The sequence below is a fragment of the Aricia agestis genome, chromosome 15, assembly GCF_905147365.1.
Source record: "Aricia agestis chromosome 15, ilAriAges1.1, whole genome shotgun sequence".
NCBI classification, from domain to species: Eukaryota; Metazoa; Arthropoda; class Insecta; order Lepidoptera; family Lycaenidae; genus Aricia; species Aricia agestis.
The window spans coordinates 8595389-8739567 of NC_056420.1; the positions used below are offsets into that span (position 1 = coordinate 8595389).

At 36.0% G+C, this 144179-nt stretch overlaps 1 protein-coding gene across 1 annotated transcript; it reads right to left on the reverse strand.

The window, feature by feature from the left end:
- Positions 1-1067: 1067 nt before the first annotated feature.
- On the reverse strand, positions 1068-110510 carry LOC121734172 (A disintegrin and metalloproteinase with thrombospondin motifs 7). Its single transcript, XM_042124624.1, has 20 exons — positions 110221-110510; positions 77604-77865; positions 64544-64763; positions 48026-48188; positions 37154-37762; positions 36726-36887; positions 36104-36354; positions 23072-23185; positions 11003-11149; positions 10494-10570; positions 10079-10245; positions 9481-9668; positions 7795-7925; positions 5792-5914; positions 5142-5290; positions 3234-3352; positions 2899-3013; positions 2163-2331; positions 1614-1750; positions 1068-1208 (listed from the first exon to the last, which is right to left on the reverse strand). Exons 2-20 carry the CDS (start codon positions 77773-77775, stop codon positions 1074-1076), a joined length of 3348 nt encoding a protein of 1115 aa, XP_041980558.1. The 5' UTR covers positions 77776-77865; positions 110221-110510; the 3' UTR covers positions 1068-1073.
- Positions 110511-144179: the final 33669 nt, after the last annotated feature.

Here is a 144179-nt window from a genome sequence, read left to right on the forward strand (position 1 = left end):
TCGGATCCAATATATATGATAATCTAATATCCCCCTAAGAACTGCTCAGTGTTGTCAACATAGAAAATAAATAATGACCATAATATTATAATAAGTTGGCTACGCCTCGAGGACTTCCTAAGTTTAAACATCAGCATCAACCACTATAGTATTTGTTTTATGTGAACATTGTGATAAAACTAATACGATACACTTAAAACTAACTTTATTAACAGTTAATCCTAGAAACAGATAACAATACATAAAACATACAAGTCTTAAAGCAAATAATCCATTGCTTTCACTGGCTATTTTGATCAAGGTCTGACTAGCTATTTTACACTATGTTATGAAAATACATACTCGCTACAACTATTATGAATCGGATACGCCTAATGCGGCCCACCCACGTTGGCCCATGATGGAAACAAGCGATCGCGAATGTGTAGGTAATATTTGTTTATGATTGTGGCTCGCGATCATGGTTACCCATCATAGCACAACGTAAAGAGTGCCCTTTAGATGTGGGGAACTTAAAATTACAGTGTCATATTGGCAGTAAATACAATTATGGCAACGCGAATTGGTTCTCTAATATATTTTTGGTCCGAAATTTTATAGTACCTAATCACTCCGCGGTAATGACATCATAATACTGTTACACGTAGATGTTACAACTAAGCGAAGACTATTTATATCTAGTTATCTATAATATGGCAGTAGTACAGAGCGACTCAGCCCGCGAGATTCGATGCTCTGATTCGAGTACAAAACGAATAGTCTATTCGATGGGTTAACGTACTACCCTATCGCACTGTTCACTCACAACACTGTCTCGGTTCGAAATTCCGTCGAGTTCTATCGTTGAACACTGTGGGGTAGTTCACAATTCCCGTCTCGGAAACTTACAGCGTTGCTATTGGTCAACGCTAGCCGCGGCGAGCGCTCATTGGCCGTTGCGCAAGTTGTCCAATTGCAACAACGCATTGTGAATCAGGCCTCTAATCCATTATTCGACGTTCAAATGTTTCGAATGTAGCCATGTCTTTATCGACTTACTGGCGTAATCTTTTCCATTAATTGTGCTATTTGTTCTAGCACGCTGGCACGTCTGAGCATATGATGCTGCTCTTGGGTCGGACGCTCAAGTCGCAGTGTTTGTCGTCGACCACTTTGTTGGACACCTTGTTGACGCAATGCACGTTCCTCTCTCTGGTCGCCTTCTCGCCCTGCGGAAATGACAGTTTTGGTTAGTTTTAATCATATTCAACTGGTTTTATTGAAACCAGCTTTCCTTATTGTCTGTATTAGTTCAAAAAACTGGATTGGTTAGGGTCTAGTTCGAGAATACTTCTGATGGCACTATTGATCTTTTGACACTAGTGGACCAGTTTAGTCACAAAAGACATAGAAATGTGAAAAATGCTCGTGCAAAGACTATATTACGCTGATATCATATTGTCTATATTCTATAGTGATAAATCCTTGCAGCCCAATCAATCCTAAGGTGGGTCCACTCCCCAGTTCTCCAATTAGGTATGGCTTTACGCCTATGGCAGTGGTCATACCTAAGTGTATAGTTGTACCCTTCCCTGCAAATAGGCCTATGGTAACAGACATAACTGTGTACATACCGGCATATGGCATGGTCGGCACGGCTTCCACGGCCCGACCCACCAGTGCGCGGCGCAGTCCGCTACACGACACTTCTGCCGTAGCGCTTCATGACGCGGCGCCTCCATGTGGTAGCACGCTGATTGTTCCACTTGACCTGAGAACAGATTGCCAAAATTTAATATGCGGTATGCCCATAACACTGGGTATTTTCCGATCTTTATTGATGGAGAAACGCTAATGTGCTCGATAGTTTGCCCATTTACGATGAAACTAGATTCTTATCTAGCTATAACGACTGTTTACACATTTAATAGTAAGGGTGTATGAATAGAGTAGCAGTTTGCTCATCTCTGCTGACAAATGAAATCATGCAACCAGTCCCTATAGTGCCTACAGTATGGGGTATGGACTATGGTTGATATTATGGTCTTGTACATTACATTTTCTTGAGTCCTGTTTTTATGCGTAGATTTTGCAAGAACTTCTTGTTTGTGGTCTTCACTCCGACAAACCTGCAGACCTAATTATCTTCAAAGCAGCTTTAACTACCCATTTGGTCAACTAACGGTTATGCTCATCGAAGCACTGGTAGTGTCGCTGCATGTAGCCGTCGCCGCACGACGCGGAGCAGGCGCTCCAGTCCGACAGTCGGTAGGAGAACCTCGCTCGTGGCCTGTCTACAGTATACTGGTACGTCACGCCCGGGTTGCGTCGCGAACCGCTGAAGATGCGTTGCTGTGGAGGAAGGAAACCTTTAAAACTTGCTAAAAACTTCTTTCGTGTCATCTGAGAGACATACAAGCCTTAAGTTAAAACGTCAAAGATATAATATCCAAGAATATGTGCCCAGTGGACGGAGAGTTCTTTTGGTATGAAAGACTTCGTTAAAACAAAGAATTCGCTAAACTCCTAACCTCTCGAATACCGAGATGTTAAAATTCTCAAATACCGCGTTCTATGGCGCCATTCAAATTTTTCAAAATTTGCGCTAATCAGCAACTAATTTAGTGCATTCTTTTTGTAGCCAACTTCATACTCTTAAAAATAATGTATAGAACAAACGAAATTAAATCTTAAACACACTAAAATAAGTTACAAAATAGCGTGAGGTCGAGTGCATCAGGTGGCTCATTAACGTGCCGGTGGTACACAGAGGTATTTTTACGGGTGGCACGTTAAGGTGTCGGTGGGGTTCAAGAGGTAAATGGACTTATAGGTATGTTTTACCCAATGCTTTTGCCTTAGGAAGGCGCGATTAATCTTATCCGATTATTATATGGTGTACTCTGAGGATAGGCTTACAAAAACTTTGATGTCCTCGGCGATGGGTCCGTTGATGTGGACTTTCTCCCAGTCGCGGTCTCGCTCGTAGACCGCCGGGGCTCCGGCCACAAAGTACTCCGTCAATGTTGTATTCCTGTACCAACGACAAAATAAACTCAAGTTTTCTGACATTTGTCGAAATACGTAATAGCTGTGTCGAATCAAAAGTTTCATCTAGCTTCGTAGATCCTTTCTTATAAGATGCTTGCATGGGATCTTGGCCTATCCGTTTACTTGATTTAATTGAACGTTATAATAATATACTTTGATTTCTAATCTGACGTAAATATTAGATTAGAAACGTATCGTCTTACCTTGCTCCACTTAGATAAATCCTTCTCGAGTTCTTGGCGCTTCTGATTGAAATGAAGTTTCCGGGGCTGACTTTCTCCTGAACTTTTACGTTCCTCGAGCCAGCCGGAATCACAGCAACCTGAAACAACACATACTAGTTATTACCACAATAAAGTCAGTCAGTGGCATTGACCATGATACGAGGGCTGCTATTTATGTATCCGGAACTGGCCACTTACAAGAACAATATTTAAAAAGTAATTACAACATTTGAAAATAGAACTCTTTGGTTGAAGAATACATTTTGTTTCATGTGACTGTCAATTATTTTTCCATTGTGGCGTCATTTTGAAAATTGCGTGTCTTCATTTGCCATGGATTTAACGCGTGAACATTTTCGTGCAATGATTTACTACGATTTTCGGCCTGGGCTAAATCAACAACAGTGCTTTATTCAACTCACCGCAACTTTTGGAGATGAAGCACCATCAAAAACCACTGTTTATCACTGGTACAGTGAGTTTAATCGTGGGCGGTCTATGCTCACGGATGAAAATAAAGAAGGTCGCCCAAAAACAGCTGTTGTCCCACAAAATATAGATGCTGTGCGGGAACTAATAATGCGTGATCGTCATGTTACATATCGCGAGATAGAGGCGTCCTTAGACATAAGTATGACGAGCATACATAAGATATTACACGAACATTTGGCTGTAAAAAAAATATGTTCGCGTTGGATTCCGCACAACTTGACAATCGATCAAAAACGGGCTCGTGTCGATTGGTGCAAAAAAATGATAAAAAAATACAACCGTGGTACGTCAAAAGCCGTTTATAATATCTACACAGGTGATGAATCTTGGATCTATGCATATGACCCCGAAACTTAACAACAGTCAACGGTGTGGGTGTTCCAAGATGAGCCGAAACCAACAAAAGTTACTCGTGCAAAAAGTACTTTGAAGCAAATGGTCGCCTGTTTTTTGGAATTAATGGACATGTGGCTACAGTGCCATTAGAGAATCGTAAAACGGTTAATTCTGAATGGTATACGACCATTTGTTTACCAGAAGTCTTTGAAGAAATAGGAAAGGACAACCGACAACGCAGAATCATATTACATCACGACAATGCTAGCTGTCACACCTCAGCTGAAACAACTCAGTTTTTGGAGGGTCAAAAGATCGAATTGACTGGTCATCCGCCGTACAGCCCTGATTTGGCACCTAACGATTTCTTTTTATTTCCATACGCGAAGAACAAATTACGTGGTCAACGTTTTTCGAGCCGCGAAGAGGCTGTTGATGCGTTCAAAATGCACGTTTTGGAGATACCTCAATCAGAATGGAAAAAGTGCTATGAAAATTGGTTCCAGCGTATGCAAAAGTGTGTCGATCATCGCGGCGAATATTTTGAAAAGCAATAAAACCATATTAAATGATATATGTTTGTTTCTTTTTTTAATTCCGGATACATAAATAGCAGCCCTCGTAAAGCGTGATCAATTGGACAATAAGACGTGCATTTTGGTTGTTGCTACGATGTGAACACATTTCAGAATGAACTTACGTTAAAAGAAGTTGCAAGTTTTTCGTTGGCACATAGAACGTCCACTTTGTAATTCCTTACAAATGGTTTATGGTGAATACCTGACATCGGTATATGATACTGACATCGGTTCAAACTTTACAAATAGGAACTCTTAGGCGCAGCGCAGACGACAGACTATCCGTGACGCACTTTTTAGTCCGTGGAAATAGAACGTATGCAACTATATGCAGTAACGCACACGTCCGCGCTGCGCGTCGTGTGCTTTCTATTTCCACGGACTAAAAAGTGCGTCACGGATAGTCTGTTGTCTGCGATGCGCCTTAATGTCCTCTACATTCAGCATTAGTAGGTGGTTGGTGAAACTTCTCACCACTTACCAAGGTATCACCGGAGACTCTCGTAGTGTCCTTATTGTAGATGCCCTGCACGGTCTTGCAGGCGGAGCCGGTGCCGCCGCAGACTCCGCACGCGTCCTCCGCCATGTCAGAACCCACTATCCAGTCGCAGCCCACCTTGTAGCATACACCTGGGAAGGGTTGAATGGCTTCAGTAGATGGGCAAAGACATTATACTGGGTGTTAGGGTTAACACCGTTGTCCTTAAAACCATCAAACGAGCCCGTCAAAATGAACAATTTTTTCTATGACAACAATCCTGCTGGGAACTCAAAAAAATCCGTCGTCATACCCATACAAATTGCCGATCCGGGCAATTTGTATGGACTATGGGTATGAAGACGGCATATTTTTAGACTAAGAACAACAAAATCAAGTACTGTGGCGCAAAAACTTGTCCGAGAGGGCTCCTCGTGGTAGTGTGTCCCTTTCTAATAATACAATCACAAATCGAAACACGACAGTCGACAATCAATCAATAGCAAGGTGTCAGACACACTGCCAAATTGGATAAAACTTTTTGGGTTGGTTGTCAACACATTACTGAAAAAAAAAATCCACAGCAAATAACAAACAAGCACCAAAATCAATATTCTTTGAGTTTCCTCGTAGTCGGGTAAAAAGTATGTTACCTGAAATACACATGTCCCTGGCGCCCAGGGTCTGCCGGCACGGAGTACCGTCGGCCACGAACCCGCCGTTGATCTCGAAGTCAGCGCCGTTCCGCGGCACGCACTGTAGCTCGCATGGCCGGTCTGAAATGAAAAAAAAATTATTCATATTTTCCACACATTTCCTGATGGAAGCAATAAGAACTGTGCATAATTCCGTAGTTCAGAGGTTCCAAAAACTTATAATAGACTGAAACTCCAAATAAATGCCTTTTTCGGGTTCCGTACCTAAAGGGTAAAAACGGGACCCTATTACTAAGACTTCGATGTCTATCCGTCTGTCTGTCAGCTGTCTGTCTCCATTCTCCAGGCTGTATCTCAAGAACCGCTGTAGCATAGACTTCTGAAATTTTCACAGATTGTGTATTTCTAGTGCCTCTATAACAACAAATACTAAAAACAAAATAAAGTTATCTAATATTTAAGGATCCCATACAACAAACGTGATTTTTTGGCCTGTTTTGTTTGTGACTTCGTGATCCATAATGACAACATTTAGACACTTGAAATTTTCTCAAAATACTTAATTATATGTGTGCTTTAATATTTAATGATAAAATTTAAACAAAATAATTAAGGGGGCTCCCATACAAAACACCATTTTTTCCCTACTTTCGCTCTATATCGCGACTCGGAATTGCGCATGAAGGGTTCCTTACCCCTTCATGCGCAATTCCGAGTCGCACTTGGCCGATTTATACATATTTGTGACTCGTACGATTTGGGAAATAGACAAGTTAACAACTAACTCTACCAACCAAAATTTAAGAGGGACTATACTTTAGGTTGGCGGCTATCCCAACTGACATGACTTTGACGAGGGATTAGACTTAGTTGAGCGGCAAATTTAATCTTGACAAGCGTCTTCAGTTACATTTTTTGCTTAAATTTTAAATAGATCAAAATAAAACAGAGTATAAATCAGATTTTTTGACCTTACTCATATTAGATACAATAACAAATTTAAAAGGCACCAAGACATTTTTTGCGTAGTCCGTATGTTTTTGCTTCGGGAAGGTGATTCACTTCCCCGCTGGGCGCTGGCGTCATCGGTCAGGAAATAAGTTGATGCAGACGTTTAAGTTTTATTGATCACTTGCGTGTGCAGTGAACTTTGACGACTAGTTTACAACAGGAAATGCGAAATGTAAGTTAAAAGATAATAAAGTTTTACGATTTCAAGCAAATTAGTTAATTTGCTTAAGTAAGAAGCTTGTTTAAATTAAGGAATGTAAATTGCATCATATGTTGGGCCGATCAATCGAAATAATATGGACAAAATGCTATAGCTCTACGCGTTCGAAATCGCCAACTTGAGGACTATGTACCGTTCCAACGCGGCAAACAATCGCGACCAAATCAAATAAAATGCCACTTTATGCCACAGGCTGTAGAGCGTAGGCGTCCATAGGCAGTGCCGTAAATAGCCTTTTTTGCGCCCTGTGCGAGCTTATGCACTATAATATAAAAATATAACTGCACCCTTGTTTTTTAACTGGCTTCCAAAAAGCAGAAGTTTATATGTTCGACTGTAGTTTTTTTTAATACATTGGAAAACATCTCTGGGGCGCAGCGGGAAGTACTTATCGGGAGCAATTCGAAATAATAAGAATCTGCCTGGTCTGGCCATTCTTGCGCCCCCTAGAGTCTACGCCTTGTGCCTGGGCACCGGTGGCATCGCCCTATTTACGGCACTGCCTATAGGTTTTATTTTACTCTACGGCACTACAAAGCATCTTAGAACGTTCTGTACAACATCTGGAAGAAACCGCTGAAAGCGGTAAGGCCGCCTATTTGCTATGTTCCTTGCCTAATGTTGTTTTTGTTATTTTATATTGTTTATAATGCAAATAAAGAATTTATAAATAAATAAATAAAGCATACGGCTATACTCGCGGCTAAGATCGGAAAGTCACTCCACACTCATAGAAACTCCATAGTAATAACTTTTGTGTCTCTGTTACCTTGGTCGATGTACGGTATCCACTCCTCGATGGTCTCGTTCCTGTACGTATTGTTGTTGTACCGCGAGCACTGCACCTCGCGGAACGTCGGCTCGTTGATGGGACATGGCTCCGTGTTGCACGTCTTGTATCTATAAAAAATATTTATACAACCAAACGTATAACCCCTTACCCCCTCCTTTTTGGGAGTCGGTTAAAAAGTAAATGTCACATTTCGAATCCTTTAGGCCAATTCATAGTTTACTAGGTGAGTGACGCCCGCGAATCCGTTGCGCCAAAACTCGAAACATCGCGCGGGAACCGTACATTTTTCCGGGACGAAAAGTATTCTATGTCCTTTCCCGGGACTCAAAGTATCTCCATGCCAAATTTCAGCAAAATCGGTTCAGCGGTTTGGGCGTGAAGAGGTAATAGACAGACAGATAGACAGACAGACAGACGGACAGACAGACAGATACAATTTCGCATTTATAATATTAGTGTGGATTGGCCTGCGGACTGCCGTCTTTGCCGTCTGCGAATTGGATGATATGTAAATCATTTTATCTGTCGCCAGGTTTACCGGTTGTTTGTGTTGATTAAATAGTATTTTAAAAAGATAAAACCGACTTCAAAATTGTACGTAATTGACAATTAAAATTGCCTTATCTCAAAAAGTACTGAACCGATTTTGATGAAACTTGTAGTGTTCCCTAAGTTTAACAATACCTAGTAAAACAAAAAAAGAATAACTTAAATCGGATCTGTAGTTCCGGAGATATGCGAACACGAACATTAAAACATACATACATACATACACTTTTGAAATTTGGCACATTTGTATATTATGTTGATTAAATAGACGTACCTACGTATGTTACGTACATACACTGAAATAGACTAACATATACAAAAACTGGGCAGTTCTTGAAATATTGACGCGTCGAATTGATAACCTCCTTTTTTGAAGTCGGTGAAAAAATATATACAAAACGCATATACAAAACATCAAGTGTAGCTACAGCTTGACAAAAAAAGAGTGCGTTTTAATATAATTTACTAGATGACGCCCGCAACTCCGTTGCGACTAAAATCGTTTATTGCGTGGGAACCATTTTTAAAATTATTCGGGGATTTTTCGGGGATAAAAATTATTTCCTTTCTCGGGACTCAAAGTATCTCCATACCAAATTTCAGCAAAATCAGGTTCAGCGGTTTGGGCGTCAAGAGGTAACAGACAGACAGACAGACAGATAGACAGACAGACACACTTTCGCATTTATAATATTAGTATGGATAGGCAACCCTGCCATCTACGCAACTTTTGGACGCACTTTTGACACAATAATAATATAATATTAGTACCTACACCGTACTAGAGTTGACAAGTAAAAATAGTATAGCCATAAATGAAAACTTTTAGTTTCAGCTGTCACCGCATCAGACTCTTTTTTGCCAAGCTGTACAAGTGTTATTTCCGGACAATCTGCGTCCGGTGACATACACAAAACGACGACTCCCGAAAGATACCAATTACCCGATGTATGTTTTTCTCTATGATACCAATGTGACAGTATCTACATAAGTGCACTTAAGTGCAAGTTGTTTCTTTCCGATAAGTATAATAGCTTACATACTTGCACCTTTGCGTTTTGTTGGCAACTTGGTACCTCCACTTTTTACAGTTTCTAAGTAGTCATAGCCTACCTGCTCCTATCCCCGATGCAGTAGGCTCCGTTATTCTCCGGCGCGGGGTTGTTGCACTCTCTGGACTGTGTGGACACACCAGCTCCGCAGGTCCGCGAGCACTCGCTCCACTCAGACCACGGGCCCCAACCGCCGTCACGTGGAGCCGGGGACTCGGTGCGAGCGACGCACGTTTGGTTCTGACACCACTGGATGGGAAAAGAATTAATGAGCTGCGTCCAAAGATACACTAAACAGCAAAGGCATCCTTGATTGGTAAGAAGGCTTTTATTTTCCCATAGAGTATAGACGATCAGGCGATGAGATCTATCTAGAGAAAACCTGATCTATCTAGGGAAAAATGAGAAAGAGATTACTAAGTTGCTGACAGATTTGCCAGATTTCTTGGTACCGTCGCGTTGCACTCACAAACATCAGCTGCATGCTTGGTATCAAAGCTCTTTTATTTCTAATTTCAGTTGATGATTGCAAGGTTTTGCTTATAAAGAATCATAACTAAGTTGACCGAAAAAACTTACGTTCCCATTCAAAGAATGAAATAAGTCGTCCACTACAGAAACGAATCACTCATGTAAAATTGAAGCTACTTGGTACCAACCATGTGCTCCCCACAAGGGGTGCCAGGTGCTGCCGGACGAAGTATAGTCTTGCAGGTGTTGTTGACGAGGCACCACAGATGTTGGCACAGCTCATCAGGCCTCGCGCACACTATCGCCTCAGCCCCAAACTGTAGGTGGCACTGCTCAGCCGCGTCATATGTCACACCTGGGTGAGAATCACACAAAAACATCAGTTTCACTTCATTCACTCGGTAATCGAAAGTGGTCTATTGTTGGTTTTTATCCGTTTAATAGGCCGTCGAGTGTTGACCCACTGGCGACAATGGAAAAGCAAATATTGGAATTCGCGCAAAAAATATTATTACTTTCTAGTGTTCTGACTTCCGGTATCTCGGCCTCTTACATTATCAAGGCAATAAAGTTAAAACGTAAAGAATATAAACTTGGACTCACCAGCGGGTTCCTCAGGATAAACATAGTGTGTTTCCTCTTGTGATGGTATGTCACTCAAACATTCTCCCAGACCCGCGCTGTAAGGAAATAAGGCAATGTTTGTAAATCAATCAGAATTATAGATCTATCTGCTCTAAATTTTGCGACAAATTTTATGAATAGGTATTACGTAGGTAATTTAATTGGAATAGATAAGTACTATAAAACATTCATCCTTGCTTTCATCTCAAACATTTTATTACCTAGAACTTTTATAAATAGCTTTTATAAACACTAGTAATTAGCATACATACTTTTCAAAGCATCTAATTACTTCAAGTTGTTTAAAAAATTGTAGCTACAGAGCAATTCAGTTCAAAAAGTTGAAAACCCTCTTGATCTTTAAATTCAAGTGACTAATTCAAGAAGTTGGTAGCCTTAATACTCCTAGAAGTTGACGACCTATCCTCGCTAATCCTTAAATTCAAGTCACTAATTTTAGGAACTTCGTAGACCACAAAACAACTTACTCCAAGAAGTTGGTGACGTCCCGTTTGCTGCAGCGCGACCAGGCCACCTGGACGGTGTCGGACTCGAAGATGGGCGTCATGATGTGCAGCGTGGCGCCCTCCCGCCGGTGACAGCCGATCTTCTCCGTGTCGTGGTATAGACCGAAACTAGAAGCAAATGGTAATAAGAGTATTGGCGAAATTATAATATAGGGGTGTTACAAAATATAGTGACTTTAGAGTTTAGGGCGTGTACGTGTTCCTTATCAGGTCGAGCGAAGCCAGCGAAATATATCCCACAACCTGAGCACTTTTGTAGTACACTTCTACACACTCACGCCTATTGATGTGTGCTTTAACATAGTAATTTTTATTTATATGTAGATGTGTTATCATCGGCCAGTCAAAGTTACTATTAAAATATAAAAAAAAAACTGCCTAAAAGATTATTTTTATTACCACGCAGAAAAACGACGTGAGCCCTCTTAAAGCTCGGCTTTTAGCTAGTTTATAATACAGTTCACTGTCAATGTAGCAGTACTGTAAGGTTTATACGTGGAAGAGCCATGCTTCGGCACGAATGGGCCGGCTCGACCGGAGAAATACCACGTTCTCACAGAAAACCGGCGTGAAACAGCGCTTGCGCTGTGTTTCGCCGAGTGAGTGAGTTTACCGGAGGCCCAATTCCCTTCCCTATCCTCCCCTATTCCCTTCCCTTCCCATCCCTACCCTCCCCTATTACCCTATTCCCTCTTAAAAGGCCGGCAACGCACCTGCAGATCTTCTGATGCTGCGAGTGTCCATGGGCGACGGAAGTTGCTTTCCATCAGGTGACCCGTTTGCTCGTTTGCCCCCTTCTTTCATTAAAAAAAAAAAGTTAATTCACTTTGTTTCGTTGTTTGTGGGTTTGAGTTTAAGGAACACTACTATAACTGACTGACTATGGTGTAAAATGGAAACACAAAATAATATAAACGGTACGGTACATAGATATTTGAAGAGACTATTAAAGTACCTTTGAAGTCGCCCTATCAAACGCTATTTTAAATAATTTTTCATTTTTTTATTAAAAGGACAAAAACCTGATATTTTTTGTAATTCCGATTTCAAATTTAAATTAATAAGACTTAACATAGCAAAATAGGATTAATTTATTTTTATTATCTGAGCTTAATTCATGCAGATTCCAATGACATAGTTATAATATGCATCCCCCATAAGGAATTTTAGAGTTATCGTCATTTTAACGCATCACGCGTGAACATCCAGAAGTAGCCCCACAGATGCGCTTTTTTTTTCAAAATGGCCGCCACAGCTGAAGGGATAACCGCATAATACAATCGCATCATAATTCACAAGTCACAACGAAAGTGAAAGTAAATAAGCATGATAGCGTTATCTATGCATAAATAGTTTGTTATCTATCATGTTGTAGCTTGTAGGTCAGTTAAACTGCATTTATCGAGTAGATAAGATTGATGTTGCCATGTGTTACATAAGTTATGTCACCTATACGCGCATATACGGAGGTTTAGAACAAGAACAAGTAGCTAAGAAATGTTTTTAACATTTTTAAGGTTCCTTAGCCAAATGGCAAAAAACGGAACCTTATAGAATCGTCATATCCGTCCGTCTGTCCGTTCCTGTGTCCCAGCCACTTTTTTAACCCCCCCTGTTTCGAAGATATAGTTATTGTCTTGACTCCATTTCCTCAAATACCTCGCGTAATTTGTGGACATCCCCAAAGATAATTAATACTTCATATAGCTAACCAAAATACCATAATTATTATTTAAGAATGCAAAATGTCCTACTGAAGTCGCACATAAAGTATGAAGCCCCGTTATATTGGCCGGCCCATACTCATCGTGTCAAAAGTCAGACGATAAATCAAACTGGCCATAAAAAATTGACTTTATTACCATTGGTCGGACGTTACCACCCAGCTGAAAACACAGTTATTTATAGGCATTCGAATTGCTTCAATTCTTTAGGTAAGCTTATTGCTTCTCTGCATTATATATCGGACTTATCGGTACCTAGGTGTTTAATATACAATGTCGCAAAGTTAGTTGCCAAATTCTACCGAAATGACAGCAGATTGTATACTTATTCTTTGAGTCTGAGAAACGGCATCAAATCATTAAAGATCAATTTTTCATCTCCGTTATAATGTTATCTAAGCAAATGGCGCGCAGTCCAATAGCTTTGTCCACATTGTGCCTTTTTCTGTTCGTCAAGGGCATGCGTTATAGGGCAGTCAACAGCGAACGTGAGGCATGCCCGCGACGCATGCCCTCTGTGTTCTTACCGAATGCGCCAAAACGAAAGTTGATTAAAGGAAGATGACGAAAATTGACGACGAAAGCGCATAGTGTGGACATAGCTAATCGCGCTTTAGAAGTTCTTTTAGATCGGCTTGACATAAACAACAACTCTATATATAGCAATAATTGAAAACGTCTGAAATTAAAGTGGGCTCGAGCATATTCCCGCAAGACATTTGCTAGTATTATTAATTAATAATAATTATTATAATAGCAACTAAAAGTTTTCGTTGTACTCTGCATTGCACCTATAGACTATTGTTTCGCTTTTCCATTCATAAAACGATGAATGAAGTGTATAATGTTCATTGATAACTCGTAGTTGATTATACAATGTGAATAGAACCGCAGTGTAGTAGATTATATTTTGTAGTAGTACACTAATGCATGCACGAGCAGCGTAGGAGGTAAAACATTAGCACTAACTCCCGCACTCAGAGACGATTAATATTAATTACATAACTGTAATTAAAGATTTTGACTTAAGCCCCATACATTACCCCCGCGTTCCATTTGATGTTAAAAACGATCAAGACGCTCAAATTTTTAGCGTTTTGATCGTTTTTAACATCAAATGGAACGCGGGGTACATGTTACACTCTTAATAAATGTATCATCATTAAATATGTCTGAGTGCGGTCGGGTTCGTACTACAAAAGGTCCTATTAGTATTGCTAGTATTTTTAATCAAAAATCTAAAGAGCCAATAATAGCACAGCCAACGTTCGTGTAGTTTGCTCTACTTTATTTTGCTCTAAAAATATTAGTCTATGTACAAAGTTTCCAAACATTGTGGTTCATTACGCCAGATATCAGTATAACTCCGCCTTAATTTTTCATAAATTACCGTAGCGTTCACCACTGAAATCGTAAAAAAATCCTATTCCTATTTCCTGAGCTACAGCCTACAGTATAAACAATGTACAGTAGGCTAACAATGCACAGTAAAAGGTACACACAAATAAGCGTGACTTCGGAAAACTTAAGAGGAGTCCACACCGCCGTTTTTCCATACAAACGTTGTCCCCTGTTTCCTCCCTGGATAATGATGGTAGAGTTATGATTTTTTTCCTGAATATCTATGGCCACTATTAGCATGTCCCTATGTTTTCTTTTTTTTCATAATTTTATTATTAAAAAAGATAAGAACGTCCAAAAACCCAAAAAAATGGCCAGATTTTCCTCTGTGTTCAAACACCCAGAAAACAAAACTGTCTAGAATATACATAGGAACACAGTTCAAGCCTTGCTTTAATTCTTAGTGAAAAAAGTACTTAAATCTTTTAAGTTTTGGAGTAGGAATCAGCGGACAACGAATCGAAGATTTTCTGTTTTTTTATTAGAACTTTTGTCGTATTGTCTCTATCGCGCTCTGCGGTGGGAGACTTGAGATTGGTGAGACAGCAATGCATTTTCAAATACCTATTTTCAATTTCTCTCGCCCTTGGTGTATCCTCTTAAAGAGCATACGCACGCGCGTAAACTTGTCTCGGAGTCGGTCGAATTTTATTGGCGCCAGCGATTTTTTCGTTCTAGTAACTAGTTACGCTACTGTTTTTATTTATATTATAAGTGTCGTAAAGCAATATTTTACAATTGTGTGGTCAGACGACCTTATTGTTTAAGATAATGAACTGAAAGAGAAAAAACTTGTGTGGGCCGATAGCTGCACCGGGAGCAATACCCGCCTGACGCATTGTCTACAGACTACAGAAGGTCATTGGCTGTTTGCACTTACATAACTCGCGTTTGTTTTGCATTGTTCCCTTCCGCTGCTAATTTCTTTACGTCGTCTTAAGTGCTTTGAAAATGGCTCTACGGTTATTGTAAACATGAAAAATAATAGCGACAAAATGTATTTTCTTCTTAAATCTTTTTTTTTTAGTAAACACAAAACTTTAAGGTATTTATTATGCTCCGAAATGCCGCGATCGATATTGATGACATGATGATTTACATAATATCTATCACTTCCCACATAAATTAGCAAGTCAGTTAACAATGTTTGTGGTTCGCTAAAATTATTGAAAATATTCAAAGAATTCATAGGCCTAACACCAAGTATATAATTATAAACAAAATGAAACACAACAAAAAATGTTTTATTTCGAGATTGGTTAAGAGTTATCACTTTTGGAATTGCCCGAAATTTTGCCGACAGGTTCGGGAACCGACCCGGCGAGAGAAACCGGCGTAATAAACTCGCACGGGGCAAAACGCTGAGAACAGTAATAATGAATGAAAATATCTTAGGCGACATTGTATTTCAGCACGTGTAGATAATGTGGTGCATTTCCTGACAACTCGCTCCTTATGTATGTCGTATCTGTGGACCCACACTTACATCACCTGCAATATGACCCTTATGTTAACATTATAAGGACTATTATATAAAGTCCGAGGTAATATAATTCCGAATGGAGCTTCTCTGAAAGCCGCGTGGGAAGCATAGAGACAATACTCGGTAGTTTCGCTATTCTGGGTATAAATAAGGGGGTAAGTGGTGCCATACTAATACCTGTATGATACGGTATCAGGTTGCAGGGAATAATTCATAGGACACTCTAGTACTAGATACTATATTCTATAGTCTAGGCTCTACCATAAATACTGAGTGTAATAAAGGTGTAATAATTATACTGTATCAACTTCCTGCTAATGTATTTATTATAAACTGAAAGTCAGTGTTCCTTTATTTTTACTAAAGAAAAATATACTTTACTAGATTAAGGTATTTTATAAACATCTAGCCTAAGTAATACTTAAAAAGAATTACGTTGAAATGATAAATAGTCAATAAACAATAATTGTTGTATAACTTTGCCAGTCTATTCTCATATTTCTGTTGACTTTGCATTTGAAAAGTAGGCAATTTTCTAGCAATAAAAGAGGACCACCAAGTTTGTTAGAAGTAAGGTATCACAGTTTAAATAATATATAGTACACCATCCTCATACTAAACCTACCTACCTACTACAACGGATTGATATTAGATTAATGTAGAGCAGAGCAATGCATCATAACGCCACAAGCGCGTCTTTCTTGTACCATCGAAGAAATTAATTCATAGGCAGTTGATGGACCTACATCATTTGGTCGAGCTATATGAGCTATATCAATTTAATATATGTCGTGATCTGTTCGCTGGGTTTGAGTTTTGACATAACGCAATCAAACTACGTCGGTCTACCATCTGCCTATAAATCAACTTCTCAGATTGTAGTTTTTTGTAAGAATTGATTTTAATTAATGGCTGAGTTATACTACTGTTATATTTAAGTATATTGTGGTCATAGGTAGATGCTTAATACACTGATGACCGATCACAATAGAAACTTAAATCTATTCACAATGATGAAATTTAATTATTATAAATTAAGTTATAAAAATAATTCACCATGACACCTGAGGCTAAAGCCTCGTTTCCACTAAGCAACAATTCACGCGCAACATGCTGGACAACAAGTTGCCCAACATGTTGAAAGTCAGCGCGGGACTTTTGATGAATAACGTTGTCTGTCTACGCATCTACTTTACGTCAGTCGTCGCCAACATGTCGCCAGAGGAACTTGTGTTGATTTTAGTGGCAGTGGTTATAATTTTTTTTATAGTATCTGTGAGCAGTATCCCATAGACGTTCATAGTTTTGGTACAGTTCGCTTAATTTGAGCACTTGTTCGTTAGACCACACTACGGACATTGTTGCGCGCGTCTCCACTTGACGACAATTGATGCAATTCTCTTTAAACAAACAACAAGCCGCGCGTCATGTTGCGCGTCAGCTGGCAACATCGCGCGCTGTTGTGCAGCGTTGCCGTACATGTTGAGCGTCACGTGTCGCGCGCTAAATATTGCCTAGTGGAGACGCGGCTTAAACACTCTCGGCAACAATCAACATATTTTTTTTCATAAATTTTATGAATGGAAACAATAAATCGTTCCTTATACGATAAGTAACAACATATTGATTTATTAATATATTGATTACACTAAGATATATTGGGAGTTATAAATTTGAGCAATTTATTATATCCAGTTTTACTCGAATACACTTTTAGTAAGCAAGATAATGTTTAGGAACATGAAAACCACGTGGGAGTAGGAGTAAGATTATTATAGATAATATCTTTGCACAATGTACAGTTTATCTATTCAGTAAATATTTTATACTGGCCTTCTTATTGTTCTGTGCTGGCCTTTTACTGAACTTTTTACTTACTATTTATTTACATACATACTTAGAGTTGCACCTAGCTTAATGTTCAAAACGTTACATAGATTAAAATAACCTACTTAATTTGGTCGGCTTATGTCAGGACTCAGGCCAGTCGTCACAAGATTAAATATCGAACATTTTTGTCTTTTGATAATGATCTCCAATACCTATTATAATTATTGTTTACGAGGCAGGGAAACTTGTATAATGTATAACGTAGGGCAGCTTTAGAATTCAAATTCTTAAAAAGTCAAACACGATGAACAAACAGTAATTAAACATATCAATAACATCGATGATGAGTTCTAGGGTTCCGTACTTAAGGGATTAAAATTTAAAAGGGGACTCTATTACTATAAGATATCACTGTCTGTTCGTCTCTTTGTCACTCGGCTTTATCTCGAGAACCGCAAAACGCGATAGCTAGTAGAAATAATTTAACAAATTTTATGTATATCTGTTGCTACTACTCTACTCTACTCAGTAAATACTAAGAATATAGTGGTCGAACATACAAAAATAAAAAAATTATCCACAGTCGAATATATAACCTTCTTTTTTTTTTGAAGTCGGTTAAAAATAAAATAAATATTTAAGCGGAGTTTCCCTACAAAACATGGCTTCTTTGATCGATATTAATTGTTTATCTAGTCAATAATACGGACTACGGAACTCTTTCGGCGCGATTCCACCTCACTCTTGGCCGATTTTTGAAAGTTTACATAGTAAACATGATTTCCATGTTCTCGGAAACCATCGTCCTTGCAGTTCTCTCAACCTAGAAACGTGACTCACTGGCAACGGATTATTTTCAAACTAACACAAATGAAATATTGCAACGGTTTTAAAATATTTGTTAAAAGCTCGAGAATACTCCAAGTCTATAAACAAACAATTGCGCCTATGAGTTATCAGTCGTAAGTTTAACATTTTATTCTGTTACTTTTGCAGCTTTGCACGGCTTTCGGTAGGAGATAAACTTCCTTTATATTTTAGACTAGCGACCCGCCCCGGCTTCGCACGGGTAAAAAATATATAGCCAATGTCACTCACTGAATAAATAAGTTTTTAATCTGTACTAATATTATTATAAAGAGGTAAACTTTTGTTTGTTTACTCATAGATCTCCTACTACTACTCGACTAAGAGCTGACGACCAAATCAGTCATGTAGCTTCAGCTGTGTTAAAACTCCGTTAGCTACTTTCCTGAACAACCCTTTCTGTTAATCTGCCTGCTGGCAGGCCGTGGGCGGTGGGTGTGGGAGTAATGGGGTGGGGAAAAAAAGAAAAAAAATGTAGGTTCAGCTGTATTAAAACTCCGTTACCTACTCCCACACCCACCGCCCACGGCCTGTCAGCACGCAGAATATCAGAAAGGGTTGTTCAGGGAAGTAGCTAACGGAGTTTTAATACAGCTGAACCTACATTTTTTCTTCTTTTCCCCACCCCACTACTCCCACACCCACCGCCCACGGCCTGCCAGCACGCAGATTATCAGAAATGGTTGTTCAGGGAAGTAGCTAACGGAGTTTTAACACAGCTGAAGCTACATGTAACATGACTGATTTGGTCGTCAGCTCTCCGTCGATACTACTGATAGATACATTACTATTCAATAGTCAATACTCATAGATCCACAGATCTAAACTCCCCTCCCGCGAGCGCACCCCCGCGGCCCCGCCTTGGTAGCGCCAACTTCGGAACGGGCGTAAATCGCAATATTTTAATTTCGCCATAACTTCCAAACCAAACGTCCAATTTTAATCATTCAAAGACCAAATATTGTCTACATAAACTGTACTTAGAGATGAAATAATTTATTTTGATAAGGATTATTAGCATGAGTAAAATAAATGCATTTAAATGTAGTCCAAAAAAATCAAGATTTTTAAATAAAAAAATGGTTGTTGTGCCTCACTTAACATAGATAGGTATAGTGTGTCGCGGACATTTTTGTAGATATTTATAAGATCTACATTTACTTAGAAGATTATATGGTTCTATCTTTTATAGTTTAGGCAGCGTATGCAAAATAAGTAAATTTTCTGGTTGTTTCCGAAAAACTGAAAAATCTTACGGAACCCTATATTTTCCAAAATAAAAAGTAGCCTATGTTACTCGTAAATAATGTAGCTTTCGATTAGTGAAAGAATTTTTAAAATCGGTCCAGTAGTTTTTGAGCCTATTCGTTACAATTAAACAAACAAACAAAGTTTACCTCTTTATAATATTAGTATAGATTAAATTACGAGTAAGTACTCAACTACTCAAAATAGAAAAACGTTTTTTATTGCTTTACAGATTTTTTTATTTATCAAACACTATCCTCGCAACCTTCTTCGCGAAAAACTTAGTTTATCAAGATAGAACCGCACATTTTTCTGTGGTAAAAATAATCCTTGTGTCCTTTCAAAGTACATAACTCTATGTAACTATAAGTTTTGTGGTTTGAACGTGAAGAGGTGTTAGACAGACAGATAGACGAAACAGTAATTAGTATGGATATTGGTAGGATGTATCACAGATGCTTAATATATTATTATAATCATTTCATTCATGTTTTAATCAAGTGTTCTTACTTTTTACGACTTGTTTTTATCAGTTGACAACAGCTATTCTTAGCACATTGTTATTATTTTGTCGTGAGCAGGGTCACTACTCACTTGTGACATATTAATAAGGGTCATTATAAATCAGTATTATACTATTTAGTATTTATTTATATCTGTAATCTAACTACATGTTCCAGCAAAAGGTCATTAATGACAAAATATGGAAAATCATTTGATATAATATTTTTATTATACTTAGTTGGTAAATGTTTGGTAAGAAAGCAAAATTTACTGTAAGATACGATGAGGATTAAATTTTAAGGAAAAACTAAATATTTCCTATGATTTCGTAGCGCTGAAATTCTGTTATCACAACATAATTCATACATTAGCGATAAAAACTGAACCATAATATTATGTCATTTTCCAGGACTCTTGAGGATATCTATACCAAAAAATTCAAATCGGATGAATAAAATTTGTTCACGCAGCATGGAAACAGACAGGCCGACATATTTTCGCACTTACATAAGTATCCAGTAAAACATTTAACAAGGAAAACCCACGCCTAAAATGTAAAAGCTTATCTCTCACGTACGAGTATGTAGTGATAATTTGTAACAATGAGTCTTAACCCTTACATTACAACTGATTTCGTGGGCCGACCCGCGGGTTGAGGGCTACCATTATGTAGATGTGGAGTCAAATTCACGTTAATTGAGGTTTACGAGGGACCCCACACCGTAATGAGCACGTAGATAATGCTCGTATTACCCATTGTTTCGACAAGGATGCCCATATTTTTTGAAAGGCATAAACGCCATTATGAAGACCAACAGAAATAAGGATTTTCCGGCTTGTTGTTACACTTTTCAGTTTATATTAATTGATAGACACTTATTTCATATTTTGCTTTCTTTACTGAATAACTTTAATGAAAAGTGGAGAAAAATCAAATGCAATTAATGCAAATTGTAAACAGATTTTTTTTAATACGTTTACATTTTGTCATCTACTCCATATTATGGTAGATAATATGTACTTGTATTGCCATGTTAATTACCCTTACATATACGTGGTGTGTTTGACCGCTCTTGCGTCTAAAAATAAGTATTTAATTACGGGCGTGTGGCAACCCTAATTACATCGAGGCGAGCCGACCGGCGAGTCGAGCCGCGCCAATTATTTCACATAAATCACACATTTACTCTACCATATGAAACGCTTTTAATTGGGACTACACTGAGCTTTTAAGAGGGAACGCGGGTGCAGTAGAATTTAAACGAAGAAACTATTGGCGTCACGCCCTGCGCCGGCACGTGTATTGTGATAGACATAGATACAGTAAATCGAGGTAACGTAGTTCTCTGATTCCTCCTTCAAAATAGAGCCTATCTTATTTTTTTCAATATCTTCAGGAAGAGTGAGTCTATACCTCTAAGTTTTTATTTTATCTTAAAGATCTTTCGTTTTATGGTCGGTGGATTGACATTAGGCGGGGTACGGGCATTAATTTTTTGCGATTTTTGAGGGGTCATATTTTTTTATTTATTAGTAAATTTACAAAAAAATCGAACGTAGAGGCATAGCTTTAACAGATCCCAATATTGTATAAAAACAACATAGACGCATTGTCCAGAGAGTAAATTGGGGAATACGTTTGTATGGAAAAACAGTGCTAGCGTACCCTCTTACGTGTTCTTACCTAGTATTCACTTCATAATATTTACCGATTACATACAATGTAGTAAGTATATAGGATAGTAGGCTAGCAATAATTTGGCTAAATATAGTCTTTTTATGATTGCGTTTTCAAATAACATATTATAGTTGGTTTGTGTTATTAGACTAGCTCTATGGCCTTTAAGCTGTGTCGTCTATGTATAATTTTAACGATTTTCTCCGCTCTCGACGAGTCTGTAACACGAAATTTAGAATACAATAGGTGGCGCTTATAAATATTTTCCTTGTTGCAACACATGTCCGGGAAATAAAATATAACAGGCTTCACATATTTTCTTTTAACGCCGCAAAAAATCGATCCACGCACATTTTGGAGGCGGCATTTAGTATTAATCATTCGACATATTGTGTCGTCTATTTTCGCATTCTTACACATAGTACGAGAGATTCTTGTCCCATATTACAGGATTAGCTGGCGTCTAGTAAAAATAGACGTCTCGGATCATTTGTTTTTGTTAAAAAATACTTTCGAGTTTCGATACGTTGACATACTCGACAAATTAATTCGTAATTATTTATAGTTTTGTTATTTTAGACGGTCCTATAACTATGCGATATATAAGTTTTTTTTTGCACAGATTATGTCATGAATTTTATTACCCACATTATGTGATCATAGATAAAAAAATGTGTTACATCTCTACAATTTTGCTAACATGGCTACAAAGATACAGTCATTCATGATTTTTTTATTATGTTGAAATACTAACGAGATATTAAAAGAAATGTTTTTTGTGGACTTTTAGTCATTTAGCGTTGTGTTTTTTGATAAAGAATCGATATCTATGCCATGCAACTTGGAAATCCCTGAACTCTCTACAACAAACACAGTAGACCATTTTCAGACTAAGCTACCTAAATCTTGTGCACGCACACATTACCAACTAATATGTATTCTGTGACATTACTATGATTTCGGACAACTTGAAGTAGCAAATGGAGTATCGCGGTCATAGATACTACAGTACAGTGTTCCGCAAACTTTAAGAATTCAAGGTCAACATCTATAAAAATACAGATATTTGGAGGTACACCACAAATTAATCAGTGTGTATAGGCTTACTCTGAGCTCCCACCCCTTTGTCGATGGTCCTGAGATGGCCCTTTGTTGGCATTTAGCACTAAAACTAAGTACGATGACCTTTTCCAACTGCTGCCCGCGGTACACCAGTATGTCGCGGCACACAAAGTGGATCACTGCTATAGTATACGATACGATCGATGGTAGTGTAGGTATCTGGTTATACTCACTTGTGCCCCAGCTCGTGTGTGATGGTGTGTGCGAGCGCTATACCGTTGTCCTCGTTGACGGAGCAGCTGCGGTCCGGCTTGCACATCCCGGCCACGTGCGCCACGCCTAGGGTGCTGTAAGAGTAGTTGGTTAAATTAAAGAAAGAAAGAAAAAAGATTTTGCGTAAATACTTAATATGTTTATGTTAAGATTGGACAGAACTAGTCTGTAAAGAGGTTCTGAAAGGATCAGCCTCGCTAGATTTGGTGAAATCAATTACAGAAAATTTGGCTATCAGTAGCTGTCTTTAGGCATCATTAGCTCTCTATGCGAAGATTAGACAGAAAACTAGAGTGAACGAAGAGGTTTTGAGGAAGAAGCTCAAGAAGAGGTTCTAACAATGTTGTCTTCGCACTAAAACGTATTAGATGCTAACAGAAGAAAATTTTTATTATTAGTGTCAACCTATCTCTAAAAGGACCTAATTAGATATTCAGTGTCCAAAGATTAAAACCAAGTTTAGCACACGAGTCCATGGTACACATGTGCTCAAATAAATCAATGTCTCGCCATGTCTCGACTTTGAAATCCTATAAATCTCCTTGCCCTTGTATTTCGGTTAGTTTACGTAATCTCTGAGAACAGACGAAATCGATTTAATAACTAGTTAATTAAGATTCACGATACAGTATTTGTCATATTATTTCTGGGAATTTTGTCAGGGGATTTATTATATTAATAGAAGTCACATGATAGACAATATCACGCAGGACTCAATTTGTTTCGTGTCAGATCTTTGCTTGTGGTATATCTTTTTTTGTGGTACATTTAGAATCATAAGATGGCTAATGTGAAACATCTAGTGGAGTCATAAAAAGTATTCTGTAAAGACGGTGAACCTAATAATTTTGCACTTTTTCATCTGCAGTGGCTTACATACCTATTGGTTTGTTCCATGAGATATAATTAAAAAAAAAGTAGAGCAAGGAACTTTAAATTTTGCCTTTCCTCATAATTATAATGACATAGATATCTAAGAAAGAAAGGATCTTTCAAAACTTCGGAAAAACAAAGGTTTTAAGTTTTACCGATTTCATGTAAACGAAGCTTTTTATGAGTAAAAAATTTAATACTCAAAGCAAATATTATTCTTGGGCAATCCTGGCGTTTAATGCCATTGCTAAGTATTACAAACTCATTTCGAAATAACGAACTAGATCAACAAATCTTTACTGAGCCAATACTATTTAGTTATTTGAACTGACTTGATCTCCGCTAAAACATTATTATTGTTTATGCTCCTAATATTATTTCGCTTTACGAAACAAAGCTCGAAACGCTATTTATTAGTAACAAGATAATTAAACTGGCATAATTATCTTGTTACTAATAAATGGTGAAATCAATTACAGAAATTTACAATTATTATGTTATACATGAATTACTTAATTTAGGTAGGTGGAGTGTAGTCGATTAGTTCATGGATAACATAATATTGTTAAATAATATTATACAGTAAATTTAGGGGATGTATTTATTGTTGTTGATGGCATTTTCATTTACATTAAAATGAAGTCTAAAAATAATACAAAAAAAAAAAATGTAATTCATCTATTTACTACGCTATTGAATTGGACATTAGTCTGTAATGATCAGTGATCGGAATAGGGTGAGTATATTTACCTACAGTTTAACGAACAGAGGCGGAAATCGGAGACTTCCTTACGACTAAAAATTTTTTTACCGGTAAATTTACCGGAATGTTGATTATGCAACTTTCTAATAGCTAAATGCTTCAATAAAACTTAATTAATGTTACTCAGATAAAAAATAAAATAACGTATATTAAAAATATATTTTTTTATTGATAAAAAAATTTTTGTTTGAACATTTCAATATAACATGATTATAATATATTAGGGACTTTCTTATCCTAAAACATTTTTAATAAAGTTGAAAAAACATGTGTGAAATGTACCCAGTACCAAAGAAGAATGTTTAAAAAACATTAAGGTTTCAGCATATTGACCGGTAATTTTTTTTATAGTAAGCGCGTTTTATTAAGTATTGAATTACATTTTGTATAAATCCGCGGTGTTGGTAATTGTGCAGTTACCGTAAAAAACCGTAATAAGGTGTAATATTTATATTTATTTATACTTTATAATAAATATGTGTTTTAGGACAAGAAAGTCATTAATATATTATAGTCATGTTATATTGAAATGTTCAAACAATTTTTTTTTATTAATTAAAAAATATTTTTTTTATATACGTTATTTTTTTTTCTAACATTAATTAAGATTTATTGAAGCATTTAGCTATTAAAAAGTTGCATAATCAAAGTTCCGGTAAATTTACCGGTAAAAAAATTTTTAGTCGTAAAGAAGTCTCCGATTTCCGTCTCTGTTCGTTAAACTGTAGGTAAATATACTCACCCTATTCCGATCACTGGTAATGATAGTTGTAAGAATGTATAATAAATAAATAAAAAAAATAAAAAAAAAAATAAATAATATATATTATTATCTGTACATACTTTAGTTTATTATTCCTTATAATACTTGGAGGGCATAGTGTTGTTATACAATTTTATTTTTTATATAACTAGAGTATTAATAGTAAGAGTACTCGAAGTTACAGCTTTTATACTTTTACTTGTTGCTACATAAATATGTGAATTAAGAATAGAGAGAAAAGTTGTCGTATCTTATCTTCTCATAATAATCATACATTCAGTTGATTGAGAATTATTATTTCTCTTGAAGGAACTTCATTCAAAACGTTCATAAGTACATATAACCTTTGAAACTCCAAGGAGTGTACGTGAGTAGTTGAGTACACTAATTAGGCGTGATCAGTACAGAAGTATGGCGAACTTGACAGGACATCAATCAATTAATCATTTATCCCGTTGCTGTCGGCTGAAGAAAGTTATGTCTGCACTTCGCAGCAAAAAAATTAGGCCACAGCGGTATTCGGTGCGCGATTTTAAAGGAATTTTGTAATGTTTTGGGCAATTTTGTAGTGTCTAAAGACATGCCGATACAAACCTTGTTATTTTCTTTAATAATTATAATTATTATTATGCATACAGTTACTTAGTATATCATATACGTTTTTGTTTTTCATCTTTTGGATAATGGATAGTAATGTATTCTTAATCCTAAAATGAATTTGTACATAAGATCTAATATACTATCTTAATCCCTATTATTTGATATTAAATACGGCTCATAAAGACATAAAATCACTCCATAACCGTGGCATGATACGGGGCTGGGGCGACCCCATAACTACCCCATATGAGGCAGATACGATCCCATAACTATTTTATAAGGCCGGCAAAGCCCCATATGGGGACGATATGCCCTATAAGAACGTACATGGCAATAAGATCGTGACGCTGGGCGGCCGGGAATAGCCGCCGCCCGCCGCCTCTAATACTCCGCTGACTCATGCGGAAGCGATGAAAGCTAAATTCTACTACTGTACATGTTTGATACTACCGTTTATTGAATTTATGTTCCATTTTTAAATTTTAGTTTTTCTTTTTTTTACTTTAACAAATTTAGGCTACGTTCTATTGACTGCATGGCTTATTATTTATTGGAATAAAATAATTATGATAATATTATAATTTATGTTTTAACAAAACAAATACTAGACAAAAGAAAATGCTTAGAATGTTAATGTAGACTAGAAGCGCGTTGATGTCTAATACACACAAAATTGATATATTTTGTTACCTTTGGTCGTAGACCACAGAATAGATTAAGTATCTTTCTAGGATATAACTTATCTATACAAATTGATCATAATTTCGTTATTTAAATAAATTATTTTAGCAAAATATTATTTATATTATTTAAATAATTATTAACTTAAAATAAATAACATTTTCTTTACTTTATTAAATAAAGTCTGATTAGAATATTTGATTAATCACCGGAAGTGAACAAATCATTGATCGTAAACCTCACTAGGTGGTCTTTGTAATTCGTAATTAATTTTCAACTTTGCGGGACTTGAAGTTTAAATGTACAATCAAATTTATTTATATACGTATTTTATTTCTTTTATAGTTAGTTATGTTTATATTAAAACAAAATAATCATCAACCACAGCGATAGCACAGTATGTATTACAATATTTATGGAATATATACTATGGCGATAGAGACTACACAAAATTTTGAACGCCAAAAATATAATTTTACAAGAGAGTGAGTTTTTGCTTTTTCCGTTAGATATCTCTTTAATTATTTAATACTCATAATAAAATTAGAATTTTATGGTTATATTATGCCTTAAAACAAAGATTTCAATTGCACAAAATATATAAAATATATAAAAAAATGTGACGACGCATTACATCTTCACTTTAAAATATACCATTAACATAATAACCGCACCTTCCCTGATTAAAATACAATGGTCCATACTGAAATCCCAAATTTCAACACTCTACACTCTACAGAAAGGCACAATCCGTGCTATACAATTACTGAAAGAATAGCAATTACCCATCCCATTGTTTGGTCCCAAGTGTCGACATCCGATAATCAGATAACAAAAAATAAATGGCGATTGTTTAAAAATGTTCCCGACGCATCCGACGCGACGCGGGATACCATCAGTAAGGTCCTTGCGAGAAATCCGATCCCCTTTTAAACACGCAACCTTAAGTTAATTTTAATTGCTTAACAAAAAGAATTAACACTTTGGTTTCTTCTCTCAAAGCTACATACTCTCTATACAGGGTGTAACAAAACTAAGTGATAATACTCTGGGGTGTGTGCGTGTTCCTTGTAGAGAGTTCACTGTGAAAGTAGCAGCACTGAAATACATTTTTTCACTTTTGTATGGGGAAAGTCGTGACGCTGGGGCGTTTGCCCATACAAAAGTGAAAAAAAGGTCTTTCAGCGCTGCTACTTTCACAATGAACTCTCTACAAGGAACACGTACACACTCTAAAGTATTATCGCTTAGTTTTTTTACACACTGTATATATTATATGTATATTGTATATCAAACCAACGGTTTTGTTTGGTTTCGCACGAGAATACCATTTTGAATTTTAATAGAAAACGAAATGCATCCAACAAGAATCGGATGCGTTAAAATTGCAAAGGTCTGTAGGTGGTCTTTGCAACTTGTAATTAATTTCGATTTCGCCAGACTTAAATTTAAATGCATAATCAATAGGTAGTAAGTTAATAAAACAGCATAATTTAGGAATCAAGCCCAGTCCGCACAGGAACGTATGGTTACTTTAATATTATAAATTATAATTAAAGTTTTTTTTTATGAACGAAAAAAGGTGAGTCTATTGTGTTGCTATGTCACAAAATTTCGGATAAGCAATAATCCATTTACCTGTTAATTTATTTACGCAGCGACTACAAAGCAATGTTTACATTTACACAACGCAATTTACACAAATCTCACGTTTTCCTCATATCGCTTACCCACTGCTCCACATTGTATGTAGATACTATATTTTGAACTGTGTAAAGCAAATAAAGCTTAAACTTTATTAAGTTGAATTCTACGATAATAATTAATATTATTCTAGGTAAATAGTATGCTTATAAGTTATAACTGCCTATTTATTGTGAATAGATTCGATGTAACCTAAAACCGGCCAAGTGCGTGTCGGGTTACGCGCAATATAGGGTTCCGTAGTACCGTTAGTTTTGGAATTTTTTTGTATGGTCAATGAACGTACATTTATAACGTGTTTTACACTACTAACAACATCATCTCAGTTACTATCAAAGGAATTTGAACGAAGAGTTCCTTTATACTTCGCCGAATACATTTTTTTTAGTTGATCTACTATTGTCTATTAGTTATTACTCAATAACTTATGAAGTCTTCTTAGTGATAGTTTTCATTTTAAATTCAGCATATTTCCTACTCCCGTGAATTTTTTCACATTTCCAGAAGCAACCGCTTAGCTGGTAGAAGGGGGGACACTGGAATCGTAACGATTTTTTCCACTTTAAAACTTAATATTTCACAAATGGATCCCTAAATCGGAAAATTATCTATGAATACTCATAATATTTTTAAAAAACCTATCCAACAACACCCCACACGATGGGGTGGGCGCGAAAAAAAAAATCACCCCCGCTTGATGTGTTGAATAAAAAAAAAATATGATTTTATGTACCATTTTGTCGGCATCATTGATATTATGTGTATTCATGCTAAATTACAGCTTTGTAGGTCTCTGAGAAAAACCGCGGACAGACGGTCAGACGGACAGACAGACAGACGGACAGACGGACGGATAGACCGAAACTATAAAGGTTCCTTGTTGACTACGGAACCCTAAAAACGTTAGAAGTAAGATCTCGTCTATGCCCACTTGCGCTTCTTCTTTCGTTCAAATTCTTAATTGTCATGTTGTGCTCTCCTGAAAACATATTCATGAAAGTATAATAATATAAATTGACCCACAATTAGTTACAATAATTAACAACCCAGTTTGTCGCAAATGGACCCAAAGGAGTCAATTATAGAATCTGTCACCTACATTTTTTAATTCAGGTTCTCCCAGTATTTACCTGTTAATTACCTTTATGTAACACATACTCGGACGATATTGCGCAATGCTATTGGCACAGAGGCGAGGGCCGGCAGACAGCGCGGCGTCGCGACTCAAATCCGATCGTTTTTTCTCGTATTTACTGTCAAGATAATACGTGTTTCTTGTAGTACTTAGTACGAGTTTTTGAGTGTCTATCAAGTATGTTGATAAGTTTTTTTTGCGCGCTTTTGATCTAATTATAATAACTTTGTTCTTTAATAAGGCGCGGTCGCAGACTGATTTTGTGTTGGTCACGAATAATAAAGGCACGATACCTACGTCCAAATAAAAGTTAATTCTTATGGTAATTATTAGATTTTGGGGGAGCACGGGGCATCATACTTCCAACAAAATAAACATTGGCGAAACATCATAAATATCTCAATATAAAATAAAATATTGTTACCGCCACCTTTTTGAAAGAGTAAAAAAGTCGATGCACGATGCGTCTTTAATAATTAATGATTGCTTTAATATCGTGGACAGTGCTTGAAGTACCCGCCTTGGGCCCATACACCGTTAACACTTATTGTCTTCTGCCGTTCCGAGAAACAGTTTGTACCGTAAATTGCCTTAATATTCGCAAAACGCCTTTTAGATCTCACGATAATTTACAGTAAGCGCTTTAAAGTATTCCCGACTAATCGATAAGTTTTAATTATGCTCAATGAATTATATACTGTGAATATTTTTCCGGATGATAAGTCCTTGAATCTTATAATCTTAGATTACAGGATAATGGCCATAAGAATATTATTGGCAGACTGAAATATTAAAGAACAGCGTCTTTTAGAGGTATTTTCTCTATTAACTTTTTGGTAACAATATAAGTGTTACACTCATTAAGTCTATGACTTATTAAAATATCTCAGAACACACTTGCAATGTATTCTTGAATATTTTTTATTGTCTCTTGAAGCTAAGACTAGCAAATCAGGCGCAGAGATGATTTTTGATTTAAGGTAACTAGAGATCGCCCAATGATCGAAATTCGACCTTAGTTTCAACGACATTAGGACTACTACCTATATTTTGTAAAAATATATTGACTTTATCATATTTTTTTCAACTCTTGTCTCTGGGACTCAGCTGATCTCAGACTGGCCGTGTAAGCATTGTCTAATAGTATCTAAGATTCAATAAAAAAAACTATAATCAATCAATTTGTCACCTTGTTGTCAACAGACTTCAACCATAAATAAAAGAGTATAATTCGTATGTATAGGCTTGTCACTCAAAAATCTGTCATTTTTCCTAGTGTGTGTATTGTAGTGTGTGTAATGTTTTATTTGTTAAAAAAATGTATGATAGAAGCATAATTTCAAAATAGTATTAGGTCGATGCACTCCTTCACCATATAAACTATAACTGTGCAAAATTTCATTCACCAACATTTCCCCATTTTTAGTCAAAAGGGATACAAAGTTTTTGGATCACGTATTAATATATAGATTATGCTCTATGGTTTGTGCGTTTTATGATGATATGCGTGACACATTATAATTGACAATAGTAGGGAAGTTACCTAACAAAAATTAATCGATAGTTTGAAAATATCGAATCACTTCGTAAAGGAATTGCAATCCAAATTATCGATTTCGTACTGACATTTCAGTGGTGCCGGCGATTTAAGATGGCCGCCCTTTTTTATCGATTTGATTTTGATTCAACAGAGTCAATCTCTATTGACATAAGTTCCGTTTCATCCATATGACATTTTTTTTCAAATGTTTTCGTAACAATAATTTTATACTCCTATTTCACAGTTAATATTTATATTTTTTATTAATAAGTTAGCATTTAGCATCTTTTCATTTTTATTCATTTACAATTATAGGAAACATTTGTTTTTGTAGATGGAATATAATTTATTACATTTTGATTTTTTTTGTTTTCTTGTTAAAAAAACCCGTAGCAAGGAACATGAAAACTGTCACCCATATCATCTTAGAACGCACAAACTATAGTAAGTAGTAAGATATTGTAGTCATTACAAATACTTACGGTCAGAGGGTCGGAAAGTAGACAATATATCAGTGCTAGTACATTTGCAACACGCTTCTATTTATCATAATTTTTCATCGCCACACCTCTGCGACTTGGGCGTACGATTTGCCTGTGGCTGTAAATGCTATGCATAATAAATCTGTGGGAAATGGGTTTGGTTCTTTGTAGTCTTTTTCAGTAGGAACGAGTTGCTTTATAATATTACCACGAATAATTAATACTAATAATAATTTGTAGTAATATTATTATTGTAGTAAAAAAATATTAAATGCTTGCATCATAGACAAATAAGTACCTTGTAATGAGGAATTTAAATTAAGGAAGATAAGGAAGATCATTAACGAAGTCAGTTTTTATGGCATGACTTTTTGTGCTAAAAATGTCATTAAAGCTACAGCTATAGCGAAATTGCGGAGACATGGTCTGGTGAACCTTTATTGAGGTTACTGCAGTTCATCGCGGTTAGTTTCCTAACCAGTCATAATATTTGGCTATTGAATAAGACTTAGCAGACTGTTTGTTTTACGAAAGCTTTTTCTGTTGCATAATGATCCATCTGTATCCTATCAGCTATCTAATTGTTAGTGTTTTCACACTGTCCGATGCGATATCGTAGTAGCAACTGACATGGACGAAACTTGTGAAATAATGTCGGAATTCGGAACTGATGACCCATATCATTGTCAATTAGATGGGCGTGTATGATTATTATTATATCGTTGTGAAAAAAAAAGTTTGGTACTTAAGGTTCCATTTTTATTATTGGCAAAAGTACGCTGGTTTTGTAAGCTTCATCCCTTATGTACATATATTTCATCGTGCATTTACATCCCCCGTCCTTAATTTTACCAGCCCATAATATCGTACAAGCTGCCGCCAGCCATATCGTATCGGATACTGTAAAAATACCAGTACTAGCGCGCGCGGTACGTATTGGTAACCCAATGTAAATAATTGTATAATGGAGGCTAGAATTAGCTCGCTTGCTCATTTGTTTGGGTTTGTAGGCGTGGATTATACAATCTGTATACAATTAAAATCCATTATACATTCATCGATCATTTTTTTAGCTATCGTTTTTGCGTTTTGTTTTATAGACGGTATGGTAACAATCTATTTCAATTATGATTAATATGACTTGACAAACTTTATCAACGCGGTGTTAAACGAATTTTAAATGTAAATGATGTTCACGTGCAATTATAAAACCATTCGTCTTTATTATCACATAAATGAATAGGTCCTCCACAACACTATGAAGCCTTGTAGTTTTTGTATTGGTCTCATAGTTTTTATACCCACTAGTATAAGATAAGGTAAAACATCAAAATATTGGCATTCTAAGAGTTCAAAAAGTATAGTATAGTATTGGCATTCGTAGTATTTTGAAACAATAATAATCTGAGGTGTTAAAATATAAGAATGACTACAAAAGATGAAGTGCCGTTTACTATGATTTTCGCTCATATTTTGGTCTCTCTTATATAACTGTTTATGAGGCATTTAATGCCATGGCATTAAAATTAATTTTAATCTTGTTTTAGTAAATTGCGCCTAAGATTTTCTACTTTAATGGTAAATATTATTACGACTAAGTTATTATAAGTAAACCGGTACCATTTATCACCATTAGGCCGTGTTTGTCAAACGGATCACTCGGTTTGTTATTATAGTGGAATCTCATGGGTAATGGCCAGTAATTGCTTATAACAACCCGAGTAAAGAAGATTACTTTAATTTCAGAGACAGATACTTAAGATGGCTTGAAAAGGGAGTTTTTTAAGGGTGGGTTGCACTAACTTACTTTAACTATATAACTTACGTTAACTATAACTACGCCTCTGGTGCAACCCACCCTTATGTTATTAAATGCGAAATTGTCAGTAAAGATTACTGCTGCTGACATAGACAAGACAAGATAGTAAAAAAAATGTATAGCCAGCTTGCAGTTTACAGACAGCGCATACACTACAGCACCAGCTTTGCGGTCAGCGCCTGGACTATCATGCGGGCAGCACCTAGACGGCCAGTGCCTAGGCCCTAGTCTATCAAAACATCTTTGCAGCTAGCTCTTATACTGTACTCGGCTAAACATGGCGGTAGCGGTCATTAACTCTCTGTCAAGAAACTTGTCATTTTCTATAGGTACAAAGCCGCGATTGACAACATCTGACATTTCATTGTCAATCGCGGTTTATATAGAAAATGACAAGTTTTTGACAGGGAGTCAATGACTGCTACCGCCATGTTTCGCCGAGTACAGCATAGCTCATCAACTTTGCGGCCAGGATGCTCATGTCTCGAACGTTGACCGCGCATGTTGTCTGACGCGTGAGACAGCCAGTGTTCGAAGTGACATTGGATTTATAAGAATCGGCCCCAGCTGCCTGCAGGTGTAACGAAGGTGTTCTATTTCCAAGCGAGTTACTCACCGACGGCCGGTAGTGAGCAGATGCCCTGACCTTGTCTCTAGAGCTTTTACGAAAAAATCGCAATCGAGATTAGCGAGCTATTTCGATATAATTACAATGTTTGGATAGAATATTGGCCTACATTTATTCGACGAGCTTTTTTCGCGTTTATTCATGACTTCTCGTGAGTAACATACGTTTACTGATTTTATAAGAGAGCTTTAAAAAGAAACACAATCGATTTGCAATCTAATCGACTACCTATTTAAATATTCAGCACAATTAAAAATATGTAACTTTTTAAAAGTAGCCATCTTGCAATATTTATTTATCTACGGTATTTTGTAATCAAATAATCGGCCAAGTGCGAGTCGGACTCGCGCACGAAGGGTTCCGTACCGTTTTGGAACGAAAATAGGTCAAAAATTGTGTTTTTTGTATGGGAGCCCCTCTTAAATATTTTTTTTTATTCTAGTATGTCTTTTGTTGTTTTAGCGGTATTAAAAACACACAATATGTGAAAATTGCAGCACTCTACCTATAGCGGTTCTTGAGATGCAGCCCGTAATATATAATAGGGTCCCGTTTTTACCCTTTGGGTACGGAACCCTAAAAATCAATTAAAATTATTATTTTCCTGGTAATATCAATTCAAAGCTTTTTTATCTTCATGTTATTTGCTACATAATTTATTAGATTAATTATGTTATCAAAATCCAAACTTAAAAAAATATTAGCAACGTTTCAATCAATATATGTAGTACAGGAACTGATTGAAAAAATCCGTAGTGATATAAAGCATAATCAATCATAATTAGGAATGACGAATGTAATTGTATTCTACCATATTTGTTTCTAAATGCCAGCACAATTTGGCGGCTCATGATCACTTCGATTATATCATCGGAATATAATTAGGGTGATACGAAATTCGCAGTTGTCGTTTTTAATTAAATTAAGTGATTTTAAATTATACGCTTAGCCTTTTCGGGTGTATTTTGGGGTGTATTAAATTGAATTAATTTTTTATTGATCATCATTAAGGTCAAATCATCGGTCACGGTTAAATATATAATATTAAGAAGCTTTTGTGCAGAAAAAAGGATTTTTAATCCATACTTCCTTACTAATATTACAAATGTGTCTATCTGTCTGTCTATTTGTCTGTTACCTTTTCACGCCCAAACCGCTAAACCGATTTTGCTGAAATTTGGTATGGATATACTTTGAGTCCCGAGAAATGACATAGAATACTTTTTATCCCGGAAAAATGTACGGTTCCCGCGAGATAAACGAATTTTATCGCAACGGAATCATCTAGTTAAATATATTTTCAGCGGTTGGATGCTTCTCGCAATTTTATGAGTAAAAAAACTTAGTAATAAAACTAAATGTACTAGTTTGTTTGGAGTTGTCCGACGTGTGTTGGTAACAGAGGATAAGTCTGCCCACCCAGCCGGGCCGATCCGAGATAAAACACTTCCGCTAGCGTGATAGATGGACTGACTGATGTGGCCGTAAGATGCATCTTGATATAAATAAATATTATATTTACTTTAAACGAAATGATTTCCACTTACAACATTATTTTAGGAGCGCGTTGTATACAAAAAATGTTTACGGTTTGATTTACGCTAGCGATTAATCTATCAATTCAATTTGTATTTACGTAATATTTTAATAAAGTATTCTCAGTTTTTCCTTTCTTTAGAGAACGAAAGTGAAAACATTGATAAAGTATCCCTGTTAAGTAGCCTGTTAACGTATGTTCCATATTAGCTTCCTGTACGACAATTTGGCGATAGACAAAATAAGTAAATAAAGGATAGGGAACTTATTTAATTTGCTCGTACTTTGTTTAGTTTATATGATAATTGAGTAAATAAATCGCTTAGAGGAAAGATAAAAGATGTTAACAATATGCGAGTCATTAAAAGTTTCACGTTAGCCTCCTGTACTACAATTATGCGATATAATGAGGAACGAAATGCTTACGAAAATATTTGAAGCTATTAGATATAAAGGACGGTTACTCACCTACAAGGTGTGTCGTGCATGCTGCAGATGTCCTGCCTGGTGACGAGAATAGCGACGTCGTGATGATGAGGATCCTCGTCGTTGTTGGGGTTCAGCTGCAGCTGCCAGCGGCAGAACGAGGCCAGGGTCTCGTCAGCGTTACTCGTCACGTTCAACTCCAGAGCCGTGGACATCTCCTCCACCAGGATAATCTTCACAACCACCACTTTTATATAGTTCCCGATCGAAGGGTCATTGTACAGCTTGGAAACCTGAGAGAAATAGATCATCACGCGTGAGTCTAGACGGTGAAAATAAATTTAAAAGGCGTGGGAAGGCCTATAAATAAGCGGACAGACATAATATTTTACGTCCGGCGTAAATATGTGACTTTGTTATATCGCTCCCATTGTTTTACACGCGAGAAAGTGTAAAATATAGATTAGATATTCGAATGTTTATAAAATATCCTACCGCAAAATGAGTTTATTTACAGAAAACGAGATATAAACTTTGTTATAAAATATAGTAATATGTATTGTTATAAATCAGTTATTGAAAACGTTTTTGTATCCATATTATCTTGGTGTAAATTCAAGAAAATATCATAAGTTAGTCCATTTTGCATTGTGATAAAACTTACCATGTTCATGATGGTCAGCAAGTATGTCTCCAGTTTGTGTGGCGTATGGAAGTCAGTCATGGACTTGTCTGCGACGAGCAGCACTTCGACATGGCGAGGTTTGCTCACCGACCGCGTGTTACGACGAGTGTTGGTGTTCCATCTGTTGCTTCGGTAGTTGTTCTAAAGATGAAAATAGAGTTGAAAACTATTAGTAAGATATAGTCTTTGTCTGTATTACGTGTTTGGGTCGTCATCAAAACCTTGACAGTAAAGTAGTACCTATCAGCAGTGCTTTGGGCATTACGGTGGAACAAACATATTAATTCTTTTATTTAGATAGTACATCACTTTTGATTCTATAAAATATCTTCACGCACACATTCTTTTTACTATCTTCTATGTAAAGTAACAAAAACAATTACATAGGACTATGATAAAAACTATACCTTGTAACGGCTCGATTCTTCTGTTTCGAAGCTTCCCGAATTCTTCTCCTTCCACTGGTACGGGGGTTGTTTTGTTGCACAGTTCTTGGAGCGCTTATGTCTCCGTCGTTTCGACTCCTCTCTCTGTAATGCTTGATGATTTCTGCCTCTATTTTGTGGTCTGTTCAGTCGTTGTCTTCTTTCATACGAGTTGCTGTTCGCTGGTCTGCCTCTCGCGGCTTGCATTCTCCTCTGCTCCATTCTCAGTCGCGTTTGGTTTTTCGTTTGTCGTCTGTACGCAGCGGGGTCCTTTCTCATTGCTTCCATTCTTCTGTGGCGCTCCTCTAGGAAAGCTTGTCTTCGTCTGTGGTAAGCTTCCATCTGCCTTCTTCGATAATCTGTGTTTCTATTAGTATTTCTGCTACTATTGCGCTCTCTATTGCTATTTCTATTTGCGGGGTTGTACGTATTCGATCTGTTAATTTCTCTCTTTCGTCTATGGAATGCGTCAACTTTGTCGACGGCCGATCTTCGGAATACGACGTGCGGTCGTCCCGAAGTCTTATCGGTGGACTCCTGAGTCGAGGGTTCTATGTAGTACTCTCCGTTTTCCGTAAGTAAAAGACCCGCCTGGAACAAACATTTCAATCAATTTATGGGTTACATTATGTACAGAAATCAATCAGGAGATGATGTGAAGTATACTCGACGGCGCGCGGCGAGTTATTTCGTAATAAGTACGCAGAAATCGCAATCGAATACTTTTAAATGGAATTAGAAATTGCAAAATATCTTAATCACAGTTGAAGGGCTGCTTGAGATGACAGTCGTAGTTTCTACGCATCGTCACGTGAACCAGTCCAGCAGTGGGTCAAGAAACTGCGCAGATCGGCGGATAAAGAAGCCGACGAGATCGGTGTAAAAGTTAATAGAAACTATTACATGCTAGCCCGCGCATGATCACTGAATGATTCATATTTGATAAGGGACGGATGGAAAACATGCTACGTTTATCTAATGAATTAAATCTACCTCATTAAAACTCGCAACGATATAAGGCACTATCATCATTGAGTTAACATTACTTGTTTTGGATCGCGAAGTAAGTACATCGATTTGATACACTAAAATTATTTAGTGCATCAAATCGATGTACTAAAAATTAAATTAAGAGTCCGTATACGAAATTTTGCCGATTTCGCTGATTAACAGACGTGATTTAACAGTTAAAATACAGTATTTCTATAAGTTTTAATGCACAATATGTAAGATCATTTCAATTATAATCTAATGTTGGAGCTGGATTTTTGTTTTTTTTAAGTATTTTTAAATAAACCAACTCAAACCCTCGACAGTTTTGTGATTTTTGCTGTAAAAGGTTAACGGTATGAAAAAAATACAATGTACATACTGTTGAGAAAGTCGTCTATACAATGTTGGAATTACTTTTTACCACTTTAATATGAAATAGTTGAGTAAAAAAAAAAAATGTAACTGTAATATGTAACTGCGGCAAAATTTTAGAGAAAATGGGGAAAGAATTGCTGTTAATTTCGGCAACTTAGAGCTGTAATTCATAAAAAGAAAACGACAGAAATAATCTATGGATATTATTCTATCCAATTCGAGAAAAAAGAAAAAAAAAAAGAAAAGCAAATTGTGCCAAAAAACACTATTCAAAACAACCTAAATTTCACATTTGCCTTGCGGCAAGTAATATATGTGAGATTTAGGTTGTTTTGAATCGTGTTTTTTGGCACAATTAGTTTTTTTTTCTCGAATTGGATAGAATTTTATCTATATAGATTATTTCTGTCGTTTAATTCAAAATTTCGGCAAAATTTCGTATACGGACTCTTAACTGTTTATCCACGTCTTACTGGTTATTTACCAGATAAACCCAGATTTTTCAGCACTGAGCAGGTTCATAATGATGAATTATAGCTAAGAACACTCTCGATCATGTCAGCTTTCAAACAAAAACAAATAGATCAAAATCGGTCCACCCATTTGGACGCTACGATGCCACGGACAGATACACAAACAGACAGACAGACAGACAGACATACAGACCGACACGTCAAACTTATAACACCCCTCTTTTTGTCGAGGGTTAATAATACGTAAGTGCTAAGTAATTGTAAAAAAGATAGACACATCGACTTTAGTATAATATTTAGATTTGTTTTGTACAATAATTTTGAATCTTCATGGACTTTTTAGTAAAATAATCCTTAACCGTCTTGAACAGAAACTAAAATTCTTAAGGAATTTTGTTCCAAAGTGTGACCTTGATAATATGTATTATGCGATATACTTAATTGCCTTTGGAGTGGCATATATAACATATTCAAGTCGTTCACGTCGATATATTATGTAGATTCTACATCCACGTGTCATAGCAAACATGTGGACGATGGTAGTGCGCAGAATTTAAAATATTTAAATGTACGAACAGGACAAGCGCTATCCATTTATGATCTTATCGTTATTAATTGACATAGCATGCAAAGTTCGTATAGTGTCTTTCTCATTTAATTGATGTAGTAGAATCACCAAATTAACCATGATAATAATTAATTACTGAACCTGATAGAAGACCCGAAATCTAAACTGTAAGAGTGGGTTGCAAGGTGCACCAGAGGCGTAGTTATAGTTAAGGTTAAGGTTATCGTCAAATATGGCGTCCATTATGGACTTATACTAGGGATTTGACAGTTCATTTGACATTTTGTTATGGTTAAAATTAAAGTTATAGTTAAAGTAAGTTGGTGCAACCAGCCTAAGTCTTTTAATTATTAATTGTAGTCCAAAATACATAATTTGGAACTTTTGACTACTTAAAATTTCGACATGAACAAAACTTGGCACTTACTTTACTTACTAGTGTAAACTTAAAAGAAACTGACTTTACCTAAGTCGATGTATTTGGATGCATAGTCTACGATAGGGTCATATCATTAAAATTATAGATTCTAAACGACACAAAAAAATTATTAAGGTGTCTAATATTATTAGTGCGGGTTCCCTAGAACAATTTTTTTTATTACTATCAAGCAATTTTTGTGAATAGCTTCATTTTGATAAGACGAACAACAATTTTATTTGCGAAAAATGTCGAAAGTAAATGGTAGCTGACAGAGATAAAAAGGATTTAATGGTCCTAAGATATGAATTGTTCTATTTGTAGGACAATGTTACTTCTAAATAATATAACTATTAACCTTCAATATATAAAAAATGAGCTGGTTAGGATTCTGTTTTAGGGGTTCCATAGTCAACCAAATTTTGTTCATTACAGAACCCTATAACGGAACTCTAACTAGCTGATTTTTTGTATATTGATAGGTTATGGTTATATAATTTAAGAGTAACATTGTCCTACAAATAGAACAATCCATATCTTAGGACCATCGAATCAAAGTAAGAAATCCTTTCTATCTCTGTTAGCTACCACTTAAGAGATTTTTCGCAAATAAAATTGTTGTTCGTGTTATCAAAATGAAGCTACTTACAAAAAATTAGCTTGATAGTAATAAAAAAATTGTTCTAGGGAACCCGGACCATAAGTTCTGTAGCTCGTTTCGTGCTTTGTATACTAGGCATATACTAGGTTATACAATAAGTGATGTAATGTCATGACGTCTACTATCAGAGATCAGCGGACGGAGTTGAGCGACCGCGCAGCCTCCGCGCCGCCGGCCTTGCGTGGGTGAAGGCTGATCGAGCTGATTCCGTTTTTTGCACTCCCAGCGATGACACTGTCTGGAGCGTTGTAGATTAACGAGGGTTTTAATGACAGCTGTTTGACACAATTGACACAACCCGATTGCTATAGAGCTCCACCTGGTGTCACGTAGGAAAATGTCGGAAAATGCCTTTTCCACTTTTTTAAAACACGAGTCCATGAGACGGCGGTTCGTGTGTTAGGTCTGGCTCCCAGCAGCAAATGAAATATTATCCAAAACTCTTATCAAGACTTAGGGAGCCTTAGGCCTGGCCCCGGCCGTACACACGTTTTCTGTATTCGTTGTCCTATTGTGCGATTTGTAACTCCGCGCAAACGTTCGACGTTTTTCTTCACGACCGAACGCGCCACCTCGCATTCGAAACACACGTGCGGAATCCGTTCGTCCACATTAGGAAAACGAATACGTAAGATGTGTGTATGCGGCCAGCCTTAAAGTTGGTTGTTAAATATTAGCAAAGGAGAATCACTGTTAAATCGTGTACATAGAATAAATTGTCTAGTCCAGTGGCTTAGTCACGGCCTAATTTTGACATGTTATTAGTACTAATAAGTATCAGTGGACCCTGTAACTCAGTCGCAATTTTGCATTTTACTGTTTAGCAAAGATGAAAGAGGAATGTTCTTAATAACCGACAGTATCATGAATGTGTTAATTTCTTTGAAGCCCTGAAGTTTCAACTGTTGATGGACTGTTATAAATATTTACTGCAGAATGCAGTGTTTATGCGATATGGCGATTCTTGTTTATGTTTTCTGGGTACTTAATCAACTTGCATTCGATAATTTCGTCGGTGGGAAATCAAAGTTGAATGGGATTTGACAGGAAGTCGGTTAAAAAGACGCGTTATGTTAAATCTATGTATGATTTATTTTCTTTCTCATAAGTGTGGGGAAAGCACCGTTGTCTAAGTTGTCTAAGGACCCTGTTTGATATTCTGAATCGGGTAGAGCTTGACTGTGACCTAGAAGACGTATTTATTTTCTGAGACAGCCACTCAGCAAAAACGCTCTCACTTTTATTGTCATAAAATAGTCACATACTTTAATTTAAGGCACACTTATACATACATATTATGCATTATGCATATAACTTTGCGGTATAAACGCCATGGGTGGCAAATAATTATTATTATGTCATTGTAACAAAGGAACAATGCGGATGTTTATCTAGTTTTTTCAACATTATTAGCTTGAAAAAATTAAATTCAAGCACGTTTTGCATTACTTAGCATAATATTTTCGTGTTCGCGTGTTTTAGAGATTTATTTGTTCCATTTTATTGCTACTGGTGAGGGCTGACAAAAATTAGACGTTTCTAGAGCAAAAATACTCAAGAGTCGGAGAAAGATGGTTGTGCTTTGGCAGCCCTATCGCAAGTTCCGCTCCGCCCACTCATTAATTAACTTTACACCAATACATCACTCGGATGGACACAACCTCAAACCGGTTATCACGTGACCTTACTCGTTAAGCGGCAATTACACGCATCCGTTCTGCAGATATTAAATTAAACCATAGTAATTGCAGTTCGCGTGAAGGCTTTGATTAGGCGCCCCGCGCCGGCAACACAAGCGGGTGGGTACTTATACTTAGGCCCGATTCGACCAAACTTGAAGTTACACGAGTATAACTATCATGAGAATAATTTTACTCCTTTAATTTACTCTAGGATATTATCGTTTGCATTTTACCAAGTTACTCAAAGAGTATGACTAAAATGTCAATTATAGTTCACAATGACACCGACCGTGACAGTTGACACCCTGTTGTGCAACTATTCTCAATTTAATATTTACTCCACCAAAATAGCCCGTGTAAATATTTACTCCCGTGTAATTACCTTATTCTTGGATTAGAAGTTAGAAAAACGCAAAACCAGCTTAGTCTTAGATTAGGAGACAGTTATACTCGAGTAAAATTTTACTCCAGTTTGGTCGAATCCGCCCTTAGTCAAATTGCATTCATTCATTGCAAAAGAATGCGGGGGGATTTTCATTTGACATAATATTACATAATATGGCACTGCAAGAGTCAATTAACGAGCCATGGCTTAAATAAAATCTCATACATTAATATTTGGCTTAGAGCCGGGGCTCGGGACACAAAAACACGATACGACGTCGTGTCGTACCACGACGCGGCGTCGTTTCACGATGCGACGTCGCCGCGTCGTGGTACGACGTCGTATCGTATTTTTGTGTCCCGGGCCGGCCCTTAGCTGCCAGAGTTATCGAACCTAACTCGAGTAAATACTCTTTAATGTTTTGTTTTGTCGTTAGTTCATTTTACAATTGATTTATACAAACTGCGAATGCTACTTTAAGAAGACTGTCTTCGTCACTGATAAGGTCCAATATTTCTATAACTTTCTGCAGAACCAGAATTCAGAATTGTAATCAAAACATGAATGAAAACTTGATCACCTGATCCTGACATTCAAATCCTAAATGTAAAATAATGTACATTTTTATTATTTGGTCGTAAATAGAATTTTATGTCTGTTTTATTGCTATTGATATAATGATAATGATAATTTGAAATTTATTTACCGACATGCCTTTTTTTTTTTTTTTTTTTTTTTTTTTTTTTTTTTTTTTTTTTTTTTTTTCCGACGGGAAATGCATTGACGCATCCCGGGGGAATTGGGGACTCCCCCACGAGTATGTGGGGCTCGCTGCGGCCGTAAGGATGGTAAGTGACCGCAGCCCTACCCACTAAAACCCGTCGGTACTCTTCGTCTTCCCGTTGCCGAGTCGCGAGAACGCGTGAGCTCTACTCCGTGGCTCGACAATCGACCGCCCGCGTATCAATGGCGGGCCCGTCCTCTTTGAAGCACTGTCGCTATGCTTCTGTCACCAAACAGAGCCCTTTCGGGGCTTGCATAGGCGACTCTCTCTGTCGTCGCGATGCGCGAAGAGTACACTGCGCATCGCGACCCTCTCGGGGACTCGGTGCAATGAGTGACGGCATCCCCATACCGCCACCCTGAGCTCCCCATTTACGGCGGCAAGTTATCATTCCGGATGACACGTCGCCTTGGTCGTCTTCGTCGAAGAGGGTCCAGCGCCCGCCTTTCTCTATCGCGCTCTGCCTCTTCTTTGTTGGAGATCACCTCTTCGGCGAACTTCTCCACGTCCCTCCAGTTTTGCTCACTGCTCAGCATGGCACTTACCAACGCTGGCAGTGATAAGTCCGGTCCGATGGCGGCCGTTAATGCCGTACGTTGTCGTGTCCAAGAGGGACAAGCCGTTAAGGTGTGCGCGGCCGTGTCCCTTTCGTCGTCACAGTGGTGGCACCGCGTCGTCTCCTCCCTTCCGACGATCTCGCACAGGTACCGACCGAAGCAGCCGTGCCCGGTCAGCACCTGTGTGAGGCGGAACGAGAGGGCGCCTTTCTTTCGGTCCACCCACTCTCTGAATACTGGGCGAATAGCCCCTATGAGGTCTACGCTTACACGCGGCTCCAAGAGACGCTCCTCCCACAACTCCAGGGCCCTGTCTCTGGCTTCGTCCCTCCACCGACGTACGGCGTCCGGAAGGGGATTGCTGCCCCCCGCGCGGACTTCTGCGCTACGCCAGTATACATCGGCGAGGGCTCTTGCGTCCAGGTCCCATGGGACGCTTCCGGCGAGCAGGCACGCAGCATCCCGGGAGATGGTGCGATACCCGCGCACTGCTCGCGTTGCCATTGTTCTTTGTAGCCGACCAAGGATGAGCCTGTTTTTGGCTGACAAATTTTCGGCCCAGATCGGCGCACCGTACATGGCCATGGAGCGTACAACGCCCATGTACAGGCGCCGACAGCTCAGGCTCGGGCCCCCTAGGTTGGGGAGCAGCGATGCTAGAGCTCCTGCTGCCTTCGCTACCTTCTCGGATAGCCGGCGGAAGTGCTCCTTAAAGGACCACCGACTATCGAGTACCAGCCCTAAGTATGTCAGAGTTGACGATACTGGGATGGATGTTCCACCGACTATCACCGCCAAACCGGGCGGCGGCGCGTTTCTGGGCCCATGAAAGATGATGGCCTCAGATTTGTTAAGCGCCACCGTCAAGCCTAGCGCCTGTATTCTGCGCACAACTTGTGCAACAGCTGCCGTCGCAAGTATTACGGCTTCGCGGTGTGTTTTGGCGCGGCAGACCGCCGCGGTGTCGTCCGCGTACGCGATCAACTCCACGCCGGGTAAGTTGGCACCGCGAAGCACGTGGTCATAACCCATGTCCCACAGTTTCGGGCCGAGAGCCGAACCCTGCGGGACGCCGCAGTCCACCTCCTGCTCTTCCCATCCCTTTTCAGTAGGGTACTGCACCGAGCGCTCCGACAGATAGTCGCCCACGAGTCTGCAAAGGTATCCCGGCACTCGGTGGTACCGAAGGGCCTCTTTTATGGTTTCCCAGGGCAGGGTGTTGAATGCGTTGGAGATGTCTAACGAGACAACCAACACCACCCCGCCCCGAGAGATCTCCTCCCTCGTAATAGACCGGAGCCGTGCCACCGCATCCATCGTCGATCGACGAGACCGGAACCCGAACTGAGCATCGCTCAAGTTCGGGCCGACGCTCTCTAGATGGCGGTCGAGACGCGCCACTACGATCCTCTCCATCGTCTTACAAATCTCGTCGATCAAGACGATAGGGCGGTAGGCTGACGGCTGGTCTTCGGGTCGCCCGACCTTCCTGAGTAGCACGAGTTTGCCAGTCTTCCAGCGACGTGGTATTCGCCCTTGCACGAAGCACATGTTCAGTAGGGCGAGAACACGCTCTTCCATCTGCTCCATCGCTAGCACCCAGACACGACCGGGGACCCCGTCCAATCCAGGGGCTTTGTTCTGGAGGGCCATTTTATGGACCGCGGCTGCCAGTTCTCCGGCTGTCACTGGGGGAATTTCCTCCTCCTCGGTCTCTGCAGTTGGTGGTGCCATAGTTGGTGGGGACCACTCGGCCCTGGGTGGAAATAGGGCCGACACAATAGTTCTACAGAATTCCGGTGGCAAGGACTGGGTAAGAGGTGGGGCAGCAGGGCGAAGCTTTTGCCTCACCCACTTGTAAGGTCTGCCCCACGGGTCCTGCTCCAGAGTACCCAGGAATTCCTCCCATGCCGTCTTCTTGGCCAGTCTGATGGCGTCGCGAAGGTTATGGCGCGCAGTGCGGTATCCATCGTATATGGACTCCTCCTCTGCCTCGCTTCGGATCCGTCGTCTTCGATACCGCAAATAGCGGCGGCGAGCTGCCACACACTCATCACGGAGACGCTTCAAATCCGGACTCCACCAGTACGTCTGGCGTCTTGGCACGGCTGGTCCGGCGCGGGGCATTGAGGCGTCACATATGTTGTGTGCCGCCTCAATCAGCCACTCCGCGCATTCTTCTACGTCCTCTGATTTACCGACATGCCTATCAATTTAAATTGATTTTTATTTTTATTACAGGATACCTTGTTATAAAATTAAAAACAATCGCCCACCCAAAAATATACCGACACTAGATTTTGGGAAATCTAGTTTGAAAAGAGTTTAACGTTTTTAACCCATCAAGCCCCATAAGCTCACCGGTGAGCGAGACACAATAAAATAACAACAGATTTCCAAGAATCCACGATCGAAGGATTAAATTGTCAATTCGCCTACTACACACAAAATATGTTAACCTAATATTATAAATGTTAATACAGTGCGTCTATCAGACTGTCTGTCTGTTTGTTAGCTCTGCGACATCATATATCTGGGAAGTTATTATGTAGCTTTTTGCTCCATAGACCTTAGACGACTCAATATTAAATTAACCAAAAAACTGCGCTTTGTTCGCGGCCTCTTTGAAGTGATTAATAAAGTCGGTAAAAAAGGCGTGCCAAATTAATAAATGTCACCAGTTCATTACCAGATGTTTGCAACAAGATAATCCACAAATCGGGCTGATTAGTTTCCTCTAACAAACTATCGGCTACACCAAATCCCGTTGTATACTCCTCCTATCTTCTTCTGATTAAATTCGATGCGAGTCCCAAGACAGCTTTAGCATGTCCCTCGGGCTCCCTGAGAAGTGAGATCATAGCAAAGGGTTTTCGTGGTTGGATACCGCTGTCGATCCTGGCGACACAGGAGATACAATGGTGGGAATGTGTGGTGGGCCAAACTATCGGTTACACTCAGAACTCTCAACTTTTTTACAAACAAAATGTATCAAGTTGAAGTCAAAATGATCATTAAATTAAAGTTAATTAATAGTAATATATCTCTGAGTGGTAACGTAAAAGTAGAAAAATCCAGAATTCTTTATTGACTACAGCCCTTTCAAGTGACAAAGATAAGCTCAAAGCAGCAGCTGACCTCGCATATTTATTAACTGAAAATATTGTTATTAGTAAGGACTAAGGGGGTAATACAAGATGTTAGTGTAAACACCGTTATCCTTGAAACCATCAAATGAGCCCGACAAAATGAACAACTTTTTCTATGAGAACAATTCTGGGAACTTAAAAAAATGCCGTTTTCATAGACATACGGATGCCCGGATCAACAATTTGTATGGGTTGTTCTCATAGAAAAAGTTGTTCATTTTGACGGACTCATTAATTGATGGTTTCAAGGATAACGGTGTTTATACTAACACACTGTATAATAGCTTTAGAATCTTTATTACAAAATAGAGACTTTATATTATAACGGATGTGTTCTTTAGGTCAAATCATTGTGACTGGCTTATTCATAATTCATTCGTTATACAAAACTTAACACAATATATTTTTCTCACAAAACCCTAGCTTTGTTATTAATGTGTTTAATCAGTTTACGGATTACGAATCGCCCACCTATGTATTACAACAGATTTAGATAATATTGTGTCATTGTATTAATGAACCTAACTATATCTACTTAGATAATTTTTTAAATATACATAATAATGTATCTACAGTCTAACATAGAACCTCATCCTTCTTTTGATGTCGGTTAATGAAGTGTTATCAGTTATGATGGATGTACACACTCGTCGACACACCTGAGACTGGCCGAGTACGAGTGTGTATAGGGCGCTTTCGTCCTCGTCTCGTTGGCTCTCCCAAGGAAACAAGAGCAAGCATGTACGGCCGAGGATCTCATGTCGAGTGTGTACAGCTGCCATTAAAATATATGTACTGATAGTACTTACAAGTCCGTCACAGGCGGATATAGCGACTCTGGAGTTGGGCTGGCCGCGCACGGAGCCGGTGTAGTGGCAGGCCGTAGTTTCCGCACGGGGCCGCTCTCGCGTGCGGCCCGTCGCCGTGTGCCGCTCCACTATCATCGCTGGCGTGATGAAAGTAACGGAAGGCCTGCGGACAAAATTTGTGATGAGGTGGCTAAATACAGTCCACGCGTGACTATTGCCGCTGGAAAGCAGCCGAAACGTTGAGAATAAGGAAAGTGCGTCACCGTCCACGACAAAATCCATAAGTGCTTAAAAGCATACACATAATATTATAGTTTTAAGGAAGTTGGAGCATTTACAGCCTTTGTAGTTTGTACACAATGTCTACATGTAGAGAACGCGCAGACAGCAAATCTAGACAGCGCGACTTTGATTTTGTAGTGATAGTGCGTTAGCGTCGCAACTCGCATCGTGTGCAAACATCCTAAGGGAGATCGCAGACGACACACTTTTTGTGTGATTGAGTCTGCGGCGCCCATACATAATATATATCTAATATCTTTAAACGAGTAATTCTTGTTTAAATATAACTAGCTATTCGACCGAGCTTTGCTCGGTATTTGATGAAGATGACATTTTCTAAAAATGATTCCTAGCTAGATCGATTTATCGCCCCTGAAACCCCCTATATGTATACTAAATTTCATGAAAATCGTTGGAGCCGATTCCGAGATTCCGATTATAAATATATATACAAGAATTGCTCGTTTAAAGATATAAGATTTGAATCTCGGAATCGGCTCCAACGATTTTCATGAAATTTAGTATATAGGGGGTTTCGGGGGCGATAAATCGATTTAGCTAGGAATCATTTTTAATAAATGTCATTTTTTTCGTGTTTTATCGAATACCGAGCAAAGCTCGTTCAAATAGCTAGTATTTATTATATCGAAGATACTATTATAAAATGGTTTGACATTTGGAAGATGTAGAGCTGTGATGATAACCATATATGGAGTAAAGTTCATAACATCTTATATAAATGACCTTTAAGTATTCTATTATTTGTATGACAAATAAAGCATAACTTTTATCTGAATTCACAAAAACGGGTGTTTAGACCGCTTCAAATAATTTTAACAACGAAGTTGGAATTAAAAAAAATCCAGAACCAGTGAAATAGCATTTAGCGTAGCACTTACGAAGCCTTATGCTAAATCTCGTCCATTTGATTCCTAATTTCGCTACCGTATAATTTATTGAACACGTCAAATTGTCTACATAGTACACACACCCGTGCGGTAATTATCCATTATTTTAATTAAGACTTACTGCCGCACTCAGAAGCGAATATTAATTACTTATTTGTAATAAAAAGAAGGTTTTGACATATGTCCCATACATTGCTTGTCAAACTCTTCAATAAATTGTAGTTTAATCGTCATTAAATGTCTCTGAGTGCGGATTAAACAATTTTAATTGTACATGTGAATTGCTACTGGTCCTTCGATTAGTTCATAATTCAAGATTATCGTCGAATCTACTGCGACGTGATTTAGAATAGCTCATTAACATTTTTTGGCGTTTGTTCGATTCAATATTTATTTTTAATACTAATCTGATTGCTGTTTGCGCTGATATATTATTAACAGCCGAAACGACGACCACGGCTGGTACATAATAAATTTGTTTACGAAATAACATGATAATATATTACGGAGTTAGGAAAACCCTTGCTCAAATCAAAGTTATAGAGAGACATATAATATTTTTTTTCAAACAAATTACGACTTTACTAAAATTGTATAACACAAACAATTAGAAGAAGGTAAAACCATAAGGTAGAACAAAAAGGCAGTCTTACTCTAGGTCTACCAGGATCTGATGGCAAATTTGGATGGCAGATTCCTTGATCATTGGATAAATTTTTATATTACATGTTTCACACACATAATTAGCCGCTATCAGGAAAAAAAGGATCAAAATGTTTTATTCCAATGGGGATTGTCCATTTTTTTTTAATTTTGCTCATTACAAAAACATTTCGAGGAATAAGGTCAGTGATCGTTTTTCTGTATATAAAAGAAAAAAAAATACCCATTAGTTACCTATATTTTTGAACAAATATGTTTAACCTTAGTTTGACCTTCAATGGCGTTAAATAAGCAATAAATTCGACCAACACTACATTTCGAACTTTTGGTAAGCTTCTCGTATCAGCTTTCTCATAATGAGAACTTGCATTTGACGAACCAACCATTATAAATAAGATTGAAAGAAAATTTAAAACACTACAGAGGTCAATAAGCCGCCAATGATGACGTCAGAGCGAAACTTTAAAAATTTATTGAGAAAAAACTAGCCAATGAATTTCAAAATTATTTAATTAATATTCTTAAAATACCCTATTTTAACGAAAAAAAAAATATAAAAAGTACATGTGTTTTTTTTTTACAATGCCCATTACCCCGGTATTGCTAGAGTCAATTTAGTTTCTCACTTTTTGCCATCAGATTCTGGTAGACCTATACGACGGTTCCAGACCTTTATGAAATCAAAATAATTTCAAATAATTATAATATTGTATACCTAAAAAATTAAATCTATACTAATATTATAAAGCGGAAGAGTTTGTTTGTTTGTTTGTTTGTTTGTTTGAACGCGCTAATCTCAGGAATTTCTGGTCTGATTTGAAAAATTCTTTAAGTGTTAGATAGCCCATATATCGAGGAAGGCTATAGGCTATATTTTATCACGCTAAGACTAATAGGAGCGAAGAAATAGAGGAAAATGTGAAAAAATCTATACTAATATTATAAAGCGGAAGAGTTTGTTTGTTTGAACGCGCTAATCTGCGGAACTACCAATCCGATTTGAAAAATTCTTTCACTGTTAGATAGCCCATTTATCGAGGAAGGCTATAGGCTATATTTTATCACGCTAAGACTAATAGGAGCGAAGAAATAGAGGAAAATGTGGAAAAAACGGGGGGAAATTATTTGAAAGGGCTTATTTGAACGCGCTAATCTCAGGAACTACTGGTCCGATTTGAAAAATTCTTTCAGTATTAGATAGTCCATTTATCGAAGAAGGCTATAGGCTATATTTTATCACGATAAGAAGTGGAAAAAGCGGGGAAATTATATGAAATTGCTTATTATCTTAAGAACTACTGGAGCAATTTTTATGTTATTTGGCAAACATGAAGAATAGACCACGTGAAGGCACATAGGCTATTTTTTTGCGGAAAAATGTACGGTTGCGTGAAATTCCCAAATAATGCGGACGAAGCCGCACGGAACATCTAAATATAATAAAATCATAGGAAAGTCAATTCTGTACATTGAATATTTTTGTACAATAATACTTGGGACGTGGTTTACTATGCTAACGCGGACGAAGTCGCGGGCAATAGCTAGTTAAAGATAATAATTGAAGTCTACGCTTACATGTGCAGGGGTTATTAATAACAAAGGTTTCCTATTAGTAGTTACATAGACTAGGGAATAGACAGGTAATAATCTAAAAGTTTAACCTATAGAGTATACGGTATCTAATTGTCCATGAAGTTGATAGAGTAAATACTAGCGACCAAATAGACACCTAACTCTCATTAGCAAAGTGTAAATATTTCCTACTTATAGAAGCTATACAGTATACTCAGTACGTAGAAACCACAATTGCCAGTAGTTAACCTAGTCAATATTGTCTAATACTAAATTTTAGTATGTTTATCACTATTTTACTGGTATTAGCCACAGTTTAGAAAAAAATAACATTGTTGTACAATAATTTGGTCAAGATGACACATTATATTTCTTCCGGTTCAGCAAGTTCAAAAACAAAAGTGTGGCTTTGATATAAAAGCATGGAAAAAGATAACTCACTTGTCGTTGTCTTAAGTTAAACTTTAGTTAAACCACCATTTTTATTTACGAATGCTTTCGCAACTAAAAGATCCTCTCTTAATATTTAACGATACGTCTCACCCGTATTTTATTCGCACTAAACATAAACCGCTGATGTTTTTAGTATGTCTTATGATCTCTGTCGACCGAAATTTGTGTAACACACGGCATAAAATAAAGTATAAACCCCATAAGTACCGCTGGTGGCCGACGCCCTTGCGCAAATCGTTTTATTAGCTTTTTTACAAGGGTCTTGAACTTTGAATAACGTATTTTCGTAATGTAAGTTTTACAGTTCCATAATTCATTTCGAACGTTATAGTGCCATGCGAATTTTCCTGCATATAACCTCCTCCTTTTTGGAAGTCGGTTAAAAAGCGTGTTATGCGTTACTTAAAAGGATCGAAAAGTTGTCGATAAGGTAATCTTATTAATATAATCGTTTTAAGACCACAATAAATTACGACTTTACTTAAAAGTTAAAAGTGATACAATTACTTCCGAAGATTATGCAAAATACAATGCTTATGCAAAATACAATTTGCTTTGCAATGCTTATGCAAAAAAAAAATTGCACTAAAGAGTGGTGCTTTTATATACACTAGCTATTTGACCGAGCTTTGCTCGGTATTCAATGAAAATGACATTTTCTAAAAATGATTCCTAGCTAGATCGATTTATCGCCCCCGAAACCCCCTATGTGCTAAATTTCATGAAAATCGTTGGAGGCGATTCCGAGATTCCAATTATATATACAGTGTGTAACAAAAATAAGTGATAATACTTTAGGGTGTGTACGAGTTCCTTGTAAAGAGTTCACTGTGAAAGTAGCAGCGCTGAAAGACGAAAAATTTTTGTCACTTTTGTATGGGCAAGGGCCCGAGCGTCACGAGTTTCTCCATACAAAAGTGAAAAAAAATTTTTTTTCTAATATATATATATATATATATATATATATATATATATATATATATATATATATATATATATATATATATATATATATATATATATATACAAGAATTGCTCGTTTAAAGATATAAGATAAGATAGTTTATTCGTACATGTTACATTTGAACGTAAAAATATGCTTACTGAACACTTTTTGGCCAGACTCTTATTGCCATTATAGACGAGAAAAACGTCATCGATAACATTTTCAATCATAATTCGATTAATAAATATGCAAATGTGATACTGAAATGGATTGTTATGTAAATTATTTCGGGCTCAGCCACTCGGCAGTCACAAATAGCCCGTCTGGCGTACTACTACAACGCCGGTCGGTGTTGCCATTGTGAAAATTTATTATCGATGGCGCCAATTTAGCCGCCATTAGCTAACCGTTATTAACAGCTACCAATTTTCGGGTTATTGCACACTGATTTCAAATTGGGCTACGGCTTTCATTTTAGGCATTTCAATTTCATATTTAGCACCCGCACAAATATTACGAGAAAGCATTAAAATCTAAGGCAAGTTAAAATATATAACTGATTATGCTTAACTTTGCAAGTTGTTTTTGGTAGGAAAACTAAAGCAAGCAAACTTAAAACGAAAACGGTAACACAAATAAATCACTCACGTCGGTCTATGAATAGCAAACTTGATATTGACCTTTTGTTCATGCATAATGTGCCGGTTGCCGGTCGCCACACTTAATAATATAATATGTTATTCCAACGTCGAAACATATTGGAAACTGAGGAAGTTCAAGAATTTATACAGTGGCGTGTTCAGTTTAAGCAGTACTTGTAGCAAAATTTTGGCGTAGGATGTCCTAGTTTACTTTCGATTCACAACATACTCTACAGTCTAACATAAACCTATTTTTCTGAGTTTCACTACTAAAATTGTAAAAACAATATCTTTTATTACTTTTCTTCGGATCTCAGTAATTTGGATGGGCTATTTCAAACTTAGCCGACAGATCACGACGAACATTTATAAAATGATGTATGAAAAATATTAAGAATCGTCTTAATATTTTTCATAAGTACATAATTTTCCCGAATAGGCAGCCGCGGATTGTGTTCACTCAGACTAGACATTAAGGCGCGGACCGCGGTGCCCCCAAAGTGCGGGGGCCATAGCACGCGCTACAAATGCTAAGTGAATCCGGCCCTGTATGAATTGCATGTGTCGCATAAGTTTACATTTGTTGTTTGTATCGCAATTATAAATATACATGATCTCCGACCATACGGTGACTTTCGAGCTGTCGCTTTTTTGCCGCCGCGCCGCCATTAAAAATGCATGAGATCTGTGTCTCGGTTACCTCTACATTATGTAGATTGTTCTTCGACATATTAAAATATCCTTTAAAACCTTTTACATTTCCATAAATACATGATAATATTTTCGGTAACAAAAAGCAAGGGTATATTACAAAAGCTATGTTAATAACAACTTTAAAGGCCCCGATTTTCTTCTCGACCTACAGCAACTCATTTATGTAGTGGGTGTTTTTCAACACTTTGTTCTTAGCATTCATTGGTAGGCAACATAATTTAAAGTATCCTTAAGTAGTATCCTAATTAGAATCCTCAAAAAAGATAACTTTTTAAATTGACTGCTTACATCGTTTGACCTAATTTTTTATCTTTCAGACAAATTAAAATCTCCATCAACGAAAGCATAATTAAGGCTCATCAGACATCTTTCATCGGAGACCTGCGTTTTTATGAAACCAATTGAAAGAAATTGGATGACCAGCTGTTACATTAGCAATTTCACCGATGATGTAATTTGAGGCTGAGATAAGATGAAGCTATTGCGAAAAAACATGCAATTATAAACCGTCTAAGTAGCTCCTAAAGTTTACACTCGGCTACACAAGCAAACCAAACGCGCAGTTGGATGCAGTTCAGTTGCAGTCGGCGTGCAGTCGTGTGAACTGTTTGGTTTGCAGTTCTATTGCAGTCGTATTGCAGTCGTGTCAACTGCATTCAAACTGCACTTGAACTGCAATTTGCAGTTGAATTGCAATTGAAATGTGGTCCGTCTATGTAGACCCTTACTGAATGATGCATCGGCGATCAAAAAGGCCGCGGAAATTCGCGTGCACTTCTCAGAAGCGCTATCACTCGGTACTCGGTCCTCGCTACTGCGGTAGCGACACGCGACGTACTGGGAAGCTTCATCTGCACATTGATATATCTGATAACCGCATCTTCCCATTAATTAAGAAAATGTTTCTATTTAACCTTATTGCTTGCCTAATGCCTATTTCACAATCCGCGGGTAAATGCTAGTCAAGTTCTGTCGCTTTGTGAAAAGTGAGACTGAAGATCATAATTATTTTTTTATCTGGATTCTATGAAGGTTTTGCTTAATATTTTAGTAATTTTAGTAACTTAAACGTAGAACAAATTGTTTGTATAGTTATTTCTTGCGTAAATTATAATATAACCAAGGAGAAGTCAAGAACAAAATAAGTTATATGGCGTTGATACCTTCAAGAAGTATTTAAAACCTAAGGCATCAATAGTGAGAAAAATGCAGTTTAAATGACCTATACAGCACAAACCTTCAAAGCTTCAAGTTATCCAACAAACTTTAGTTCCTGCTGACCTACTTCCTATGTATGGGAGAAAAAACTAAGTATGATGATAATTCAAAGAATTTCTACGGGGCTACCGCGAAATGACTATTATAGAGACTGGTTGGCCGCAAACCAAATACAGAGAAGGTCAATCAGTCGGCAATAACGATCTCCGGCGCGCTTGCCATCTCAAATAGGGCAATTCGATTCATAGCTTTTCTATCGTCTCAAACGTGTGAGGATATTATATTGCTTTGGATATAATAGGTACAATCATATGCATCAGCCTAGAACTTATAGGCTTGAGGTATCATGGGATATACACCATGGGAATAAGGTCGCCCCCTGCAGAGCTGTTTCTATATAATATTATGTATAATAATTGTACACTCGTATTTTATTTAGTCACACTGTTATTTTGTAATATATTTTTTGTAATTTTCCATCTTTTTAGAAAAAGATGGCCCCGTGCGAGTTTCTTACGCCGGTTCTTCTCGCCTGGTTAGTTCCCGAACCGGTGGTAGGCATCTGTGTAGCCCCGACGTTCAGAGAATATTTGAAAAAAAATATTCTGAATAAAAAATTTTGAGTTTGAGTTTGAGTAGGGAATTTCATACAAACAATATTAAACGGCCATAGGCGATACCGTGCCGATCCCTTCCCGAGTTGATATGTGTGCTGTGAGTTGTGACCCTATTTATACCCGCCAGGACTTAGAAGACACCGTTTTCACCAACCACTCGCTGAGAGTGGTTGGTGAAAACGTGCATTAAAAAGTTGATTTTAGTCTCGCGCTAACTGCTCCCTGACCGACGGCGCGGCATCGACTTGGAAAATATGTAGCTGCTCTATGAAATATCAGCGTAGACGCGTTATTCAAAAAACTTCGGTCGCCGGTCGGCGTGAGATTAGTCTTACGTCTTGGTTTTAAAATCAGTCTATGTATTTCGTCGTTTGTAAAGCATTCTTCAAATGCATTCTTCATATAAATAAATATATAAATAAATAAAGCATTCTTCATATTAATTATTCCTCAAACTAATTATCTAGTTATAGTGTCCTAAATTAGCATCAGTTCCGCACCTGTTGATGCTGCGACTAATTGCCGTGTCGGTGCTAGTGGTAGTTCACTTGTGACTACAGTCTTACTAATATTAATATTACTAGTTTTAATAGTACTTACAAAACCTATGTAATATGTAACCTTTTTTCCTTAATCACAATTGATATTTTCAGGTCTGTAACCTATTACGAAATTTACTTTCGTCGTGTCGTAGCGTATTCTATTAGCTGTTATTCAAAATCTTAAATAATGCTGATTCGACTATATTTCACATGAGGAATATAATATATGATTTATTGGCTATAAACTCGTCTGAGGAATTCCGTAGACGACTGTACTTCTGAGAAGCGAATCTGTGAGGACTGTCAGCGTGCATTAATAATATGAAACCGCTATTTTAATCGTAAACAGATAACTGATCGTATCTTTTCATTTACTACATTATTCACTGCAAGAATGTTGCGCGGGTCTAGATTAGGCATTCATTATATCTGACGGGAGATAACGAGGTTTTAGTTATTCGTAAAATTGCGAAACTTCAGTTTACATATAAATTGTTTTCGCTTGTTAGCTACTTGTAGCGCCAATCTTGCAGCAGGCTCTACATTTTGTATCTATGACGTCAGAACTTAGTAGTCAATCTAAGTAGAGATTTTGAGATAATAGGGTGATACTGTAATGACTAATGGCCGTTTTATACGGAGTAAGTAACTGACGCCTACCGTTTACACGCGGTCAGTAGTGAAGACAGCGCGGTCCGACAGAACAGTCTTCGAAATCGGTTTACACGATGGCAGTGGCAGGTCAGCACTGTCTTGCCTGTGCACTGACGTCAGTTACTCACTCCGTGTAATTTGTAAAACGGCCATTATGAGTGTCTCAAGTCTCAACTTTGTATGCAACCGCCAACCAATATCAATGAAGTGACACTACATTGTACAAGGCGGCGGCATTAGTGCCTAAAGTTCTGTCTACAGAATTTGATTTGATTGATTACCACTCAGGTCCATTTAATTGAACCATTGTTAAGTGATAACATTTTAATTTATGGAAAAACCTGGAATACTATAAATACTATATTATCCGATTGTCCGGCAAAAAATAGGTATCAGCATGATGCCAGACATGATGAAAACGCATTCAGATTACACTTTCAGTTCAGATAAGAGAACACGTTCTATATTTGAATGTTATGCAATGTTAAATAATATTTGAACAACGGTCATAAATTTAATGTACGTCTAAGACTGGTGGTTAAAGTGATAAGTTTGAAATTTGAATGTAAAAATGTACGAGAATAGAATCAGGGATTTATTGCACGGACCGTGTTAAGTGTATTAGGCGGCTGGCCAGAATCTTGTAAAACAAATGAGCGAACAAAACAGTGCAATTTAAATGCACTTTAAATTCTAAATAAACATGTCAGTACGACAATACAGTATACATGACAAAATAATGTACAATTTAAGGCTATCCTGGGGCGCCATTTCGTTAAATTTTTAGCTCTATCAGGTAGATAGAGGTAAAAATAACGACCGTTTAAGCTTAAGAAGAATTTGAATGAGAAAACTTGAGAAAATAACAATCTTTCCTGTCCTCAATTATAGATATCTGAATGGTATCCCTTACAGAGCCGTGAGTCCAATTCTACAATTATTTACTTATTATTTTTTCGAAAACGTGCGAAACATCAAAAAGAAACCTCTTTGAAAAATTAATTATTATTGTCTACGGGCGGTGTTGCCTTGTTGTTAAGTCAGCATAAAACGATCCAATATCGTACCGTTACCATGGCAACAAATCGACTACAAGTGCAGTTTTAGCGCGGTCGACATGACGACATTATCATCTCCATACGACGGATTTATAAAGATTTATGTATGTGGTTCTCGGAAACCGTCTGTTCAGTGTTAGCGATCGTCTCGAGGTCGCACTGAAATCTGTCTTGTGGTTTTTTTCATCTTACTTTTTAATCCTGTAACACTCCACGATACTTTTATTATTGATCTTATCGTTGTGATTAAAATCCTTACGAGAACACTGTTCATTGAGTCTGGAACGTCGTATTCTATTTTCAAAAAAGCAATATGGCCGCCGTCGCAAGCGGTGTCTGGAGTCTAGACAAATGCATTTTTTAATTGATTTTGTTGTAGTTAAAAAAATTAAATAACAGAAAATCACTTGATACTTGTCAGTTGTCAAAAATGTTAGGTTTTAAACATAGTTCTGTTTTATTTTCACTTCATAGCATAAAAACTAATTTTCATCCCTCTCGTTTGACTCTACAAAAGTAAACGTAACTTATCAGTTATCATAGCCACAGATAACAATGAATAAAATGGGTTTCCCGCATATAAAACTGAACACAGTGACGGATTATGACTACTTGATGCCCTAAGCAATCCATGCCTGTGGGCCTCCCTAAAAACTATGTAGAATCGGTCTTTGAACCTTTACTCTTCTGGTGCCCCCTCAGACGTGATGCCCTAGGCAATTGCTTAGTCACTGAACAAATAGTGGGTGAAAGTAGCAAGTTCACAGTAGAAGGTCGGAGAATATGTGTCAGACTTGTCGCAGCAAGGGACTGATTCAGTGCAGCTATCGTGTTACATTTTACGATGTGTTATCTTACACTCTCGTACGACTAGTATACTATACTATATACACACGTATACTGTATACTTGGCTCGTGGAACATTTTGTTAGACATTTTGTAGAACAAGGAGAAGGCTTTTCTTTTTGGTTCGTTAAATGGAGAGAGCTTATTTTATTAACCACTATTGTGACTACATTTAAAAAATGCTTTTTCTAAACAACATTCCAATGGGCATTGTCCAAAAAAAATCACATGTACTTTTTATATTTTTTTTCGTTAAAATAGGGTATTTTAAGAATATAAATTAAATAATTTTGAAATTCATTGGCTAGTTTTTTCTCAATAAATTTTTAAAGTTTTGCTCTGACGTCATCATCGGCGGCCAGTAATTGACCTCTGCAGTATGTTTTTTCCTTTCAATCTTATTTATAATGGCTGGTTCGTCAAATGCAAGTTCTCATTATGTGAAAGCTGATACAAGAAGCTTACCAAAAGTTCGAAACGTAATGTTGGTCGAATTTATTGCTAACTAGCTGTTGCCCGCGACTTCGTCCGCGTGGACTTCAGTTTATAGCGCGCGATGTCAACAAAATTGGTGTCAAAAGCTTTTATAAAAAACCCTGGTACCCATTAAATCAATACAGCTGTGCAGTGTGCAAACAATAAGTACTTCATTTTTGTATGTTAAACTTTATATATTATGCCAAATTTTAAAGCTTATTTAGCCCCCCAATTACACAACTTTACCCATAAACTATTTATCATTGATAGGTTTAGCCCCAATTTCACCAACGTCTGTTAGTGTTAACAGCTTGTTAAAATATCCTGTCTTCTCTTTCATTCATATGAAAAACGAAACAGCTAACGTGATACTAATTCGAGCATTAACTTTAACAGTCGTTGGTGAAATTTGGTATTAAGGTTACGTCACTGCCTGCACAGATAAAGTACTGAGTTATTTAATACCGTAGAATAGATATAACAATCGAAAAAAATCGAGACTTAAATGTAAGATGATACCACCTCTTATAGAAAGACTTTTGAGCAAGCGTCAGCGCGATGTAGAAGACGCACGGCGCCATCTATTATGAATTTTTTGAACAAATTTACGACCCTTACAACCCTTTTTTCTAGTAAAAAAGTAGCCTATGTCCTTTCTCAGGCTTTAGACTATCAGTATACAAAATTTCATTACAATCGGTTCGGTAGTTTTGGCGTTTGGCGTGAAAGCGAGACTGACAGACAGAGATACTTTCGCATTCATAATATTAGTACAGATTATGTGCACACTGCAGAGCTGTTTTTGGGTATTTTGATTAATTAAGAGGATTCCACACCGCCCTTTTTTCCATACAAACGTTGTCCCCTGTTTCCTCCCTGGATAATGCTAGTAGAGTTATATTTTTTTTCCTGAATATCTACGGCCAGTAATACAATGTCCCTATGTTTTATTTTTTTTTTCATAATTTAATTAATAAATAAGATATGAACGTTCAAAAACCCAAAAAAATGGCCAGATTTTCCACTGTGTTCAAACGTCCAGAAAACAGATTTGGCTAGATTATACAAAAAAAGCAAAACATAGGAACACAGTTCAAGCCTTTTTTTAATCTTTAATGAAAAAAGTACTTAAATCGGTTAAGTTTTGGAGAAGGAATCAGGGGACAACGAATCGTTGATTTTCTGGATTTTCTGCAGTTGTCTCTATCGCGTTCTGCGGTATAGGCTTGAGGTAAGGGAGACAGCTATAGATATTACACGTACTTTTTTTTCATTTCTCTAGCCGCTGTTGTATCCTCTTAAGGGCCGCGCTACACCGGAATGGCAGCGGCGAGGCGAGCACTTTCAGCGCTGCCATTCCGGTGTAGTGCGCTGCGCGGCCCTAAGAGGGGTACCACTTACCAGGGTTTTAAAAAGTTTTTAAATTTGACACAAATTTTGTTGACACCGCGCGCTATAAACAAAAGTCCACGCGGACGAAGTCGCGGGCAACAGCTAGTTATGAATAAAAACAATAATATATAATAAAGTAGGTATGATTAGTTCTGTTATAATAATGAAGTAAAAAAATAAAGCGCCATCTGTTTTCATATATTAGAATTAAAATGTTGATTGCTGATTGCATTGATATATTTTCTGGATGGAATATAGGCCAACACAACACACTCGAACTCCTTAGAAATGCAGTAGGAGTTCTATGATAAGATAGATTGATTATTATTATAGCAAGTGATAACATTATTAAACATAATATTCTAACGTATTAAAAACTATAAACAAAAACATAACAACTAATAAGTATGATTAGTTCTATGTTACAACGAAGTAAAAAAAAGCGCCATCTGTTGAATCGTATTAGAACTAAAATGTTCATTGCATCGCGTCGATATATTTCTGGATTTTTTATAATATTACACATAAAATATATTTAAGATTTTTGAAATATTATTTTAATACACATCCAAGACCCAGGAACATTAAAAACTTTTTGTTCCGCCTGCGGGACTCGAACCCAGGACCCCCGGGATGAGCGCTGGTCACGCGCAATGCGAAGTAATTTTCATCGATATTTTCATGGAAATAAGATATTTTCCCACATCAAAATGTAGCCTATGTCCTTTCTCAGACTCTAGAATAACTGTGTACAAAATTTCATTGCAATCTATTCAGTAGTTTTGGCGTGAAAGCGAGACAGACAGGCAGACAGACAGACAGACAGACAGAGATACTTTCGCAGTATATTTCGCAGTATTTATAAGTCGCGGGCAACAGCTAGTTATGAATAAAAACAATAATATATAATAAAGTAGGTATGATTAGTTCTGTTATAATAATGAAGTAAAAAAATAAAGCGCCATCTGTTTTCATATATTAGAATTAAAATGCTGATTGCTGATTGCATTGATATATTTTCTGGATGGAATATAGGCCAACACAACACACTCGAACTCCTTAGAAATGCAGTAGGAGTTCTATAAGATAAGATAGATTGATTATTATTATAGCAAGTGATAATATTATTAAACATAATATTCTAACGTATTAAAAACTATAAACAAAAACATAATAACTAATAAGTATGATTAGTTCTATGTAACAACGAAGTAAAAAAAAGCGCCATCTGTTGAATCGTATTAGAACTAAAATGTTCATTGCATCGCGTCGATATATTTCTGGATTTTTTTATAATATTATACATAAAATATATTTAAGATTTTTGAAATATTATTTTAATACACATCCAAGACCCAGGAACATTGAAAACTTTTTGTTCCGCCTGCGGGACTCGAACCCAGGACCCCCGGGATGAGCGCTAACCACGCGCAATGCGAAGTAATTTTCATCGATATTTTCATGGAAATAAGATATTTTCCCACATCAAAATGTAGCCTATGTCCTTTCTCAGACTCTAGAATAACTGTGTACAAAATTTCATTGCAATCGGTTCAGTAGTTTTGGCGTGAAAGCGAGACAGACAGACAGACAGACAGACAGACAGACAGACAGACAGAGATACTTTCGCATTTATAATATTAGTATAGATTTAACGCCATTGAAGGTCAAACAAAGGTTAAACATATTTGTTCAAAAATATAAGTAACTAATGGGTATTTTTTTCGTTTATATACAGAAAAACGATCACTGACCTTATTCCTCGAAATGTTTTTGTAATGAACAAAATTAAAAAAAAATGGACAATCCCCATTTAGTAGTTATAATATTATGTTATGATTTATGCTTTTGCCCGCGCGACGCGCGACGTAGGGATGGAATTATTATGAAAACGACTTTCTGGACGATATTGTGATTTGTGTTATTACTTATTAGTAGGCATGTGTGATATTTTAACTTTTATCAGCAATCAGTATTCAAAAAGCTTTGCGTTTTAATTAGAATTGGTAAAAAGAGGGTGCAAGCCGAGTATTACCTAAGTATTTCGGGTCAGTAGTGGAGCCGGGGAAGAAATGAATAAAAATTATCTTTCGTGATACCATATCATTCTTATCAATTACATAATATTAAGGAGGCCTCAATGATTCGCCCATTTGGATAATAATTTGAAGATAGAGATAGTTGAACTGGGTCAAAAAGTTGTCCACTGTCTAGTGCTGAAGATAATAATCTTGATAAGATATTATAGTAGAGCCGTTCACCTATGTTGATTGTATATCTAAGATGCAGTCTATACTCTATGTATTACATAAGCCAATGTATAAAAGTACATCAATAATAGTAATTAGTAAATTACGCACAACGAACAACTCCTTAAGATGTATTCTACTAAGACTGTCTATTCTTCAATATCACAAATATCTCATCACTTAGTTGTCATAAAAATATTATACAGTATTCTATTGCAGGGGTCACCAATAATTAGTTTCGCTCGGGGTCCATTTTAAGAAATGAAATGACCTTAGCGGTCCACAGACCACACATTAAAAAAAAAATGAAACAAAGGTTATTACGGAAATCACAAAGGTATTTATTTACATATCAATGGAAATAAAAGGTGACAATTTTTGTAGCTAATGTTTGGAGTGAAATTAGTGCAAGCTATTGAGTTATTGACATTAAATCCTGGAGATGTTTATCAGTGTCAAGACCGAAATTTATTCTTAACGAAGTTCTCCTTCGAAAATGCTTGGTCCGCACACAATGGGTCGGCGGTCCGGCGGCGGACCACGGTCCGCCATTTGGTGATCCCTGCTCTATTGTATTGACTATTGTCTACTTATCAATAAATATGGTAAATCAAATAATGACTCTGCATTTTTTTATCAATCTACTTTTCATGTTTTATTCTGGAAAAGTAAAAAAGAATAACACACTTTTTCCTCTTTTAAGAGTGTATAAGATAGCGAGATATATAAGGTGCGTCTATATCAACTGTGATATTCACGGTTAGGGTCTGATTCTCATTTACGTAAAGTGTTATCTGAGATTAGTTCGAGTGGCGTGATGTTGTATTCGGCGCCCGTGTGACTGGCGGCTCTAGATACTTCTGTATCCGTAATCCGCCTACAGCTGTATATATTGAACAAACAAACAAGTTTTCTTATTCAAAATGTCAATTGTAGGCCACTTTGCATAGTGCTCTACATATATGTAAAAGAATTATACTATGTGAAATACATAAGGAAATGTTAAAAACCTTTTGAACTTATATATAAATCACAAAACAATATGCATACTTCTTTATCACGAAAGTCGCAGCGTGTTATTTACTTTATTAAAGCTGCACTAAGCGCTTTTAAACTCTACATCTCTATTTTATCAAATTATACTGGAGTATAGCGAGTGCCTCACCAGTTGTTTATGAATACAGAACGTATAATCAAAGCGTATTATGTGACTTAAAGGAAAATTATAGTAAAACCTAGACGTAAAGCCATTTTACAGTTACTTTACAATTTTATATGCTTCTTACCTTAGATCCAGCCTAAGGTCCCGACCATCGACGGTCAGATTGTAGTGGAGCATATGCGGGAGGTGGTGTTCCACCCCATGCAGATCCCGCCTCGCACGTGCATGCCCGTGCTCGTGCGCATGTTGCACGTCGTGCGACAGAAACACTCCGTCGTGCGACACCTTCACCGGTGTGATGACCTGCACCTGCGACGGGTCCAGGTCTCTGTGTGAATACATTCCTGTGGACAAACGATTTATTGGTTTAGTGTGATAAACGTTTTTGAGATTTTCAAGCATACATTTTAAAATGTAATCGTGAAAATTTTCAATTTTGAACTGATGATAGAGAAATTTGCTGCGAAAAATCAACTGATTGGGTTTCGGAAAAAAAATATAGAGCTGGGGCCTTACTCCCGAAACTGATATCGATTTTGATTTTCGATTTCAACGGTTTTTGACACTTTAGAAATCTAAAATAGCGCTATTTTAGATGTCTAAAGCATGTGTAAAGTGTCAAAAACCGTTGAAATCGAAAATCGAAATCGATATCAGTTTCGGGAGTAAGGCACCTGTACTTAATTATTTTATAATTAAGTACAGCTCTATATTTTTTTTTTCGTATATGGAGTTACATGCTTTTAATAAATAAACGATAATCTCATATTTTATGAGGAATAAATAACTATTAGATGGATATAATATAACATGATACTCCAATTTCTGAACAGGAGGTAGACGAAGAATTCAGTTTGAAGTGTTATCAATCACTAACCAATTTTCGTATTCAATAAATTATATTTTGTATAATTAATCAAGATAAATAATATTGTCCCAATTACATAATTTTGTTTCTTGAACAAAATATTATGTTGATTGAGCACTTTCAGTTTTAAAACTTTACTAGGAAAATACGCGCGACTTTATTTACTTTTCAGTATTTTTTAACTTACGTTCAGCATTTTAAAGTCACTTAAGAATATAATGTTCAATTTTCACATTCAAGAAAGAAAAATATTCATAAAAGTATAGACGACGTAACGACTCTACTTTTTTTAATAAGAATTATGTGGGGATTGGGCTAAACATTATCACACGGATAAACATTTTCAGTCTAAGGATCTCCGCTCCTCAGATATAAAAAAAATCGGCCAAGTGCGAGTCGGACTCGCGCACGTAGGGATCCGTACCGTTATTGAGCGAAACTTGGCAAAAATTGTGTTTTATTGTATAAATATTCATTTTATTTTAAATTTATTATTATTTAAGTACAAAATATATAATTGAGAATATTGTGAGTATTTCAAGTGCCTACCTGCTACCATTATTGATTACGAGCAAAATAGACCAAAAAATCACTTTTGTTGTATGGGAGCCCCCCTTAAATATTTAATTTACTTATTTTGTTTTTAGTATTTTTGTTGTAGCGGCAACTGAAAGTGACAAAAAATGTGAAAATGTGAAAATTTCAGAACTGAAGCTAAGCAGTTCTTGAGTTACAGCCTGGAGACAGACAGACAGACAGACGGACAGACATCGAAGTCTCAGTAATAGGGTCCCGTTTCTACCCTTTGGATACGGAACTTTAAAAAAGGGGAATCATTAATTTATTGCGATACACAAACAACCAGTTATACTACGTTTATGTATACAGAATAGTGCGTGTGGTAAAACAGTGTCAATAGTGTTTAGATGACCGCGCTTTCCTGGAAAGACGGAAACTATCAAAAATAGTCGCAGGCGCAGCACAAAAGTGGCTGACGATGGGCGAAGGCGGGTCTGAGGTGTTTGGCTCGTGTTTATTATTGATGATGCAGAGCTACTAGTAATATGACACTACTAGGCTGTTTCACTTATTGTTCTTATTATATTTAACTAACCTGCACTATATCATGTCGCTAATCTTATGTGTATGTAGATAAGCAAAAAAACAATAAGTTTCAGTCCGGGAACGCCGGCAGAAGTAATAGTAATAATTGGTCAAGTGCGAGTTGAACTCGCTCACGAAGGGTTCCGTACCGTTATAGAGCGAAAGTAGGCAACAATTAGTTCAAGTACCTGGTGCCTTTATTGATAAGGAGCAAAAAAGGACAAAAAATCACGTTTGTTGTATGAGAGCCCCCTTAGATATTAATTTTATTTTGTTTTTAGTATTTTTTGTTATAACGGCGACAGATATTATACATAATCTGTGAAAATTTCAGAAGTCTAGCTATAGCGGTTCTTGAGATACATCCTGGATACAGACAGACGGACGGACAGACATCGAAGTCTCAGTATTCCTCCCTACGCCTCACCAGAGGTCTACTCTCCCTCTGTCTTTCTAATTTTAATCAAATACTAATCATTTTAGACTTTCGATTAAAACATTTTAATCCAAAGTTACTTTGGATTAAAATGTTTTAATCGAAAATAAAACATATATTTTTATCTCCTTCGTTTTGGAAGTCGGTTAAAAACAAAAGCATATGACAAATTAATCAACTTCCATCCCTCAGTCATCAAAAATTTATGTTTCCGATTCATTCATTTTGTATCTAATTACCAATAACTATTTACCTATTAATACACAATTTAGTTTACCTAATAAATCGCGGGTAACACCGCGGGGCACAGCTAGTTATGTAATAAAACATTAGGATTTAAATGTCAAACTATTAATACACAATATAAAGTTTTTATTTCGTGAATGATTAATGTAGAGTTGAAGTAGCGTCTTGGCGTATGATGTATGGGTATTTCGAAGTAACGTATCATCAATGAAATGCAATTATTGAGGTGTTGACATCTGTGATCGTCTCTCAATAGATCATGTTAACACTCAGGCCATTAGTCTCTATTTAGACCTTTCAACTGGAGTGTTTAGGTTTCAAGGTGAATAAAAATAATATCAGTGCCCTTAACCGCAAGGTTAAAATTATCCTTCAGAATATGGGTTTTATTTTATTTATTTTTTTCAAGTTTTATACGACACAAAAAATCGGGTTACATTTAGGGAGTGCCAACAGATTTGAAAACTTGGCATACCTACTTTTTCGGGCGTTAGATATAGACTCTATATTATCTAATGACCGAATTTTATATTATAGAGGGCTCTATTACTACCTTTCATACGCTGCGCCGACGGTTTACTTTCACTTCGTCTTACAAATTTAAAACCTTCTTAACCTTTTCCAAAAAGTGCAGCAAGTGCGCGCTACAAATAAAAAGCTCTCACATAAAAAAAAAACAAAATTTTTGTGACCCATATATTGTATGAACCTACATTGCACTAGCGTATGGAGTACCTACATAATATGAAGTGTTTATATAAACATTTTCATTTGATCTCAGCGCATAAAACTTTTTTGTTATTTTTAGACGTAAAACTAGACTGTGTACACCTGGTCGTACGGAGTTTTCATTTGCAAACTTTTCATAGACGAAGAGATTTTATGTGTATGATAGAACTATTGTCTACTTTAAAATTATATGTTTTTTAAATAATATAAACTCTGTTTTTTCAACGTCCAATAGTGTATAACTGTAAAATACGCGCCATTTTTCACCTTTCTACTCGTAGCATTTCACTACGTAAGTGTGGTATGTATTAAAAGGAAAATTAAGTATTATTTTATACGACAATCACTCAAGTTGATATTGAACCTTCTGATATTAAGTTATTAACTACATAGTTAACTTTTTGACTACTTAGTGACTTATTGACTACGCTTATAAGCAAAAATGTGAGATGACCCATCATGAGATGAAAATCGGAATAACACATTTAAAAAAATAAAAAAATATGATTTTAGACATTTTTTTTATGCAATAAGGGGGCAAACGAGCAATCGGGTCACCTGATGGAAAGCAACTTCCGTCGCCCATGGACACTTGCAACATCAAAAGAGCTACAGGTGCGTTGCCAGCCTTTTAAGAGGGAATAGGGAAGGGTAAGGAAGGGAATAGGGAAGGGTAGGGAAGGGAATAGGGTAGGGGATTGGGCCTCCGGTAAACTCACTCACTCGGCGAAATACAGCGCAAGCGTTGTTTCACGCCGGTTTTCTGTGAGCCCGTGGTATTTCTCCGGTCGAGCCGGCCCATTCGTGCCGAAGCATGGCTCTACCAACTTATAATATGTATAATAAATTCCTCATGTAAATATACTCCAGCGACATCGGCTTATAACTGCACATAAGGATATCCAGTAGCGTTCAAAGTGTTGAACAGTGCGTTATTGCGAAGATCCCAAAGTTGTCACTTATCAGTGATCGTATGAGCAATTTCCTATGAAGTAGGCTTGCATTGTCAGCTTACACGCGACACCGACTAGCCCGCCTGCACTGGCTTTGCTTGCATTATTTAGTTGAATACTTATTTAGAATTACTATATATTCCTTATTTTTGTTATAAACCAAAAGTGTGTGTGTGTTTGTTTGTCTGTTTGTTACCTCTTCACGCTTAAATGTCTAAACAAAATACAATTGGTTGACATTTGGAATAAAGATATTTTGAGAAGGGCCATAATATTATAGCTTTTGTTCCGACGAGTTTCGGTTTAACGGAGATAAGGGCGTCATCTAGCCTACAACGCTTTACTACAACTATATTAGTTTCGGTCTGTTTACCAGTAGCCCTAGCGGCTAGCACGGCCACCAGTAGAAATACGAAAGTATAGATAAACTGTGGACATAAACTAAAGGTGCCGTTTCAAAAAGATAAAAATTCAATTAAAATGCCACTTTATGACAGACTATAGTAAGTATATGTCATAGGGTAGGATATTATTTGAATTTTTAGGACTATAGTTTGTCATAAAGTGGCATTATAATTGAATTTTTGGGTACGAAAAAAGATCAGAACGCTACCTTAAGTTTATATAACTCCACAGTTTGTCCATACTTTCGCATTTCTACTGGTGGCCGTGCTAGCCGCTAGGGCTACTGGTAAACAGCTTTCGTAAAGAAAATTTGAGTACTTTTTGGTATTTTAGCACTCCAGCAAAACTATTTGAATCTTAAGTTCTACTACTTACTACCTCTTTTAGTATTTTTTTTCAATATAAGTAATATTTGCTTATTATTATTCCTTACAGATACATCAAACATTTAATTTTATTACTACTTACTAGTATTCCTGGTATCATTATTTATTGTTATGGCATTTAATAACAGCCTACAGCGTAATTATTCAAAACCGCCTCTATTAGCGTATTACATAATTGTTATAATATTAATTTATAGTTTAATAAATTGACCCTGTCCAAGATCAAATAACAATGAAGGAAATGTTATAACTTATAAACGATCTACAAAAGGGCTATCGACATATTATTATTACAAACATTATATTATACACACAACGAGAGTAATTTATAATGTATAATAAAAATGATTTTATAATAATGTATAATTATGTAGATTAAATTGCGATTAGCGCTATGGGCTTTTTGTATAATATGCGTGGGACATAAATAACATAATGTTTTATAATACGTATAGTTACCGGTACGGGTAACGATATCTTCAATCTAATACCTCAATTTTCATTTCGGTTGTTATTATTATGTAACATTTAATAATCAATAGTCTATACTCTATACCTAAATATAATATACGATTTTAATCGAAAGTATTTATTGTTTTATAAATTAAACTACATTGATGGTCTCTACATTAATTTGACTTTTCAATTTCAATAGTACCTATCTCAAAGAACTTATTGTTATAAACGTGCTTTTGGTTTTTGTAATCAATGTAGGTTTTTTCGTTGATTTTAAAATGGGTTCTCATTACTTAAAAGTTAAAACTAAACTTTTACACGGAGGTGACATTAACTATGCACATTTAGATAATATTTTTATCTGTGTGAGTCGTGACTATATTATTTACTATAACGTAGGCCTCATAATTTACTATTATTTACTTGTAATAGCTGCATCTATTACATTATATTGTATACTGTGTAATGAGCGTGTAATTATGTTATTATTATGTAGTACAGACTATAGTCACAGTATTACAATATTTAGTATCCGGCTCTACAAGCGACATGTTCCGTAGAGCACCGACCTTTAAAGCGTAGGTGGTTTACAAAGTTACACTAGAAAAACACTCCGAAGTTTCAAAAGCTATTATTACTACACGACGAATTTAAATATAATAGATTGTTATAATAAGGTATTAAATTCCTACTAATATCAATAAAGGGTTGTGTGTCTTTTAATTTTCATACGCACTTCCTCGTATGAAAAAGTAAAAGACGAATATTCGAATTAGAATCGTATTAGCTATAATTTCATCTTCAATTTTCGTCATCATCTTTTTATTCAACTTTCGTTTGGCATATTATTCAATAATTGAATGCGTCAAAATCCACCCGCGTTGGAAAGAAAAGTGTCATAGCGTCGCGGGCATGCCTCACGTGCGATGTTGACTGCGCTATAACGCATGCCCTTGATGAACAAAAAAAGGCACAGTGTGGACAAAGCTATTAAGTTTCCTGTGCTGTTAGTGATTATAAAAAGTAATGATTCATTAAGAAACAAAATTTTAAAAATATATAAATTAAAACCATAACGGAGTAGAACAAAAATGTGAACGTGATTATTATAACTTCCTCGTTTTTTGGAAGTCGGTAAAAATAGAAAGTAAGGAGAGATACAGATCTGATACAGGTGACATCTTAGAGCAAACGTTAACATGGAAAATTAAGAAGTTACTACGCGAGAAAGGCTAAATTTGTTTGTAGCGATAAAGAAAGTTACATCATCTTTAATAGTATAATCGGAATAGGGCATTTTCAAAAAAACGTGTACCCTTGCAAAAATATGTCTATATTTTTTAAGGTCATTTATTTACCTTTTTTTGAATGTCATATACAAGGAAAAATATTGAACTAATGGAATAAGTTAAAAAGAACGCTGAAAACGTTATATTATTCTGATATTATTGAAACAAAATCGAATTTTCGACGAAATAGATTCCGTTGTGCGACTAAATGTAAAATATAATTTAATACAAAAAAATACAGCAATAAATGGATTTCTTCGTTAATTTAATCTAGTGAAATGCATATTTAATTGTTTATTAAAAAAAAATTAGATAATTTCAAGGATCAACAATAGTAGCAATTATTTTTAATCCATAGTGTGACTATGTGACCCAACCACTAGGTTATTTTTCATTTTTTTACATGAGTAAGTAATATTTAACATATTTAAAGGAGTTTTTATAACACAAAAACCTTTTATTTAAACATTTTTATTGTTGCACTACTTATAAAAGTAAAAAATTCTTTGATTTCATAGATTTAACTTCAATAATTAGAGGGACGAACATCTCATAATCATAAAGATGTGTTCACATGTCTACGAATTCCTAAGTTATTAATGACATCGGATTATATGCACGATCAAAGTGCCGAAATATCCATGCAAATATGCACGAAAAATGGTCGAAATATGCACAAAATATGCACAGTCAAAAGTCACTTAATATTAAAATTTATTATTTTTTTGAAGACTTTTCCGGTAGTGACATTAATAAAAGCGCCAATTTTTATAATTTCATAAAATCCAGGATTTTTAATTTCTTGAAATAAATACTTTTTATTTATTTATTATACGCCAATAATAATTTTCTACCAACATTTTCCGATTGCAATCTTAATGCCCATGGAAGTTAAACTACCGAAATATGCACTATCAACGAAAAATTGCCAAAATATGCACTATCGCCTAAAAAGTGACATTATATGCATTTGCATATGCAAGTATGCAAATGCATATAATCTGATGTCTAGTTATTATAAATCTGCAAATATCAACGACACAAAATGATTTTCAACTTTACTGATAGAAAAGTAGTGGAAATAAAATCAAAAGTAAAAAAAAAAAAAACTTTTAGGTACTTAAATTTTAAATATTTGTTATTGTTAAGTAAAGGCGACGCCTTGATAATTTGGCTGTAGCGATATCGATTTTTCAATGACTAAAGCTAAGAAATTAAAGTTCATTGTCAGTATTTATCATGTCTTTGTCTTTGATTTACCCATAGCATAACACGATTGGTCAACTTTTATAACACAGAATAATCAATCAAATAGACCTGTGTAAAAAAAAAAAGGATTCCTATTTTTCCAACAGAGGAGAGTGATTTAAGCTTCCAAATTTGTACATGGCTTGGTTCAAGCATACACTTTAATTTGCCCATAGCTTATATGAAATGTATTTATGGTTTTTAAATTACGCGACAAAACTATTCTGTCGCTTACGCCCTTTCCATTTTTTGCTGTTCCATTGCTTGTTTTCTGTGAAAGGCCGGGCCGGGCTTTCATAGAAAACTAGCAATCTAAAACATATCCAAAACGGTTTTTTACTTTAACGCGGCGTCACCTTAACACATAAGTAATAAAAAATATATTTGTACGTTAATCGTACCAGTTTAAAAATCTCCAATTTTCTTAATAAAATCTGTGAATAAAAAAATAATTTATTTAAAATGTGAACTAAGCCTTATGCTTTCCGCCTGTTGTGACTTGTCCGTTCCATTATATGTGACCATACGAAAAGTCACAAGTCGGAAGTCACGTAATATTACTTTCTTTTACTTTTAAAGTGTTTGTAAATAACCGATAATAGTTATCACAATTTCATTTTTTATACTAAATACTAAGCTAATTTTGCAACGTGTCAACAGTAGAAACAGTTGGAGAAAGTATAATAATGCTTACAAAATATGGTCACTTATCTGAACAAATAAACCGTTCCTGAAGAACCATCCAACCTGCGTCCGCGTCTTGTAGCAGATTTTTAACTACTAAATTTAAATTGAAGTTTCTCGATGTACAATGAAATGTAGTGCTATCATTTAGTGCCGAAAATATTTTTGTAGTATGTTTATAAAACTAAAAAAAACGGTCACTAAACCGAACATTCCGGTCGGGTTGCTTTTTCATGATTATAATTTTAATTAATTTGTAGTTAAATTATGTTAGATTTTTCAATAACAAGACATTCAATTGATACATTAAGTATTTAGGAATCTAACATATGTTTTTTAAGTAACTTACTTTAAGAAAAAAAATAGTTATTAAAGATTTTGTTACAACTTCTGGGAAGGGGACAGGTGAATTTAATAGGTTTCGGTACTTAAAAACCCTTATAAATCTCATACTAAATAAAATTTTATACAAACGTGAATGTATTTTAATAAAAGAAAACTTGTTTATGCCCCTACATTAAAATTACAAAATGTTAGTATGTAATTTTTTACAAATAATCTGTAGCGAAGTCAAGGGACAAGGTAAAAACAAGGGGTACACATTTTTTTGAAAATGCCCAATAAGCAAACAGGTATTATGCATGATGTGATAAGAACGTTGTAAAATTGTACAGAGGAAACGACGCGGCACTGTATATATTTATATTATGACAGGATGTTGTATTATATTATTATGAGTAAAAATATATTTTATATTAAGTATATTAAGTTTTAATTTATGTAACTCCTTTTAATCTAGAAGATTTAACTGTAAAAAGGCTATTTTAAGCATAGTGCCTGGCTTGTCGTAGATAACAATACTTAATTAAAAATTAGAGCTAAGTTAATAAATAGAAATACAAAAAGTAGCTTATAGATTATCTATTTTGCAACCAAATTTCAAATTTTTATTTGCTATTCTGTTACTCGTATAGTTCTCCTTACTACTGATTATATTTTTATACTCGTATGATATGTCTTTCATTAAATTTTGTTCAACTGTTTTGCATTGTGCAAACATAAAAACAATAATCACCATTTTACACAACACTTTTTTTAACGCAGCGAGTGATCAAACATAATCTGTGATCGTGCGACAGGTGTGACGTCACGCGTCATATTGCGTCACGTCACGTAGATTCGCGCCTTTTCTGCACTCAGATAAGATTTGCTCCACAAATATTGACAAGCGAGATAAGTGATAACGGAGATAACAGATTCAGATCGTTATACTTTACTCTCGCTATGATAATTAGGTAATTTTGTTCATTATCATCATCGTTAGTACGGTCTACTTGATTTTTGTAAGGATCAAGCTTTAAATTTTAGAATAGGATGTTATTAATATTACTAGTTTTTACCGTTTTTGCGTAAATACCGCAAATCCCTGCAGCATTGTAATATGTATACCGTATAATTAATATTATTATGTATGTTTATGTGGCTACTTCACCATGCAAAAAATACTAGCGGTAGCGCAAATCCATATGTGACTGACTCTACATTTGATTTTATTTTGTCATATATTATAAGTTATTATAATTATTATTATGTTGTAAATATCAATTTTAAGATGGCTTTGTAGCAGATTAAACAAGTTAAATTATATAGAAAAAATAGTAATCACTATAATTTTTTTCAAATAACATTTATTTAGTAAAACATAAACGTGACTACATATGCAAAAGGAAGTCGTTTCCGAGAGTGTTTGTAAACATCAATAATCTTCCTCTCTGTGTGCTTACTCTACCTTGTATTTTTATCGAAAGTGCATGAAACAAACTATTATAAAATGGTTACCCATAACCTGTAAGTTATTTAAAAAAATATTTAATTAGCAAAAGAAATTGTGACCGAACACGTGACCGAAACTACACTCACTTTGTGCAGGTAAAAGTCGGTACTATGTAAAACGTACTTACATAAAATTTGGTAAAGCTTAGACATGGCTTAGACTTACTCGGCTACTTTTACAACTTTTTTCCTGTCGGATTTTTATTTCCGCGTCTGGAGATACGCGTAAAAGCCAATTCTCCGTAAGTCCTTTTATAAAAAAAAAGTAAACTACAAGGCCCAATAAGTTTTATACGAGTAATTGGAAACTAATGTAACAGTATACGAGTCGTTAAAGCGAACGCCCCGACCTTCAGGTAATCACTGCCTGCGCACATCATGAAATTAAACATCATTTACTTTTACGACATCATCGGGTGATGATAACTGACCTTGCAAATAATCTGTGGTCTATAACTAATACCACAAATTCAGGTTTAAGAAACAACAATTTAAAAATTTTGGACGAAAACTTTAGATTATTATAATACTTAAAATTAGGATCATAGTGTTTTTAGGGTTCCGTAGTCAACGTAGTTTCGGTCTGTCCGTCCGTCTGTCTGTCTGTCTGTCCACGGTTTTACTCAGAGACTGTAGGACCTACAAAGCTGTAATTCGGCATGAATGCAGATATTAAGGATGCCGACAAAATGGTATATAAAATCTTAAAAAAATATTTTTTATTGTACCTCCCCCCTTTTTTTTTCGTTGGGGGAATGCTTTTACGCATCTTCGGGGCCTGGGGAGGACCACCAAGGTATGTGGGACTCCCCGAGGCGGACGGAAGACGCACCCGGGACTACCCCTACACATCAAGCGCGGATGATATTAATTTTTCGATCCATTTGTGAAATATAAAGTTTTAAAGTGGAAAAAATCGTTAGAGTCCTGTGTCCCCCCCTTCTAGCGGTTAACGGTTGCTTCTGGAATTAATATGAAAAAATTCACGTGAGTAGGAAATATGCTGAATTTTAAAGGAAAACTGTACGGCTAAGAAGACTTCAAAACTCAAAAGTTATTGAATTATAGTCGATCAACTAAAAAAAGGTATTCGGCGAAGTATAAAGGAACTTTACGTTTGATAACTGAGATAATGTTACTAAGTGTAAAACACGTTATAAATGTACATCAATGATATTGTACTTATACAGATATGTTACGTCCATACTATTTCCGGCTTAAATCTCTTCCGAACAATTTTCAAATTCAAAATTGCAGACATTGACAAATTTGACAGATGAGTGAAACAAAAGATACGAAAAACCATTTATGTAAAAGAGACAGTTCTATTTTTAAACGTCGAATTGTATCGCTGTCTCTCTTTTCGCCTGAGCTATGACGAAAATTCGATTTTTTCCAAATTGTTCGAAAAAATAATGGAAAATGTAAATAATCGAGGTATTTATTGCAATCAAGACATGTGGTAAGAGATTCCATGTGTTTTGTTTACTTTCGAGTCATAATTGGTACATTTTCGATACACGCACGACGTCATTTTCAATTTATTTAGGTAAGACACATTCGTGACTGCGCTCGATACAGACTAAACAACATACGGCCCAATTGGGCCGTATTTGAAGCTTCACAACGCGCGCGGTAGTAACATATCTGGCCATTTAGCCGAAACTTTTTCGTTTTCGCTTCGTTATAGAATCGCCGATCAAAATGTATGGAATTGACATAAGACGAGTCGAACGTCAACGTCATATTAACGAACCCTTATGTCAATTCCATACATTTTCAACGGCGATTCTATAACGAAGCGAAAACGAAAAGATTTTGGCTCACCCCCCTGGTTTGAGTATTTCATCATTGATGTACATTAATGGACGATTCAAAAATTATAAAAAAAATTAGCGGTACTACGGAAACCTATATTGCGCGTGACCTGACACGGACTTGGCTGGTTTTTTTAAATCTCACAGTACACTGCATTCAAATATTTTGGAGAACAAGGTATGTAATTGAGATAATAAAATTAAAAACAAAAATAAATAAAGAAACGCGAAACGAAAAATATTTAACTGCATTAAACGATTTAAAAAAAAGAACTCTGGAATTCCAACTGACATATTTTTTTTCTTCATCGACACACGCGCACAGAATAATCCTTCAAAGTAATCTCTCGTCGCGTCAGCCGGGAGTCCGGGCGGCCACTTATCTACATTTCAAACAACAAGACATACAAAACGACTTCTATGATTTTATTTTGCCTTTTTTATCATTTGCTTTAATTGCTTGCGGTAAATGCAGTCGAGACTGTATAATAAAGATACTAAAAAGTTTGATGTTTTATAAAAATTGATAATCTGTGTGTGTTTAACACAAACATTTTACGTTATTATTTATGTACTGTCAAAACTTATAATAACTTTTTCGTTATTATTTAAAAAATCATTTATTAAATTCTATTTTCAAAGTGTAGTTTTTTTTCGAATGTTTAGTAAATTATTTTTTGCCAGAATCAAGAAATAAATGAAATAAAAAAAACTCAAGCATTTAACTTACCAGTATGTACAAATTGTCTTATGCTATCCTGAACGTCTTCCACGTCGTTCAGCTCCACCCTCACGGGCAAGTGCTTGCCACTGCACCTCATCACCATCATTTGAAACAGCAGCAGCTTGAATATGGACCATAGCACATCCATCCTGCTGGCTCGGCGGACACTAGCACTCATATTGACTGACGCTACCGGCACATCACAACACTGCTGCACTATTTATGTTTATAATTCGATATGTTCGGCTTATCTTGCATTATAATGGACCTGGAAAAAACAGAAAAGGTCGTCAGTATTTTAGCAACGAAATTACTTGTAGATCGAATATAATAATTATTAGAAATTCTTACGAGAGCTTTTAAAATAATCTTCGTAGCAAATTGGCTATTTAATTGATTATTATTTCTAAGATTTAAAAATCACAGAGCACTTTTCTTAAGCCGGATAAAGTCTTATTAAAATTGTTTGGTTGGGTTTTTTTTAAATTAAAAATTAGGTTCTTAATTTAAAATTAACTGTCACTAACACCCCTAATCGCGAAATTATTCGCGCGATACGGCCAACATGGAAACTCGCTATCACCGAATGGTGCCATGTATTACATAATTTTCGTTCTTAGGTAGATAATTTTATCGCTCACCGTGTCGACTCTTAAGTATATTTACATGAGAACGTGTTTACACGGTGACGAGTTAACAAATAAGCCTTAAGAGGATTCCACACCGCCCTTTTTTCCATACAAACGTTGTCCCCTGTTTCCTCCCTGGATAATGCTAGTAGAGTTATAATTTTTTTCCTGAATATCTACGGCCACTAATACAATGTCCCTATGTTTTCTTTTTTTTCTTAATTTAAATATTAAATAAGATATGAACGTTCAAAAACCCAAAAAAATGGCCAGATTTTCCACTGTGTTCAAAAGTCCAGAAAACAGATTTGCCTAGATTATACAAAAAAAGCAAAACATAGGAACACAGCTCAAGCCTTTTTTTAATCTTTAATGAAAAAAGTACTTAAATCGGTTAAGTTTTGGAGAAGGAATCAGGGGACAACGAATCGTTGATTTTCTGGATTTTATGCAGTTGTCTCTATCGCGTTCTGCGGTATAGGCTTGAGGTAAGGGAGACAGCTATAGATATTACACGTACTTTTTTTTCATTTCTCTAGCCCCTGTTGTATCCTCTTAATAACGGTTCGCAGTTTTCAAAAATCGAAATTGCGGAATACAATGCAGGCATGAATCAGAGATAATGAGGTGACATTAATTTTGGCGGGCAAAAACTTGCGGGCTCCTTTGCCATCTATAGATGGTAGTAATTTCGATGGGGCAACGCCATAACGGGTGTGATTGACAGTCGCGCTTGTTTCACCATAAACAAACGTTTACAGAGCTTCTGCATAATTAATGGGTCGTATGATTTAATTTCGGTGAATGCCGAAAAGTTGCGAAAATGAAGACTACACCGATATTTCACTATTGTAAAAAAATAAATTGTAGTACCATATTATGTTTTATTATGAGCCTACAAGACGCACAAGACTCTAAAGCATCTACAATGGAGCAGAAATATTCGGACGTTCTTCTGTCTATACAAAAATATAACAAAGATTGAAAAACAAGGATTAAAATAACATTTTAACAGCGTTTCTACATTTTTCATTTATTTTAAACCACGATCCGACCGACGTCAAATTCTTTGAGCCAGTAGGAAAACATCCTAGACATGTTAACGCTTTGAAATACACGATTTTAAAACGAGATGTTTGAACGGGCAGTACAGACGTTTAAACAAACAATATGAGTCACTCCTTAAATAGAAAGGGAGTCTGGGATAAGTGAACCCTTCTACACAAAAAAGTAGGAATGCGCTCCGAGAAAAAAAAAAGTAAATAAGGGACTAGTCCACGTGCCGAGGGACAGATTAGGCGCCGGGATCCGTGGCACCGTCTGTTTGTTTTTCTTTTTTTATTGAAGATGGGCGTAGGCTTGGCGCCACGATTGATAAATGTTTGTGTTTATGGCTTCGTAATTCCTCCGAGAGGAATCGATTCCCATTACCGTCCGTCGTGACGTGCATTGTTGAGTATCACAACAAATGCACGTTTTGCAAAGTGAACGATGTTTTCATATATGTGATTAATGTTCGATTATAAAATACACGTGGAGACACTTTGCTCTCAACCCAATGGTTGAGAGCAAAGTGTCTTCTTTTTTGTCTCCAAATTTATTGTAATATATTTAAATCGGGACAATGTCCCGATTTAAATATATTACAATAAATTGATGTATTTTGAATAAAATACAAATGTTTGCACCCATACAAAATTTTTATTTTATTAATTCTATCGATAAATATACTTAATATTATTATGAGTATAAATTTTAAATAATAAAAGAGATAGGTATCCTGTTTAGCCGACATTTATAAATACATTTAAAATTACTTTACAGCTTGGGTTTTGACTAAATAGTAAAATATACAGCTTTAGAGCATTCTAAGCCGAAAGATAGTTTGTCTTCTAAGAAGTAGTTTCATTTGTCTGAAACTACGGAACCATACATAGACTGGTTCTATTCAAGGCTAAGCAAGTTACATGTGCTATGTAAATTTTACTTTGAATACAATAAAATTATCTAGAATGTAGACAGTAATAAATAACATGCCTATTAATTAACAATACGTATAAATTATTAAGTTTTTTCTCGAAAAAATTAGTTCTTACTTCTTCCATATAAAGGGTGTCTGTTATTATTGTTATAACACTTTATGACACAGCTGTTAAAAGCTTTTATAGCTAATAATTCAACCGATTAACCAATTATAGGATTAGTGTTTTAAACCCACGCAATGTTAACTGTTGACGCATAGATTGTTAAAAGCTCTAAATTAATTAAAAAAAGTTCTAACATAATTATAATTGTGTAGATAATTTTTGACTATAGATATTTTTCCCGCTCCCTAGTCCTTCCCTGGACAAACGGGAGAGGTTTCGTAATTTGCTTAAGTCTAATACATTTCTTGGTTTATAAAAAACTTGCTCTATGCATGCTTTTAGTAATGATCTAGTGTGGAAAAAAAGCTGTAAAAGATTTTTTATCTTTCCCTTAAGGGGTCCGCTTTGAGACCATCTCCCCTATACTTACTTTAAACTTTACTACCCTACTACTCATAATGAAAAATTTGAAAATCAAGTCCAGGACAAAGTGATATTTTGATCACTATACACCATCTTTACATACATTCGTTAGTTACTGGGAAAACATTTAACCTCGCTTAACTAATATTATTTATCCGTCACATCATATTATACTTTGTTCTCAAGCAGAATTAGATGCTTTAAAGATGTATAATTACATAATTAAATTTAATCATATTGAAGGTGCAAGACCTTATTGCCTTTGACACTCTTAATACGTAATAATAACAAGTTATTACAGTTTCACCTAGGGTCTATACTAATTATGTTAGCCTATTGATACATTAGAAAATATAGTAAAGCTCAAGCATGAGTAAAAACCAAACACAGGGGCTGAAATCTAATATATAAAAATAAGTCGGGTTTTCCTTCCTGACGATATAACTCCAGAACGCACGAACCAATTTCCACGGTTTTGCATTCGTTGGAAAAGTCTCGGACTCCGTGAGGTCTATAGAAAAAAAATATCAGAAAAAACTTCTAGAGAAAAGCAGGAAAACATCGAAAATCATTTTATGGCCAAACTTGGACAGCTAGTATTTGATAATGCAAATACTGCAACCCAAATGAAAAAATATTAATAATTATTTTGTAATGCCAAAAGCCAAGTCTATATTATGCAATCTATAGCCGTACAAAATTTCGGACTGATGGTGCTGAGGATGGTGCAGTCGACGCACAGAAAGAATTAATTCATATAGGGGTAGGTATACGGAATCAGCCAAGACGGAAAAAAAATCTAGTCTTTTTTATACTATATTTTTACACAACCTTGCGTGTTAGTTAATTACAACCTATTCGCGGTATCCTTATCATATTGTGATAATGTTTACAAAATGATGGCGAATCACGTCTAGACTAATAATGACGTATGTACCACAAATCTTTTGCTTTAGCTTGGTAACGATAAAAATCTGACATTCAACTCTGCCTTAAGCGGGTAGTAGAGAACCGTGGGGTTTAATTGGGTATATCCTACGGGGAGTCCCACATACACCGGCTGATATCCCCAATCCGCCGGGAATGCGGAAAGCATGCAAGCAAGCAAGCCATGTAAAAAAAGGGGAAAGCAACTGAGCTTTTGTGCAAGTACTTAATTATCTAAGTCAACTTGATGCCCATCAACTACCGCACTCTATTCAGAGACATTTAATGACTGAATTAAAATTTATCACTTCATATTTTAATTAAAGGTAAGTAACTGATATTCGTCTCTGTGTGCAGCTGCAGAAGTTTACAAGAGTGAGTAAAGTTGTAGTCGGTTTTTTTATTTTTTCATAGAAATTATTTAAAACGTTTTTTGTACGTTACTTTCAAACCATTTAATTGTTATAATATAATTAAAGATGTGATTGCCATATAATATAATAAAGATAATATTAATGTAGCTTGGAAAACCCAAATTATTGGTTTTTCCTTTTTAATGATAAAAGAGGTTAAGAAAACAATAATCATTTTTAAACAAATATGGTACGGGCTAATATATATCTCATCATCTTAAACAGACTATAAAAATATCAATATGAATATTATAAATTAAAATCAAATAAATTATTATATAACATCATTACCGTTTTATTTAAATGTCTTCGAAAATGACGATTTTTTTCAGAAACCTTATTGGATAAAATTCTGACAGTACACAAAACGTATATAGTGGTTAAACAAACTCGTATAAAATTAAGGGCTCTGGGTGTAAGTTTTTAGTATGTTTGCTAGTATGGAATCGAAATTAGCGCATTTAATCTAAAACACTGGTTCCCAACCAGTGGTCCGCAGGAGCCAAAATATGGTCTGCGACTCTTTTTTTTAACCCATCAACTCCCATGCGGCAACCGGGTGCCGCATAACAATTAAAAATCTATTGTGTCTGCGATTCCCACGATCGAAGTAAGTATTAAATTTAAATCTAGGAAAGCTGACCTCCGGCCTTGTGAAGAAGATGCAGCTCTGAAATCACTTGAATACAAAAATACCAAAGTTTTAGCTTTTTTGTAACTTCCTATTGAGTTTTTATTCCCTACATGGTGGTCGCTTCAGTTAAAGAGAAAAATATCAAAGAGGTCCCTGACCAAGAAAAAGTTTGGGAACCCCTGATCTAAAACAATGTTAACTAATTCCATACAAATACATTTATACAGGTTGTCTGGCAGAAACTGCTGCTAGCAGTAAGACCGCCTATTTGTACATATTTTTCCTTTATTGTGTTTTTTCAGTTTAAGTTTAGTTTTAAGTTGTACAAATAATGTATTTTCTATTCTATTCTACATTTAATAGTAAGTCGTCAAAAAAGAGTTTTCTGAAAAGTGACAGATCGCCACACTTAGCCCACAAATAGAGGTTTAATTTTATTGTGCTATCTCTTGCCGGTCTCACGCTCGTATTTGGAATCATCTTGCACCCATAAGGCGGCGCCAGTTTTTGCGTCGGTTCCCAAGCGATATAAATTATAAAAATGCATTTAATGCGATTAGAAAATTATGTTTTCCACTTTTTAAGCTAGATGCAAGTATCAGTAATAATTTTCTGATTTTAGGATAGTTGCTCAAAATGTCTCAGTCGTCATCTTGAACGAATTTCGACGTAAGCGAAGTTGCAACTTGCAAGCAACATCCAGTATTAAAATAACTAATAAGCTTTGATCTCTTCATGCTGATTGTAATCATGATTACAATGTACCTACCAATTAGTAACTACTAAGAGTAAAATCGAACAATGTCGCGTTTTCAGCTTCATTATATTATAGTAAATAAGGTTATGGCTAAGCTATTCCTGAGTACACTATGACCTATTTCGCGCCAACGTGTTTGAAAACATAGTAAAATAACAACACATCTATGAACAATCTAGACGATTTCTAGGTTCGTATAGCTAACTAGATGACGTCCATAACCTCGCGAAGGAACCGTATATTTTTCCTGCATAAAAAGTATCCTATGTCCTTTACCGGGACTCAAAATATTCTCTATACCAAATTTCAACAAAATTGGTTCAGCGCGGCGGTTGTGGGGTGATGCGGTAACAGACAGACACGGCATTTATAATATTATAGTATGGATTCTAATCTGGAATTTTCTCGGGAAATTACATTGTTTGTCGATATAACTCTATGTTTACATGGGGTTTTCAACGTGAACATTAGTTAGAGATGAAAACGAATCTATAGATTGTATTAAGCTTAGCTAAATAAAGTCAAGTCAATGATTTCTTCGAGGACAGCACACCTTGGGAATAGGGTGGCTCCATGCAGGTTACTTTTCTTTTAATTTTGTTACATAGCTGTAAGCCATAACATTGTAATTTTCCATTTTTTTTTGCAAAAGATGGCCCCGTGCGAGTTTCTTACGCCGGTTCTTCTCGGCGGGGTAGTTCCCGAACCGGTGGTAGGCAACGTAGTTTCTTCGTTCGACTTTCAAAAAGTGTATCATGATACCCATTTTGAATAAAAAGATATTTTATTTATTTATTTATTTTATACAGTTATGTAGATACTCAGAGGCAAAACAATAACATTACGTGCTAAAATGAAAATTTTATGGGAGTCGGAAAAATGTGTGGCTCTTAAAAAAGTTGAGGATTTATTTGACTCTACCTAAATTTATAAATATCGTACCGTACAGTCACAAACGTTACTTGCATATTTCGATTATTTACTTGCAAGTCATTATTTTTGTTACTTTTTAACTAAAACGGCTTTACAGTTTTAACTTAAATATGAGTGGAGATTAAAGAATAGTGTAGAGCAGTGTTTCCTAAACTTGTCGGGACCGCGACCTATATAATATACAAGAAAGTTTAAAGTTCGCGGCCCACCTTGTGTCATGAAGACAAAAAAGCAGCGGTATGTTGCTGCCTCAGCATTTACCTGTTAATTCTTATCGTTATAGTTCACCACCATAATGTCATCATCGTCAGCCTTAGGTACTTATAATTACGTTTTTTTTTTTATGAAATTAGGGGGCAAACGAGCAAACGGGTCACCTGATGGAAAGCAACATCCGTCGCCCATGGACACTCGCAGCATTAGAAGAGCTGTAAGTGCGTTGCCGGCCTTTTAAGAGGGAATAGGGTAATAGGGGAGGGTAGGGAAGGGAAGGGAATAGGGGAAGGTAGGGAAGGGAAGAGAAGGGAATAGGGTAGCGGATTGGGCCTCCGGTAAACTCACTCACTCGGCGAAACACAGCGCAAGCGCTGTTTCAAGCCGGTTTTCTGTGAGAACGTGGTATTTCTCCGGTCGAGCCGGCCCATTCGTGCCGAAGCATGGCTCTCCCACGTATAAACGTTTGCGTTCGAATGCCCCGCCCCCGTCCCGCACGCACCCACGACGACGAACGAAGAAGTAAAATGACAATCGAACGAGTACGAAAATCGTCCTATAGTTTCAGGGCCCACCCAAAACCTACCCGCGACCCACCAGTGGGTCGCGACCCATACTTTGGGAAATACTGGTGTAGAGCTTACATTAAAATGTAGAATAACGCCTTTGCCTATTCCTCGATTGTCGAAAAACGATACCATTAACTGGAAAATATGCAAAAAAAAAACTAAATATACACAATGCAATCAATTATATTTTTTATTTATCAATTTTAGTGGCCAGGCGGTGCTAAACTTTAATGCAAATCAATATAGATCAAAGACTGGCAAAAATATATTTACGAATGTCCATAAGATTTCTATTCCGCTGAAGTTATCAGTCAGCTGGATGCATTAACAGATTATTTTAATACAACATTAGTCTCTATCACAGTTTTATGTTTATTTGGAAGGGGGTGTAAGCCGTATTTTGTACATTATGATTATAAATTATCTTCAATTCTAGCTCAAGATTAATTTTGCTGGAGGTCCACAGATTTTTAAAAGGTATTTAGTATGTTGCTTCAAACGTGCATTCTTTAAAACCTACGAATATTATAAATATTATGGAAGAGTACCTAACGGAGTCAAAAAGTAGTTCCACAAGATATGCACCTAGATGTGTTATATATCGTGGATCTTTCGTACTCTCAGTTGGTTATCAAACATGTATCGATCATTCAATTTTCATTGTCCTAGACAAAATGTCAGTAGCTGAAGCCATATTTGAACGATCAAAAGTATGAGGGTTACCGTTCTACACTGCATTATACTTCAATGTTTCAAACTAGCACAAAATATACTTCACCATAATAATATAACCCTGTTGACCACTGACCACAGTTCTTTTTTACCAAACAAACCAGTCCGCCAAGGGAACCCCTACGCACTCACAGACTGGTTTTAGAGTCTTTCTTTTTGTCTATGCTTCGATTTGTTTGACAGACTCCATTAATAAGAAATAACAAACACATAATTGCTTTATCTACATGAACAACGCTTAAAAACCATAAGTCACAACTCTTTCCTAAACTAAGCATCAAATATTCTTTCGTCAAGGTCTTTCGAGCTAATTTTTATTTTATTACTGGCATCACATTTCCTCGCGAAGATCACCTTGATGATTACCTACTTGATGTTGAGTATGGAATTGCTTACAGATGTTAAATTCTGTTGAACGGAACACGATACTTCAAAGGACGCTCTATTGCCTTACTAATATGGTCAATGGAGCCTAAAAAATACTAATTGCAACAAAAACATCGACACCTAAACGAAATCGATACTCGAATTAGCATCGCGACAATAACTCAAAATATCCCGCGGAGTTTTTGTGCCGACACACGGGGAAGTGTACAGAATCCATTCACCTATACACACGTCAAATCAGGTTATTCAAGGTTAGGTATCGTACACAACTAGATCGAGAAAATGTAAAAAAGGCTGATTTTTATTGTACCCATAAAGATGTTTCTCCGATCGGTTCCGGCTCGTAGCGCGGGATCATCGTTATCAATTATCATAATCGTGCGGCCGATATTGTACCATTAATAAAAGGTTGATGTGTTGAGGAATTTGTCAGGCCGAGCCTCCGGTTCGCTCTGTTTGGACCAGGTAACTATTTTCTGAGTAGTGAAAAAATATAATGTTTTAACTGTTTATCTATTTAATAGAGGGACCCGGGAGCAACTCTTGGAGTTTCAAAAAGAAAAAAATAATAAATTGTGTCATTTATGTTTTCATGAGAGAAACAAACTGATTATTTGAGCAACTGGGTAGTAGTAAAAGTCCTACACCTAGCCGTATTATTCATATTCTACGAAACTACAAGATACCTCCTATTCGAAATCGGTTACACAGCGTTGCATCTAATGAAACTCTAGCCTCAAATTCCAGCAACCTACATCGAATTCACAGAACATCGAGATCGCACGCCAATGTGCGATAGTTAAATATTGTTTAATTCACACACTTGTTTACATTTCGGCCATCATCGTAATCACTCTTAGGACTGTATCAGATAAAAACCAGATTAAATTAGGTCTAGATTTTGCCGGCAACTTCGTTCCTGCAAAACTTCATTCATCGCATGGTAACCATCTTGCTGCAGCAGCCGTAAAAACTATCCTAGATATTGATGTCCTCTCCTGGGACTCAAAGTATGTCTATATCAAATTTCACTCCAATTGGTTCAGTGATTTCAGCATGAACACTATAACAGACATACACTTTTTCGCATATATACAAGTATAGAGTTCACTTGTAGACCGTAGTGTGGATGACCTTGCTAGGCCGAGTGAATCTTAGAACTGATAGCGGACGCAAATAAGTAAAAGAGGTAGCAAATAATGAATGATACAAAAATAGGAAATATATTATAATCACATTAGATGAACACGTGAGCGTATTTCCTTATCAGATAGTACGCTGATGTTTGTTGAGAAAATTATGATTTCACAATTTGTCATTAGTAGGCCTCAGTTCAGAAACAACATCCTGTTTGACTTTAGTCACTAGGATCATCCACTCGTCACAGTTTTACGATGCCATCGTCATTTTAATGATTATCTGCGAATTAAAGTCTACCAAAGGAGTTCTTAGCGCAAGGAGAATCGAGATTACGAATAATTTTTATTACCTTTAAATTGATTTTTAAACTTTGGACAAAAGACTAATAATTTTGAAAAAATATCGACCGATTTGATGTGGAATAACTTTGATTTCTTACCTCTATGTTCTGACTATTCTGACTCAATCAAGGTAGAGTTCCTTGCAAAATTTTACACCACAGTAAATGATAGAATGATGAAGCAATCATAGTTTTTTTTAAGTGTCTTATCCTGTAATGCACGCAAGACGCAACGCGACTTAAATCTATCAATTTACAAATAAGTAGAATAAATGTTTTTTTTTCCTCTATCAGTCGGCTTCGTCTTATTTCGCGAGGTCATAGGTCGTAAGATCAAATCATGTTCATTAACATAAATAGTTACTTAATAGTTAATACTATACTAAAACTTTATGCTCAAAAAAAGATAACGAATAAAACTAAATGTATTTTATATAATATAAGTAGCTAAACGGAACATGCTAAGATAATAATTAGTAGGTACGACGATGTCCAAACATTTTTCCTAAGTTTTAACCAATATAAAACTCCAACTTTTTGACCAATAATAACAAGTTTGTCGTTGTTTTGTCATTTCTTGATGATCATTTTGGGGTTGGGGGATCATAGGAATAATTAGAATAGATAGAATACGAAACTGCTTTTGTGTAAGATGAAAGCAGAATTGGGGTACAAAGTTGTAACCTAGCTGTGTTGTTAACTAGAAATCAATGTCATGTAATGCCTATTGACAATTTGTAACTAACTGTAAATGGTGACGTGCTATTGTATTGTAAAGAATCTATTTACATTTACAATGTGTAATTTACACTTTGATCGGGTTTTAACTTCTAAAGGAACGCAATTTTATCAACGCTCGCATTTTATCACTACGCGACGGATTTTGTAGAGTAGGTAATTGAAAAAAAAAGAATTTATGTAAGTAACCTTTTTTAGACACCATTTTCTATTCTGAAGTACTCCAGCGAGCGATCGTAATTCAAGTACAGATAATAATAATTAATTAATAATTAATTAATAATTGAAGAAGAATATGTAATAATATAATTATTAATTAGCAATCAAACAAGTTACTTTTTATTAGAGAGTATCATTGTTACAGAAAGTAAGAAAGGTAATAAACCACCCACGGTAACCGGCACCGCCCAACTGGTAACTGAAATTGTCCTAATTTCCGTGACGTGTGCATCACGAATACATAAACTCGAATGTGTCACAGATAGCACAGTCACAATATACTGAACGAACCAGTAGGTCGACTTTAAAGAAGCTGACAAATCGGCGCGTTGTATGCATGACTTGAACGGTTCAACGACGCGGTTTTACGGCGCGCGCCGATAGTATGACATAATACGTCAAACGTATTTAAAATTTTGAGAACACTTCTAAGGGTCAATTCAGACCGCAACGCGACGAGTAGATGTATTTCTAAATTTGTATGAATTTGACAGATTTTCAAGACATCTCACGCAATTGAGATCTGTCAAATAGAAATGCATCTACGCGTCGCGTTGCGGTCTGAATTGACCCTAAGTCGGACTACTGCTTCGTTCTGTCTAGTGTGTCACTGTTCTGACGCGGACTCATAACGGTTTACATTAAACGCATCCTACCCAATTCCTAAATAAACCGTTGCGAAAATCCTAGAACTTGAACGTAAACTTAAACTTAAATCGCACGAAATCTCACAATCATAAGTCGTTACTTTTTCGGCCGCAGTCAAAGACATTTAATGATTATTTAACTTTAATGTAGAGTTTGAGGAGCAGGCATAGAGTTTATTTTAATTAACAAAAATATCTTCGTTTAATTAAAGTTTGGGATCGAGTTGGGTTGTCTAACATTAATATGTATAAGTAGAGTTTTTTACGCCGGTTGACGGTTCTTCTCGCCGGGTTAGCCGTTAGCGGTACGCATCGTGGTTCCGACGTTCAAAACGTGTATTTATAGTAGTGTGTAGCAACTAGCAGTTATCAAAGTTTTATGTGATGTCAACATTATTAAAATGAGTAAGTATATTGTTTTCTGCATAGAATCACAATTCACACTGTACCTACATATTTACCATTAGCTTTCTCAGTAAAAATGTAAAGTAGCAGCCAAAAATCTGGGTCCTACCGTTGTGCGACGAACGTTGCTTACAAATTCAGTATCAGACGATGTGAACTAGAATTCTAAAATCTAGATTCTAATTTCTAAGGTATTTTAATTTGTATGTTTGCAATTTCTATAGGTACCCATCATATTCATCGTTCGTCATATTTTTTTGCCAAAGTAACAAGTTAGCCTTTTCATATCGTGTAAGTCCTATCTTGAAAAAATTTATACTATCCACTTTTATTGTTTTTTTTTTTATTAAATAAACGAGCAAACGGCTCACATGATGGTAAGCAACTACCGTCACGTCGCTAATCAGAGGAGCTGCAGGTGCGTTGCCGGCCTTTTAAGACGCTCTTTTCTTGATGGTTTGCAGGTCGTATCGGTCCGGAAATACTGCTGGTGACAGTTCGTTCCAGAGTTATTGTAGTTTTATGTGAGTCAGACGTTCTACTTTTAGATGCTTTCTTTAACTTTGCTCGCACAGAGTAAAAACTATCCTATCCCTTCCTATCCCGACCTATCCTATGATCCTATCGCTTGCTTTTGCTTTAACAAAAACTATCCTATGCCCCTTTATATGAAGTATGAACTAAAAGCGTCTCATTACCCTATTAAAATCGGCTTAGTAGTGAATACGTGAATACGAAAGAGGTACTAGACAGATACAATTTCGCATTTTGATATAAGTATGGAGAACGTTCTCCATAGATACAAAATAACAATTGAGCTGTTTATTTTAGTTTTATCAGGCGAATCTGCAGGCGTTATGTAACAGAGTTACTGCAGTCTAAAACGAGTCAAGGCCGACATATAAATTTTATAAAACAAGACAAAACATTAGACATTAAATTAGTCTATAATTTCTTATACATTGTAATTTGCAGGCACTTATTTTGTTACCTATAATTTTCCAAACCAATTAAATTGTTTGTGTATTTATGATCATACCTAAAATAACAAAATGTGTCAATTTTTATTTCTTACAAAAATAAGTACTGGTCACTAAGTGTTACAATAGCTAATAGGCTATAGTCCAAAATATTACAGTAAGGGAAAAACAGGGGATAATAATTATTTTGATTGCGGAAAATAACTTACTTTTTACAATGCTAATTAAAAAACAGTCAATAATAACCCAAGTGTTTGTTTCTCAGTTATTTTTGTGTCACGTAACAAATCTAGTTTTAACAAGTATATTTTTATTTGTCAGCAGGCGATATAAATTGATTACAGCAGCTGTTTATACGTGAATAGCGCACGTCTAGCCACTTTACGTCATTATCGTGGTGCACTCTGCCTTTGATCAATTTGTTAAAATCCAGTAAGCCGCTGTGAGTTACCAGGGGTATAAATAGTCCTGTATTATATCTTATTTACAGCTGTAGCTCGCGACTTCGTTTTTCTCGACACACAATAACAAAGACGCATATTCCCTGTTCTTTCCACATCTTCCACAAATTCTTCGCTCGTATTGGTCGCAGCGTGATGTTATGTAGAGTATCTTTCCCCGATCGAACGGACCGGACTATCTAACACAAAAATATATTTTTACTCATACCAGTACTTCATGTAAAGTAGCAGCCAAAATTTTTATACGTGGGAGAGCCATGCTTCGGCACGAATGGGCCGGCTCGACCGGAGAAATACCACGTTCTCACAGAAAACCGGCGTGAAACAGCGCTAGCGCTGTGTTTCGCCGAGTGAGTGAGTTTACCGGAGGCCCAATCCCCTACCCTATTCCCTTCCCTACCCTCCCCTATTAGTTATTACCCTATTCCCTCTTAAAAGGCCGGCAACGCACCTGCAGCTCTTCTGATGCTGCGAGTGTCCATGGGCGACGGAAGTTGCTTTCCATCAGGTGACCCGTTTGCTCGTTTGCCCCCTTATTTCATAAAAAAAAATGAGATTAGAGATAGAGTAGTATTTTATATCGAGACCTTAAAACACTCGTTGAAATCTTTAACATAGGCTTTGTTGGATTTTGAATAAGCGCTTGAAACATTATAATTTTTTTTCTAAGATCTAGTAAAATTATAATATCCTACAATTTTATTCATTTTGCAGTAAACTATTTGTGTATCTAGGTAGATTTAGGTGTATCAATTTCGTGCATAAACCTATTTTTTCTTCGAATTCGTTATCTTAACTACAGTCGTAAAAAATAATAAGACAATTTAAAATCATCAAGGCGTAATAAAAAGTTGACGCATGCGCCATGCAATAATTTAAGTGATTTATATGTAGTATATGAAATAGTGAGTCTATAGCCTGTGCATTATAGACATAAAGTGAATATCAAGTGAAGTATTACGTGTTCTAGTTACGATAATATTATATTATTATGTTCGACCTCAGACTTAAATGTTTAATAGTACTAGTCAATAGTTATTTATGTTTAACGCAATAAAAATGGATTTAAAATCAAGGGTGACTCTATCAGATTAACTGCCGCACTGAGAGACGATCATTAAGAGCTCTCCTGACTCTAGAAATCAAACATCGTCCTTCTTTCTTCACACTCACGCCCGTCTTTCATATTATGCCAGGTGAAAAAGGACGGCGCGGAATCATCGCCGAGTTAGTTTTACTTGAATAAAAGACGAACTATAATGATTATGAAAAAAGTGTTTTGAGCAAATTTAGGTTTTATCAATACCTTTTTAGATATAAAAAAATATTAAAGAAAAGACAGCAAACTTCGAAGATCCAAGCAAAAATGTGTCTAATACAAGGTTTTTTGTAAAAAAGAAACTATCGAGCATTTTTTGAGTAATCGTGTTTTCGTCTTGAGCATTTAATATTCTCATCTCATCAATCTCACTGAAGTTACTTGTGTCAAAAAATCAGTTTTCTAGACCTTACAGATTTTGAGATCTAGGTTAAAGTATGTAGTCAAGTTAGGGTCATACGAGTATGCGCTCTTAAATGTACTACGTCATTAAACCTACGTGGTTTTTCTGTTAGTACTAAATTATAATTTTTTTCATCTTGTATTAATAAATAAATAAATAAATAAATAAATAAATAAATAAATAAATAAATAAATGTATAAAGGCATATGCAACTTTTCAAACATTTTCATTACCAATTTAGTTATTAGAATGCTTTGTTTCTCACACAATTAAGATACCTACTAAAATAACAAAATTACGCAATGCGATGTGTGTGTGAGTGACGTGGTTAATTTAACTTATTTGTTGACACTAGTCACGACAACATAGTATCATAACCACGTTAATTGTTTGCTTTCTCTATCTCCAATTTTCATTCATGGCCTACGACCAAATGTGTCCCACCTTTTGTTACAGCTACAACCTTTTTACAGCCTTTTAAACACCGTTTTACGGCAACTTTATAATACAAATCAAAACTTAATTACGTGTAAAAATTTAGATAATAACCTACATAATAATATCTGAATTCTAAACAAAATGTTCAAATAGACAAAAATGTAAAGCGTGACTGAAGTATTCGTCACAGTTAGCATATTTTACAAACTATTATTATTAAGTTATTTAATGCTGAATACGCAACTTAAACTATACAATACCTACAAGAAATAGTCGAAAATTTGATTATAAGTACAGCGTAAAGTTGGAATGTACCGACGGTAACAAAATATAGAGTTTCGGGAATTGGACAGCAAATATTCAGTATCTGGAATTGACTAATCTTCTTTAAACAAGTAGTTTAGTTTTAATTAACATTTTTTCTATTTTTAGGGTTCCGTACCCAAACGTACTCTACAAACGGGACCCTATTACTAAGACTTCAATGTCTGTCCCTCTGTCCGCCTGTCTGTGTGTCTCCAGGCTATAACTCAAGAACTTAACATAAAATAAACTTTACATAAAAAGAAGAAATTGACATAAATTGTGTATATTTGTTGCCGCTATAACAACAAATACTAAAAACAAAATAAATTAAATATTTAATGGGGGCTCCCATACAAACGTGAATTTTTTGTTATTTTTTGCTCGATATCAATAACTGCAACACATAGGCACTTGAAATATTCACGAAATACTCAATTGTATTTGTACTATAATAACCAATAATAAAATTTAAATAAATTAAATAACTCTCCCATACAAAAAATACAATTTTCAGCCTATTTTTGCTCTATTGTGGTTCGGAACCGTTCGTGCGCGAGTCTAACTGGCACTTGGCCGATTTTTGTTTTTTTTCAAATTTTATTCCTATTCTCTACATGTTAACACGTAGATAGTGGCCTACTTTGTTTGGTGGTATTATGTCAAGTGAAACCTAATCGTGTTTTTGTTTGGGCTTGATACGATCCGACAAAATTATGTAGGTCCGCTATTACGATCGCTGGAGTTGCGGCAGGTTCTATCGTACCCGCAATTCTGCCTTAAGCAGGCAGTGGAGAACCATAAGGTTTCATTGGGTAGTCGGTAGACCCTACTGGGGAGTCCCATACCCTGGCCGATATCCCCAATCCGCCGTTGAAAAAAAAAGGTCCGCTATTTACCAGTAAAACAATTTCTTTAACACTACAATTTTTGTGGGAATAAGCTCATTAAATAAAGATTAAAAAAAAAAAAATGTGGGAATACGCTGCGAATATATTAGGTATAATTTATAGTTATTATCGTGAAGCGTGGGATAAGCTAAGAACACATAAATCTATCTCTGATTGTCGGGAGAAACGTAGGATTAGGATACGTCTATAGGCTGAAGTCTCAGATGTGTAGGCGGCCGGAGTTATCCACTTCAACTTGATATACATTTGTAAAGAGATATTTAATTACTTTAAGTTATTATTAGGGCCATATTGAATCTGTTTTAAATGTGTAATAAAGCTGTAAAATTCAAATCAGTGGTATAAATAACTTTATGATAGGTGTATAGTATAGGCTGTATTAAAAAAACTAAAGGTAGCTTTTCATGAATTCTTACTTACATATTCATTCATCACTTTCTGATAAAGTGCCGAATACGCTATTCACAACTTTATCTGTCAAGTTAAGTGGTGGATAGCCTATTTGGCACTTATCAGGAAGTGGTGAAACGCCCTAAAAATTAACGTAATGAAGCGATATGGGAACACGCTGTACCATACCAACGGTCATTTCGCTACGCCTTTTAATATACAGGGTGTAACAAAACAAAGTTATTATAATTTATACTGTGAAAGTAGCGCCAATGCTGAAAGATTTTCTTTTTGTGACTTTTGTATGGGCAAATTCACGACGCCCACAAAAAATGTGCTCTTTCAGGGCTGCTGCTTTCATAGTGAACTCTATGTTATAAGTGACACATATACACTTTATCACACAATGTATTATCACTTGGATTTGTTAATTATTGCACCCTGTATTTTAAGTCTTTTGAGTATATTCATTCAATTTGGCCTTTAAAATTATGCAAGCTAAAAGCCCAAACAAGCTGTATCAAAGGAAACATTGTTCACACCGTAGCTAATATAATACAACTCGAAATCACTTAAGTGTATGGCCGTGTCCACCGTCCACCGGGACGTCATCGACAAAAATTCAAATTAAATGCTACTTTATCACCTAGGATATAGGTTTCATTTTCTATCGACATCGGTCTAGCTACCGCTGCTTCGTAGTGATGTAGATCAAAATGAGACCTAGAGCCTAGGTGGCATTATACGACAAAATTCAAATAAAGTGGCATTTTATTTGAATTTTGTCGGTGACGTCCCGGTGACGGTGGCGCGGGCGGTGGATAAACAGCCTATGGCGACACGTCCGTTTGTTCGTCATTGCGAATGTTGCGGACCATGTTTTACGACCACCTCCGCAAAGTGCTAAGTTACCAAACGTTAGGTGCCAAATGAATTTTGCAACTTACACACGTGAAAAAATAGGATTCAATTTAAAAGTTACATACATCTTCCGATGACTGTTCTTGACAATTTTATCTTTCATCTTTTGTACTCCATCAACTCCATGGAGTTGATGGAGTACAAAAGATGAAAACTGTGAAATATATCACAATTTAAGTACACTTTTTATAAAGAAGAAAATTTTTGCCATCGGATAGGCCCCAAAACTTCTGAGCTGAGTTAAATTTGTAGACCACAGAATAGGATAGGCGATAATTTTTATCGCAGGAAAATGTACGGTTTCCGGATACTGTTACTAAAATAATACAATATTATTGTCTGATAGCAATCGTCCATTGTTGCTGCTTGTTTCTTTCATTCGCATGTGAAAATATGCGAATGAAAGAATATATATAATAATTTATACGTGGGAGAGCCATGCTTCGGCACGAATGGGCCGGCTCGACCGGAGAAATACCACGTTCTCACAGAAAACCGGCGTGAAACAGCGCTTGCGCTGTGTTTCGCCGAGTGAGTGAGTTTACCGGAGGTCCAATCCCCTACCCTATTCCCTTCCCTTCCCATCCCTACCCTCCCCTATTACCCTATTCCCTCTTAAAAGGCCGGCAACGCACCTGCAGCTCTTCTGAAGCTGCGAGTGTCCATGGGCGACGGAAGTTGCTTTCCATCAGGTGACCCGTTTGCTCGTTTGCCCCCTTATTTCATAAAAAAAAAAGAGTAGGTATCTCATTTCCTAGCGACCGTAATAAAATAAAACAATTTGAACGGATACCAATATAATAATATTATGAGTGTGCGTGCGAAAGAGACAAGCAGCTATAGGTCAGTGGCCGAATTTCTCTTTATCCGGCGACCGGACTTAACAATACCGCATCATAATAAATACTTGTTATTAGTTATTACGTTCAAACAACTCTTATTAAAATAAATTGCCAATACGCTCCTTCTGTGATAACACTGATAAACTTTGCACTAAAAATAAAAAGAACTTACTTGAATATTAGTCGTACATAATTATTACATGTATAGATAGTATGTATTGTCGCGACTATATTTTTAAAACAATGACGATAAGACAGATAATTTCGCCATATTTGTTAAACATTTTTAAGCGGCCATTAAAGATTAAAATATAGTACCGAGAATTATGCGCCAGCCTACCTGTATATCAAATTCTCGAAAGGCATATTTAGGCACGAAAATGATACTCAAAATTTATAGCTTTTTAATAAATATCGAGTTACGAAGTCATAAATTTGAATGATTTATATCGGATATGAAAATACTTATCTTACATCTTGATATTTTATACTACTCCTAATATAGATGAAGTACATATTATTATTAACTATCCAGTATAAAATATTATTATTAAAGTAGTAGTAAATATTATTATTAACTATCCAGTATAAAAGATGTGGTCGTTGATTGACAATCCTTGCCTAGTAAAAATACTGATTGACAGAAACTCCATAGTTGCTGATCATTCTTACCCCTATTAGGGGTCAGGAAAACTTTTAGATTTTATAAAATGACGAAGACTCGCTGTTGCTGGATAACCTTATGGGGAATGAGATATAACCACTAAAACTTACTTTGTTTCATCACAGAGAGAAATTCAAAACAATGTGTGTAGGTTGACTATTAGACCTAACTGTACCGAGTATTGCCTAAACGGTAACCTAACTAGCTATTGTCACCTAGTCAACGCCTCGACTATTATATTGTGTGAAAATCTCACTACTTTCGTTTGCAGGACCATAGGCTATGACTAAATATTTTTGTATCACCGCAATTAGAAACATTTAATTTAACTTAATTTTAATTAGCTATGTCCACAGTCCACATTATGCGCTTTCGTCTTCAATTTTCGTCATCTTCTTTCATTCAACTTTCGTTTTGGCGCATTCAATAATTGAATGCGTCAACGAACGCAACGCTAACCGTCTTTTTAATAACAAAGCGAAAGTTTTGGATACGGTCAGAGGGCATGCGTCGCGGGCTTGCCTCACGTTCGCTGTTGACTGCGCTATAACGCATGCCCTTGACTGTCTGTACGCACAAGATTTTGGAGTTGCTAAAAATTTTGAGCGACGAATGTGAATTTTTAAACTTCAAAAAAAATAATCAATTACATACTTTAAACCTAAGAACTCAATATAAAGATACTAGATGACGCCTTCCACTCGGTTGCGCCAAATTTCCCGGGACTCAAGTCCCTCCATACCAAATTTCAACAAAATCGGTTCAGCGGTTTGAGAGTGAAGAGGTAACATACTGATAGACACACATTCACATTTATCTGTCTCTCTCTCTCTCTGTCTGTTACCTCTTCACGCCCAAGCCGCTGAACTGATTTTTCCGAAATTTGGTATGAAGATACTTTGAGTCCCGGGGAAGGATGTAGGATACTTTTCATCCTGCAAAAATGTACGGCCATAAACGAATTACGGCGCAACCTCATCTAGTCTCGTATATAAGAAAAGGACACCATAAGCCATTAAGTACCTTATTTAGTTACATACGTTTCTATCAATTATGTTGGTATTTAGAAAATGCACGACCAACACTCGTACGAGAATAACGAGCTAATGCCATACTCACACCTACCGAGTAGAGTGGCGAGACAGTGCCCTCGGCCGAGCACGGTCGAGGTCGGTGTGATCAAAACAATGCCTGGGTTACACGGTGCGAGCAAAGATGCGAGCTGGCCTAGACTGAGGTGCAGCTACTTGCGCCGAATGACCGCATCATACGAGTTACAGCTGTCATGTGCGAGTTGGTCAGTTGCTCGGGTTGCGAGTTACTACAATATATTTTTTGTTCTCACTCGCTACTCGCCTTCCCCCACCATAGACACAACTCGACTATAAGCGATGTCACATGGACATTCCCTATCTCCTGCGACGTCAGCAGCGTACATGGTGTGTCCCAGGGAGGTGAGTCGAGGTACTCTCCTGCACATGCGCAGTAGCTGCCTGCTGTCACTTCAGCTGCTCGCGCTGTGTAACCATCCTCCAGGGAGGCGAGTCTAGCTGCTCTCGTGCGAGTACACAATTACTTCAGTTACTCGTACTGTGTAACCTATCCTTAACTCTTAAAAAATATGGTAAGCGGGAAAGTCGGTGCTGATTGGAGCTGACATTCAAAGCTCTGTCACGATCTCTCCCGACTGTTTCCGATGTCTGCCCGATGTCAGATGTGCCCTTTTACATTATCATACATTAAATGTGTTTATAGTGATTGATATCCATTGTCAGCAGGGCTCACTGCAATAGTTAGACGCATCAACCGATTTGACACGTACGTTTTGATTTTTTTAAATAAAATAAGGGGACAAACGAGCAAACGGGTCATCTGATGGAAAGCAACTACCATCGCCCATGGAAACTCGCATCACTAGAAGAGCTGCAGGTGCGTTGCCGGCCTTTTAAGAGGGAATACGCTCTGATCTTAAAGGTTTGCAGGTCGTTTTGGATTGTGCATTCATGTGGATTTTTGACAAAGGGGATTATTTCACTAGATTTTACTTGCTGTGAGTTGAACTTATATTATCTTACTGGAACTGACTAATTAAGCCTTTAACGTTGATAGACTTTAAATCCTCAGAGAATCTTAGGGTGTATAGCTCTAACGTCGAAAATTGCACAAAATATACACAGAGGAAATCATATCATTCTATGGAAATATGTATTGAAGTTTGCAATGTTCGAGAAAAATTGGGGCAGCCGCGTGATTATTTTTATCCTGTAGCGCTGGCTAAATATACCCAGTATCTTATTACTGAGCGGGCAAGTTCAGGGAAACATACTGAACGAACTACTAACCTAGCCAGTTTGTTGCCGGAAATTCCGATAGGTATGTCTCAAATATATTTAGTGAAATGTGTCAGAATAATAATCAAAAGATAATTCTGACACATTTTTATTAAATGTTAGATGTTAGACATAAAGCTTGTTCAAAGAATCCACAAAAAGTTTTATTAAGATTTTTGGGGCAGCCGGATAACCTAGCTGTTATGTTTTTGATAATTTGTCTCAATAAAAGTCGTTTTACTGAGAAAGAAATTAAGGAAAATTAACATCGCTTATTTATTTAAAGATAGATGTTTGATACTAAACTATATTTTAGGATGTGCTGACGTGTCTATTAGTTTTGTAACGTATTCTTGTAGTTTTGAAGAAAATGGAGAGTAGTCATTTAAATAAAAATTTTATCTAAATGAATGCACATAATTTATATACTTACATTATTGAGCTCTTCATATTTGATAACAGGTATTTTAAACGAAAAACAGGTACATCGATTAGAAAGAAAATTACACTTAACTGAAGACGAGTTTTTTCTCTATCTATAAAACAGATATTATGCTTTTAAACAACCTAAAGGAAATAATAAAATTGTTTAATATATAAATAATTTATTTAAATGATAGAGATAAAATATTTGTACTTCAAAATTTTACTGTTTTCATTTTTAAGTGGTGATAAAATTTATGTCCGATATGTTTTTGGGCGGTGAACATCAAATCAGATCCTTAAGGATTAACATTTTTGGCACTCACGAAAATTGGGGTTCCTTCGGTTAATATAAATAACAGCTGTATGGCGGTTATTAATCCGGTAATAATATTATTTGCTGGCTCTCAGTCACTTGCCAAAGTCTGGTCGAAATTGTGATTTAAGTAAGTATACCTAACATATTTTACTAACTTATAGAAAAAAACCTTTTTTAAATATATAAACAAAAACAAAAGCTGGCGCAAGTTAGAGTAAATAAGTGCGTGTGCCAAAGCCTGCTAGTCTTAATCATATTTTGTCTAATGCTTATAGTCTAATGTAACGCGACCATTTTTTTTTGTCAGAGCGGGCCATCTAAGGATTCAAAATTTTATTTTATATTAATTATAAAAGTATAGAGGTACTTAAATACAATTGATTGAGTAATTTGTGAATGTCTAGTGCCTATCTGTATAAGCAAAATATGGCAGAATAACCACATTTGTTGAATGGGAGTGTGTTACTTTCAGGCATTACACAGGCATTTCAAACATAAAAATACTTTTAAATTGTCGTTTGGTCTGTTTGCAAAAGCGGGACAATTTCGGCCTGGCGGGGGACAGCGGGACAGACTGCCTGAAAGCGGGACTGTCCCGCCCAAAGCGGGACGTATGGTCACGTTAGTCTAATATCATACCTTCTCTTTCATCATTAACAAGAATGAATCTCTCATTCTTCGTTTTAGCTCTGTGAAACGATATCTTATTTAATATTAAGCTGAAAGCGAGCGCTGGCTCTGGCGCTAACTTCTGAACTTGTACATCTTATATACAATGTGTCCCGACACCGGTGTCCGATCCTTTAATTTCGTGATCTATGGCATATTTTATCGACAAATTGGCCCTCAAATTTTTTTTATCTCTCATGGTTGTAAAATGGCAGCCATTTTAGTTTTTCTCGGGCTTTCTTTAATCTGACCAGAACTGCTCTTGTAAATATTCTATGATAATAAAAAAGTCTTATTTGATAGCTAAATTTGTGGACTACGCTTACACAGGCAATATGTTATAAATTTCGTGGAATTAAACATAGAAAAACCCAAGTTTAAGAAAAAAAAATGTGTATTTTTAATAATGGCTTTTTGTAAAATATCTAGCACATTAAACTGGTTCTTTTTTATTTTTAAAAGATGGAGGAAGTTTTCATCTTCTAAAATTATTTTACTTCAATGCTCTAAGTCAGATAGTTTAGAAGTTATAACGATTTTATTATGATGAGGTCAGATTGGTCAGGATGGTCAGATTAGTATGAAGCCAGAGATAATTTTATTTTCAAAAGTTGGAAGAAAAAAAATTTCAAAAATAATAATTTGAAAGCCAATTTGTCACTAATATAATCCGTACTTCATGAGTTAAAAATTTTTTTCCCCAACTTTTGAAAAAAAAATTTTTTCTCTGGCTTCATACTAATCTGACCACCTCATCATAAGAAAATCGTTATAACTTCTAAACTATCTGACTTAGAGCATTGAAATAAAAGAATTTTAGAAGATGAAAACTTCCTCTATCTATTTAAAATAAAAAAGAACCAGTTTAATTTGCTTGATTTTCCACAAAAAGCCATTAATAAAAAATACACATTTTTTTTTCTTAAACTTGGGTTTTTCTATCTTTAATTCTACGAAATTTATAACATATTGCCTATGTAAGAGTAGTCCACAAATTCAGTTATCAAATGAGACCTTTTTTATCTTCATAGGATATTTACATGTGAAGTACTGGTCAGGTTAGTGTGAAAGCCCGAGAAAAATTAAAACGGTTGCCATTTTACAACCGTGAGAGAGAGAAAAAATTTTAGAGCCAATTTGTCGATAAAATATGCCATAGATCATGACATTAAAGGATCGGACACCGGTGTCGGGACACATTGTATAAAATTCTCGTGTCACAATGTTCGTTCCCGTACTCCTCCGAAACGGCTTGACCGATTCTCATGAAATTTTGTGAGCATATTGAGTAGGTCTGAGAATAGGAGTAGGCTAACATCTATTTTTCATACCTTAGTAGGTATTAATATTTAGGATTAAGGGTTGTTCACCCTTAATAATTTATATGGCAAAACAACATTTGCCGGTAGTTATATTCTAAGTAATATTGTAATGGAAGATCGCCAATTTTTACACATGCCATGTTTTAGGCCACTGAGTTTCGCCATAAAATCGAGCGTTTGATCGACTATTTATGAATTTAGGCTAGTAATATCGATTTTTGGGTTAAAGTTGAACGTTCTTGCTAATAATGTTTTATGCGTTCTACATTCGGATACAGGAAATAATTGGATTATTTTTGACGAGGAACACGTCAGTCTTGATCGTCATGTACCCAATTATAGTGTATCTTCCTAATTTTCATAATAAAAATATTTTCGTATTAAATTAGAGTCATTTGATTTAGTGCCTGTTTCACCACTTCCTGATAAGGCTATCCACCAATTAACTTGACAGATCGAGTATGGAGAATCTGTCAAAAAAGTAGCAAATAGCCTATTAGGCACTTTATCAGAAACCACTGAAACATTCCCTTAAAGTTTTATAGGTCAAAATGTCTAAAATGTAAGATTCACTAATATACTTTATAATATAATTTACACGTGTTACAAATATGCCATACCTACATTGTATAATACGTATACATCGTCAAACTTTAAGTACATAATAAGTATAACCATACTAATATTATACAGTATAGAACATAGAATTTCTTTTATCCCAGCAAAATTTACAATATACGAGTTTTCACGCACCTACAAAATATCAGAACGATATATTTTAAATTTTGCTTTTACACCTGCGTCTTGATTGCTATAAACGCATATCTGGTGAATTGACTGGCAATCCATCTTTAGTCCGTCTTCGATAAACACTTCCTCGTTCAACCTTCCTTGTCTTTATCATTTAATTAAAATATCATGTTAAAATTCGCAATAGGAATCATTTTATTATTTTAGCAAAGAACATAGCGATTTTTTGCTGACTTTAACTAGGAAAATAACAAAATATACAGTAGTAGGTACAGATTAGATCTTACATACATGGAGTTTGTATGTGTATTTTTTATTTTATTTTATGTTCGAAAAATACAAGAAGTAATTTTGTACGTTCCTAATTGTCATATTTTGTATATTAATATTATAGTTTGCATCATAAAACATAATATTATGAAACATTCTAATTTTTACATTAATTTATTTTATTTTGTTACTATCGTCATAGTTTGACGGTGTTCTGGACCCGTTCTGTTTGGTGCTAATAATCATTTTTTTTTTGTTTCTACCTACGTTTCTACCTACAATTCAAAGAAATGTTTAGCGGACCAAATAAAACATAATATTTTGTTATGTAAGTACTCCTTTATATTATCATTTCACCTTGGAAGAGTATTGTTCAAAAACACATTTGAATCCAATTATCGTCTTGTTACTATTTTTATTCCCTTGAAAATAAAATTGTAAAAGTTTTACAAGTTTTAATTAATTCTTATCTCGACGAGCTCGCTCCAAGTTAAAAGGTACGAATACATTTTAATTAATTACCACAATTAATTTTAAAAAGCGCTGTTGTTGGGCCCTATGTATACTTATAGTAATATTCTTATACTACACCGTATCAGGCGCCTAAGTTTAGACAATATGGTATTCAAATGAACATTTTATGTTATGTGCTTTGGTTTGGATTTGACTTCAACAATTTCTTAAAATATTGATTTTCATTGAGTAGAAGCATATGGGACTATAAAGTTTATCAAGTAGGATTATTTAAGAATTTTCTTTTGATTTTTATATACTCATTAGATAATAAGGGATAATAAATATTATTCCTTTCCACAGAATTTTGTATCTGTCTGCTTGTCTAGGTTGTAATAAAATATATTTCCCAAACAGTTGGTAAACAATAAGACACAATATGCAGCGGAGGCAACAGTATGGCCAAGTTCACGATCGCTAGGTTATCGACCGGTCTTATCGTCTCACACCTATTGTTTTCACATTAACATACAAAACGTATGGTAATCTATACTAAAAACAATATTTTTTCTCACTAATTAGGTAATTGCTAGACATCCCACACACCTAATAATATTGTAGTATCATAAAACATTTTCTGAAGTAGGTTAAAGAAAGCTGTACCCGCCCAATATTACGATATGAAATATTTAATTACGTCTGTAGCTAGAAATTATACAAAATAAAAGTTGACTGTTGATGATTTATAGATATACTGTGTGTTCACACTTAAAGACCACAAAACATACCCACCTACGGCTTTTAAGATCATAAATTGATTAAAGAATATCTGAACATGTTCGAGAATGCATTAATTTAGAACACAGTTTATTAGTGGCATCGTTAGCAAGATTTATTGCGAAATTTTGCAAACCTAATGTCATGTTGCCACTTTCTTTTTAACGCCGCGGTTTATCTTAATTGAAATCTTCGTTATCAAATCAACGCTGAAAACATTGATGTGAAATGCAGTTAGATGAATTGCATTTCGCATTCTTCATCAGCAAATGTATTCTTAATCCTAAAATATATGGTTGGTCTGGTAAAACATACTAAAATGTTTACGTAATTTTGCCTAAATTAAGTAGTGACTTAATCCTTCGAATACGTTACAAGATATCAAACTAAACTATATACAGACACGAGACAGGTATGGTCATCAGATTATAGGTGTATATAATATACAAACCACTGTATGACTTTATTATTTAAAGTTTCTAATTCCACAAAATTCTATAACATCGAATTATTATTGGATAATACGGTACAAAATCACAAACAAACTGTCACTCTCTATCTTCTTAAATGGGGAAATACTTTTCGCTTTCCCGGCGGATCGGGGACATCGGCCGGGGTACGTGAGACACCCACAGGCAAAATTGTCTACCCAACCCTATGATGCTCGTGTGTAGAGCATTTGCATTGCATTCGCAATGAAACCCGCCACAGGGCCCGCAAGTCTGCCAAATCTCTACATACAGACATGTAACATCTGTATAGTAGAGCGTGTAAAACTGATCGGGTACCAGCATTCGTGGAGCACCATGCGATGTAAAAGTCGCAATGAAACCTGCCGCAAGTCTGCCAAATCTCTACATACCGACATGTAACATCTGTCTAGTAGAGTGCATAAAAACTGATCGGGTACCAACTACCAACCAACCGGGGCGGGTGACGGGTAATCATCATTGGTGGGGCATAATGGGGTATAAGTTATAACCCCACTCCACCAAGACAAAGTCGCAATGAAACCCGCCGCAAGTCTGCCAAATCTCTACATACAGACACAGCAACATCTGTGTTGTAGAGCGTGTAAAAACTGATACCGGTGACCTTCGCGGGGCCGCGAGTCGCGTTTGGCCGAGTTCACGGCGAGGGCCGCGTTATAGCCGGCGTTTGACGTAAGCATTTTATCTATGGTATAGAGTGCACTATCTGTTACCGATGGGGATATCTTGAATCTTTCAGTTCGCTTTTACCGAGCTCGAGAGTAACCATTCAGAAGGGTTAAAAACTAAATTATGTTAGACTAGATGCTGCGCACGGGACGGTAAATAATATATTTGGTACATATGCTATTCTATTTCCTTTCTCAGGGCTCACACAGGACAGAACAAGAAGAATAACAAACAGACAATTACACTTTCGTATCGGTTCTATTTGATATAAATTAAGGACATTTATCAAATTGGGCGCAAGAAATTGTGCAATTACTATTATTATAGTAACGAGTAAATTAATTGTGCCTGATTGGTAACCCAGCCTACTGATATGGCCATATAAGTAGCAGCTTGTGTAATATTACGAAGAAAAGTCATCCAAAGTGGGCGGTGCATCGTCATTACCCGTGACATACAAATTCGTAAAAATATAATTTATACTACCGCGTAGGTTTTTGTCCCACTTTATATCAATACTTCCATACTAATAAATGCGAAAGTCTGTCTGTTACGCTTTAACCTCTGAACTTATTTTGATAAGTGACTTTGAGTCCCGGGAAGGAGAAAATAAACAAAATTTGACGGTACTTATATGTTTATTTTTCTCTATGATTTGACGCAAGAAATTGCAGGTCATCTATATTAGTTGTTATTCAATATAAAGCTGAAAGGTACCTCATGTTTTTTTTTTTCAACCCAGTGGCTAGCATAGTAGTCTTGAGGTCTTGAGCTGATGAACGATGATACAAGGAACAAGTGGTTCTGTTTTTAAAAACTGACAGAAATAATTAAGGATAACGAGTCAGAATTTATTCGTGTAACGAAAATTAATAACGGCTTCTTTATTGATATAAATGGCTAGTTTAATGTTTGGGAAGTCGACACTAGTGACACACAACACCTACAATACACCAATTAAACTTAAATAAAATTAATTTATAAAATGCAATAAAATTACTCACATGCATAATATTTTATGATGATTACTTTTTTATGAATTAACTTATGGAATAAACCTTGTTTTATAAACGACTTGAAGATACAAGTATAATTTTTTTGTGCACTAGTAAATAAAAAATTGGAAGAGTGTCTTGAAAAATAAACAGTTTAAAAGAATATGAAATTTTTGATAGGAAATTACATTTATTCAATGTTATCATTTAGCTCCGGCCTCCGACACCGCGAAAGGACTTTATCTGCCTAATCACCTGACATGCTGTCCGTTGTTACTGACCCTACGGCGCCTATACCACTGAACTTATCATAAGGTCGCCATAATCATTCACAAAACATTTAAACATTCATTGATTAAACTTCAATCCTACAATTTTCGTGTCGTATCATCGCCATATTGTTATAAAATACATAAATGTCCGTGTCAAGAACTTTAATATTAAGACGCGCTTTAGAATTATTATTGATAACTGATAAGTGAGAAATTTTAATAATTTCAAGTTATAGGTTTATTTAAGTATAGCTCCGCTTAGATTCAGAAAATCCCTTAATGTATATTTAAGGGACCAAAACCTTTCTAATAATTCTAGACTCGAAAATGTATATTACCAGGTCTATTACAAAATCATTGGCGCCAGGTTGTGCCCTGTCATGTTTTACTGCAACTATTCTAAATCGGATTTATACAACTCTTGTAAGTTGTAAACTACAAAATCTATCCATATTATAAATGCGAAAGTGTATCTATCTGTTGGCCTATCTGTCTGTTTGTCTGTCTGTTACCTCTTCACACCCTAACGGCTTATCTGATTTTGCTAAAATTTGGTAAAGAGATATGTTGAGTAATGAGTCCCGACTCCCGAGAAAGGACATAGGATACTTTTTATTCCGGTAAAATGTACACATCTAATGTTTTATAATTACTATCTACAAAGGCTAAAGGGATGTTGAGGTACAACAGTTTTGAGACAGATTAAAAAAATCTTGAAGTAACGCAGTAATTGAAACAAAACGTACAATAATAAAAATATACAGTCTATAATTAAGAATTTTTACGTTTAAACTAAACCGTCTAGAAACTCAACTATCTCAATATTAAAATTGTAATCATAACTAATTGTAATCGTAAGACAGACAAGACAGACTGCACGACAATGAGTTAAAGTTTTTACAAGACTGTCGGGTCTCTGTGCGCTTTTCCTTTAAGCTGTGTCGATAGTGGGCTATAGTCGAGTTTATATAGTCTACATTTTTAATGCTGCTTAATGTCTTTCCAAACTCTTTCGTAATATTATGCTTCTCTTAACGGGGCTACTAACCCTAAAGTCGACACTTTAGGGTTAGTAGCCCCGTATTTTATAATTCATTTTTATACTTGAAAATAAGCCCCGAATTGTTTTATTTTCTAAAATTAGAAAATGAAATTGAATTCTAGGAAATATAATGTAGTAACATTATATTTCCTAGAATTCAATCTGAGCAGAAACACGATATCTTAAAATTTTCTCGATAGAAAAAAATCACAAAGATGCATCTAATTTTCACGAATTTTTCATTTATTGCCATAACCGTGCATAGAACTAAGTTAATATTTTAACACATTGTATAAAATTCTATCATTGAGAGATCGACCTAGCGGACTTTTAAAATGTTGTTTATTTATCGAGTTACTGAGAAGAAACTAATTTGGCGATGAATCCGCGTCGTCCTTTTTCACCTGGCATATGAAAGACGGGCGTGAGTGTGACGAGAGAAGGACGATGTTTGATTTTTTGGGTTAATCGCCCTCTTAATCGTTTATTGAATAGAGGTTAGGCAAATAGGCAGGTAGTACAAAAGCGTTCATGCATGATAGTATCACATTCATGGTATCATTTGACACATACAACAAGGCCGATAGTCGGCGTTATCTTACTACCATATAGAGTACAACCTGTGACTACTAGGTTGTATAATTATATAATATATCACTGTTTGAACTGTGTTAATAGATCACTATTTGAACTTACTTTTAAAATTGATATATTTTTAAATTGTCTGTATTTTAACAAACCATACTATAACATCGGTTATTATCTTATTTTCCTTGATCTTTCTAATTACTTCGGTGTTAGAGGTATATAAAAATTTTAACAAATCATCTTGATATTGAAATCTGATTTTCGGAGTTTGCAAAAAAGCATTTGACGTATAGTTTGGCTTTTTATAAGAAAACCATAATATTGAGACTGCATCGAAAAAATATTACTGTGTTTTTTTCCAACAACGAAAGTGTTCTCTACAAATCTCATTAATTTTAGTTGCCTCAGTTAAATAGGTGTTTATGTAGTTAGTAAGACTATAGTTCTATGCAAATGCTTTCAAATTAATATGCTAACAGAATAATTTACAAGTCGAGTTTGCAAGGTCTCGTAAGGCGAGTATTCCGCTAACCAGTGACAAAAACGTGAATTAACACGTATGAAACATAAGTCATTCACCCAAACTACGGTGTGTTCAATGTTTTTTTTACCTCCCACACCACCTCTATTACTATCGACATATAGACCACTCCCATAGACACTCTGAAGATACTGTAAGCGCATGGAAATTGAAAATGGCAAGTGCTAAAATACCATTTTCCTAATTTAATTCTCAATCTTGAATATTGTGAAAGTTAAAAATTTTGAATGTATGGTTAATAATATATGGTCTGATGATTGAAGTTAATATAATATTAGATACGCCTAGTACTATAATAGAAAGACACACGAGATGATAAGAGGAATATTTATAAAACTATATCTTAACTTTATTAGACAGAATTTTAATTACGAATAAAAATCATGTCATGCAACAAATTTAACTAAGTAAGTACTAATCCATAACAAATAAAGTATATTATAATATTATTTGTCTGTTTTCTACTAATTAAAAATAATAATGATGACAAAACATTTTAAACTTGTAAAAACTCTATACCTGATCTACCGTAAAATGTTTACATCCTATTTATATAAAAAAGTTACAATGCGATAATGAAAAAGTATCGTAAACTTTTATTTCGAGTTCACAAGTGCCTTATCACTAAGGGGCTTGGTTTGGGTTAAAACTAATGAACTGTATCAATGATACTATTAATAATTAAGAAGCAAATATTGGATTTACAGCACAGGTTTATTCAGCTGACATCTGTTACTAGGGCACGCTAAATAAGCGAAAGTCAATGAAGACTACTGTCTATGTCATTCAAAGTCTACATTACAATAGTTGGTAGAGTTTGAATAATGTGACGTGAACATGATTTTACTCTATGTAAATATAATTTGATTAAATAAAACAAAATAGATTTAAATTACTTTTCTTACTCAAAATCATGCTGAAGGTCTGTAAATATTTTTAGAAGTTATTTTGAAATTTAATCGCTTAAAATATCATATTGTGGTATATATTATGTTATTGGTATATTATAATAATTATGACTATAAGTTTGCATATAAATTATCAAAACTCGGGTCTAATTATATTTGAAAAAGTTTTGCGGTAATAAATTTAAAAAAAAGTACTCACTGCATTCAAAGGTCCATATTTCTCGCTTGTCAATATCGAACATGATAGGACAGTCCTTTGGCGGTAAAAAGTGAAATTTCACGCGACGCCCCGCTAATTTATTCACTCAGAGTGAAAAACGTGGATGCCGGTAAACACGTGTCTGATCGATAAATCAAAAGTCCAGTATTTTTTTGTAGTGAAAAAAAATATTTTTCGGTCAGGAACTAAAAATAAATCGTAAATGCGTTCGGAAAATGTGCGACGGTGGTCGATAGAGTGGCTCGGAGAGTGGAGCGCACGACGCGGCGACTAGCGTACCACTGGATGTAGAGACTACCGCGGACCGCCGCTGCGCGCGCGCCGCTTCGCCTTCAATATTTTAATATTCGACGCGGAGCGCGCTTTTCCGATTTTATTAATCAAATTGCATCTGTACTTGTATTAAAAAGCTGAAGATTTTTGTTTGTTTGAACGCGCTAGTCTCACGAACAGACCGATATTATAATATGTTGTTGGGCACAGATATGAAGTAGACCATGGAGAAGGACATAGGCTACTTTTTTACTGGAAAATGTAGGTACGGTTCCATCGAAATTCCTTATTGGCACGGGCGGAGTCGCGCGGAACGTCCAGTCAATAGTATTATAATAAATATAGCTCTTGTATTTTGTGAGTTCAATCATTTGTGGTTTAATCCCGTAAATATTGTTCATCATATTGTTCAAATCCGTCCAGAATTCCAGACAGTTTGTCATAGAGAAATAAAATTTTGCGTAGATATGTGTTACGTCGTTTACACAAATTACACAATTAATTAATATGACAAATTGATGGCACATTGTATTAAAGGAAGGAAGTCGTAACTGGTGAGCAACACTAGGTAGTAGGTACCATACTTTGGTATTGATGATTTAAATTCCGGCCCTTTGGTTTTCCTATTTGTCATTCAAGAAATCCAAAAAAGGTTATTATATACGTAATAGAAGAATTAATTATCGTTAATTTAAATAATATATTTAATATAATTTTTATATCTCTATAAAAGGTTAAAAATATATCAAAATCAGTCTCATAGTTTTTGTGTTACAGGAACAAACGTACAGAAAAAACTTTCAAGTCAAATGTCAATGTATCCTTGCAGGGTTGTGAATCGCCGTGAGGTCACTGCGTCGGTCAGTCTGTGGAGGATCGATAAAAAGTGTGTAACAATTATTTAGCTAATTAACACCATTGTCGGCGCTCGCCATGGACATAGAGAATGGACTGAGCATTTAAATAATACTGTACTCACCTATTATACTGTCATCAAAATAAGCAGGCAGGCATATTTTTTATTAATTTTGAATGAAGCCCGCAACTTTTACCCGCAAATTCGTTTATCGCAGAAAAACCGTACATTTTCCGGGATAAAAAGTGCCCCTTATCCTTTCCCGGTGTGCCGGGACTCAAAGTATCTCCATACCAAATTTCAGCAAAATCAATTCAAAGGTTTGGACTTTGGGCGTGAGAAGGTAAACTCGCTGGTTTGGCTTTTTATGTTTATGATATAAAATATGGTCCTTTGGAATTTTTTTAACCATTTTAATTAATTTACCGATTATTATTAAGTGTTTTTTTTTATTAAAAATTAACAAATATCAAGTGAAGAAGTTGCTGTACAACGAGAACATCTGTGTTGCGTCGAAATAAGGATACATGCCAACTTTCCGCCTGGATTGCTCACTTCGTTCTCCATGTCCACGTCCGCTCGCCCCAGTTGAGCACCATGGAAATGTATGATGCCATTAAACAGAAGGCCGGCAGACGCTGATGTCACCAATCACATCGCGCCGCTACAAGGATTGGGGCCCCATATTGTATATAAAATTCGTATTTCACATGGAATTTCTACAATAAATAGTATAAACAAGTAAACACGGTTATTTAAACTAACAAAAACGACTACATTTTGATTTGCCTAACTTGCCTAACTGTGTTGTTGTGTGTGTGTGTTTGTGATAATAATATTATAACTTCATCAATCATTGAACCGTTTGGTTTGCGGCTGTATGTCAAACAATAATACAAACATCTACAGGCTACATACGTGCCATATATTTATAAATAATTGGCCAAGTGCGAGTCGGATTCGCGCACGAAGGGTTCCGTACCATTATACTAATAGAGCAAAATTAATCCAAAATTGTGTTTTTGCATGGGAGCGCCCCTTAATTCTTTATTTCATTTTAATATTATTATTAAATATTATAGTACACATATAACTAAGGACTTTAAAACAATTCAATTAAGTACCTACCTGTTGCCATTATTGATAAGAGCAAAAAAGCCCAAAAAATCATGTTTGTTTTATGGGAATAAATATATTTTTATTTTGTTTTTAGTATTTGTTGTTATAGCGGCAACAGATATACATAATTTGTGAACAGTGAAAATTTTAACTCTCTAGCTATTACCGTTCTTGGGTTACAGCCTGGAGATAGCCAGACAGACAGACTGACGGACAAACGGACAGACAACAAAGTCTTAGTAATATGGTCCCGTTTTACCCTTTGGGTACGGAACCCTAGAAAACGAATTAAATATTTTAAAAAATCAAAATTACAACTTTTTTCATGAACTACCGAATAAGTGGAATGTGAATATTAATTAGTTCCCTGGGGTACTTTGTAAATTCGAAATCAAAAATATGGATTTGATCTAATTAGAACACTAATAAAACAAAATTTTCGTTCACTATTTCCACTATATTAAGAAATTATTAACAAATTACACGCCCGGTTTACAAAATTAATCATCTTCAGGTGTTAATTTCGAAACCGGGCGTGTAATTTGTTAATAATTTTTTAATATAGTGGAAAAGGTGCACGAAAATTTTGTTTTATGTGTGTTCAACATGAATTTCCACCAAGAACCAACGGTACAATCAAATTCCTCTTCCTCTTCCCTATTTTCCAAATCCTTTACTGTTCGTGCTGCAGTACTTTGGAACTCACTGCCACTGGAAATTCGTCGCGCTGATACGATTAATATTTTTAAAAATAAGTTAAGACACCATTTCTTAAATAAGACATAAATTTGTTGCTACTATTATTATTATTATTGTTTTTCAAGTTAATTGTTAATTAAGTAAACTTTTCTCTGTTTATTAGTTTTGTACACCTACACGATATTTGCAATCTCTTTTAGACAATCCGATAAGCAAAAGGTTGACTGGAAGAGATTGCTTGTTAGCAATAAGTTCGCCTTTTGTGCATCATCAGTATATGCTGTCATATGTAAAATGATTTTATTTTGTATTTTTTTGGTGTGCAATAAAGTGTTATTGTATTGTATTGTATTGTACAATCAATTACATATGATCTAATTAGATTTGATGTCGAAATTATCGGATGCATCTAACTACTAAAGTGCAGGATTTAGTCCCACAAGTATCCATAGGATATCAAATAGAAAACTGTACTCAATAAGCAAATTATTCGTTCGCCTTCCGCATTGTGAGCCTAATAAAGCCAATCAACCGGCAAATGCATTAAAATGTATCCAGCCGAGTTCAATATTCCCACGAAATTACGAGGTTGGAAGCTAAAAGCTGTGGAGTGGAAACAGAAGATGAAATTAAAAAAAAAAAATCTTTGTTATAATAGATCTAGTACACAGGTTATGCTAGAGTAAGTAGTAGTAACTGTAGTACTTTTACTACCACGTCTTCCATGGCGTGAAACCATAACTTCGCATAAAGAAAAGATAACTAAAATCACAAAATACTGATTTTAGTAAAATATAAAAGCAAGCATGAGTGCAGTGGTGAAGAATAGTTCTTCTTGACGGAAGGATTGGGTTGATGATCTTTAGAATGTAAAAAATTAGAATGTAAAAAATATGGAAGGTCGATAGGAATAGAGTTGTAAGAACTTCACGCCACTACTCTTACCATCAAAGAAATTGATTCATCTAGGTAGACCTACTTAGTTTGGTCACATTGTATCAAACCCATTCAACAGATCCGTACTGGATGCAGGTCACTCCATTATACAAGTACACTGGACTTATGATACCCACCTGCTTTTTGTGCCTATTTGAAGCAGAATCAGCGCCCCCAATGCGGAGGAAGAGAACTAAATCTGACGTAACTTGCAAATGGCCGCTTAGTCACAATTGGTTGTAGAAACTACTATTAGTTACAAGTACTCCCACTACTGCTATCAGCGCCAATATGGCGACGCGACAAACGTCATTTTTACGTCAAATTTAGTTCTCTTCCCCCGTTCTGGGGGCGTTGATTCCGCTTCAAATAGGCACAAAAACCAGCAGTCATTTCAAAGGGTATCGTAAGTCCAGCGTACTTGTATAATGGAGGTCAGTGAACAGATCACAAGGCACAACTAACACTAAATTGACATTTAAATACGACCAATGGTCCGTCAACTGCCTATGAATCGATTTCTTCGATGGTACATATCGTTGGCGCCATATTTTGACGCCTTACATCATTCTTAAATTAACACAAAATCACAGTTAAAATTTAAACTGAAAAGTGTTGTAGTTTCAGTCTATGATCCACTTAATCTTTGTCCGGCAGTGAGCCAAGTCGTATGATTTATTGTAGTAGACGCTAGGCGCCATGCCGTAGGGGCGCTGACAGCTCTACTTAACACTTTTGATCCCTATTCCCATGTCCATAAGGTCAAAATGTGGTAATCGAACGTGCAAACAACCGTACCGTAACCATGAGCGTTAACATAAACCGTACATAATAATTATTTTATGACAAATATCTTCTTACTTCACATCTTGGACCGAAATATACGTACTTAAATTTAATAATTCATATTTTATAATTGTATCGTACAGTTGACGAGAAATGGGTTGTATTTTAAGAGGTTTGTTTCTCTTTCATTTAATACAAATTACAATATTTTTGAAGCAACATTCTATTGTTTATTTTCAGGGATTTAGCTTCCTGCTTTAAACCAGACGCATTTTATTCAGAATACTTGAAAAATAATTTATTTCGAATATTTTTAGTTTTTACTTTATTGTAAAATTGGCAAAAAATATTATTTAATACAAGTGTAAACTGTGTATATTGCTGAAACTAAATAATCAGAACTAGCAGCCCGCAGGCTTTAAACATTCCATAAGTATCGAAAGTAATTTGTATGAAAATTATGTTTGCTACATTTGGCATACAAATATGGTATGGTAAATATTATGCCCTCTATACATGCTGCAAATTCTTGTCAGTTCTCTATATAATCTTCTCGCGACCACGAAAATACGAATTGAAAATTAAAAAAAAACTGTTTAAAAAAATAGTCACCTATTATAAAAGAGTCCAGTTCAGTTGTTCAATAAACAATGGATTGCAACATACGTGTGATTCACCAATAGATAGGGCTTATGTATTCACAGTGCAGTTGGAGAGCAGACGGCGCCTACCAATTCCGACAATGAGGCGATCTATCAAGGCAGGAGCAAGAGGCCTCGGCGATGACATGATGTATTTATAAAGTTAACTGTACCCTTATTCTGGTTTTTTAATGCAACAGCAATGCAGCTTCGTTTTTGGATATAATCCATACTTCCACATATCCATATAATATGACAAATGCGAAAGTGTGTCTGTCTGTTTGTTTGTCTATCTGCCTGTTACCTCTTCACGCCCAAACCGCTGAACCGATTTTGCTGAAATTGGGTATGGAGATACTTTGAGTCCCGAGAAAGGACATACGATACTTTTTATCCCGGAAAAATTTACGGTATCTGCGCGATAAACGAATTTTGTTGCAAAGGAGTTGCGGGCATCATCTAGAAGATAAGTAGATTTACAGTATCAATGCTTTAGTAAAAACCAAGTGTGACACCTAAAGTAAAAAATCTTCTTACATGTTTAATGGATGACTCTCCCCACTCTCTCCCCTCAATGTAAATTAGCCTGCGTAATATAAAAATATATAATATCATGCATTTGTGTAATACTATTTAACATAATAATAATAGTATTTTTCAGCCCAAACATCAAAAAGTTGAAAACATCCTTCCATTCCTTCCCAACCCAATTTTTACGCGAACGTAATGACGTATTTAGATATTATATTACTAGAAAGCGAACAACTAGAGTGCAAATAAGAATACTCGCAAACAGATATAAAAAACTTGAATAATAACATCTTTATGAGTTCAGATTTAGTGTTTACTGCCGTACCACAGATATCGAACAGTACAGTTGACGACAAACACAGTTTACCTTCTTATCGACCTTATTTCCATAGTAATAAAGTCGATAATGTAATACGAGGTTTATTCAAGATTTTACAATCAAAATATTATTGTTACCATCGCACAGAGTAACGAGAATCATGAATACCATGAATTTTCGTATGAATTTTGAAAGTCATGCGAAGGTTGAGATATCCTCTAAAAGTATAATGAGAGCATTGAAATTTAAAACAATTCTAAATTTTGTGTAGGTAGGTGATATTAAAATTTAGAATTTTAATGGTTAAATAAAATCTAAATTTTACCTACTTATTTTTGTTGTATTTATTTTATATTCAAAACAAAATGCCAACACATTATGTTCCAGACGATGTTCCAGACGAGTGAAAATAACTCTTTTTAAAGCATATTGTCACTCTCTGTACACGGGCAGCCTGTGGGTCAATTATAGTCAAACTACATATAGAGCCCTGCGCACCCAGTATAATAATGCCTTCAGGGCGCTGCTGGGGCTGCCCCGACACTGCAGTGCTTCAGGGATGCTAGCTTCAGCTGAAGTGGATAGCTTCCCAGCTATCATAAGGAAATGTGTGGCATCCCTGATACATCGGGTTCGGGGCAGCACCAACAGCCTCCTGAGAATAGTTGCGGAGAGACTGGAAGTGGACAGTGCTATGATTCAGCACTGGACTCGCGTCCACCTAGTTAAGGACACTAATATCACGTATAATAGTTATATTATACGTGATATTGTGCTTGTCCCATAATATATCATTATAATTCGCAATGCTGTACTCTTGCTAACATAGTTTTTAAGTAAAATGTTTACTAACACTATATGGTCCACAGACCGAAATAAAAACATTTTATTTATTTATTATTCAAGCTAACCAATTTTGATAATTCATGTTACTTATACATAAAATAAAACTCATTAAAAATTACTTCGTTTTATAAACAGATTGGTTAAACAAAATATTTTTCAACGTAATAATCATTTGAAGTTGATTATCATGACGTGGGATTTCGTAGCATCTGCGTAGCGATTTCGTAGCAAATAAAAATATTGTGAGTTCGTAGACCCTTGGAAGATCTCGTAGACCTCTAGAATTATGAATTAAATTATGTATTTAATTGTTGGCATTATATTGATGACCAGTTTACAATATTCCAGTCACTGGACTGGAATTCGATCACTGGATCGAATCCAGCGCTGACTTTCAGACAAACAAACTCTTTAGCTTTAAAATATTGGTATAGATTAGGAAATGTTTCTTTATACTGATGATTTGACTTCACGATTGATCGAACGGTTTGTTTGTTTATAGAATAGGGTGAGCATGACTAGTGATTGGACAGAACTAGTCATTGGACAGAGCACAATTAAACACATTATTTATTAGGATGGTTAGGTTGGGAAAACAGGTAGTTTTTCTTTCAAATCAGGCGTTTTATTAGGTAATTTAGTAACAGGCAGTTTTTAAAGCAACCTTAATAAATTTTGTGTTTTTGTGCTTTGTCCAATGAATGGTACTGTCCAATCACTAGTCATTTACCCTGCTATATTGATGTTTGATAGAAAGGAGGTCTATAGCTTTTAAGGAATTGGTCTAATGGAAATGGTTCTTTAAATTAGTAATGAATCAGCAATGCTAACTGATAACCAGTTAACCAGTTTGTCAACCCAATAGATTAGTCAGATACACATCTGCGACACGAAGCGGTTGGACTAGCCCAGATATCTATCGTTTCAAAACCTTAACAGACAATGATTTGGAAGATAGGGATGAGATCCTACAAACTCTTTTGTTTCTAGGAGCCCATAATTCCTTGTGTTGACATTTCGATAATTTTGGGAATGAGAATTTATAAGCAGAATTACGTACCGTCCATACTAATAATATAACGCGAAAGTTGGTCTGTCTGTTATATCTTTACACTTAAACTGCTAAACCAATTTTGACAATACTTCGATATTTTGAGCTCCAAAGAAGAAATTTTTATTTAAAAAAATCGAAAGTTCTCGCAAGGTCAATGAATTTCGGCTTAAAGAACTTTCAGACGGTATCTAGTGTTCTGTAATTATTATTTTTTGCAATCATTATTGTTAATGTCTGTCAAAATGTCATTAATCATTATCATTACTATATTAACATTACGTCTTGTGCAATATTCTCCAATGTCATATAATTATACGTGGGAGAGCCATGCTTCGGCACGAATGGGCCGGCTCGACCGGAGAAATACCACGTTCTCACAGAAAACCGGCGTGAAACAGTACTTGCGCTGTGTTTCGCCGAGGGGGTGAGTTTACCGGAGGCCCAATCCCATACCCTATTCCCTTCCCTACCCTCCCCTATTCCCTTCCCATCCCTACCCTCCCCTATTACCCTATTCCCCCTTAAAAGGTCGGCAACGCACCTGCAGCTCTTCTGATGTTGCGAGTGTCCATGGGCGACGGAAGTTGCTTTCCATCAGGTGACCCGTTTGATCGTTTGCCCCCTAATTTCATTAAAAAAAAAAATGTCACGATTAGGTATTTAATTTGCTACATTCGAGAAATAGAAAAGACACTATCCTAAAGCTTGTTCTACATACCACATTTTATAGGTATTAAGTAGGTACAACATAGCCTATCCTTACGTATTCAAACTTGTAGGCTAAATATAAAACCAAGACTTCTTAAAGATACATTTTCTTATTTTTTAATTTCCCAGCCACAATCGGAACACGAATCCGGTCGAATTTTATAGTATCTAATGTGAAACATGCGTCGGGATGTGTTTTGGCATTTTGATATTAATGTGCGGTTATTTTATTCCGTTTCCTAGAATGATTTCTTTGAATAAGCAAAATCAGGTACTTAATTTTATCATTGAAAATTTCCTTATATTACACGTTTGGAAATGATGGAAAGCCATGATTATGATTGCCACTATAGTTGCGTAGCTGCAGTCTATTCTTTACACAATGCACAATCAACGCTGATATTGGAAAATCATAAAGGAATCCCCGTCTGCCTGTCTGTTTATTTATCACTGTTGTACTGCTGAACTGAACTTTGATAGTTATAAAGGTACCTACTTAAGGTTATGGATACTTTCCTTGTATATTGTATACTACAATATACAAGTTTTTACCAGGAAAAAGAATATAGTGAATTATTATTTTTAACTTAATATTTAGTTATTGGTGGTGGACCAACCTAATCCTTCAACCTAATTGTTCTTTTCTTGATGTAATGCTGTCTGAAACGTTTTGATGGTTACCTGGAAGACATCGCTTTTAGCGATAAGGCCGCCAAAATTGTACTTTTTTTTTAACTGATGTGTATGTTATAACTGTATGTATTCTTGGTGTACAATAAAAATTATTATTATTATAGTTCCCGCGCAAAAAAGTAAAAAACAAATTTCGGACATTATCTACGTGAATAAAGTAATTAACTTTATTAAATGTAGAGCTAGCTACTTACTTATAACAATAAATGTTTTTGTAGACTGGTGTGTACGTTGGTGATACAGAGTTACAGACTTAATCCTATTGGTTTATGTAAATGACAGCAAATCTAGATCTCAGTAACATACATACCGACTCTACATATTTTCTACTTTATATTGTATTTTCTAGCCTTTATATAGTTACATAACTAATTTGAAACAGGACAGTGATAAAGCACTTTAATTCGTAAGTTACTATCGACACATGAGCAGTATTTTACTGAGAATAATTTGTTCGACTCCAAAATAGGCTTAGAGCTAGAGTTTATAAGCTGTCAACGCATAAAATATTCCCTTATAAGAAATCGCTAAATCATGCCAGAAATATATAAGAGCGGCAGAAATAAACATTAAGTGACCGTAGCAAAACGGGTGAGACGGAACGTTAATGCAGCGACTTCAATGTCTGTCCGTGAGTCTATCTGTTAGTCTTACATTCTGTCTGTATGTATGTTTATTAACAGGAGTATCTTGTGAATCGTGAAAATTAAACAGCTGTTATTACATGTCTCCGCGGCGGAAACGCACCGACGACGCAACAAAATAATATACACTGCTCGTCGCACTTGGCACTATAAACGTGTCAAATACACTATTGAGTTGTCCATCAAGTGATGTTTGGCTTTATCAAGGTGATTGATGTGTCATACATTCGTACCAGTATAGACCGTACACTGTAGGGGTTTACCCTAATTTGGGGCAGGATTAGGTGAATTATATCGACGTCTCTGCAATGGACTAGGGAACTGAGCCAAGATATTTTCTTAATATTTTCTTTATGGAAACGCCGACCAAAAATGTATGGAATTGACATAAGCGTTCGTCAATATGACGTTGACTCACTTGACGTTCGACTCGTCTAATGCCAATTTCATACATTTTGATCGCCAATTCTATAAAGAAGTCTTGGCTAGTGGCTCTGAAATTAACCGCGGGCCCTGAAAAAGTGTGGAGTGTATGCTTATACGCAGAGCACCATTTGTCAGTCCCAACTCCCGGTCGTTTACCTAGTGATCTCATCGCCCCAGAAAAGTTTAAACCAATTACGCTTTCTCGGCCGAAAACTAGACGGCCTACTTTACTTCGGCCATAAATCGGCCGTTTCTTTTGTCTGAACTGTCAGAAATCAATTAGGCCTCGCGAAATGTGTGAAGCTGTGAGTTGTGACTAACGTCTAACACTGTATCTACTTTCATACTAGTATCCATACTAATCAGGGCGAGCAAAACGAGCCCTAGTATATCCCATAATCTGAACATTTTGTCGTACACTTTAAGGAAAATCTATCACGCCTATTGATTTGTGCTTTAACATAGTAATTTTTATTTATATGTAGATATTATGTTATTATCAGTCAGTCAATGACTCCAGGTGTGACGACGCGATCCCTTACAAAGCTCGGCTTTTAGCTAGTATTATATTTAAATGCGAAAGTGTGTGTAACCTCTTCCCGACCAATTAGCTGAACGGATTTTGCTGATATATTAGGTATGGAAATACATTGAATTATTTTTTGTTAACTCTGATACAATGGGATATTTATATTATTTGTTAACTCTGAAATGTTACCATTCAACTAAATATAATTTTAATGCCAAATTGTACAATCACTAAAGGAACAAAATTATTATAATAACTAACGTAATGACGTAAATAGGAAAGCCAAACCACCATGGTTTTCCAATAAACCGCAGTTTTAGCAATTTAATGTATGAGTCATAATTATTAAATTATTAATTACTAAAGTCGGCCAAGTGCGAGTTGGACTCGCGCACGAAGGGTTCCGTACCACAATAGAGCAAAAATAGGCTGAAAATTGACAGACATTGAAGTCTTAGTAATAGTCCCGTTTTTACCCTTTGGGTACGGAACCCTAAAAAAGATATGCCCGGTTCCTTAGCTTTCTTAACTCGAGTTTATCTATTCAGTAACGCTTGTAAAGGTGCACCCACATAGCAGTTGTATAACGTTATAAAATATTGTGTAACACGATAACATTTTATAATAGCGTGTAACATACACTTCAACATGTCATTAATTAAACGTGTCTTTTGTTATAATTTGTTAAAAAAAAAGATAGACAAAAATGGTATCTAACGTTATATAAGTAACTGCTGTGTGGGAGCACCTTTATTGGCTAACGTCAAAAATATTAATCAATCAACAACACTGTTAAAAGTTGAACAGATAAACTTCAGTCAAAAGCCTCAGAAGCCTGGTGTTATCCACCCGTAAAAACAATTACGATCATTTTGTACTAGTCCTGACTCCTGACGTATTTTGGCAAATTCTAGGCCCAATAAATTACGACAGAAAACAATTTTGGCCAACGGCTACAAACTAGGACGTAGCTAGTTCTGTCTACTCTGCTAGGAGCGTAGCTACCGCCGTATCTGAAATGTCAATTATATGTGGCCCCCGGGCCAACATGCGTAATTTACTCTCCCTGAGGGCCTCCAAATAAATTTTTATTTCTAGACCGAGACACTATTCTTCTAGACGTAAAAAAAAACTAAAAGATAATTTAACGCACCTAACTCACTTTAATAGAGTAATGAACCTAATAAATGAGGACTGACAGATTCCGATATTAAATTAATTGGTTCACGTCACGACCGAGGTAGGACATGTGCAAAAAATTGTTTGACACCTAATAATTGTGAAGAGTTTTCCTTGTTATGCTTTATCACGCCTTTGTCTTATTATATGGTAGTTTGGCAGGGACTATAATTTTGTTTCAAAAAATGTTTTCCTTAGCTTAAAACGGGCAAAACCATACATACATTTGTAGGTCTTATACATCTGGAACCTAGACGCCGCATAGTAATGTATCTATTAATTTATATGAAATAACATTACGTTATCGGCACGCAATGAAATTGAAAGTTATTGAAAGTGCTTTGCAATAGGCCGGATAGGTCGGGCACAAACCGTTTTATATGACCATCCATCTATAATAATATTTTAATAATATTCTAAAATGTCTAGCCTGTCTGTCTGTTTTTGCGTCCCGATAAAGATCAAACGAAATTGTGGTGCTCTACGAAATACGAATAGTTATCTTGTTTAATATTATAATAATAATTATAATTGCAGCGACCAGGACCTTAAGGCGACGCTTTGCTAATTTGGCTGTAGCGATGTCGATTTTTCTCTGTAATGACTAAAGCTAAGAAATTAAAGTTCATTGTCAGTATTCATCATGTGTCTTTGAATTACTCATAGCATAACACGTTTGTTCAACTTTTTAAATAACACAGAATAATCAATCAAAAAGACCCCTCTAAAAAAAGGGGATTCCTATTTTGCCAACAGAGGAGAGTGATTTAAGCTTCCAAAATGTGTACATAAATTGGTTCATACCCTTTATTTTTCCCATAGCTTATATGAAATATATTTATAGTTTTTAAATTACGTGACAAAAACCATTTTGTCGCTACGCCCGGCCCTTTCCATTTTTTGCTGTTCCATTGCTTGTTTTCTTTGAGAGGCTGGGCCGGCCTCTCATAGAAAACAAGCAATCTAAATCATATCGAACACGGTTTTTTACTTTAACGCGGCGTCATCTTAAACATTATCTTATTTAGGCATTAGTTTGTATTTAATATTTTAATGTAATTTATTTTGTAATAACTGACAAACTTAGATAAAAAGTCCACGAATGCAATAATTTCGTAATGATGTAATCAAAACTTCTTATCATAGGCAGTGGGCATAAAAAATCCATTTGCTATTTAGGCAATCGTTTTTTGTAGATACAAGTCCAAGGAAGGTCAGTTTTTAATGATTCTAGACGTTGCCGGCAAAGTTTAAGCATATTATTTCATGGAAACCGTTATATATTATTCCTCGACAAAAACTATCTTATGTGTATTTTCGGGACCTTTTCTTTTTTGAGAAAACGACTCATTGGCACCGATTACTAAATACGAAATGTCATCGGTGTAAGCGTAATATGGTAACAGATAGACAACTTCTTGTATTTCTTTTATATTTTGAATTTTTGGAATAAAGTTCCTCATCGCGCGTAGCGAAAGGGGGCTAGACGGAAAAAGTTTTAACGACACGACACAAAAGTGTCGGCCGACACTTTTTTAGTACCTGTGAAGGGCAGAGGCCGTTGATAGTATTCCTGGGCGTCATCATCATCATCTAGTGATGGCGTTTTTGAGAATAAACAACGCGACATCTACCGGACGTTTTTAAATAAATTTTATTACAATTCCACAAAAGTGTCGTTGTTAGTATTCCTGGGCGTCAACTAGATGGCGTTTTTTTATATAACTTCGTTCCATCCGGGTGTCCCTTGACACCTCTCAAGTTTTTACTCAGCTCTCTTTATTAATTAATTCTTTGGTCAGGATCAATTCATACCTAAACGCATTGAAATAGTTCATTATGGTGAGGACAATAAATAAAATAATTATTAGTGTGACACAGACGCAAAATCGAGCAATTATCCTCGTGTCAACTTAACTTTCCTTGAAGTAATTTTCCAATGGTGAAAACCCCGTTTAAATAGCTTCTGTACAAAGTTCACTTTACCCAATGTTAGGCAAGTCCAAACACAATCATTTAAAGGTCAATGTATACGCCTGTACAATAAAATCCCAGAAAACGTTCAAAATTTTTCGATTAATAAATTTAAAAAAGTAGTTAAAGACCGTTTGTGTGCCAAAGCCTATTACAAGGTCAATGATTTCATAAACGATGGCACATCTTGGGAGTAGGACGGCTCCTTGCAAGGCTACTTCTACATTATTATATTATGACTTACAATTATGTATGGATGTTGACATTGTATAATTTTAAGTTACAATTGTAAATTTTATTTTAAAAAGACTAATTTTTTTCTCACTTTTTTGGTAAAAAGTGGGACCCCGTGCGAGTTTCTTAGGATAGTTCCCGAACCGGTGGCAGGCACCATTAGCATCAACGTTCTGAAAGTATTTGTTACAAATCTATTCGGAAATAAAACAATTTTTATTTTTATTTTATTTTATTCTGTGGTTTTTGATCAAATTATGGACAATCATTATTGCGATGCCTACCATGTAGATTGATCGTAGACTTTCCAAAAAGCGTTATTTTATAACCAACTAGATGACGCCCGCAAATCCGTTGCGTCAAAATTCGTTTATCGCGCGGGACATAAATCACATTAGTGGGTAGTTTCAAATCTAACGTTAGCTGGTGTCACTACCGAATCATGAACAAATTCACATTCGTTATTCATTATTAATAGCTAACTTAACCTAGGAAAGAACACAAACACAAGAACTTAATTAGAAAATTTATATTTAAAAATTTAAATGTAGTATTTAAATTTATATTCGTTATATATAAAGTAACGATACGAACGATAAAATCGTTATTAATATGAAATGTTCATCTTTTCTAAAGAAAAAATGTATAAAAATATAACTTACGTGAATTACCAAAACCTTGAAAAACGGTAAAAACATAACACTGAAATTATTTCACTTTATACTTAAATTATAAAACTGGGAGTTATATAATAAGGAGGAAACCAAAACGCCAATGATCATAGTCGAGCGGGAATTCTCCCTCTACCTGCTCGATGATGGCGCCAAGGTTGACAGAGCTACCAACATTCAGGAAATAAAAGGAGGTAAAATCTGCGGAAACGGAAGTGCCTTCTAGTCTAGTCTAGCGCCAACTTGTTTGATAAATATAATATAAGGAAGGTATCTCTGTAGGAAGGTAAATTATAGGATCGTAATAATAACTGAAGAGTTACGTGCTACTGATTCATATTCAAAGTACGAAGAAAGTGTCACGTATCTTTTGTTCAATATTTGAAAAGCAGAACTATGAAAGCCTACCTTATGAGTTACGCAATGAGGATGTAATGTTTTATCATTGAAAGAGACGGTATAGGGTGGGTACAGGTAATAAAGATACTTGAAGCGTCGCTACCACAGAAATGATTGGCGTACCAAAGCCAGTAAGTCAGATTCATCAAAGAGTCAAACAGAAATAAGTCGTTTCTAATAGAAGTGCAATTATATTATAGTTTTTAACCCCCGACAAAAAAGAGGGGTGTTATATGTTTGACGTGTCTGTCTGTCTGTCTGTTTGTCTGTGTGTGTATCTGTCCGTGGCATCGTAGCATCCAAACGGGTGGACCGATTTTGATCTAGTTTTTTTTGTTTAAAAGCTGACATGATCGAGAGTGTTCTTAGCTATAACTCATCATTATCAGACAATCAGGGTTTATCTGGTTCATGAAAGGCTGTTAGCAACTTGTTGTCGTTTGATAGGTCTTATATTTCATTCTAGTTCGTGACATTTGTGAGTATACAATATACATATACACATATTACTGGAAAGTTGACCTGGTGCTGCAGCATCACCTGGTAATCAATAGGATATCCAACTCCTCGCCAACTTAGAGCAGAGGTTTCATGTTTGGGCTCATATTAACGGCCTCATTGAAAAGAACATTGATAGATGGTAATCATGAGAATATGATTATTCTGCACTATAACCAACACAAGTTTAAAAAGTATGAAATAAAATTAAATTAAGAAATTTAAAAAACCCCCGCCAAACAACTTTAAAAAGAAATGAAATAATATATACTGCCTTTAAGTTCAAATAATTTCTAACTTGTCTAAAGTAATATTTTAGTCCATAATTGTTGTCAAGGTGTGTCGGGGGACCGCTAATGTAGATGTTTGATTTCACATAACATTATAGTTTAAGGATCAGTTCACACCGAACCGAATCAAGATAATCAGCGTCTTGGCGGTTGTAGTTTGTAGTTTACTTGGCGGTCCCCCGACACACCGTGATAACAATTATGGACTAAAATATTACTTTAGACAAGTTAGAAATTATTTGAACTTAAAGGCAGTAAATATTATTTCATTTCTTTTTAAAGTTGTTTGGCGGGGGTTTTTTTAAATTTCTTAATTTAATATACTTATGTAAAATTTATTCAGGATTTATTATAGGCACGTATAGATTCGCCACTGCCGCTGCTTCCAGCGCTGAAATGAAATGAAATGAAAAATATTTATTTGTAAGTAGGTTAACAAAGTTACCACTTATAGAACATCGTGTCTACATGAGGCCTACCACCGGTTCGGGAACTACCCCGCCGAGGAGAACCGGCGTAAGAAACTCGCACGGGGCCACCTTTTACCAAAAAGGTGGAAAATAACAATAATACCTTAAAAGCTAAATTACACTAAGTATGTAAAAACGTAGTGAAAAAATTAATTATATTATAGAAGCGGCCTATGGTTTGTCAGCTTATTTTTTCCAAGGTGTGCTGTCATTGAGAAAATCAGTTACCTTACAATAAGCCTTAGCACACAAACGTTCTTTAACAACTTTTTTAAATTTATTAATTGAAAGATTTTGGACGTTTTCTGGGATTTTATTGTAGCGTATACCTTTGAAAGATTTGTTTACTTTGCTCAGCCAGGTTATTGGTATATCTAGCTTGTGCTTATTCCTAGTGTTCCTGCAGTGAATGTCACTTTTCATTTTATAATTATTTACATTTTATTTCACGTATAGCACATTATCCAAAATGTATTGAGAGATTACGGTTAAAATTCTTATTTCTCTGAGAGACTCAAAGGATGACATTTTATAAATGGATCGTATAGCTCGCTTCTGCAGCACAAATATTGTTAATATCAGCAGCACTTCCCCTTATTAGACGGCCGTAAGACATTCTACTATGAAAATAACTATAATAAACTAATTTCGCCGCGTCTTCGGTCCGCGGTCGGACCGCGGTCCGCCTGTTGCCTACCAACTTGATCTTGTGCAAATTAGATGACATTTTCATTGAGGCACGTACCTAAAGTCTGCTGTACACATTGGGCCAACGCATTGAACCAGCACATTGAGCCATCAGCCAACGTGAGTACGGAATGTTGCTTCCAACTTATGGCCAAGTGGGCAAGTTCACCCAATGCGCTTGCTCCCAGTGTGTCAAGCACTACAGCGCCCAGGCTTTGTGTGGCACCTTATAAGATGGCAGAGTTGCTTCTGATTTCAGCCACAATATTTTATCTGTCTAATTTACAGTACATTTAAAGATACTTCGGTTCAAGAAAATCATACATCCGTTGCTGAGTACATGAAATGTATTCCACATTTCGTTCAACGATGTGTTTATACAACAGTCAATAATCCAGTCCTTTACTGATGGAAACGGAAGTCAGGCTATAAATACAAACCACTTATCATGTTATTATTGAACCCTTTAAAAACTATGGTTATACAGTGTCAGTGGCGTATTCAGCTAGCGCGGGGCCCGTAGCATTTGCGAATTGCGAGGAACTAAACTTTAAAACTACAATGTTATATCCTGAATATGTAGGTACCACGAAATGAGCATAGTGAAAGCGCTGTTCTTACTGCGTATGAAAAATTGACGCTAGGCTGAGACGTAAACAGCGGGCCAATTGGTATGCGGAACCCCTGAAATGTGAGCCCGTCGCGTAGCGCCGGCCCATAATATAGCACGGTTTGTAGCATGTGCTAGTTGTACATGCTACAAACTGTGCTATATTATGGGCCGGTTAGTTTCACCCCTGTCGAGTAGGAAAGTGAGCAGGGGACTGCCCACTGGGCCACTGCCCAGCGCGAGAATGTAAATATAGTCACACTGCCACTCGTGAGTCGTTACTCGTCATGCCGCTGCCCGACGCGGCAAGTATGTAGAGGGCTGAGTGTAAACGCTCGCTCCAGGGCTTGTACCATGAAACTGTTTTGAGACTCAAACAATCGGACGAGAATGCCGCCTCCTACTCTAACAAACGTGAAATTCCGTTGTAAGAGCGGGACGCGGCATTCACGTCCGATTGTTTGAGTCTCAAAACAGTTTCGTAGTAGGCCTGCTGACTCGCATTGTTACTGCCGCAGAATTATATTTAAAAGTCATCAACCCATAGGAAGAATATGTGACTTGCGACAGTAATACAACATGTCTTTGAAAGCACAATACTCGTCTGTGGAATTGCTGTCGAAACATAATCGAGCTGCTGGGTATACCGTATGTTAACACATACGGTATACCCAGCAGCTCGATTATGGTTAATGGAATCAGGCGTTACTTTGCGGAAATCCATAGTTTAAATTTAGTTTGTTATTATTTTTAGCAATATTCCGCGAAAACAACTTCCACCTTTAAGTAAATGAGTGAGTGTACGCATAGACATGCGTACAGCACCTCCCTCCTCCCACACTGCCTATGCGTACACTCGCATGCAAGAACTTGCAAACACCACCACCGCACAAGCAATAATGTTGGCAAATCCGTGCAAGGCCCCTCACCACCATGCAGGTTGAAAACCTCGACGCGCGTTTCGCCCCAACACCGGAGCATCCTCAGGATGTGGACTCTACGAACAACGTCCGTTAAGTGCCGCCAACGGCCAAAACACCGCCTTTTATACACTATCGAGCCCCGCTACTATCCCCACTACTCTCACTAGTACCCCCGAACATATTAATAAGCGGTGACGTAGTCAAGCAAGTTTGGTCATTCAACAATGCAAATCTGTTATTTTTCTTTTCTTTTATGATCTCTAATTGTTCCAACACGCTCAGCCGAAAGCCTTTATCGCATTTATGTAAAACTTTATAGGAATGGCCATCGGGCACAGTATGATTACTATCTAAAAGATGTTTAGCAAAATGTGACTTATCAGGATGACCATTTCTATAAGCCGCGATATGTTCTTTATACCGAGTCTCGAAGCTGCGTCCAGTTTGACCCACGTATACACTATCGCATTCAGGACAATCGATCTTATAGACACCGGATTGATATTTTTTATCAATCTGGTCTTTATTATGACACAAATGATGTTTTAAAGTATTATTTGTCCTGAATGCGACATGCATATCGTTGCTTTTCATTATTTTGGATAAGCGTGCAGATACCTCTCCCATGTAGGTCAAACTGGACTTATATCTAACAATCTCTTTATCAATGGGACCTGCGTACAAAAACTTAACCAGTTCTTTCTTGTTTTTATTTTTCAAAATATTATTAATGATTTTTGGACTATATCCGTTGGATATCGCAATTTGGAAAATAATATTAAGCTCATTTTGATAATTATCTTTACTAAGAGGGATTGATAATAATCTATGAACGTAACTATGAAAGGCCGCGAGTTTGTGTTGCCAAGGATGACATGACGATGCATGAATAGTAGTATTAGTATATGTCGGCTTGCGAAAGATTCCAAAACTGTGTTTATTATTAACTCTAGTAATAGATAAATCGAGAAAATGTAGAGTGTTATTATCTTCACATTCTAATTTGAATTTAATTTTAATATGTTTTTTATTTAGTTCTTTTACAAATACGTCCAGTTGTCTCTGTGTACCCGTCCAACAAAGAAAACAATCATCTACATATCTAAAGTAATATAAAATACTTTTATTAACGACGATATTTCTTTGTTCAAAATTGTCATCCTTTTCCAAAAGTGTCATCTCATCCTTGGCAAATTGTACGCTGGTTAAGTTTTACAATTTCCTGAATGCGATAGTGTATACGTGGGTCAAACTGGACGTAACACGAATTCTACGTGTGGACGGCACTACGAGCATTACATGTAACGCTCGGGGTTTATCCATCGGCTGTCGGTTTTCGTGCGAGCACAAAGGCTCGTTTGGACAATTCGCTTTCAGTTCGTGTGCCGTCCACAATCTTGACGCTAAATTATACGTAATCTTACATTACACGTTACACTCGTCTGGACCCGGCTTAACTAGAAACGCATAGTGGCAAGGAGCCATCTCATTTGCCTCAACAAAATTTTTAGTGTTTACTCGAGTTGTATGTTTACGCGCCGAGCACGCAGCGCGCGTAATACGTAAAGTGGAAACGCGTTACCACTAAACATAAATACGTGTGAATTATTTTAAAATAACCTTTGTAATTGTAGTTTAAAATGGAGCGTTAAAGAGATTTACGTTGTAAATACCTTAATAGTTTACCCTTTGTCTAGTCGCGACTATAGCTAAATAAAACTAGTTGAGTCAAGCCGTCAGACGATACATTAATTGATTTCAGATTACAATTCATATCCCTAGCATCTCCCTTTTCAAATTAACTTTTGTGGATTTTAGTTACATGTAGATACCACACACTAAAATTATAAATTTTCCGTGGGAGAGGTATGATTCGGCACGAATGGGCCGGCTCGAGCTGAGAAATACCACGGGCTTACAGAAAACCGGCGTTAAACAGCGCTTGCGCTGTGTTTCGCCGAGTGAGTTTACCGGAGGCCCAATTCCCTACCCTTTTCACTTCCCTACTCTCCCCTATTCCCTTCCCTACCCTCCCCTATTACCCTGTTCCCTCTTAAAAGGCCGGCAACGCACCTGCAGCTCTTCTGATGCTGCGAGTGTCCAGGGGCGGCTGCCGCATGCAACCATCTTGTGCTTTAAAGCACTTTTAAAAAAAAAAACTTAGCTACCACGGTGGTAAGAACACCCACGAACAATAGCAAATTCTTAATAATACAAGTTGATACTCGTAAATCGCAATGTAATAGAATATAAAGAAGAATACAAGTTAATAATGTAATAGTCCATACAGTGGGGAGAATTAATGTTGCCATAATTATTACAATCTCGCAGATAGCGGGTCAGAGGCCGGGTGCTGGCAAGTTGGCAACACTGTGGGGAAACAAATATCTCACTAATAAACTATTATGCAATACAATCACCATTTGCCTGTAATATATCATATTATAGTACTTCACTTCCTGAAGGAAAACTTATACAGGGTGTAACAAAAGTAAGTGATAATGTAACTTTAGGGTTTGTACTTTATACTGTGTATGAGCAATTTTTTTTGTGGATTTGTAGGGGCATTGCTCAAGCGCCCCAACAAAAGTTTAAAAAGGTTACTCTTTCAGCGCTGACACTTTCACAGTAAACTCTATACAGGGGACTCATACACACCCTAAAAATATTATCACAGTTTTGTTACATCTGATACGTTTGACATGGTGGAAACTAGCACCAGAGTAGACAGAATAGAGTATACCGACTTAGAACTGATGTTGAAATTTTTAAATTTGACGTATTATGACGAAAATCGTCTCTAGGGTTACACTGCCAGCATCGTCAATCGTGTGAATGTCACTCAAACGTATCATGTTTCCATGCAAGCTGCTCTGATTTCTTAGGAAAGCGGTATAACACCTGGAAGTTTAAAAAAAATAGGCAAATAGATGACTGTTCTGCTCCTCTGGGAGCTGTAGGTAGGTACATCTCAGACCCGGGCACCAGGCATGGGATCTTCGAAAGATAATGATAATATAACTCGCAATCAAAACCGAAATGCAATTACAACACTAATTAGCCGGAGGTCAAGTTCGTGGAAGTGGCTTACTGAAAGACCTCTGTGTGCTTCGGCGAAGTGCACGTTCCGTATGTTATACAGTACACCGTTATGCCGCGGCCGCATATGCGTAGTGCTTCGCGCTAAAACCGATACCATTGGACGATCTGCGTGTATCGTCCAATGGTATCGTCTCATAGCACGAAGCTTCGTGACGTGCGGCCGGGCCGTAAGGGCGCGTTCAGACGTGCGCGTTTTCTGCGCGTTTTTTGCTCGCGCGGATTCATCACAATTCACATGTGAAATTGCTATGAACATAGAATCCGCGCGAGCAGAAAACGCGCACGTCTGAACGCGCGCTTATACGGTGTGATACAGTAACCCTAACATCATTAACCAAATTCATCTTATATTTTAAACGAGACGATCTTGTACTTATTTACATATTTATATGCGTCACAGTTTTTTGGGAAATAAATAGCTAGGTCATCCGTCTCCCCAAAATATTTGCAGCTGGAGTCCCAGATCCATAGACAAAGACCAGGCTATACCAAAATGGTCCAGGCGTACTCCAGAATTATTAGGCTTAAATATCTCGATTTCAGTGACCATCTTATCACGAAGGCTAATAGGTATAGGTAGTAGAAAAATGTATGAGATAGGTACGCCCCACCCCTGCGGATTAACCCACTGCAGCAAACAAAAAGGGTAGAGTAGATATCCACTTATTTTATTGAAAAACCCTATCAACCCAAGGGATTATTATGGTGCAAGCACGATAAAAAGCTGCATTGACTTTTGACGCTATAATGATGTGACCTTTCACCTTGGCCTTGAAAAAACCTTGAAGATCTTCAAGTAATTTCGTTAATATCATCAGTCAACATTGTTGAAATGAAAATAATTTTACATAAATGGACACAAAATGTCTTCCAAGCTCTTTATTAATTATGAAAGTATTTAGGACGAGACATTTAAGTTATTCACCCGTACAAGTAATTATAATAACAATTTTCTTAATGTCAAATGTATTTTATAATTACCCTGTTGGTAAGAGAGGCACGGCTTATGTAACTCTAAAGTGACTATTGCACTCGCTTATGTAGCATCAAACTAGATATCCAACGTTTTTAACCCTTAATTTGAGCCACCATGTTTATACAGAAATTAGGAATAATTTATTCAAGAACAACGTTCATGATTGCTGAATTAAAATAACTTAGTTACGAGCAAAAAGCTTTAATATCTAAAAAAACATAATTGTTAAACAATCACACGATCGCTTTTCTGGTTACGAATTAGGAAAATAATGGTGTTATTAATATCTAGTTTAATGCTGAAAACTATAACCTATGTTTCCTATTTACCGATATCTATAGAGCCTTGTATGATATTATAAGTACGACTTTGCATCAGTATAATGCACAAGTTTGTAGCTTCATTGAAGATACATTTTTTTATGAAATAAGGGGGCAAATGAGCAAACAGGTCACCTGATGGAAAGCAACTTCCGTCGCCCATGAACACTCGCAGCTTCAGAAGAGCTGCAGGTGCGTTGCCGGCCTTTTGAGAGGGAATAGGGTAAAAGGGGAGAGTAGGGAAGGGAATAGGGTAGGGGATTGGGCCTCCGGAAAACTCACTCACTCGGCGAAACACAGCGCCAGCGCTGTTTCACGCCGGTTTTCTGTGAGAACGTGGCATTTCTCCGGTCTAGCCGGCCCATTCGTGCCGAAGCATGGCTCTCCCACGTCTATTAATCTATTATTTATTTATTTTATTAATTATTCTATGTTTTAGGTACTTATGGTCTAAACAAAACTGTGATTATAAAACTTTGGTCTGGCTGTCCGCTGTTGAAACTTTTACCAACGGTTCGGTTCGTTGGCTTAAAAAACTTATATAGAGACGAGTCAGTCTTAAAATATAATATGTACTTAAAGCAATTTAGTTACAAATTTTACAACGTTCATAATATATATATTTCTCACTGCGATAAGCTCGGTCGGTTAATTCACTATGTCGATCTCAATATACAAGTGACATAGTTACTAGCATATGGTTCAGAAGGGCATGGTTTATATCCAGTTAAATGTAACTAAAACCAAGGCCGGCGAACGATTTTATTTGTATGTAATATATTTGTATATCCTGTCCTTACTCAGTGAACTCTGGACCATGGCCGCTGGAGATTAATAAACTGAGTTCATATCAAATCCCACTATCATGAGGCCTCTTCACGTTGGCCAATGATGGACCAATAGGGATTACGGGTAATGTTTGTCTATGATTGTAAATTGCCCATTATCAGCTTTACTTATACTTGCCATAGTGATACACAGCTTCAGAAATCGCAATCATGTCTATTCAATATGGCTCGGTAAGGGAAATTGATTAAAAACCTATTAATTTTATAAAAATAAAAAAACTTTTTTTTTAATACTTTTTTCCACACTACCGAATACTAATGACACAAAACTCTTCGTGGACGAATCCAGCTCGCGCCTGGCCGTTTTGTTATAGGTATTTATAAGTGAAATGATTCACGTTTTGATAGAACTTTTATCGATGGACCTTCTTTGGTATGTCCTTCCGACTTCCATTGTGTTGAATAAAGAGTAACCCCCATCGTACAGTCGGAAACAAAAATGTTAGCGAGGTTATAAAAATATTGCATACAAATATTCAAAAATAAAATTGTCTTGAATCACAGAGATATAAGACAAATCGCACCGATAATGCCACCGTCGAAGTTAAAAAAAGAGTGGAATATTCATTGTTCAGTGACATGTCGATTATCGTAATTCTGGTGTAATTATCGCAATTTATTCTGTCGAATCCCTTAACATTTTTATTTCTAGGAGGCCATTCATAAAGTAAGTCACACCTAAAGGGGGCCAGGGGATAGGACGAAGTGTGATTTGGTATAACAACTAACAAGTTACGTCACATTAGGGAGGGGGAGGGTCTCACTCACTGCTCACAGTCTCATTATATGTAATATAGATGTCTTGTAAGTTGTAGTAGAATGGCGCCGTACGAAAATCTCGCGGCAAGTCCAAAGTGATTTGTTCAACGTCTTCCATATTTCATTTAATCAAAAATGATGTCATATAGAAGAAACAATAATTGATTGCTATATTCCTCGTAGAACCCTTTTGTTTGTAATCCGTTTCATCGTGGGGCGCCTAAAAATAACCAACCTGTCATCGCCAGGCTCTGGAAGTCCTTCGTATGATGTCATGGCTGTCATGAAAACTGTAACCGTAGAGGTTTTATTGATGAGGCGAGGAGTGTGTGTTCTATTGGTGACACGGTAACACGTTATTGGTAGCTTCTGTTCCTTATTGTACCAATACGCCAAGCCTCCTCCATTCCACCGACACATCTTAAAATTGTGCGCGACATAAGTATGATTTATTTTGTTCAATTTATGCCGAACGACCAGCAAGTACTTAATAAACTAATCTACTTATTATTTAAACTATACTGACCGCTTCGAGAATATTAAAAGGCTTCTAGATTAAAATTTATAGCTTGGGAACTGTTTAAAATGAGTCAGCTTCCTACGAGTCCGTTGCCAACGAGGTCTAAAGTGGTACAACTAGACACCCACTGTTGGACGCGATTGTACCGCGAAGATATCTCGATACGTCAATCATCCATTGTCGTTAATTATGTGACTGACATTCGAACATGCAGATCCGATCAATGTGTAAACGCCTTAGGGCGTGCATAATATAATTTCGGTTGTAGGACAACTTAGAAACTTATGAGCAAAAGTTATTTAAATCGTATTTTGGCCTAATATTATATGAATTTTATCTGTAAAATATTGTTTACTACATGTTGTCCGCAACTTCGACTCAGAGGAGGCGTGGGCGACGTGGGCGACCACCCACGGCCTCGAGGTCTAGGGTGCCTCGCGTCCCTTGGAACTGGTGGAGGTTTGTTAAGGTTTTACGAGTTGTGATACCAGATACTCAAATATTCATAAATAAAAAGATTTATAAAAAAGTTTGAGTATCAAATAATTATTTCTCTCAACAAATGCGTCCTCGTGCGTCGTCCATCAGGAGGCCTCGCAAAATATATTTTAGGGGGCCACGCAAGATATATCTTACCCACATAAAATTTAGGTCTCGCCCCGCCACTGCTTTCATAATAATATGTTCTTTTGCAACGGGGACTCAAGTTTCAAAGTATCTTTAATCTCTATACCAAATTATAAACTCCTATAAAAGCTCGGTCTTCCAAGTTCCAAAAACTTTAAAGACACAAGTCATAACGTTTACCATTACTTGAGTAAAGATCCCCTAGGCAATTAAATAGTAAGTACAAATGTCTCACTTTCAACAAAGTAATAATTGCTCAACACTCAAAGGACTTGCGCCCTTACCTTACCGAATCTATACGAAACTTAATTATACACAAACTGAAGTAAGTACAGGCTGGACTGGAACAAAATGTATAAATAGGTAATTGTAAAGTAATCGAGCGTGTAATACGCGCTGGGCGTGGGCTGGGGCAGGAGCTTCATACTCCGATGAACCGCTCATATCACATTGTACGCGGTAGGGTTGACAACTTAAATTGTTTGGTTGATGTTGATTAAAATCCCTTACTGAAACAAAGCAAAAATATACAAATCGCTATAGCCCACTACCGCAATTATACACTTTTCTATAACTCATAAATGGTCGCTGTTAAGCCTTTATGTACTAACTACTGACCCACAAACATTTTTGTTGTTGAATTTTAATGCAGTCTTATTCTAAGTGTCTAAACACACCATGCCGAAGTTCCGCGGCGGAAGTTCGGCATGATTCCGCCTGTAATGTATTTTAAATTATGACACACCAAGCCGTCGTCATTACGTCGCGTTTAAGTGTATGCATTTGACATTGCTGACGCAATCATGCCGAAGTTCCGACACTAAATCATATTTTAAAGAACACAACTAGAACTCAATACTGTACGTCATTTTTTTATGAGAGGACACGAATGCTTAGCAGCGTCCAAAATTACTCTACATTTTTATGACATTACTTTTACCTAATGGTCAAAAAGTAATGTCATAAAAATAGTCACAACGAATAGTCTAATCCTAATGGATTAGACAATTCGTTGTCGACTCATCTAGTGATTTACTGACATTATAAAGGTACGAATTTAAGTACAAACTACGTATTACAAGCATTTGCGGTATCTGTGCATTAATTACCTATTAATAGGACTTTTTAAAGGCAAACAACAAGTTAAAAATTGTTATCTGCTTCTGCTTTTTGTAGTAGGTATATTTTTATAGAAACTAAAATTTTGAAGAAACTAAAATTTTGAAAAACTTCAACATTTTAATGCATATAATGTGTTAACATTATATTATATTTATCACTTTATTTAATTGAAGTTTTCATAACATAAAATAAATTAAGTACTTACAAGAACTACTTGGCTGCAATAATATTTAATGATTTTAACATATTAATATCTGAAAACAACAAAATATTATGTAATGTTAAAATTTATTTTTAAAGTATCAGCCCTAGTGAATCTGTATGGAAAACCGACCAAGTTAGTTTACGCAGCTGTCGCAGGGGCTATCAGAGAAGGAACAACCACAGTAGTCAGTAAAGGAACGACCATGGAGAGTCGGACATTATAATATATAATAGCTTATCATTATTATTCATACATCCATATAAGAATTCTTCATTGGTGACTACCTGTTGTATTTGTATACTTACCCCCTTCCTAATAAACGCTGTATAAGCTTTGAATAGTTATACAGTGTTTTGTCTTCTTCAATCCAATTAAAAATGTCACTTGTGTGACAGGAACAAAACACTGTATAACTATTCAAAGCTTATACAACGTTTATTAGTAAGGGGGTTAGTGATTCCGAGAGCAGACATTCTGGGCCGGCTCCGCAAAGCCTTCATAGGGGAGGTTATGTGCGAGCGTGAGCGACACATGAATCTTTCGCACTTGGCAGTTTTTTTTAGAAATGTCATCACTCATCACTCATCAGACACCAGCTTGGAGTCACTTTACAAAACAATGTCTTATGTCAGTCACAAAGTTCTTGCCACAGTGGCTCAAACTTTTTACTTTGTTTTGGGTTTCCGTCAAAAATTTTTTTTTCAAAAAGGTTCCACCAGCAAACAAGTTTGAGGATCGCACTCATCGCAGTGTTAGAGCAATTTCTAGAGCCTATTATGCTGTCTGAAAATTAGAGAGTAGTAGATGGTCCACGGACCACAGTAGAGATCAGTGTAGGTATAACAACAATAAAAACACAATATTTTTGCAGTATTTCCACAAAACGGTTTAAATTATGACCTCTGTAAATTGATACAAGATAGACATACCTACTTACTTAATTCTTTATAAAACATAAATTTAGCCTGAACCAAAATTTTAAAAAGGAAAAAAATATTGTTACTTACTTAAGTAAAATATTTTAATCTATACTTATCTATAATAAAATCGTAGAGGTAAAATTTTTGTACATTGAAAATAAACTTGAAAAAACGAGTCAGGGGCATATTAGAAGAGTAGTAGAATACATTTTAACTGTTTTTGAAATTTTTGTTTCTCTGTCTGTTTGTCTGTTTGTACAGGCTAATCTCTGAATCCGCTGGACTGATTTCAATGAAATTTGGCATGATGATACCTTACATCCCTGGTCAACATCTGAGATACTTTTTTTTAACCGACTTTAAAAAAAGGAGGAGTTAATGTTTACTTTGCTGTTTGTGGTCAGATTTTCAAAATTCTTTTTTTGTTGTATAGATTGCCCGAAATTGATACCATGTTTACAATAAAATCAGCCAAGTGCGAGTCGGACTCACGCACGAAGGGTTCCGTACCGTTATAGAGAAAAAATAGGCCAAAAGTTGTGTTTTTGTATGGGAGCCCCCCTTAAATTTTAATTATATTCCAATTTTATTATTAATTATTAAATAACACATATATTTAAGGATTCTGTGAAAATTTCAACTGCCTGCCTGTTGTAATTATTGGTATCGAGCAAAAAAGGCCAAAAAAATCATTAAATATTGATTTTATTTTGTTTTCAGTATTTGTTATTATAGCGGCAACAGATATACACAATCTGTAAAAATTTCAGAACTCTAGCTGTAACGGTTCTTAAGATACAGCCTGGAGATAGACAGAAGGACAGACAATGAAGTCTTATAGTAATAGGGTCCCGTTTTTACCCTTTGGGTACAGAACCCTAAAAACGGTGACTTGATAAGTAATGGAATTGAAGAAACTCCTCGGAATTTACAACGACAACCAAAGTGATTACCAATTCTAGCAAAGGTCGATCTTTAAAACTTTTCCTAATATTCGTAAACGCTTATCCAAACACTGGATGGATATTGACCACTGCGTATCTCAATTCGGTACCAGCCATGGAAATTTTAAAGTCAAACTTTACGGATCTAAGTTACTAGCATCGGTCGAGCACATAGGTAGAAATGGTAGAATATGTACGACCGAAGGCAGTATGTTTGAATCATGTTCTCTGGGAGAGTTTTTTCTGCCAAGACGAAAGAACTACAATGCTAGACAACCTACAGTGTAAATCTGATGTCGCATACTACGGTGATCGTGGACAGCAGGAAATTAATCCGTGCCTTCAAGCGTTTTTGTCATAATTATTATTGGCAACAGTCTAACACAACAAATTCCAATATTAATTTAGCTATACTTAGTACAGTTACAATTTTTATAATTATAGTTTATTTTCGTGGTGCATTAAAAATTTCGTGTGTAATGTAGATCCAAATAAAATAGTCGTAGATGGGTGTTCAATTTTGTAAATCTCGATTTTAATAACATACATTCACGCGGACGAAGTTGCGGGCAACAGCTAGTTTGTTTATATTTCTGTATTTAAACTTAATTAAAATACAAGAGTAAATTAAACAAATCACATTAATTGCACGTTGAAAAACTTTACGACTTTATTTTTATTTATATTTTAAAAGTAAATAAAATAAAAATATGTATTTAACATTAATTTAACCTTCTTACCACCTTTAGCTAGTTACGTTATAATTAAATAAGTAAGTATTATCGTCTCGAAAAATGTCCGGTTCCCATGCGAAAAAGAAATCTAAAAAACGAGGGTCGAGGAGGTTATATATTCGGCTGTGGATTTTTTTTTTTGGTATTTTTTTTATGAAATAAGGGGGCAAACGAGCAAACGGGTCACCTGATGGAAAGCAACACTCGCAGCATCAGAAGAGCTGCAGGTGCGTTGCCTGCCTTTTAAGAGAGAATAGGGTAATAGGGGAGGGTAGGGAAGGGAAGGGAATAGGGGAAGGTAGGAAAGGGAAGGGAATAGGGGAGGGCAGGGATGGGAATAGGGTAGGGGATAGGGCCTCCGGTAAACTCACTCACTCGGCGAAACACAGCGCAAGCGCTGTTTCACGCCGGTTTTCTGTGAGAACGTGGTATTTCTCCGGTCGAGCCGGCCCATTCGTGCCGAAGCATGGCTCTCCCACGTATATTTTTTTTTCAATCAATCTACATCTTGGGCCCTCAGCACCAACGGCGCGCGTGCAGGCAGCGAGACTCTAAAATCTTAAATCAGCCTAACTTGAAAGTTGCAACAGCTATTGTCCATTTTTATAGATTTCCGTCTGTACCTGTGAAGAACACGTACTTAGGTGTAAGGTGAGTGAGAGAGTGTAGTAGAGAATGTGTCATCAGTCATTCAGTTCTATAATTATCTCGGAGGTGTGTGAACGGCCGCGCAGGTGAAGGTCGCCAGTGCGCTACTGTCATAGAGCACTGTGATTTTGTATCGTGAGACCGCGACGCGACTGATGATTGTGTAATATCTGCTGCCTGTCAAAAATTTCGTATAGGAAATTCTAACTTTCTGTTGCATTGCTGTCACAATGATACGTTGTTTCGAAAGAGAAGTTGAAAAATAAAAAATTGAGTTCTAAAACACCCGAACATATCTACATACTTACATACATACAGAACTAGTTAAATAAAAGTTAATGCAGAATAGACAGAGTAGTTATGTCTATTGTGCAGGGATCGGAACCGGTTTTGCAAAACCTGTTAATTTCGTTCGATAAACCGATATAATTTCGTTCCTCCATAAAACCGGTAAATTGATAGAACAAAATTTTTAAGCTCTCACAAACCGAAATAAACCGGTTTGAGCGGCGTGCGGCTCGCACCTTTGCATCGCCGCGCTGTTGCCGCTCCGCGCTATCTCTCATCTCGTCGCACGCGCACCTTTCTTCTCTATCTCGATTCTCGCATGCGCGGGGTTTGTTTACTATTACTTCGTTCGTCCTTCGCTGCGAGTGTTGGTTTCTTCTTTTTGTAAATTATCAATAATTATGGGAAGAAAAAAGGAAAACAAAATATATTCGATGTTTGCATTTGACGAAAACACAAAAAAGTCCAAATGTTTAGTGGAAGGGTGTAGTCCATATTTAACCATATTTATATAATCTGACAAAAGTTGGTTTAGCTATTCCACCAACAAGTGTCAGCGTCGAGAGGCTTTTTTTCTCATTAAAATTTGTACTCAACAATTTAAGAATGCGTTTGCAAGACTCCATAATAGATGATGTAATTATTGTTAGAAATAATTGTTTGTATTCCAAATAATTTCCTTAAATTTATGCCCCAGTCGGATCATTGTTGCCATTTAATAACGAGTAGTTGGGCTATTAGTCCCCAAAAATTTTGGTCCCAATGGGACGAATGACCTGAGATAATTAAAGTATTTAAACTAACGTTAATAACTGTTAAAGTCTCGTAAAACATTACATAAGGTTATAATTTTATAAATAGTTTTAACGAATGTAACTACACTGATTTCAGGCATTTTTAAATTTTAATATTTGATTTATTATATAAAAAATGTAAAATAATATATTTTGATATAAATTATAACCACAGCAATTACTTAATGTAACATAGGATTATTTTTGTTAAAAAATTGTAATATTATTGAAAATAAGAAAAAATAATGTATGAAGAGTATTACTCATACTTCAATAATTATAATAATATTATTTGAGTTACCTACTGGCAATTCTAATATTTTCAAACTGTATTATGAACTATAAGTTCACAATTACAAGGTACACATAAGATGTTTTATAATAAAACCTGTGAATTTATTTTATAGAAATAATCGGCCAAGTGCGAGTCGGACTCGCGCACGTAGGGTTCCGTACCATTAAAGAGGAAAAAAATGCCAATTTTTTTTATATGAGAGACCCCCTTAATTTTTTATTTTATTTAAATATTATTATTAATTATTGAAGTACACATAATATAATTAAGGCATTTATGTAAATTTCAAGTTACTAGCTGTTACCATTATTGATTACGAGCAAAAAAGGCAAAAAAAATAACGTTTGTTGTATGGGGGCCCTCCTTAAATATTATTTTTTTTGTTTTTAGTATTTGTTGTTATAGCGGCAATAGAAATACACAATCTGTGAAAATTTCAGAAGTCTAGCTATAGCGGTTCTTGAGATACAGCCTGATGACATACAGACGGACAGACGGACAGACAATGAAGTCTTAGTAATAGGGTCCCGACTCCCGTTTTTACCCTTTAAACTCAAACTCAAACTCAAATTTTTTTATTCAGAATAATTTTTTTCAAATATTCTCTGAACGTCGGGGCTACACAGATGCCTACCACCGGTTCGGGAACTAACCCGGCGAGAAGAACCGGCGTAAGAAACTCGCACGGGGCCATCTTTTTCTAAAAAGATGGAAAATTACAAAAAATATATTATAAAATAACAGTGTCATTATGACTAAATAAAATACAACGAGTGTACAATTATTATACATATTATAATGAAACAGCTCTGCAGGGGGCGACCTTATTCCCATGGTGTACTATCATTCATGAAATCAGTAACTTTATAGTACGCTTTGGTACACAAACGTTCTTTAACAACTTTTTTAAATCTATTAATTGAGAGATTTTGAACGATTTCTGGGATCTTATTATAAAGGCGTATACATTGACCTTTAAAAGAATTTTTGACTTTAGTAAGTCTAGTCACCGGAATTTCAAGCTTATGTTTATTACGAGTATTTCTCCCATGGGTTCGTGAATTGATATATATTCTTTTTAACATATAATACATTTGATAGGACATATTGAGAAGCAACAGTTAAGATTCCAGTTTCCTTAAATTTTTCTCTAAGTGAAGTATTACGGGCCAACTTGTAGATTGTCCGCACAGCTCGCTTCTGCAGCACAAAAATTGTATTTATATCTGCAGCATTGCCCCACAGCAAAATGCCGTAGGACATAATACTATGAAAGTAACTAAAATACACTAGACGTGCTGTTGTTTCATCTGAAAATTGTCTAATCTTACTTACTGCATATGCTGCTGAACTGAGTCTGTCGGCCAACCCAGCAATATGAGGGCCCCACTGAAGCTTGGAGTCTAGTGTAATACCTAAAAATACAGCTGTATCCACTAGCTCCATAACATCACCATTTAAAAGCACATTGGTTTCCGTTTGCCTTACATTGGGCAATTTGAATTTAATACATTTTGTTTTTTTACTATTAAGTAAAAGATTATTAACACTAAACCAATGTTACTTCGTCATAACACGCATTAAGCCGTTTGATATTGAATGTAAGAGATGTATCATCAGCAAATAATACTATCCCATGTTTATCTTTAATTAAGAATGGCAGGTCATTTATATAAATAAGAAACAGGAAGGGTCCTAATATAGACCCCTGTGGGACCCCCATTTCAATTTTTGCACCAGCAGATTTTTTACCATTTATCTCAACCCTCTGAGTTCTATTTGACAAGTACGATTTTAGGAGGGCGAGTGCTGTGCCTTTTATGCCATAGTGACAGAGTTTC

Excerpts from the sequence above, each read along its gene's own strand:
- LOC121734172 (XM_042124624.1), bottom strand. The coding sequence starts at position 77,775 with ATGAGTGCTAGTGTCCGCCGAGCCAGCAGGATGGATGTGCTATGGTCC. Across the intron at positions 48,189-64,543 it reads GACCTTAGGCTGGATCTAAG|GCCTTCCGTTACTTTCATCA; the intron begins GTAAGAAGCATA and ends TTTTGTCCGCAG. Across the intron at positions 7,926-9,480 it reads TGCATCGGGGATAGGAGCAG|ATACAAGACGTGCAACACGG; the intron begins GTAGGCTATGAC and ends TATTTTTTATAG.